This window comes from Aquarana catesbeiana, linkage group LG09, assembly GCF_042186555.1.
Source record: "Aquarana catesbeiana isolate 2022-GZ linkage group LG09, ASM4218655v1, whole genome shotgun sequence".
NCBI lineage: Eukaryota > Metazoa > Chordata > Amphibia > Anura > Ranidae > Aquarana > Aquarana catesbeiana.
The window spans coordinates 31411159-31555337 of record NC_133332.1 but is presented as its reverse complement, the minus strand read 5'-3'; the positions used below and the strand labels follow the sequence as shown (position 1 = coordinate 31555337).

General features: G+C 44.0%; 2 protein-coding genes across 5 annotated transcripts in view; both read left to right on the top strand.

Moving 5' to 3' along the window:
• The first annotated feature begins 61082 nt into the window (after positions 1-61082).
• Positions 61083-129149, top strand: LOC141107473 (uncharacterized). Of its 4 annotated transcripts, XM_073598227.1 has the most exons (12): positions 61083-61237; positions 78120-78230; positions 90998-91189; positions 98702-98830; positions 103519-103608; positions 106528-106671; positions 111207-111368; positions 112268-112318; positions 113945-114103; positions 117559-117762; positions 120721-120873; positions 125473-129149. In XM_073598227.1, exons 2-11 carry the CDS (start codon positions 78126-78128, stop codon positions 120847-120849), a joined length of 1365 nt encoding a protein of 454 aa, XP_073454328.1. In that variant the 5' UTR covers positions 61083-61237; positions 78120-78125; the 3' UTR covers positions 120850-120873; positions 125473-129149. The 4 variants fall into 4 exon arrangements, with proteins under 4 accessions (XP_073454328.1, XP_073454329.1, XP_073454330.1 ...); XM_073598228.1 differs by lacking the exon at positions 112268-112318; XM_073598229.1 differs by lacking the exon at positions 113945-114103.
• Positions 129150-137155: 8006 nt separating this feature from the next.
• KIFC1 (kinesin family member C1) overlaps positions 137156-144179 on the top strand; it is a gene marked incomplete in the record, with an annotated part of 44004 nt that continues 36980 nt past the window's right edge. The window contains 2 exon segments of the mRNA XM_073598226.1: positions 137156-137263; positions 140540-140665. Coding sequence (XP_073454327.1) covers positions 140552-140665 — 114 coding nt within the window.

Sequence of the window (144179 nt, the reverse complement as noted above, 5' to 3'; positions counted from 1 at the left end):
CGACACTGGCGATGGGGGTGATCAAGGGGTTAAAACTTTATTAGGGGGGGTTAGGGGGGTACCCTAGACCTAAAGGGGGCTAATACTAACTGCCCTACCACAGTAACTGTCACAGACTGACACCATGCAGTAATCAGAAAAAAACAAACTGCTTGGTGTCAGTGTGACAGGGGGGGGGGGGAGGGAGGATCGGGGGGTAAAGGGGGGTGATATGTGTACCTGGCATGTTCTACTGGGATGTGTTGTGTTGTGCACTCACATTTCAGTCTTCTCTCCTCGGTGCCGGAACGGAAACTGCCGAGCCGAGGAGAGATGACATCACATCCCCTGCCTCTGTGTACTACACAGAGGCAGGGGAAGATTCTCATTGGCTGGGAGCGATCACGAGGGGGGGGCCACGAATGGATGGTACTTTCCAGGTACGTGATTTTGCCTGCCCGTGCCATTCTGCTGACGTATATCAGCGTGAGGCGGTCGTCAAGTGGTTAATCCATTTTGGAATAGGGCTGTTACATAACAAAATGTGGAAAAAGTGAAGCGCTGTGAATACTTTCCAGATGCACTGTACAGTGTCTTGAAAAAGTATTCATACTCTTTGAAATTTTCCACATTTTGTCATGTTACAACCAAAAATGTAAATTTATTTTTTGGGGATTTTATGTGATAGATCAACACAAAGTGGCACATAATTGTGAAGTAGAAAGAAAATGATAAATGGTTTTCAACATTTTTCACAAATAAATATCTGAAAAGTGTGGCGTGTATTTGTATTCAGCCCCCTTTACTCTAATACTCCTAACAAACATCTAGTTAAGCTAATTGTTTTCAGAAGTCACCTAGTTGGTAAATAGAGTCCACCCATGTGTCATTAAGGCTAGGTTTCCACTAGTGCGACTTTTCATGCGATTTGGGACTGAAAAGTCACATGACAAGTGGTACCCCATGATTTCCAATGAGTACCATTCATATCTGTGCGACTTCAAGTTGCAGTGACTTCAAAGTAGTACTTTGGTCCCACTTTGATGCGACTTGAGGTCCATAGACCTCAAGAATACACAGGCATTGCTTCAAGTCGCGGCAAAAAATTGCGGTAAAATCGCTGCAAAGTCGCGCGGGGGGGGGGGGCGCAATAGGTGAAACATAGCCTTAATCTCAGTATAAATACAGCTGTTCTGTGAAGCCCTCAGATGTTTGTTGGAGAACCTTAGTGAACAAAAAGCATCACGAAGGCCAAGGAACACACCAGACAGGTCAGGGATAAAGTTGTGGTGAAGTTTAAAGCAGGGTTAGGTTATAAACAAATATCCCAAGCTTTGAACATCTCACGGAGCACTGTTCAATCCATCATCCGAAAATGGAAAGAGTATGGCACGACTGCAAACCTACCAAGACGTGGCCATCCATCTAAACTGACAGGCCGGGCAAGGAGAGCATTATTCAGAGAAGCAGCCAAGAGGTCCATGGTAACTCTGGAGGAGCTGCAGAGATCCACAGCTCAGGTGGGAGAATCTGTCCACAGGACAACTATTAGTCGTGCACTCCACAAATCTTGCCTTTATAGAAGAGTGGCAAGAAGAAAGCCATTGTTGAAAGAAAGCCATAAGAAGTCCCGTTTGCCTTGTGGAGGACACAGCAAACATGTAGAAGAAGGTGCTCTGGTCAGATGAGACCAAAATTGAACTTTGTGGCCTAAAAGCAAAATGCTATGTATGGCAGAAAAATAACACTGCACATCACCCTGAACACACCATCCCCACCTTGAAACATGGTGGTGGCAGCATCCTGTTGTGGGGTTGCTTTTCTTCAGCAGGGACAGAGACGCTGGTCAGAGTTGATGGGAAGATGGATGGAGCCAAATACAGGGAAATCTTAGAAGAAAACCTGTTAGAGTCTGCAAAAGATTTGAGACTAGGGCAGAGGTTCACCTTCCAGCAGGACAACGACACTAAACATACAGCCAGAGCTACAATGGAATGGTTTAGATCAAAGCATATTCATGTGTTAGAATGGCCCAGTCAAAGTCTAGACCTAAATCCAATTGAGAATCTGTGGCAAGACTAGAAAATTGCTGTGCAGACGCTCTCCATCCAATTTGACAGAGCTTGAGCTGTTTTGCAAAGAAGAAATGACAAAAATGTCCCTCTCTAGATGTGCAAAGCTGGTAGAGACATCCCCAAAAAGACTTGCAGCTGTAATTGCAGAGAAAGGTGGTTCTACAAAGTATTGACGCAGGGGAGCTGAATACAAACGCATTCCACACTTTTCACATATTTATTTGTAAAAAAAGTTGAAAACCATCTATCATTTTCCTTCCACTTCACAATTATGTGCCACTTTGTGTTATTCTATCACATGCAATCCCAATAAAATACATTTACGTTTTTGGTTGTAACATGACAAAAGATGGAAAATTTCAAGGGGTATACTTTTTCAAGGCACTGTATATGTTGGAAGTGCGCTGGGTCAATGTGCTAAGGTACTATTGACCATGAATGGCACTGCAACACACTAAGCATGTAACATGTGATATCGTATTGCAAATATATGTGAAGCCGCACTGCCACGTCAAGGCTCCTCTGCAAAGTACGGTCCCTAACTCTACTCTAACATTGTTTCCAAATGGAGACATACATAGCAATAAATTCATTGAGAGTCTAAACTAGTTCAACGAATTCATTAAAAAAACAGAGGTATTGGTTGCATATATTTGCAGTCATAGGTGAAATCACCTTCCGGGGCATGGTCTGGACATCGAAGAAGAAGAAGATGGCGAAAATATATGTGCAAAACCTCCCCCTCCAGTTCATTCAGCGAGCGAAATTCAGCGTTTATTTAAACTCTCTCGCAGCTTAACTCACCGGAGCTCAAGATGGCGGACGTACGTGTTGACCTGACGAGGGGCCAGGCCTCCCACGACTTGCCTGCTTCACCAGCGGTTTCTTCAGGCTCCGATACATACCACGGCATGCCACCAGCCTTCCACTCGGCCCCCGGGGGACTATTGCACTCCCCATCCCTGACTTATCGGGCAGACACGAAGCTGCGATCCCTCCTGCAGGCGCTCCCAGCCAAAGCTGACATAGAAGCCCTCATCGGGAAAGTGGAGGTGGCCCACAGAAAGAAATTGGGGGCGGTGAACCAACAGCTACACCTCGAGGACATGGAGGACCGGAGCTGAGAAACAACCTGCGGCTCCGTGGCAACTAGGGCGGAAGATCTGGCCGACACAGCTATTGCCATTTTCCGGAGCATAGCGGGGGTCGAACTGCCAGACCGTGTGGAACTGGACTGGATCCACAGGGCGCTGGGCCCCAGATCGACCGATCCCACGAGGCCCCATGATGTGATCTGCAGGCTCCATCACGATATCCATAAAGAACAAATCATACGCAAGGCATGGGATGTGGGAGATCTGGAATTTGATGGGGTTGCTGTTAAAGTCCTCCCAAATCTCTCAAGGGCCACTCTACAGCGCCGGGCCATGCTAAGACCGCTCCTGGACCTTGCCAGAAGGATGGATGAAACGTACATATGGGGATACCCCCTGTCGGTGACTTTTCGCAAAGACCTGAGATCTTTCACCCTCCACACATCAGACTCCTTAACGGCGCTCTTTGCCTTCTTGGGTGCAGACCAAATTGCCGTCCCGAAATGGCTGACCCTTCTCCCTTGATTCTCCGGCTGCCCAAACCCATCCGCGAGTGGGGGAACCTTTGCACCCAGGCCGCAAAAAAAGCCGCCGCCGTCCGAGAGCACCATCTCCAGAGGACGCACACGAGTCATAATCCACCCATATATTGAGCACATTACCCCCATTCATCGCACTTTAACACTGACTAACACTCACTGACACTGCACTTGATCCAGTTATCCCCTGACCCATTTGACCCCCCCTGGAATACTACCCTGGCTCACGTGCTAACCCTAACGTTTCGGGGCCGCGCAGGACCCCTTGCCTGACAAAGGGGTCCTACGCGGCCCCGAAACGTTGCACCTCCCCTGTGATGTGACCATTTTCGATTAAAAAACTTTTTTTGGACAATCTTGATTGCTGATCCATGGTGTGCTGGCGAAGATGTACTTCTCTCTTATAGACCCGGCGGGACGCTATGTCTTCCTTTAGGGACTCCTAGGTGAAATTCAAGTGACCTTGGCAACTATATATGCCCCCAACGACTGCCAAGACACTTTCCTCGATGGTGTGATAGAAAAGCTCCTGGGAATTACAGCGGGAAAATTGATCCTTGGTGGGGACTTTAATACCCCCCTAATCCCCTCGACGGATACCTCTTCAGGTACCTCATCCATCCCACCGGGTCCCCTGAAACTTATAGCTAAATCATTACACAGAGTCCAATTGATCGATGTGTGGCATCTACAGCACTCAGGAGAACACGATTACACATTCTACTCTACCTCCCACAAAATTTACACCAGAATAGACTATTTTTTGACCCCCCACGCTCAACTACATGCCGCGAGTGACTCATCAATAGGCAATATAACATGGTCTGACCATGCACCTATTTTTTTGACATACACACTATCCAGGACATCATCGCCCAAACGCCGCTTTTGGCGTCTTAATGAGGGCCTCTTGCAGACCCCTGAGGTGCTAGCAGATGTGACTAGGGAGTTAAACTTTTATTTTCAAACGAATAATCAACTGGACTGTGACCCGGGCAATTTATGAGAAGCTCATAAAGCGGTCCTTAGAGGGGTTCTCATTAAGTATGGATCACGTATTAAACGGGAACGCAATTAACAACTTTCCCGGTTACTACATAAATTGTCCACTGCTAAAGCTAGCCACAAACACGCCCCCCCCCCCCCCTCTACAGAGAATGAACTTGCGTTACTGCACAAACAGATTACAGATCTACTACATTACAAGGCTAAAGCGGCTATACAGTTTTTCCGCAAAACAAGCTACGAATCAGGGGATAAATGTGGGAAACTTGGCGAAAATGGTCAGGGAACATGAACTCTCCACATAAATCCCTCGAATCGTCATGCCCAGAGGTCAAAAAGTGGTCCTCCCCACACAAATCACACGGGAATTCAAGGATTTTTTATTCCCATCTATACAACCTACCACATGTGCCAACACCTCAAACGGCTATGGAGGAATATATTGCGTCCTCTCAACTTCCCTCTCTTTCTCCTGAAATCTGGGAAGAATTAGACTCCCCAATAACTCTAGAGGAACTTCAACAAACCATAGGAGCAACGAAACCGGGGAAAGCCCCGGGCCTTGGTGGCTATACTATACAGTACTATAAGACACTCCTCCCGCTACTGGGCCCACACATGGTCGCACAATTTAACGCAGTTGGCTGTGACACAAATTTCACCAAAGATACCCTGAGAACCCACATCTCAGTAATTCACAAGGAAGAGAAAGACCCAGCATCCTGTGGTAGTTACAGGTCCACATCACTTCTGAATGTGAACCTTAAGCTGTTTACAAAGATCTTGGCTACCCGACTGGCACAGCACTTCCAGAAACTAATCCATCTCGACTAGGTCGGCTTTATCCCCTCCAGAGAAGCAAGAGACAATACAAAGTACTGAATCTCTTACATGTTGCAAAGTCCACAAACACCCCATGTGTCTTCTGATGCTGAAAAGCATTCGACCAGGTGAATGGGACGTTCATGTTCTCAGTGCTTCGGCATATTGGCCTGGGGGAGATGATGCTCGGTCGGATAGCCAAGATATACTCCAACCCAACTGCCCAAGTGAAAGCGAACAGAGTTCTCTCTGACCCCTTTTCAATACAGAATGGAACTAGGCAGGGATGTCCACTATCCCCTCTCCTATTTGCGCTTTCCTTAGAACCATTTTTATCCACTATTAGATCAAACCCAGAGATACAGGGCTTAACAGTCGGTAACGCCCAACATAAAATCTCCGCCTATGCTGACGACTTGCTCTTTTCGTTAACAAATCCGGTGGTATCGCTGCCAAACCTCCTTAGAGAATTTGATATCTACGGAGCAGATTTTTCCAAATCTGAAGCCATGGGAATGGCATTACCACTGCATACTCTCCCAACTATACAATCTAACTTCCGTTTCAAATAGACGACGTCCACATTGAAATACTAGGCACATACATACCGTCTGACCTCTCCCCCCAGACCCCCTTAAATTTTTCACTCTTTGTTATCTTGCAGCCATTTGCTAAAATTATTTAACTTCATTTTTTTCCTCATTAATGTACATACAGCACCCCAGAAAAACTGAAATATCATATGGTCCTAAGTATTCAGACCCTTTGCTGTTACACTCATATATTTAACTCAGGTGCTGTCCATTTCTTCTGATCATCCTTGAGATGGTTCTACGCCTTCATTTGAGTCCAGCTGTGTTTGATTATACTGATTGGACTTGATTAGGAAAGCCACACACCTGTCTATATAAGACCTTACAGCTCACAGTGCATGTCAGAGCAAATGAGAATTATGAGGTCAAAGGAACTGCCTGAAGAGCTCAGAGCAGAATTGTGGCAAGGCACAGATCTGGCCAAGGTTACAAAAAAATTTCTGCTGCACTTAAGGTTCCTAAGAGCACAGTGGCCTCCATAATTCTTAAATGGAAGATGTTTAGGACGACCAGAACCCTTCCTAGAGCTGGCCGTCCAGCCAAACTGAGCTATCGGGGAGAAGAGCCTTGGTGAGAGAGGTAAAGAAGAACCCAAAGATCACTGTGGCTGAGCTCCAGAGATGCAGTCGGGAGATGGGAGAAAGTTGTAGAAAGTCAACCATCACTGCAGCCCTCCACCAGTCGGGGCTTTATGGCAGAGTGGCCCGACGGAAGCCTCTCCTCAGTGCAAGAAACATGAAAGCCCGCATGGAGTTTGCTAAAAAACGCCTGAAGGACTCCAAGATGGTGAGAAATAAGATTCTCTGGTCTGATGAGACCAAGATAGAACTTTTTGGCCTTAATTCTAAGCGGTATGTGTGGAGAAAACCTGGCACTGCTCATCACCTGTCCAATACAGTCCCAACAGTGAAGCATGGTGGTGGCAGCATCATGCTGTGGGGGTGTTTTTCAGCTGCAGGGACAGGACGACTGGTTGCAATCGAGGGAAAGATGAATGCGGCCAAGTACAGGGATATCCTGGACGAAAACCTTCTCCAAAGTGCTAAGGACCTCAGACTGGGCCGAAGGTTTACCTTCCAACAAGACAATGACCCTAAGCACACAGCTAAAATAACGAAGGAGTGGCTTCACAACAACTCCGTGACTGTTCTTGAATGGCCTAGCCATAGCCCTGACTTAAACCCAATTGAGCATCTCTGGAGAGACCTAAAAATGGCTGTCCACCAATGTTTACCATCCAACCTGACAGAACTGGAGAAACATTACTGGACCTACTGATTACCAACAATACAGACCTGATCACAGATGTGGAAATACGGGGCAATTTAGGTAACAGCGATCACAGGTCAATTAGTTTCAGTATAAATCACACAAATAGGAAACATGAAGGGAACACAAAGACACTGAATTTCAAAAGAGCCAACTTCCCTAAACTACAAACCTTGCTAAAAGGCATAAATTGGGATAAAATATTAGGAACAAAGAATACGGAGGAGAGATGGGTTTGCTTTAACCACTTGACGACCGCCTCACGCCGATTTACGTCGGCAAGGTGGCACGGACAGGCAAAATCACGTACATATACGTGATTTGCCTTCCGCGGGTGGGGGGGCCGATCGGACCCCCCCCCGGTGCCCGAGGCGGTCGTCTTTTGTCCCACGGCGATCGGAGATGAGGGGGAGGCCATCCGTTCGTGGCCCCCCCTCGCGATCGCCGCCGGCCAATCACATCATTCCTTTGCTGCTGTATGCTAAACAGCAGCAAAGGAAATGATGTCATCTCTCCTCGGCTCGGTAATTTCCGTTCCGGCCCGAGGAGAGAAGACAGGTATGTGAGTGCACCAACACTACACAACACAGTAGAACATGCCAGGCACACTAAACACCCCGATCCCCCCCCAATCACCCCCCCCCCCCCCGTCACAAACTGACACCAGCAGTTTTTTTGTTTTTTTTGTTTTTTTTTTTCTGATTACTGCATTGGTGTCAGTTTGTGACAGTTACAGTGTTGGGACAGTTAGTATTACCCCCCTGTAGGTCTAGGATACCCCCCTAACCCCCCCTAATAAAGTTTTAACCCCTTGATCACCCCCTGTCACCAGTGTCGCTAAGCGATCATTTTTCTGATCGCTGTATTAGTGTCGCTGGTGACGCTAGTTAGGGACCTAAATATTTAGATTCGCCGTCAGCGTTTTATAGCGACAGGGACCCCCATATACTACCGAATAAATGTTTTAACCCCTTGATGGCCCCCTAGTTAACCCTTTCACCACTGATCACCATATAACTGTTACGGGTGACGCTGGTTAGTTTGTTTATTTTTTATAGTGTCAGGGCACCCGCCGTTTATTACCGAATAAAGGTTTAGCCCCCTGATCGCCCGGCGGTGATATGCGTCGCCCCAGGCAGCGTCAGATTAGCGCCAGTACCGCTAACACCCACGCACGCAGCATACGCCTCCCTTAGTGGTATAGTATCTGATCGGATCAATATCTGATCCGATCAGATCTATACTAGCGTCCCCAGCAGTTAAGGGTTCCCAAAAACACAGTGTTAGCGGGATCAGCCCAGATACCTGCTAGCACCTGCGTTTTGCCCCTCCGCCCGGCCCAGCCCAAGTGCAGTATCGATCGATCACTGTCACTTACAAAACACTAAACGCATAACTGCAGCGTTCGCAGAGTCAGGCCTGATCCCTGCGATCGCTAACAGTTTTTTTGGTAGCATTTTGGTGAACTGGCAAGCACCAGCCCCAGGCAGCGTCAGGTTAGCGCCAGTAGCGCTAACACCCACGCACGCACCGTACAGCTCCCTTAGTGGTATAGTATCTGATCGGATCAATATCTGATCCGATCAGATCTATACTAGCTTCCCCAGCAGTTTAGGGTTCCCAAAAACGCAGTGTTAGCGGGATCAGCCCAGATACCTGCTAGCACCTGCGTTTTGCCCCTCCGCCCGGCCCAGCCCAGCCCACCCAAGTGCAGTATCGATCGATCACTGACACTTACAAAACACTAAATGCATAACTGCAGCGTTCGCAGAGTCAGGCCTGATCCCTGTGATCGCTAACAGTTTTTTTGGTAGTATTTTGGTGAACTGGCAAGCACCAGCCCCAAGCAACGTCAGATTAGCGCCAGTACCGCTAACACCCACGCACGCACCGTACACCTCCCTTAGTGGTATAGTATCTGAACGGATCAATATCTGATCCGATCAGATCTATACTGGCGTCCCCAGCAGTTTAGGGTTCCCAAAAACGCAGTGTTAGCGGGATCAGCCCAGATACCTTCTAGCACCTGCATTTTGCCCCTCCGCCCGGCCCAGCCCACCCAAGTGCAGTATCGATCGATCACTGTCACTTACAAAACACTTAACGCATAACTGCAGCATTCGCAGAGTCAGGCCTGATCCCTGTGATTGCTAACAGTTTTTTGGTAGCTTTTTATTGAACTGGCAAGCGCCAGCGGCCTAGTACACCCCGGTCGTAGTCAAACCAGCACTGCAGTAACACTTGGTGACGTGGCGAGTCCCATAAGTGCAGTTCAAGCTGGTGAGGTGGCAAGCACAAGTAGTGTCCCGCTGCCACCAAGAAGACAAACACAGGCACGTCGTGCCCGTCGTGCCCTTCCTGCTGCATTCGTCAATCCTAATTGGGAACCCTCCGCTTCTGCAGCGCCCGTACTTCCCCCATTTACTTTCCCAACCAAATGCAGTCGGCTGCATGAGAGGCATTTTCTTTATGTCCTCCCGAGTACCCCTACCCAACGAACCCCCAAAAAAGATGTCGTGTCTGCAGCAAGCGCGAATATAGGCGTGACACCCTCTATTATTGTCCCTCCTGTCCTGACAATCCTGGTCTTTGCATTGGTGAATGTTTTGAACGCTACCATTCATTAGTTGAGTATTAGCGTAGGGTACAGCATTGCACAGACTAGGCACACTTTCACAGGGTCTCCCAAGATGCCATCGCATTTTGAGAGACCCGAACCTGGAACCGGTTACCGTTATAAAAGTTAGTTACAAAAAAAGTGTAAAAAAAAAAAAAAATATATAAAATAAAAAAAAATAGTTGTCGTTTTATTGTTCTCTCTCTCTCTCTCTATTCTCTCTCTCTCTTGTTCTGCTCTTTTTTACTGTATTCTATTCTGCAATGTTTTATTGTTATTATGTTTTATCATGTTTGCTTTTCAGGTATGCAATTTTTTATACTTTACCGTTTACTGTGCTTTATTGTTAACCATTTTTTTGTCTTCAGGTACGCCATTCACGACTTTGAATGGTTATACCAGAATGATGCCTGCAGGTTTAGGTATCATCTTGGTATCATTCTTTTCAGCCAGCGGTCGGCTTTCATGTAAAAGCAATTCTAGTGGCTAATTAGCCTCTAGACTGCTTTTACAAGCCGTGGGAGGGAATGCCCCCCCCCCCACCGTCTTCCGTGTTTTTCTCTGGCTCTCCTGTCTCAACAGGGAACCTGAGAATGCAGCCGGTGATTCAGCCAGCTGACCATAGAGCTGATCAGAGACCAGAGTGGCTCCAAACATCTCTATGGCCTAAGAAACCGGAAGCTACGAGCATTTTATGACTTAGATTTCGCCGGATGTAAATAGCGCCATTGGGAAATTGGGGAAACATTTTATCACACCGATCTTGGTGTCATCAGATGCTTTGAGGGCAGAGGAGAGATCTAGGGTCTAATAGACCCCAATTTTTTCAAAAAAGAGTATCTGTCACTACCTATTGCTATCATAGGGGATATTTACATTCCCCGAGATAACAATAAAAATGATAAAAAAAAAAAAAAAAAGAAAGGAACAGTTTAAAAATAAGATAAAAAAGCAAAAAAATAATAAAGAAAAAAAAAAAGCACCCCTGTCGCCCCCTGCTCTCGCGCTAAGGCGAACGCAAGCGGCGGTCTGTCGTCAAACGTAAACAGCAATTGCACCATGCATGTGAGGTATCGCCGCGAAGGTCAGATCGAGGGCAGTAATTTTTGCAGTAGACCTCCTCTGTAAATCTAAAGTGGTAACCTGTAAAGGCTTTTAAAGGCTTTTAAAAATGTATTTATTTTGTTGCCATTGCACGTTTGTGCGCAATTTTAAAGCATGTCATGTTTGGTATCCATGTACTCGGCCTAAGATCATCTTTTTTATTTCATCAAACATTTGGGCAATGTAGTGTGTTTTAGTGCATTAAAATTTAAAAAAGTGTGTTTTTTCCCCAAAAAATGCGTTTGAAAAATCGCTGCGCAAATACTGTGTGAAAAAAAAAAATGAAACACCCACCATTTTAATCTGTAGGGCATTTGCTTTAAAAAAATATATAATGTTTGGGGGTTCAAAGTAATTTTTTTGCAAAAAAAAAAAACTTTTTCATGTAAACAATGAGTGTCAGAAAGGGCTTTGTCTTCAAGTGGTTAGAAGAGTTGGTGATGTGTGACATAAGCTTCTAAATGTTGTGCATAAAATGCCAGGACAGTTCAAAACCCCCCAAATGACCCCATTTTGGAAAGTAGACACCCCAAGCTATTTGCTGAGAGGCATGTCGAGTCCATGGAATATTTTATATTGCGACACAAGTTGCGGGAAAGAGACAAATTTTTTTTTTTTTTTTTGCACAAAGTTGTCACTAAATGATATATTGCTCAAACATGCCATGGGAATATGTGAAATTACACCCCAAAATACATTCTGCTGCTTCTCCTGAGTACGGGGATACCACATGTGTGAGACTTTTTGGGAGCCTAGCCGCGTACGGGACCCCGAAAACCAAGCACCGCCTTCAGGCTTTCTAAGGGCATGAATTTTTGATTTCACTCTTCACTGCCTATCACAGTTTCGGAGGCCATGGAAAGCCCAGGTGGCACAAAACCCCCCCAAATGACCCCATTTTGGAAAGTAGACACCCAAAGCTATTTGCTGAGAGGTATAGTGAGTATTTTGCAGACCTCACTTTTTGTCACAAAGTTTTGAAAATTGAAAAAAGAAAAAAAAAAGTTTTTTCTTGTCTTTCTTCATTTTCAAAAACAAATGAGAGCTGCAATATACTCACCATGCCTCTCAGCAAATAGCTTGGAGTGTCTACTTTCCAAAATGGGGTCATTTGGGGGGGTTTTGTGCCACCTGGGCATTCCATGGCCTCCGAAACTGTGATAGGCAGTGAAGAGTGAAATCAAAAATTTACACCCTTAGAAATCCTGAAGGCGGTGCTTGGTTTTCGGGGCCCCGTAAGCGGCTAAGCTCCCAAAAAGTCCCACACATGTGGTATCCCCATACTCAGGAGAAGCAGCTGAATGTATTTTGGGGTGCAATTCCACATAGGCCCATGGCCTGTGTGAGCAATATATCATTTAGTGACAACTTTTTGTAAATTTTTTTTTTTTTTGTCATTATTCAATCACTTGGGACAAAAAAAATAAATATTCAATGGGTTCAACATGCCTCTCAACAATTTCCTTGGGGTGTCTACTTTCCAAAATGGGGTCATTTGGGGGGGTTTTGTACTGCCCTGCCATTTTAGCACCTCAAGAAATGACATAGGCAGTCATAAACTAAAAGCTGTGTAAATTACAGAAAATGTACCCTAGTTTGTAGACGCTATAACTTTTGCGCAAACCAATAAATATATGCTTATTGACATTTTTTTTACCAAAGACATGTGGCCGAATACATTTTGGCCTAAATGTATGACTAAAATTTAGTTTATTGGATTTTTTTTATAACAAAAAGTAGAAAATATCATTTTTTTCCAAAATTTTCGGTCTTTTTCCGTTTATAGCGCAAAAAATAAAAACTGCAGAGGTGATCAAATACCATCAAAAGAAAGCTCTATTTGTGGGAAGAAAAGGACGAAAATTTCGTTTGGGTACAGCATTGCATGACCACGCAATTAGCAGTTAAAGCGACGCAGTGTCAAATTGGAAAAAGACCTCTGGTCCTTAGGCAGCATAATGGTCCGGGGCTCAAGTGGTTAAGAGCATATTAAATAAGGGCATTAGCCAATGTATCCCATTGGGTAATAAATTTAAAAGAGCGAACAAAAATCCTGGATGGCTTAACTCCAATGTAAAAATGCATATAAAAGCAAAGGAGAAGGCCTTCAAAAAATACAAGGTTGAGGGATCATCCTCAGCATTCAGACTTTATAAAGAATGCAATAAGAAATGTAAGGGTGCAATTAGGACGGCTAAAATAGAACATGAAAGACACATAGTGGAGGAGAGCAAAAAAAATCCCAAGAAATTCTTTAATTATGTAAACAGTAAAAAAGGGAGGACAGACCATATTGGTCCCATAAAGAATGAGGAAGGACATCTGGTTACAAAGGATGGGGAGATGGCAAAGGTATTGAATTTATTCTTCTCCTCAGTCTTCACGAGTGAATCGGGGGGCTTCAGTAACCAAAACTGCAGTGTTTATCCTCATGACACAACACAGGAAGCACCTGCATGGTTAACAGAGGACGGAATTAAAATTAGACTTGAGAAACTTAACATTAATAAATCACCGGGACCAGATGGCTTGCATCCGAGGGTACTTAGGGAACTCAGTCAGGTGATTGCCAGACCGTTGTTCCTAATTTTTACAGACAGTCTATTGACTGGAATGGTACCAGCTGATTGGAGAAAAGCCAATGTAGCACCAATATTTAAAAAGGGCCCAAAAAACATCCCTGGGAATTACAGACCAGTTAGCCTAACATCAATAGTATGTAAACTCTTGGAGGGGATGATAAGGGACTATATACAAGATTTTAGTAATAAGAACGATATCATTAGCAGTAATCAGCATGGATTCATGAAGAATCGTTCTTGCCAAACCAATCTATTAACCTTCTATGAGGAGGCGAGTTGCCATCTAGATAAAGGAAGGCCGTAGACGTGGTGTATCTGGATTTTGCAAAAGCATTTGACACAGTTCCCCATAAACGTTTACTGTACAAAATAAGGTCCGTTGGCATGGACCATAGGGTGAGTACATGGATTGAAAACTGGCTACAAGGGCGTGTTCAGAGGGTGGTGATAAATGGGGAGTACTCAGAATGGTCAGGGGTGGGTGGTGGGGTTCCCCAGGGTTCTGTGCTGGGACCAATCCTATTTAATTTGTTTATAAACGACCTGGAGGATGGGATAAACAGTTCAATCTCTGTATTTGCAGACGATACTAAGCTAAGCAGGGCAATAACTTCTCCGCAGGATGTGGAAACCTTGCAAAAAGACCTGAACAAATTAATGAGGTGGGCGACTACATGGCAAATGAGGTTCAATGTAGAAAAATGTAAAATAATGCATCTGGGTGGCAAAAATATGAATGCAATCTATACACTGGGGGGAGAACCTCTGGGGGAATCTAGGATGGAAAAGGACCTGGGGGTCCTAGTAGATGATAGGCTCAGCAATGGCATGCAATGCCAAGCTGCTGCTAATAAAGCAAACAGAATATTGGCATGCATTAAAAGGGGGATCAACTCCAGAGATAAAACGATAATTCTCCCGCTCTACAAGACTCTGGTCCGGCCGCACCTGGAGTATGCTGTCCAGTTCTGGGCACCAGTCCTCAGGAGGGATGTACTGGAAATGGAGCGAGTACAAAGAAGGGCAACAAAGTTAATAAAGGGTCTGGAGGATCTTAGTTAGGAGGAAAGGTTGTGAGCGCTGAACTTATTCTCTCTGGAGAAGAGACGCTTGAGAGGGGATATGATTTCAATTTACAAATACTGTACTGGTGACCCCACAATAGGGATAAAACTTTTTCACAGAAGAGAGTTTAATAAGACTCGTGGCCACTCATTACAATTAGAAGAAAAGAGGTTTAACCTTAAACTACGTAGAGGGTTCTTTACTGTAAGAGCGGCAAGGATGTGGAATTCCCTTCCACAGGCGGTGGTCTCAACGGGGAGCATTGATAGCTTCAAGAAACTATTAGATAATCACCTGAATGACCGCAACATACAGGGATATGTAATGTAATACTGACACATAATCACACACATAGGTTGGACTTGATGGACTTGTGTCTTTTTTCAACCTCACCTACTATGTAACTATGTAAGGATCTGCAAGGAGGAATGGCAGAGGATCCCCAAATCCAGGTGTGAAAAACTTGTTGCATCTTTCCCAAAAAGACTCATGGCTGTATTAGATCAAAAGGGTGCTTCTACTAAATACTGAGCAAAGGGTCTGAATACTTAGGACCATGTGATATTTCAGTTTTTCTTTTTTAATAAATCTGCAAAAATGTCAACAATTCTGTGTTTTTCTGTCAATATGGGGTGTTGCGTGTACATTAATGAGGAAAAAAATGAACTTAAATGATTTTAGCAAATGGCTGCAATATAACAAAGAGTGAAACATTTAAGGGGGTCTGAATACTTTCTGTTCCCTCTGTATATGAACACAACACACAAGGTCCAAGATCTGTTCACCCGCTTTGTCTGGGCATACAAAAAAACTTGCACACCCCGCACTCAATTATCCCTCCCAAAATAATTTGGTGGCCTAGCACTACCAGATATTCATAAATATTACCAAGCAATCCATCTTGGCAGGGTCATAGATTGAAGACGTCACTCTGAGTAGAAACTCTGGGTACAGATAGAACAAAGTCAAACTATTATTCCCCTGAAAAGTGCACTATGGTGCTGCGACTCCCTACCACAAGAACTAAAGTCTCACCCACTGATAGGAAACATGCTGCGACAATGTTCTCAGGCCACTTTACTAGCTTCTCTAATGACAAAAGAGTCGCTACTGACCCCGATCCTAGGACACCCCCACTTTCCCTCGGGTCTATCACCCACAGAATTCAAAACATTATGAAACGGCAACTGTGAACACGCCTCCAGGTTTGTGATTGGGGGAAGGTGGCCCACCATTCCGTAGTTAATAGACTCCACAGGCTCCTTTCAACTCACGTTCTGGAATGCAACGCAGATACACCACTTCCTCCAGTCTATCCCCAACCCCCAGAACTTCACCTGTCAGCTGACCACTTTAGAGGAATATTCCTCTGGCACCGACCCATTACCTCAAGTCCTCTCCAAAACATATGCACTCCTGAACACCCCTTTGGAACAACCACAACGATCTTGTCTAGCAAAATGGGAAACAGATTTCCACTGTACTTTCACTGCATCCTAAAAACAAAATATGATAAGATTCCCCCTCAAATCATCACTGTGCACCAAAATTCAGGAAACCAATTTTAAAATACTAACAAGATGGTATCTAACACCCAGTCAATTGCACACTATCTTCCCTGACACACCAGATCATTGCTGGCGATGCCAGAAGGAAGTAGGGACAATCTTGCACATTTTCTGGGCCTGCCCTAAACTGACAGATTTCTCCCAAAAATTTAGAGACTTTAAGATTCCTAATGACCCGGCATTCTTTCTGCTACATATATCAACTATCCCCGCTAGAATCTATAAAAAGTCCATACTACGCCACTTGCTAAATGCTGCTGAATCCTGCATCCCTTTGCTCTGGAAACCACAATATCCGCCGACCACTGCGACTGGGCTGAAGAAAGTGGAAGATATAAAAAAGATGGAGGATCTGATTCTGACAGCACAAAACAGACACAAGGCCTACACGAGCCTCTGGAATATGTTCATACTCTCAGATGAGGGGAAAGCCCTCTTTGGGACATGAGCCTCCAAACAACCCCAAGTAACTAAATGACCCTACTGGCCTAAGCCATAGCTGTACCAAACCACCATCCCCCCTACCCCGCTCTTCTCACTTTCCTCTAGCTACCCCTACTCTATCTTCCATCTTAATTTTTAAGTATTTGTTATTATTTAAAGGAAAAATGGAAAACAAGTACGGGTAGTCCTATTCCCTTAATAACAACTATACATAAGTTACCTACAGCACAAGGAGATGTGAAAATATGAGATAACTGAGAATTTTATCTGAAGGATCTTCAACACACTTAATAATAGCTCTAGTGTACATCTCCACTCAATGTGATATGCTGATACGAGGCTGCAACCTCATCTGTTTAAATGTTGTTGCTGTAATACTTAGGCCTTGCCCTTTCTTGAAATTTAATAAAAAATATATTTGCAAAAAAAATAAATCACCTTCCATTTTAGCAAAAAAAAGTTCCAAAACATGCCTGAAAAACTACTGGCCTCCTCCTAAATCAGGACCCGTCAACTTCTACAAAAATGAAACACTGGCCCCTTTTCTTGGTTTCGTCCCTGCAATAGCATTAAAATGACAATCCTCACAAAATTCCTCAGTGACTCATTCATAGGTCACTTACTTATGACCCTCCTGATCCACATCCCTTCCTCCTTCTTTAAATCAGTGAACTCCCTTTTTTTTAATTCATGTGGGCCCAGAAACTCCCCAGACCTAAATCAAGCACCCTGGCCCTCCTTAAAAGGTATGGAGGCCTGGCGTTCCCTGACATCTACAAATACCAAGCTGCAGCACGCTTTACATGACTATTGGACTGCCACAAACACGGAGACCTGAAAGAGTGGGTTCCTCCCACAACTAGCTCCCTTCTGAGCTGCCTACCCTGGTGCTTTCCTCACATTCTTCCTCCCTCGCATCCTTTAAAGCCCATGCTCTACTCAGCCCCATAATCTCTTGTTCTGCCAGGGCACTCTAGAAATACAAACTCTCCCTGGTCCCATCCCATCTGTACCCAACTTTATGTAACAGATTATTTTCCCCAGGTACAAACCCAGGCCTCTTTAGGCCCGGCTTTTTTTCAGACCTCCCACTTTCAGGAAGCCCTCTCTGACAGACTTGGCCCTCTCTAATTGGACTTTTGGAGCGCCTCACAGCGCCAAAACTTTCTCCTTATGCTCCCTGCCTCATCGGCCTTTGGAGGGTACCTCACCCAGTTCAAACACCCCTTGGCCTCCTACTGACTTCCAACCTCCCCTCATAACTGCTCCAACACATGCCTGGACAAAAAGGCTACTAGTCTACCAGCCTCCATCCTCCCCTCACAGCCTGTCCAACACACACCTGCAGGAAAGAAAAAGTCTACCGGCTTCCAACCTCCCCTCACATCCGATCCAACACACGCCTGCAGGAAAGAAAAAGTCTACCAGCTTCCAACCTCCCCTCACACCCGATCCAACACACGCCTGCAGAAGATAAAAAGTCTACCGGCCTCCAACCTCCCCTCACAGCCGGTCCAACACATGCCTGCAGAAAAGAAAAAGTCTACCGGCCTCCAACCTCCCCTCACAGCCGATCCAACACACGCCTGCAGAAAAGAAAAAGTCTACTGGCCTCCAACCTCCCCTCACAGCCGGTCCAACACATGCCTGCAGAAAAGAAAGTCTACCGGCCTCCAACCTCCCCTCACAGCCGGTCCAAAGCATGCCTGCAGAAAAGAAAAAGTCTACCAGCCTCCAACCTCCCCTCACAGACAGTGCAACACACACCTACAAAAAAGAAAAAGTCTACCGGCCTCCAACCTCCCCTCACAGCTGGTCCAACACACGCCTGCAGGTAAAGAAAAGTCTCTTGGCCTCCAACCTCCCCTCACAGCCGGTCCAACACACACCTGCAGAAAATAAAAAGTCTTCCGGCCTCCAACCACCCCTCACAGCCAGTCCAACACACGCCTGCAGAAAATAAAAAGTCTACCGGCCTCCAACCTCCCCTCACAGCCAGTCCAACACACGCCTTCAGAACATAAAAAGTCTACCGGCCTCAAACCTCTCTTCACACCCGATCCAACACACGCCTGCAGAAGATAAAAAGTCTACCGGCCTCCAACCTCCCCTCACAGCCGGTCCAACACACGCCTGCAGAAAATAAAAAGTCTACTGGCCTCCAACCTACTCTCACAACCGATCCAACACACGCCTGCAGAAAAGAAAAAGTCTACCGGCCTCCAACCTCCCCTCACAGCCGATCCAACACACAACTGCAGAAAAGAAAAAGTCTACTGGCCTCCAAACTCCCCTCACAGTCGATCCAACACACGCCTGCAGAAAAGAAAAAGTCTACCGGCCTCCAACCTCCTATCACAGCCGGTCCAACACGCCTGCAGGAAAGAAAAAGTCTACCAGCATCCAACCTCCCCTCACAGCCGGTCCAACACATGCCTGCAGGAAAGAAAAAGTCTACCGGCCTCCAACCTCCCCTCACAGCCGGTCCAACACACGCCTGCAGAAAATAAAAAATCTTCCGGCCTCCAACCTCCCCTCACAGCTGGTCCAACACATGCCTGCAGGAAAGAAAAAATCTACTGGCTTCCAACCTCCCTTCATAGCCGCTCCAACTCGTACTGTCTTTTATTTTTTCTATCTTGTTTGTTTTTCTGGTTCTTTTTCTTTTCTCCATGATCATCGAAGGTTCTTTTGCAGGGGGGGGTGATGACAATTTTGGTCTTTGAATTCCATTCTTTTTTCTTTCTTATCTTTTTTACTTTTTGGAGGAATCATGAAGCGAACACGACGTTTTACTTTTTTTATGTAGAAGTGGGGTCGCCTTGGTCGATTATCATCTTCATGCCCTGGAGGAAGCGTAAAGCGAACATGACATTTTGGTTTCTCTATGTCTAGGTTGCACTCTAGTGGAGTGGCCATGTCTAGGTTGCACTCTGGTGGAGTGGCCATGTCTAGGTCGCACTCTGGTGGAGTGATCATGTCTAGGTCGCACTCTGGTGGAGTGATCATGTCTAGGTCGCACTCTGGTGGAGTGGTCATGTCTAGGTCGCACTCTGGTGGAGTGGTCATGTCTAGGTCGCACTCTGGTGGAGTGGTCATGTCTAGGTCGCACTCTGGTGGAGTGGTCATGTCTAGGTCGCACTCTGGTGGCGTGACCTTATCTGGGGCGCACTCTGGTGGCGTGACCTCATCTGGGGCGCACTCTGGTGGAGTGGCCTCATCTGGGGAGCACTCTGGTGGAGAGGCCTCGCCTGGGGCACACTCTGGTGGAGAGGCCTCGCCTGGGGTGCATTCTGGTGGAGAGGCCTCGCCTGGGGTGCACTCTGGTGGAGAGGCCTCGCCTGGGGCGCACTCTGGTGGATTGGCCTCGCCTGGGGCGCACTCTGGTGGAGTGGCCTCACCTGGGGCGCTCTCTAGTGGAGTGGTGTCATCTGGGGTGTACTCTGGTGGAGTGGCCTCACCTGGGGCACACTCTGGTAAAGTGGCCTCGCCTGGGGTGCACTCTGATGGAGTGGCCTCGCCTGGGGTGCACTCATACTGTCTTTTATTTTTTCTATTTTTGTTTCTTTTTCTGGTTCTTTTTCCTTTGTCGGGTTCTGTGATGATCAAGGGTTCTTCTGGCGAAATCTCCTTGTGGAATTCGAACTCTGGTGGAGTGGCCATGTCTAGGGCGCACTCTGGTGGAGTGGCCATGTCTAGGGCGCACTCTGGTGGAGTGGCCTCGTCTGGGGCGCACTCTGGTGGAGTGGCCTTGTGTGGGGCGCACTATGGTGGAGTGGCCTTGTGTGGGGCGCACTCTGGTGGAGTGGCCTCGTCTGGGGTGCACTCTGCTGGAGTGGCCTTGTCTGGGGTGCACTCTGGTGGAGTGTCCTAATCTGGGGCACACTAGTGGAGTGGCCTCGTCTGGGGCGCACTCTAGTGGAGTAGCATTGTCTGGGACGCTCTCTGGTGGAGTGGTCTCGCCTGGGGCACAGTCTGGTAGAGTGGCCTTGCCTGGAGCACACTCTGGTGGAGTCGGCATCCAACCTCCCCTCACAGCCGGTCCAACACATGCCTGCAAGAAAGAAAAAGTCTACCGGCCTCCAACCTCCCTTCACAGCTGGTCCAACACACGCCTGCAGAAAATAAAGTCTTCCGGCCTCCAACCTCCCCTCACAGCTGGTCCAATACATGCCTGCAGGAAAGAAAAAATCTACTGGCTTCCAACCTCCCTTCATAGCCGCTCCAACTCGTACTGTCTTTTATTTTTTCTATCTTGTTTGTTTTTCTGGTTCTTTTTCTTTTCTCCATGATCATCGAAGGTTCTTCTGCAGGGGGGGTGATGACAATTTTGGTCTTTGAATTCCATTCCTTTTTTTCTTTCTTATCTTTTTCACTTTCTGGAGGAATCATGAAGCGAACACGACGTTTTACTTTTTTTATGTAGAAGTGGGGTCGCCTTGGTCGATTATCATCTTCATGCCCTGGAGGAAGCGTAAAGCGAACATGACGTTTTGGTTTCTCTATGTCTAGGTTGCACTCTGGTGGAGTGGCCTCATCTGGGGCGCACTCTGGTGGAGTGGCCTCGCCTGTAGCGCACTCTGGTGGAGTGGTCTCATCTGGAGCACACTCTGGTGGAGTGGCCTCGTCTGGGGCGCTCTCTGGCGGAGTGGCCTCATCTGGGGCGCTCTCTGGTGGAGTGGCCTCATCTGGGGCGCTCTCTGGTGGAGTGGCCTCATCTGGGGCGCTCTCTGGTGGAGTGGCCTCATCTGGGGCGCTCTCTGGTGGAGTGGCCTCGTCTGGGGCGCTCTCTGGTGGAGTGGCCTCGTCTGGGGCGCTCTCTGGTGGAGTGGCCTCATCTGGGGCGCACTCTGGTGGAGAGGCCTCGCCTGGGGCGCACTCTGGCGGAGTGGCCTCACATGGGGCACTCTCTAGTAGAGTGATGTCATCTGGGGCGTACTCTGGTGGAGTGGCCTCACCTGGGGCACACTCTGGTGAAGTGGCCTCGCCTGGGGCGCACTCTGATGAAGTGGCCTCGCCTGCGGCGCACTCATACTGTCTTTTATTTTTTCTATTTTTGTTTCTTTTTCTGGTTCTTTTTCCTTTGTCCGGTTCTGTGATGATCAAGGGTTCTTCTGGTGGAGTCTCCTTGTGGAATTCGAACTCTGGTGGAGTGGCCATGTCCAGGGCGCACTCTGGTGGAGTGGCCTCGCCTGGGGCGCACTCTGGTGGAGTGGCCTTGCCTGGGGAGAACTCTGGTGGAGTGGCCTCGCCTGGGGAGAACTCTGGTGGAGTGGCCACATCTAGGGCGCACTCTAGTGGAGTGGCCTCGTCTGGGGTGCACTCTGGTGGTGTGGCCTCGTCTGGGGCACACTCTGGTGGAGTGGCCTCGTCTGGGGCACACTCTGGTGGAGTGGGCTTGTCTGGGGCGTACTCTGGTGGATTGTCCTCATCTGGGGCACACTCTAGTGGAGTGGGCTCGTTTGGGGCGTACTCTAGTGGAGTAGCCTTGTCTGGGACGCTCTCTGGTGGAGTAGCCTCGTCTGGGATGCTCTCTGGTAGAGTGGCCTCGCCTGGGGCCCACTCTGGTGGAGTGGCCTCGCCTGGGGCCCACTCTGGTGGAGTGGCCTCGCCTGGGGCCCACTCTGGTGGTGTGGCCTCGCCTGGGGCCCACTCTGGTGGAGTGGCCTCGCCTGGGGCGCACTCTGGTGGAGTGGCCTCGCCTGGGGCGCACTCTGGTGGAGTGGCCTCGCCTGGGACGCACTCTGGTGGAGTGGCCTCGCCTGAGACGCACTCTGGTGGAGTGGCCTCGCCTGGGGCGCACTCTGGTGGAGTGGCCTCGCCTGGGGCGCACTCTGGTGGAGTGGCCATGTCTAGGGCACACTCTAGTGGAGTGGCCTTGTCTGGGGTGCACTCTGCTGGAGTGGCCTCGCCTGGGGCGCACTCTGCTGGAGTGGCCTCGCCTGGGGCGCACTCTGCTGGAGTGGCCTCGCCTGGGGCGCACTCTGGTGGAGTGGCCTCGCCTGGGGCGCACTCTGGTGGAGTGGCCTCGCCTGGGGCGCACTCTGGTGGAGTGGCCTCGCCTGGGGCGCACTCTGGTGGAGTGGCCTCGCCTGGGGCGCTCTCTAGTGGAGTGGTGTCATCTGGGGTGTACTCTGGTGGAGTGGCCTCACCTGGGGCACACTCTGGTAAAGTGGCCTCGCCTGGGGCGCACTCTGATGGAGTGGCCTCGCCTGGGGTGCACTCATACTGTCTTTTATTTTTTTCTATTTTTGTTTCTTTTTCTGGTTCTTTTTCCTTTGTCGGGTTCTGTGATGTTCAGGGGTTCTTCTGGCGAAATCTCCTTGTGGAATTCAAACTCTGGTGGAGTGGCCATGTCTAGGGCGCATTCTGGTGGAGTGGCCTCGTCTGGGGCGCACTCTGGTGGAGTGGCCTTGTGTGGGGCGCACTCTGGTGGAGTGGCCTCGTCTGGGGTGCATTCTGCTGGAGTGGCCTCGTCTGGGGCGCACTCTGGTGGAGTGTCCTAATCTGGGGCACACTAGTGGAGTGGCCTCGTCTGGGGCGCACTCTAGTGGAGTAGCATTGTCTGGGATGCTCTCTGGTGGAGTGGTCTCGCCTGGGGCACAGTCTGGTAGAGTGGCCTTGCCTGGAGCACACTCTGGTGGAGTCGGCATCCAACCTCCCCTCACAGCTGGTCCAACACATGCCTGCAAGAAAGAAAAAGTCTACCGGCCTCCAACCTCCCTTCACAGCTGGTCCAACACACGCCTGCAGAAAATAAAAAGTCTTCCGGCCTCTAACCTCCCCTCACAGCTGGTCCAATACATGCCTGCAGGAAAGAAAAAATCTACTGGCTTCCAACCTCCCTTCATAGCCGCTCCAACTCGTACTGTCTTTTATTTTTTCTATCTTGTTTGTTTTTCTGGTTCTTTTTCTTTTCTCCATGATCATCGAAGGTTCTTCTGCAGGGGGGGTGATGAAAATTTTGGTCTTTGAATTCCATTCTTTTTTTCTTTCTTATCTTTTTTACTTTCTGGAGGAATCATGAAGCGAACACGACGTTTTACTTTTTTTATGTAGAAGTGGGGTCGCCTTGGTCGATTATCATCTTCATGCCCTGGAGGAAGCGTAAAGCGAACATGACGTTTTGGTTTCTCTATGTCTAGGTTGCACTCTGGTGGAGTGGCCTCATCTGGGGCGCACTCTGGTGGAGTGGCCTCGCCTGTAGCGCACTCTGGTGGAGTGGTCTCATCTGGAGCACACTCTGGTGGAGTGGCCTCGTCTGGGGCGCTCTCTGGTGGAGTGGCCTCATCTGGGGCGCTCTCTGGTGGAGTGGCCTCATCTGGGGCGCTCTCTGGTGGAGTGGCCTCATCTGGGGCGCTCTCTGGTGGAGTGGCCTCGTCTGGGGCGCTCTCTGGTGGAGTGGCCTCGTCTGGGGCGCACTCTGGTGGAGAGGCCTCGCCTCTGGCGCACTCTGGCGGAGTGGCCTCACATGGGGCACTCTCTAGTAGAGTGATGTCATCTGGGGCGTACTCTGGTGGAGTGGCCTCACCTGGGGCACACTCTGGTGAAGTGGCCTCGCCTGGGGCGCACTCTGATGGAGTGGCCTCGCCTGCGGCGCACTCATACTGTCTTTTATTTTTTCTATTTTTGTTTCTTTTTCTGGTTCTTTTTCCTTTGTCCGGTTCTGTGATGATCAAGGGTTCTTCTGGTGGAGTCTCCTTGTGGAATTCGAACTCTGGTGGAGTGGCCATGTCCAGGGCGCACTCTGGTGGAGTGGCCTTGCCTGGGGCGCACTCTGGTGGAGTGGCCTTGCCTGGGGAGAACTCTGGTGGAGTGGCCTCGCCTGGGGAGAACTCTGGTGGAGTGGCCACATCTAGGGCTCACTCTAGTGGAGTGGCCTCGTCTGGGGTGCACTCTGGTGGTGTGGCCTCGTCTGGGGCACACTCTGGTGGAGTGGCCTCGTCTGGGGCACACTCTGGTGGAGTGGGCTTGTCTGGGGCGTACTCTGGTGGATTGTCCTCATCTGGGGCACACTCTAGTGGAGTGGGCTCGTTTGGGGCGTACTCTAGTGGAGTAGCCTTGTCTGGGACGCTCTCTGGTGGAGTAGCCTCGTCTGGGATGCTCTCTGGTAGAGTGGCCTCGCCTGGGGCCCACTCTGGTGGAGTGGCCTCGCCTGGGGCGCACTCTGGTGGAGTGGCCTCGCCTGGGGCGCACTCTGGTGGAGTGGCCTCGCCTGGGGCGCTCTCTAGTGGAGTGGTGTCATCTGGGGTGTACTCTGGTGGAGTGGCCTCACCTGGGGCACACTCTGGTAAAGTGGCCTCGCCTGGGGCGCACTCTGATGGAGTGGCCTCGCCTGGGGTGCACTCATACTGTCTTTTATTTTTTTCTATTTTTGTTTCTTTTTCTGGTTCTTTTTCCTTTGTCGGGTTCTGTGATGATCAGGGGTTCTTCTGGCGAAATCTCCTTGTGGAATTCGAACTCTGGTGGAGTGGCCATGTCTAGGGCGCACTCTGGTGGAGTGGCCTCGTCTGGGGCGCACTCTGGTGGAGTGGCCTTGTGTGGGGCGCACTCTGGTGGAGTGGCCTCGTCTGGGATGCACTCTGCTGGAGTGTCCTAATCTGGGGCACACTAGTGGAGTGGCCTCGTCTGGGGCGCACTCTAGTGGAGTAGCATTGTCTGGGACGCTCTCTGGTGGAGTGGTCTCGCCTGGGGCACAGTCTGGTAGAGTGGCCTTGCCTGGAGCACACTCTGGTGGAGTCGGCATCCAACCTCCCCTCACAGCCGGTCCAACACATGCCTGCAAGAAAGAAAAAGTCTACCGGCCTCCAACCTCCCTTCACAGCTGGTCCAACACACGCCTGCAGAAAATAAAAAGTCTTCCGGCCTCCAACCTCCCCTCACAGCTGGTCCAATACATGCCTGCAGGAAAGAAAAAATCTACTGGCTTCCAACCTCCCTTCATAGCCGCTCCAACTCGTACTGTCTTTTATTTTTTCTATCTTGTTTGTTTTTCTGGTTCTTTTTCTTTTCTCCATGATCATCGAAGGTTCTTCTGCAGGGGGGGGGTGATGACAATTTTGGTCTTTGAATTCCATTCTTTTTTTCTTTCTTATCTTTTTTACTTTCTGGAGGAATCATGAAGCGAACACGACGTTTTACTTTTTTATGTAGAAGTGGGGTCGCCTTGGTCGATTATCATCTTCATGCCCTGGAGGAAGCGTAAAGCGAACATGACGTTTTGGTTTCTCTATGTCTAGGTTGCACTCTGGTGGAGTGGCCTCATCTGGGGCGCACTCTGGTGGAGTGGCCTCGCCTGTAGCGCACTCTGGTGGAGTGGCCTCATCTGGAGCACACTCTGGTGGAGTGGCCTCGTCTGGGGCGCTCTCTGGTGGAGTGGCCTCGTCTGGGGCGCTCTCTGGTGGAGTGGCCTCATCTGGGGCGCTCTCTGGTGGAATGGCCTCATCTGGGGCGCTCTCTGGTGGAGTGGCCTCATCTGGGGCGCTCTCTGGTGGAGTGGCCTCATCTGGGGTGCTCTCTGGTGGAGTGGCCTCGTCTGGGGCGCTCTCTGGTGGAGTGGCCTCGTCTGGGGCGCACTCTGGTGGAGAGGCCTCGCCTGGGGCGCACTCTGGCGGAGTGGCCTCACATGGGGCACTCTCTAGTAGAGTGATGTCATCTGGGGCATACTCTGGTGGAGTGGCCTCACCTGGGGCACACTCTGGTGAAGTGGCCTCGCCTGGGGCGCACTCTGATGGAGTGGCCTCACCTGGGGCGCACTCTGATGGAGTGGCCTCGCCTGGGGCGCACTCTAATGAAGTGGCCTCGCCGGCGGCGCACTCATACTGTCTTTTATTTTTTCTATTTTTGTTTCTTTTTCTGGTTCTTTTTCCTTTGTCCGGTTCTGTGATGATCAAGGGTTCTTCTGGTGGAGTCTCCTTGTGGAATTCGAACTCTGGTGGAGTGGCCATGTCCAGGGCGCACTCTGGTGGAGTGGCCTTGCCTGGGGCGCACTCTGGTGGAGTGGCCTTGCCTGGGGAGAACTCTGGTGGAGTGGCCTCGCCTGGGGAGAACTCTGGTGGAGTGGCCTCGCCTGGGGAGAACTCTGGTGGAGTGGCCACATCTAGGGCGCACTCTAGTGGAGTGGCCTCGTCTGGGGTGCACTCTGGTGGTGTGGCCTCGTCTGGGGCACACTCTGGTGGAGTGGCCTCGTCTGGGGCACACTCTGGTGGAGTGGGCTTGTCTGGGGCGTACTCTGGTGGATTGTCCTCATCTGGGGCACACTCTAGTGGAGTGGGCTCGTTTGGGGCGTACTCTAGTGGAGTAGCCTTGTCTGGGACGCTCTCTGGTGGAGTAGCCTCGTCTGGGATGCTCTCTGGTAGAGTGGCCTCGCCTGGGGCCCACTCTGGTGGAGTGGCCTCGCCTGGGGCGCACTCTGGTGGAGTGGCCTCGCCTGGGGCGCACTCTGGTGGAGTGGCCTCGCCTGGGGCGCTCTCTAGTGGAGTGGTGTCATCTGGGGTGTACTCTGGTGGAGTGGCCTCACCTGGGGCACACTCTGGTAAAGTGGCCTCGCCTGGGGCGCACTCTGATGGAGTGGCCTCGCCTGGGGTGCACTCATACTGTCTTTTATTTTTTTCTATTTTTGTTTCTTTTTCTGGTTCTTTTTCCTTTGTCGGGTTCTGTGATGATCAGGGGTTCTTCTGGCGAAATCTCCTTGTGGAATTCGAACTCTGGTGGAGTGGCCATGTCTAGGGCGCACTCTGGTGGAGTGGCCTCGTCTGGGGCGCACTCTGGTGGAGTGGCCTTGTGTGGGGCGCACTCTGGTGGAGTGGCCTCGTCTGGGGTGCACTCTGCTGGAGTGTCCTAATCTGGGGCACACTAGTGGAGTGGCCTCGTCTGGGGCGCACTCTAGTGGAGTAGCATTGTCTGGGACGCTCTCTGGTGGAGTGGTCTCGCCTGGGGCACAGTCTGGTAGAGTGGCCTTGCCTGGAGCACACTCTGGTGGAGTCAGCATCCAACCTCCCCTCACAGCCGGTCCAACACATGCCTGCAAGAAAGAAAAAGTCTACCGGCCTCCAACCTCCCTTCACAGCTGGTCCAACACACGCCTGCAGAAAATAAAAAGTCTTCCGGCCTCCAACCTCCCCTCACAGCTGGTCCAATACATGCCTGCAGGAAAGAAAAAATCTACTGGCTTCCAACCTCCCTTCATAGCCGCTCCAACTCGTACTGTCTTTTATTTTTTCTATCTTGTTTGTTTTTCTGGTTCTTTTTCTTTTCTCCATGATCATCGAAGGTTCTTCTGCAGGGGGGGGGTGATGACAATTTTGGTCTTTGAATTCCATTCTTTTTTTCTTTCTTATCTTTTTTACTTTCTGGAGGAATCATGAAGCGAACACGACGTTTTACTTTTTTTATGTAGAAGTGGGGTCGCCTTGGTCGATTATCATCTTCATGCCCTGGAGGAAGCGTAAAGCGAACATGACGTTTTGGTTTCTCTATGTCTAGGTTGCACTCTGGTGGAGTGGCCTCATCTGGGGCGCACTCTGGTGGAGTGGCCTCGCCTGTAGCGCACTCTGGTGGAGTGGCCTCATCTGGAGCACACTCTGGTGGAGTGGCCTCGTCTGGGGCGCTCTCTGGTGGAGTGGCCTCGTCTGGGGCGCTCTCTGGTGGAGTGGCCTCATCTGGGGCGCTCTCTGGTGGAGTGGCCTCATCTGGGGCGCTCTCTGGTGGAGTGGCCTCATCTGGGGCGCTCTCTGGTGGAGTGGCCTCATCTGGGGCGCTCTCTGGTGGAGTGGCCTCATCTGGGGCGCTCTCTGGTGGAGTGGCCTCGTCTGGGGCGCACTCTGGTGGAGAGGCCTCGCCTGGGGCACACTCTGGCGGAGTGGCCTCACATGGGGCACTCTCTAGTAGAGTGATGTCATCTGGGGCATACTCTGGTGGAGTGGCCTCACCTGGGGCACACTCTGGTGAAGTGGCCTCGCCTGGGGCGCACTCTGATGGAGTGGCCTCACCTGGGGCGCACTCTGATGGAGTGGCCTCGCCTGGGGCGCACTCTAATGAAGTGGCCTCGCTGGCGGCGCACTCATACTGTCTTTTATTTTTTCTATTTTTGTTTCTTTTTCTGGTTCTTTTTCCTTTGTCCGGTTCTGTGATGATCAAGGGTTCTTCTGGTGGAGTCTCCTTGTGGAATTCGAACTCTGGTGGAGTGGCCATGTCCAGGGCGCACTCTGGTGGAGTGGCCTTGCCTGGGGCGCACTCTGGTGGAGTGGCCTTGCCTGGGGAGAACTCTGGTGGAGTGGCCTTGCCTGGGGAGAACTCTGGTGGAGTGGCCTCGCCTGGGGAGAACTCTGGTGGAGTGGCCACATCTAGGGCGCACTCTAGTGGAGTGGCCTCGTCTGGGGTGCACTCTGGTGGTGTGGCCTCGTCTGGGGCACACTCTGGTGGAGTGGCCTTGTCTGGGGCACACTCTGGTGGAGTGGGCTTGTCTGGGGCGTACTCTGGTGGATTGTCCTCATCTGGGGCACACTCTAGTGGAGTGGGCTCGTTTGGGGCGTACTCTAGTGGAGTAGCCTTGTCTGGGACGCTCTCTGGTGGAGTAGCCTCGTCTGGGATGCTCTCTGGTAGAGTGGCCTCGCCTGGGGCACAATCTGGTAGAGTGGCCTCGCCTGGGGCCCACTCTGGTAGAGTGGCCTCGCCTGGGGCCCACTCTGGTAGAGTGGCCTCGCCTGGGGCCCACTCTGGTGGAGTGGCCTCGCCTGGGGCCCACTCTGGTGGAGTGGCCTCGCCTGGGGCGCACTCTGGTGGAGTGGCCTCGCCTGGGGCGCACTCTGGTGGAGTGGCCTCGCCTGGGGCCCACTCTGGTGGAGTGGCCTCGCCTGGGGCCCACTCTGGTGGAGTGGCCTCTTCTGGGGCGCACTCTGGTGGAGTGGCCTCGCCTGGGGCGCACTCTGGTGGAGTGGCCTCGCCTGGGGCGCACTCTGGTGGAGTGGCCTCGCCTGGGGCGCACTCTGGTGGAGTGGCCTCGCCTGGGGCGCACTCTGGTGGAGTGGCCTCGCCTGGGGCGCACTCTGGTGGAGTGGCCTTGCCTGGGGCGCACTCTGGTGGAGTCTGAATGTGATGGACGATAGGCATGCCGTGTGAGCCTTGTCTGCAGTTAATACCGCCTACATCTTCAATAAAAAAAAAAGAGAGGAATTAGATTTAGCACCTTCACCTACATTTCATATATTTTTTCTTTTGTACATCAAATTATAGAGAGAACAGTTCAAAACTCTTGTGCCAAGGACAATGCATAAACTCGACATGACAGGGACACAAGGACTATTGTTGGCCTTCGTATAAAGATGCTGGTTGTCTGCCACTCATCCCGACTCACTGGCTGGCAATAATCGCATGAAACATCCGACGGTAAGCAGCCTGCCCATACATGTTTAGAATCTCAGCTGGTCCCTGCTGAACTGGCCAAAATGCTAACTCTATACGCCGGCTTTAGGAGCACAGACACTTTTTAATTACAGACCTTGGACTAAAGGGATAGTGCATAATAAAACGCTCATGGATAATTTATTAGCGCTGTTTTCTTTGTATTAGTTTTGTCTGTCTGTCTGAACAGAAGGGTGATGATGCCCATATAGCATGAACGGGGCGTTTTTGCAGCATCTGTAACTTTCAGGCGCTACATGCAGGCAGTCCATTGAAAATGATTAGAACGCACAGCTGCACAGACGCAGCCACTTCCTCTGTGGAAAAGAGATCTAGGTCCCATATCGGATAGTCATTGGGAGGCGGCATTGTCCACACTGCCCATGGTCTCTTTATCTTCCGCACAGAAAGTAACCAAACTATTCATTTCACACAGGACTTATCATACCCCTAAGATATTTGTTTAAATGGCAGCGTAAAGATACCCCTCTTTGTCCTAGATGTAATATTTTTCAAACAACTTTTTTTTTATTGCATTTTAGTCTAAATATGAGATCTGAGGTCTTTTTGAACCCTAATCTCATATTTAAGAGGTCCTGTCATGCTTTTTTTTCTATTACAAGGGATGTTTACATGCGCCCCATCCCGCCGAGCTCGCGTGCAGAAGCGACTGCATACGTGAGCAGCGCCTATATATGAAAACGTTGTTCACACACATTTGAGGTATTGCCGCGATCGTTAGAGCGAGAGCAATAATTCTAGCCCTAGACCTCCTCTGTAACTTAAAACATGCAACCTGTGGAATTTTTAAAACATTGCCTATGGAAATTTTTAAGGGTAAAAGTTTGTTGACTTTTTACAAGCGGGTGCAATTTTGAAGCGTGACATGTTGGGTATCAATTTACTTGGTGTAACATTTTTCACATTGTAAAAAAATTGCGCTAACTTTACTGTTGTCTTATTTTTTAATTCAAAAAGGTGTATTTTTGCCAAAAAAGTGAGCTTATAAGCATATACAGGAAAAAACCTTAGAGATGGTTTTGTATTGTTATAGTCTTACACACCAATGTACATATCACCTCAATCAGTATATGAAGGGGGAATGTCCCAGTAGCTGGTAGCTAGTAAGAGTGGGTAGGAGGCGTTCTGAAGTCCCTACGCAGTAGGTTTTGTTGTTGTATATATGAGGATAAAATATATTGTATAAATTGTAAGCAGAGTAATATATAGGTAAAATACCTGAATTAGTGCAATATTACCAGAGAAATTGCACTGTATGTATATTAATATGCACTATAAAAACTGTATATAGCAATGGTAAGCAATCAGCTAGTTAGGTACACTTTAAACTCCAGGGGAGGCTGCATACCGGTTCTGTCCTTGAGCGCGGAAACTTTGTGTTTTTTCTAGCCCTTTCACACTGGGGCAGTTTGCAGGTGCTATTGCGCTAAAAATAGCGCCTGCAAACCGACCTAAAACTGCCGCTACTGTTTCTCCAGTGTGAAAGCCCGAGGGCTTTCACACTGGAGTGGTGCGCTAGCAGGAGAGAAAAAAACTCCTGCAAACAGCATCTTTAGAGTGGTGAAGGAGCGGTGTATTCACCGCTCCTAAACTGCTCCTGCCCATTGAAATCAATGGGGCAGCGCGGCTACACCGCCGGCATAGCGCCGCTGTAGCGGCGCCTTGCGGGCAGTTTTAACCCTTTTTCGGCCACCAGCGGGGGTTAAAACTGCACCGCTAGCAGCCTAATACCGCCTCTAACAGGACGGTAAAGCGGCGCTAAAAATAGCGCTGTTTTACCGCCGACGCCCCCACTGCCCCAGTGTGAAAGGGGCCTTACTGTTCGGTTCCAGGTTTGGGTCTCTCAAAATGCTATGGCATCTTGGGAGACCCTGTGAAAGTGTGTCCTAGTCTGTGCAATGCTGTACCCTACGCTAAAACTCCACTAGTGTATGGTAGCATTCAAAACATTCACCAATGCAAAGACCGGGATTGTCAGGACAGGAGGGACAAAAATAGCGGGTGTCACACCTATATCCGCGCTTTCTACAGACACATTTTCTTTGGGGGGTTCGTTGGGTAGGGGTACTCGGGAGGACATACGGAAAATGCCTCTCATTCAGCAGGCTTACTGCATTTGGATTGGGAAGGTGAGGTGGAGCACTGTCTGGAAACAGAAGGGCTCTGACGATCTTTTCCTGGAATTTAGGGAAGGATCCAGTCCGTCCTGAAGCTCTGTATAGCACATGAGCGTTCAGCAAAGGCAATTGAAATAAATAAACAGACACTTTTTTATACCAGGGTCTGGCCTTACGGGCAACTGGGTACGGCGCCAACAACTGGTCGTTGAGGTCCACCCCTCCCATATTTTGGTTATATTCGTGGACACAGAGGGGTTTCTCCACAACATCAGTCGTCGTAGTAATTTGGACCGTCATGTTTGCATGAAGGGAGGTAAGAACGAAAATTTTCTTATTATCCCTTCACTTCATAGCGAGCAAATTATTACACTTCAAGCAGGCTCTACAGGATCGTATTCTGAGCCTGAATCTGACAGATGAGTGACTTCCTCTTCACTATCTGTCAAGCTCAGAAACGTGTAGGCCTCTCCACTACTGTACCTTCGATTTGCCATTTTGGGCTCTAAATTTACTGGTACAGTAGTGAGACTCACAGGTAAAATAGCGCCTAGACTGTCAGCAAATGTAACAAATGCTACCAAAAAAACTGTTAGGGATCAGGCTTGACTCTGCGAAGTGCTGCAGTTATGTGTGTTTAGTCTTTTGTAAGTGACAGTGATCGATCGATACTGTACTTGGGTGGGCTGGGCGGAGGGGCAAAACACAGGTGCTAGCAGGTATCTGGGCTGATTCCACTAACACTGTGTTTTTGGGAACCCTAAACTGATGGGGACGCTAGTATAGACCTGATCAGATTAGATATCGATCCGTTCAGATACTATACCACTAAGGGAGGTGTATGCTGCGTGCGTGGGTGTTAGCGGTACTGGCACTAACCTGATGCTGCCTGGGGTGACGCAGACCCTATCTGACACTAAAACCTAACTTACCTAACCTAACAGTTTTTAACTTGTAAACACGAAGTCTCAAAACGAGGCTCAGGGCTGAAGTGGTTAAGACAGAATTGATGGAAGAACCCGGGGTATGCCTTTTAAGTATGATAGATGAATCTAGGACCCCAGAAAACACCCATGTACCGATAGTTAGGACTCTCGTCCAGGCCCGTAAACTTATAGCCCAAAAATGGATGTCTCCACATCCTCCGACATTAGGAGGAGAATGGAAAATGCAAATAAATGATACGGTACTTAGAGAAAAATCTATATATCTACATAGGAACTGCCAAGAAAAATGTGGTAAGGTGTGGGGGATGTGGCTATCATGGGATCAGCACTCACAGCCATCAATTAGGTAGAGTGGCACAAGGGGATTGAGGACAGATATAGTTGTGATGATGTATTGACCTCCTGAGACGGGAGCCTGAAGTGTGTGTCGGTGGGGAGGGAGGGAGCTATAAATAGATTAGTGGGGAGGGGCTATGTGCCTTTCCTCCAATCAGCTGTCTCGCAGTCTCTCACAGTGTACAGCAAATATCCACACCCGGTGCTGAATGAGGAATTGAAAATTCTAACAGGACTTGCACTTTTCTAAACAGTATATAGAGCTGAAGACAGCAGATATACATGGAAGGTGATTGAGAATGGAGACCAGTCCCCTATTGCTGGTCCCCTATAGATGGGAAATATGGACTATCTCGGTACTGATATAGACAGTGTACACAGATCCATGAGTGTAAGTCAGTGGCATAGCATGGGGGGTGCAGGGGGTGCCGTGGCCCCGGGCGCAACATTTAGGGGGGCTCAATATCATGCCAGTAGTGTAACTACTGGCTGCCGCCTCCTGATTTTAAGTTCCTGTGTCCCCCGCGCTCCGGCCGCCATGTTCAGTGTCCGGCGCCCTGTGATTGCGCGTATGGTGGGGGTCATGTGAGTGCTTCTGAAGTCCCGCCTCTGCACATGAACCCAATACGTGGCCGCTGTCTTCTCCTCCTCCTATCCTCCGGAGAGACCGGACTGATGCAGGCCAGGACAAGGGTAAGTGAGACTCCCTCAAGTCGTGTTACTGTCCCCGAGGGCGGAGGGGATGAGAGAGAGAGAGAAATACTGTAGGCAGCCGCAGGACAGTATAGTGTATATGTATGGTGGTCAGTCAGTCCTCCAAGGAGTTTCCCTTCCCTTCTCATGGCTTTAAATGTTGTGAAAGTGTCCATAAATGCACATGGCACTTCAGACATAAAATAGTAAATACATCACTACAATATATCACCACTGTGTTGTTTATCATTTTCTTAGGTTAAGTGCTGCGCCTGCTAGGGTGATTTTTGAAATTTGCTCTATGTGTGGATTTTATTTTGCTTTTAATTAAGCAGCAGCTTACCATAATAATATTGGTCTGTGTATCTCTTACTATCAGGAGCGCAAAGTATTGTGTATAGAATTTTGGATTGTTTTATCCTCTTTGTTGGGGGGTGTATAAAAATAAGGGGGCACTTAGTAATTAAATTACAGTGATCAATAATACATAATTGTTGTGAACAATACTGAAAAGATATCAACATGAAATAAATATAATGCGCATCAGAAAACAGCCAGTAATAGAATCATAGCAGATGTGTTAGACACCACTACCTATAGTGTAATATGGTGGTGTCAGTATAGTGTAATATGGAGGTGTCAGTATAGTGTAGTATGGTGGTGTCAGTATAGTGTAGTATGGTGGTGTCAGTATAGTGTAGTATGGTGGTGTCAGTATAGTGTAGTATGGTGGTGTCAGTATAGTGTAGTATGGTGGTGTCAGTATAGTGTAGTATGGTGGTGTCAGTATAGTGTAATATGGTGGTGTCAGTATAGTGTAAAATGGTGGTGTCAGTATAGTGTAAAATGGTGGTGTCAGTATAGTGTAGTATGGTGGTGTCAGTATAGTGTAGTATGATGGTGTCAGTATAGTGTAGTATGGTGGTGTCAGTATAGTGTAATATGGTGGTGTCAGTATAGTGTAAAATTGTGGTGTCAGTATAGTGTAATATGGTGGTGTCAGTATAGTGTAATATGGTGGTGTCAGTAAAGTGTAGTATGGTGGTGTCAGTATAGTGTAGTATGGTGGTGTCAGTATAGTGTAGTATGGTGGTGTCAGTATAGTGTAGTATGGTGGTGTCAGTATAGTGTAATATGGTGGTGTCAGTATAGTGTAGTATGGTGGTGTCAGTATAGTGTAGTATGGTGGTGTAGTATGGTGGTGTCAGTATAGTGTAGTATGGTGGTGTCAGTATAGTGTAGTATGATGGTGTCAGTATAGTGTAGTATGGTGGTGTCAGTATAGTGTAATATGGAGGTGTCAGTATAGTGTAGTATGGTGGTGTCAGTATAGGGTAATATGATGGTGTCAGTATAGTGTAGTATGGTGGTGTCAGTATAGTGTAGTATGGTGGTGTCAGTATAGTGTAGTATGGTGGTGTAGTATGGTGGTGTCAGTATAGTGTAGTATGGTGGTGTCAGTATAGTGTAGTATGGTGGTGTCAGTATAGTGTAGTATGGTGGTGTCATTATAGTGTAATATGGTGGTGTCAGTATAGTGTAATATGGTGGTGTCAGTATAGTGTAGTATGGTGGTGTCAGTATAGTGTAATATGGTGTTGTCATTATAGTGTAGTATGGTGGTGTCAGTATAGTATGGTGGTGTCAGTATAGTGTAGTATGGTGGTGTCAGTATAGTGTAGTATGGTGGTGTCAGTATAGTGTAGTATGGTGGTGTAGTATGGTGGTGTCAGTATAGTGTAGTATGGTGGTGTCAGTATAGTGTAGTATGGTGGTGTCATTATAGTGTAATATGGTGGTGTCAGTATAGTGTAATATGGTGGTGTCAGTATAGTGTAGTATGGTGGTGTCAGTATAGTGTAATATGGTGTTGTCATTATAGTGTAGTATGGTGGTGTCAGTATAGTATGGTGGTGTCAGTATAGTGTAGTATGGTGGTGTCAGTATAGTGTAGTATGGTGGTGTCAGTATAGTGTAGTATGGTGGTGTAGTATGGTGGTGTCAGTATAGTGTAGTATGGTGGTGTCAGTATAGTGTAGTATGGTGGTGTCAGTATAGTGTAGTATGGTGGTGTAGTATGGTGGTGTCATTATAGTGTAGTATGGTGGTGTCAGTATAGTGTAGTATTGTGGTGTCAGTATAGTGTAATATGGTGGTGTCAGTATAGTGTAGTATGGTTGTGTCAGTATAGTGTAGTATGGTGGTGTCAGTATAGTGTAATATGGTGGTGTCAGTATAGTGTAGTATGGTGGTGTCAGTGTAGTGTAATATGGTGGTGTCAGTATAGTGTAGTATGGTTGTGTCAGTATAGTCTAATATGGTGGTGTCAGTATAGTGTAGTATGGTGGTGTCAGTATAGTATAGTATGGTGGTGTAGTATGGTGGTGTCAGTATAGTGTAATATGGTGGTGTCAGTATAGTGTAGTATGGTGGTGTCAGTATAGTATAGTATGGTGGTGTAGTATGGTGGTGTCAGTATAGTGTAATATGGTGGTGTCAGTATAGTGTAATATGGTGGTGTAGTATGGTGGTGTCAGTATAGTGTAATATGGTGGTGTCAGTATAGTGTAGTATGGTGGTGTCAGTATAGTGTAGTATAGTGGTGTCAGTATAGTGTAGTATGGTGGTGTCAGTATAGTGTAATATGGTGGTGTCAGTATAGTGTAGTATGGTGGTGTCAGTATAGTGTAGTATGGTGGTGTAGTATGGTGGTGTTAGTATAGTGTAATATGGTGGTGTCAGTATAGTGTAGTATGGTGGTGTCAGTATAGTGTAGTATGGTGGTATCAGTATAGTGTAGTATGGTGGTGTCAGTATAGTGTAGTATGGTGGTGTCAGTATAGTGTAATATGGTGTTGTCATTATAGTGTAGTATGGTGGTGTCAGTATAGTGTACTATGGTGGTGTCAGTATAGTGTAGTATGGTGGTGTCTGTATAGTGTAATATGGTGGTGTCAGTATAGTGTAGTATGGTGGTGTCTGTATAGTGTAATATGGTGGTGTCAGTATAGTGTAGTATGGTGGTGTCAGTATAGTGTAATATGGTGGTGTCAGTATAGTATAGTGTAATATGGTGGTGTCAGTATAGTGTAGTATGGTGGTGTCAGTATAGTGTAGTATGGTGGTGTAGTATGGTGGTGTCAGTATAGTGTAATATGGTGCTGTCAGTATAGTGTAGTATGGTGGTGTCAGTATAGTGTAGTATGGTGGTGTAGTATGGTGGTGTCAGTATAGTGTAATATGATGGTGTCAGTATAGTGTAGTATGGTGGTGTCAGTATAGTATAGTGTAATATGGTGGTGTCAGTATAGTGTAGTATGGTGGTGTCAGTATAGTGTAATATGGTGGTGTCAGTATAGTGTAATATGGTGGTGTCAGTATAGTATAATATGGTGGTGTCAGTATAGTGTAATATGGTGGTGTCAGTATAGTGTAATATGGTGGTGTCAGTATAGTGTAGTATGGCGGTGTCAGTATAGTGTAATATGGTGGTGTCAGTATAGTGTAGTATGGTGGTGTAAGTATAGTGTAGTATGGTGGTGTCAGTATAGTGTAGTATGGTGGTGTAGTATGGTGGTGTCAGTATAGTGTAGTATGGTGGTGTCAGTATAGTGTAGTATGGTGGTGTCAGTATAGTGTAGTATGGTGGTGTCATTATAGTGTAATATGGTGGTGTCAGTATAGTGTAATATGGTGGTGTCAGTATAGTGTAGTATGGTGGTGTCAGTATAGTGTAATATGGTGTTGTCATTATAGTGTAGTATGGTGGTGTCAGTATAGTATGGTGGTGTCAGTATAGTGTACTATGGTGGTGTCAGTATAGTGTAGTATGGTGGTGTCTGTATAGTGTAATATGGTGGTGTCAGTATAGTGTAGTATGGTGGTGTCAGTATAGTGTAATATGGTGGTGTCAGTATAGTGTACTATGGTGGTGTCAGTATAGTGTAGTATGGTGGTGTCAGTATAGTGTAGTATGGTGGTGTCAGTATAGTGTAATATGGTGGTGTCAGTATAGTGTAGTATGGTGGTGTCAGTATAGTGTAGTATGGTGGTGTAATATGGTGGTGTCAGTATAGTGTAGTATGGTGGTGTCAGTATAGTGTAATATGGTGGTGTCAGTATAGTGTAATATGGTGGTGTCAGTATAGTGTACTATGGTGGTGTCAGTATAGTGTAGTATGGTGGTGTCAGTATAGTGTAATATGGTGGTGTCAGTATAGTGTAATATGGTGGTGTCAGTATAGTGTAGTATGCCCCGTACACACGGTCGGTTTTTCCGATGGAAAATGTCCGATCGGAGCGTGTTGTCGGAAATTCCGACCGTGTGTGGGCTCCATCGGACATTTTCCATCGGATTTTCCAACACACAAAGTTGGACAGCAGGAGATAAAATTTTCCGACAACAAAATCCGTTGTCGGAAATTCCGATCGTGTGTACACAAATCCGACGGACAAAGTGCCACGCATGCTCAGAATAAATATAGAGATGAAAGCTATTGGCCACTGCCCTGTTTATAGTCCCGACGTACGTGTTTTACGTCACCGCGTTTAGAACGATCAGATTTTCCGACAACTTTGTGCGACCGTGTGTATGCAAGACAAGTTTGAGCCAACATCCGTTGGAAAAAATCCTAGGATTTTGTTGTCAGAATGTCCGATCAAAGTCCGACCGTGTGTACGCCCTAGTAAGGTGGTGTCAGTATAGTGTAGTATGGTGGTGTCAGTATAGTGTAATATGGTGTAATATGGTGGTGTCAGTATAGTGTAGTATCGTGGTGTAGTATGGTGGTGTCAGTATAGTGTAATATGGTGGTGTCAGTATAGTATAGTATGGTATGGTGGTGTCAGTATAGTATAGTATGGTATGGTGGTGTCAGTATAGTGTAATATGGTGGTGTCAGTATAGTGTAATATGATGGTGTCAGTATAGTGTAATATGGTGGTGTCAGTATAGTGTAATATGATGGTGTCAGTATAGTGTAATATGGTGGTGTCAGTATAGTGTAGTATGGTGGTGTCAGTATAGTGTAGTATGGTGGTGTCAGTATACTGTAATATGGTGGTGTCAGTATAGTGTAATATGGTGGTGTCAGTATAGTGTAGTATGGTGGTGTCAGTATAGTGTAGTATGGTGGTGTCAGTATAGTGTAATATGGTGGTGTCAGTATAGTGTAATATGGTGGTGTCAGTATAGTGTAATATGGTGGTGTCAGTATAGTGTAGTATGGTGGTGTCAGTATAGTGTAATATGGTGGTGTCAGTATAGTGTAGTATGGTGGTGTCAGTATAGTGTAATATGGTGGTGTCAGTATAGTGTAATATGGTGGTGTCAGTATAGTGTAATATGGTGGTGTCAGTATAGTATAGTATGGTATGGTGGTGTCAGTATAGTATAGTATGGTATGGTGGTGTCAGTATAGTGTAATATGGTGGTGTCAGTATAGTGTAATATGGTGGTGTCAGTATAGTGTAATATGGTGGTGTCAGTATAGTGTAGTATGGTGGTGTCAGTATAGTGTAGTATGGTGGTGTCAGTATAGTGTAATATGGTGGTGTCAGTATGGTGTAATATGGTGGTGTCAGTATAGTGTAGTATGGTGGTGTCAGTATAGTGTAGTATGGTGGTGTCAGTATAGTGTAATATGGTGGTGTCAGTATAGTGTAGTATGGTGGTGTCAGTATAGTGTAGTATGGTGGTGTAGTATGGTGGTGTCAGTATAGTGTAATATGGTGGTGTCAGTATAGTGTAGTATGGTGGTGTCAGTATAGTGTAGTATGGTGGTGTCAGTATAGTGTAATATGGTGGTGTCAGTATAGTGTAGTATGGTGGTGTCAGTATAGTGTAGTATGGTGGTGTCAGTATAGTGTAATATGGTGGTGTCAGTATAGTGTAATATGGTGGTGTCAGTATAGTGTAATATGGTGGTGTCAGTATAGTATAGTATGGTATGGTGGTGTCAGTATAGTATAGTATGGTATGGTGGTGTCAGTATAGTGTAATATGGTGGTGTCAGTATAGTGTAATATGATGGTGTCAGTATAGTGTAATATGGTGGTGTCAGTATAGTGTAGTATGGTGGTGTCAGTATAGTGTAGTATGGTGGTGTCAGTATAGTGTAATATGGTGGTGTCAGTATAGTGTAATATGGTGGTGTCAGTATAGTGTAATATGGTGGTGTCAGTATAGTGTAGTATGGTGGTGTAGTATGGTGGTGTCAGTATAGTGTAGTATGGTGGTGTCAGTATAGTGTAATATGGTGGTGTCAGTATAGTGTAGTATGGTGGTGTCAGTATAGTGTAATATGGTGGTGTCAGTATAGTGTAATATGGTGGTGTCAGTATAGTGTAGTATGGTGGTGTCAGTATAGTGTAGTATGGTGGTGTCAGTATAGTGTAATATGGTGGTGTCAGTATGGTGTAATATGGTGGTGTCAGTATAGTGTAGTATAGTGGTGTCAGTATAGTGTAGTATGGTGGTGTCAGTATAGTGTAGTATGGTGGTGTCAGTATAGTGTAATATGGTGGTGTCAGTATAGTGTAGTATGGTGGTGTCAGTATAGTGTAGTATGGTGGTGTAGTATGGTGGTGTCAGTATAGTGTAATATGGTGGTGTCAGTATAGTGTAGTATGGTGGTGTCAGTATAGTGTAGTATGGTGGTGTCAGTATAGTGTAATATGGTGGTGTCAGTATAGTGTAGTATGGTGGTGTCAGTATAGTGTAGTATGGTGGTGTCAGTATAGTGTAATATGGTGGTGTCAGTATAGTGTAATATGGTGGTGTCAGTATAGTATAGTATGGTATGGTGGTGTCAGTATAGTATAGTATGGTATGGTGGTGTCAGTATACTGTAATATGGTGGTGTCAGTATAGTGTAATATGATGGTGTCAGTATAGTGTAATATGGTGGTGTCAGTATAGTGTAGTATGGTGGTGTCAGTATAGTGTAGTATGGTGGTGTCAGTATAGTGTAATATGGTGGTGTCAGTATAGTGTAATATGGTGGTGTCAGTATAGTGTAATATGGTGGTGTCAGTATAGTGTAGTATGGTGGTGTAGTATGGTGGTGTCAGTATAGTGTAGTATGGTGGTGTCAGTATAGTGTAATATGGTGGTGTCAGTATAGTGTAGTATGGTGGTGTCAGTATAGTGTAATATGGTGGTGTCAGTATAGTGTAATATGGTGGTGTCAGTATAGTATAGTATGGTATGGTGGTGTCAGTATAGTATAGTATGGTATGGTGGTGTCAGTATAGTGTAATATGGTGGTGTCAGTATAGTGTAATATGGTGGTGTCAGTATAGTGTAATATGGTGGTGTCAGTATAGTGTAGTATGGTGGTGTCAGTATAGTGTAGTATGGTGGTGTCAGTATAGTGTAATATGGTGGTGTCAGTATAGTGTAATATGGTGGTGTCAGTATAGTGTAGTATAGTGGTGTCAGTATAGTGTAGTATGGTGGTGTCAGTATAGTGTAGTATGGTGGTGTCAGTATAGTGTAATATGGTGGTGTCAGTATAGTGTAATATGGTGGTGTCAGTATAGTGTAGTATGGTGGTGTCAGTATAGTGTAATATGGTGGTGTCAGTATAGTGTAGTATGGTGGTGTCAGTATAGTGTAGTATGGTGGTGTAGTATGGTGGTGTCAGTATAGTGTTATATGGTGGTGTCAGTATAGTGTAATATGGTGGTGTCAGTATAGTGTAGTATGGTGGTGTCAGTATATTGTAGTATGGTGGTGTCAGTATAGTGTAGTATGGTGGTGTAGTATGGTGGTATCAGTATAGTGTATCATGGTGGTGTCAGTATAGTGTAGTATGGTGGTGTCAGTATAGTGTAGTATGGTGGTGTAGTATGGTGGTGTCAGTATAGTGTAATATGATGGTGTCAGTATAGTGTAGTATGGTGGTGTCAGTATAGTATAGTGTAATATGGTGGTGTCAGTATAGTGTAGTATGGTGGTGTCAGTATAGTGTAATATGGTGGTGTCAGTATAGTGTAATATGGTGGTGTCAGTATAGTGTAATATGGTGGTGTCAGTATAGTGTAGTATGGTTGTGTCAGTATAGTCTAATATGGTGGTGTCAGTATAGTGTAGTATGGTGGTGTCAGTATAGTGTAATATGGTGGTGTCAGTATAGTGTAATATGGTGGTGTCAGTATAGTGTAATATCGTGGTGTAGTATGGTGGTGTCAGTATAGTGTAATATGGTGATGTCAGTATAGTGTAGTATGGTGGTGTCAGTATAGTGTAGTATTGTGGTGTCAGTATAGTGTAATATGGTGGTGTCAGTATAGTGTAATATGGTGGTGTCAGTATAGTGTAGTATGGTGGTGTCAGTATAGTGTAATATGGTGGTGTCAGTATAGTGTAGTATGGTGGTGTCAGTATAGTGTAGTATGGTGGTGTCAGTATAGTGTAGTATGGTGGTGTCAGTATAGTGTAGTATGGTGGTGTCAGTATAGTGTAATATGGTGGTGTCAGTATAGTGTAGTATGGTGGTGTCAGTATAGTGTAGTATGGTGGTGTCAGTATAGTGTTGTATGGTGGTGTCAGTATAGTATGGTGGTGTCAGTATAGTGTAATATGGTGGTGTCAGTATAGTGTAGTATGGTGGTGTCAGTATAGTGTAATATGGTGGTGTCAGTATAGTGTACTATGGTGGTGTCAGTGTAATATGGTGGTGTCAGTATAGTGTAGTATGGTGGTGTCAGTATAGTGTAGTATGGTGGTGTCAGTATAGTGTACTATGGTGGTGTCAGTATAGTGTACTATGGTGGTGTCAGTATAGTGTAATATGGTGGTGTCAGTATAGTGTACTATGGTGGTGTCAGTATAGTGCAATATGGTGGTGTCAGTATAGTGTAATATGGTGGTGTCAGTATAGTGTAGTATGCCCCGTACACACGGTCGGATTTTCCGATGGAAAATGACCGATCGGAGCGTGTTGTCGGAAATTCCGACCGTGTGTGGGCTCCATCGGACATTTTCCATCGGATTTCCCAACACACAAAGTTGGACAGCAGGAGATAAAATTTTCCGACAACAAAATCCGTTGTCGGAAATTCCGATCGTGTGTACACAAATCCGACGGAGAAAGTGCCACGCATGCTCAGAATAAATAAAGAGATATAAGCTATTGGCCACTGCCCTGTTTATAGTCCCGACGTACGTGTTTTATGTCAACGCGTTTAGAACGATCGGATTTTCCGACAACTTTGTGCGACCGTGTGTATGCAAGACAAGTTTGAGCCAACATCCGTTGGAAAAAATCCTAGGATTTTGTTGTCAGAATGTCCGATCAAAGTCCGACCGTGTGTACGCCCTAGTATGGTGGTGTCAGTATAGTGTAGTATGGTGGTGTCAGTATAGTGTAATATGGTGGTGTCAGTATAGTGTAGTATGGTGGTGTCAGTATAGTGTAGTATGGTGGTGTCAGTATAGTATAGTATGGTATGGTGGTGTCAGTATAGTATAGTATGGTATGGTGGTGTCAGTATAGTGTAATATGGTGGTGTCAGTATAGTGTAATATGGTGGTGTTAGTATAGTGTAATATGGTGGTGTCAGTATAGTGTAGTATGGTGGTGTCAGTATAGTGTAGTATGGTGGTGTCAGTATAGTGTAATATGGTGGTGTCAGTATAGTGTAGTATGGTGGTGTCAGTATAGTGTAGTATGGTGGTGTCAGTATAGTGTAATATGGTGGTGTCAGTATAGTGTAATATGGTGGTGTCAGTATAGTGTAATATGGTGGTGTCAGTATAGTATAGTATGGTATGGTGGTGTCAGTATAGTATAGTATGGTATGGTGGTGTCAGTATAGTGTAATATGGTGGTGTCAGTATAGTGTAATATGGTGGTATCAGTATAGTGTAATATAGTGGTGTCAGTATAGTGTAGTATGGTGGTGTCAGTATAGTGTAGTATGGTGGTGTCAGTATAGTGTAGTATGGTGGTGTCAGTATAGTGTAGTATGGTGGTGTCAGTATAGTGTAGTATGGTGGTGTCAGTATAGTGTAATATGGTGGTGTCAGTATAGTGTAATATGGTGGTGTTAGTATAGTGTAGTATAGTGGTGTCAGTATAGTGTAGTATGGTGGTGTCAGTATAGTGTAATATGGTGGTGTCAGTATAGTGTAATATGGTGGTGTCAGTATAGTGTAATATGGTGGTGTCAGTATAGTGTAATATGGTGGTGTCAGTATAGTGTAGTATGGTGGTGTCAGTATAGTGTAGTATGGTGGTGTAGTATGGTGGTGTCAGTATAGTGTAATATGGTGGTGTCAGTATAGTGTAATATGGTGGTGTCAGTATAGTGTAGTATGGTGGTGTCAGTATAGTGTAGTATGGTGGTGTCAGTATAGTGTAGTATGGTGGTGTAGTATGGTGGTGTCAGTATAGTGTAATATGATGGTGTCAGTATAGTGTAGTATGGTGGTGTCACTATAGTATAGTATGGTATGGTGGTGTCAGTATAGTGTAGTATGGTGGTGTCAGTATAGTGTAATATGGTGGTGTCAGTATAGTTTAATATGGTGGTGTCAGTATAGTGTAATATGGTGGTGTCAGTATAGTGTAGTATGGTGGTGTCAGTATAGTGTAATATGGTGGTGTCAGTATAGTGTAGTATGGTGGTGTAGTATGGTGGTGTCAGTATAGTGTAGTATGGTGGTGTCAGTATAGTGTAATATGGTGGTGTCAGTATAGTGTAATATGGTGGTGGCAGTATAGTGTAATATGGTGGTGTCAGTATAGTGTAGTATGGTGGTGTCAGTATAGTGTAGTATGGTGGTGTCAGTATAGTGTAATATGGTGGTGTCAGTATAGTGTAATATGGTGGTGTCAGTATAGTGTAATATGGTGGTGTCAGTATAGTGTAGTATGGTGGTGTCAGTATAGTGTAATATGGTGGTGTCAGTATAGTGTAGTATGGTGGTGTCAGTATAGTGTAATATGGTGGTGTCAGTATAGTGTAGTATGGTGGTGTCAGTATAGTGTAGTATGGTGGTGTCAGTATAGTGTAGTATGGTGGTGTCAGTATAGTGTAGTATGGTGGTGTCAGTATAGTGTAGTATGGTGGTGTAGTATGGTGGTGTCAGTATAGTGTAATATGGTGGTATCAGTATAGTGTAATATGGTGGTGTCAGTATAGTGTAGTATGGTGGTGTAGTATGGTGGTGTCAGTATAGTGTAGTATGGTGGTGTCAGTATAGTGTAGTATGGTGGTGTCAGTATAGTGTAGTATGGTGGTGTAGTATGGTGGTGTCAGTATAGTGTAATATGGTGGTGTCAGTATAGTGTAGTATGGTGGTGTCAGTATAGTGTAGCATGGTGGTGTCAGTATAGTGTAGTATGGTGGTGTCAGTATAGTGTAAAATGGTGGTGTCAGTATAGTGTAGTATGGTGGTGTCAGTATACTGTAATATGATGGTGTCTGTATAGTGTAGTATGGTGGTGTCTGTATAGTGTAGTATGGTGGTGTAATATGGTGGTGTCAGTATAGTGTAATATGGTGGTGTCAGTATAGTGTAATATGGTGGTGTCAGTATAGTGTAGTATGGTGGTGTCAGTATAGTGTAGTATGGTGGTGTCAGTATAGTGTAGTATGGTGGTGTCAGTATAGTGTAATATGGTGGTGTCAGTATAGTGTGATATGGTGGTATCATTATAGTGTAATATGGTGGTGTCAGTATAGTGTAATATGGTGGTGTCAGTATAGTGTAGTATGGTGGTGTCAGTATAGTGTAATATGGTGGTGTCATTATAGTGTAATATGGTGGTGTCAGTATAGTGTAATATGGTGGTGTCAGTATAGTGTAGTATGGTGGTGTCAGTATAGTGTAATATGGTGGTGTCAGTACAGTGTAATATGGTGATGTCAGTATAGTGTAATATGGTGGTGTCAGTATAGCGTAATATGGTGGTGTCAGTATAGTGTAGTATGGTGGTGTCAGTATAGTGCAGTATGGTGGTGTAGTATGGTGGTGTCAGTATAGTGTAGTATGGTGGTGTCAGTATAGTGTAGTATTGTGGTGTCAGTATAGTGTAATATGGTGGTGTCAGTATAGTGTAGTATGGTGGTGTCAGTATAGTGTAGTATGGTGGTGTCAGTATAGTGTAGTATGGTGGTGTCAGTATAGTGTAGTATGGTGGTGTCAGTATAGTGTAGTATGGTGGTGTAGTATGGTGGTGTCAGTATAGTGTAGTATGGTGGTGTCAGTATAGTGTAGTATGGTGGTGTCAGTATAGTGTAATATGGTGGTGTCAGTATAGTGTAGTATGGTGGTGTCAGTATAGTGTAGTATGGTGGTGTCAGTATAGTGTAGTATGGTGGTGTCAGTATAGTGTAGTATGGTGGTGTCAGTATAGTGTAGTATGGTGGTGTCAGTATAGTGTAGTATGGTGGTGTCAGTATAGTGTAGTATGGTGGTGTCAGTATAGTGTAGTATGGTGGTGTAGTATGGTGGTGTCAGTATAGTGTAGTATTGTGGTGTCAGTATAGTGTAATATGGTGGTGTCAGTATAGTGTAGTATGGTGGTGTCAGTATAGTGTAGTATGGTGGTGTCAGTATAGTGTAGTATGGTGGTGTAGTATGGTGGTGTCAGTATAGTGTAGTATGGTGGTGTCAGTATAGTGTAGTATTGTGGTGTCAGTATAGTGTAATATGGTGGTGTCAGTATAGTGTAGTATGGTGGTGTCAGTATAGTGTAGTATGGTGGTGTAGTATGGTGGTGTCAGTATAGTGTAGTATGGTGGTGTCAGTATAGTGTAATATGGTGGTGTCAGTATAGTGTAGTATGGTGGTGTCAGTATAGTGTAGTATGGTGGTGTAGTATGGTGGTGTCAGTATAGTGTAGTATGGTGGTGTCAGTATAGTGTAGTATTGTGGTGTCAGTATAGTGTAATATGGTGGTGTCAGTATAGTGTAATATGGTGGTGTCAGTATAGTGTAGTATGGTGGTGTCAGTATAGTGTAGTATGGTGGTGTCAGTATAGTGTAATATGGTGGTGTCAGTATAGTGTAATATGGTGGTGTCAGTATAGTGTAGTATGGTGGTGTCAGTATAGTGTAGTATGGTGGTGTCAGTATAGTGTAGTATGGTGGTGTAGTATGGTGGTGTCAGTATAGTGTAGTATGGTGGTGTCAGTATAGTGTAGTATTGTGGTGTCAGTATAGTGTAATATGGTGTAGTCAGTATAATGTAGTATGGTGGTGTCAGTATAGTGTAGTATGGTGGTGTAGTATGGTGGTGTCAGTATAGTGTAGTATGGTGGTGTCAGTATAGTGTAATATGGTGGTGTCAGTATAGTGTAATATGGTGGTGTCAGTATAGTGTAGTATGGTGGTGTCAGTATAGTGTAGTATGGTGGTGTCAGTATAGTGTAGTATGGTGGTGTCAGTATAGTGTAGTATGGTGGTGTCAGTATAGTGTAGTATAGTGTAGTATGGTGGTGTAGTATGGTGGTGTCAGTATAGTGTAGTATGGTGGTGTCAGTATAGTGTAGTATTGTGGTGTCAGTATAGTGTAATATGGTGGTGTCAGTATAGTGTAGTATGGTGGTGTCAGTATAGTGTAGTATGGTGGTGTAGTATGGTGGTGTCAGTATAGTGTAATATGGTGGTGTCAGTATAGTGTAGTATGGTGGTGTCAGTATAGTGTAATATGGTGGTGTCAGTATAGTGTAATATGGTGGTGTCAGTATAGTGTATTATGGTGGTGTCAGTATAGTGTAGTATGGTGGTGTCAGTATAGTATAGTATGGTGGTGTAGTATGGTGGTGTCAGTATAGTGTAGTATGGTGGTGTCAGTATAGTGTAGTATTGTGGTGTCAGTATAGTGTAGTATGGTGGTGTCAGTATAGTGTAGTATGGTGGTGTAGTATGGTGGTGTCAGTATAGTGTAATATGGTGGTGTCAGTATAGTGTAGTATGGTGGTGTCAGTATAGTGTAGTATTGTGGTGTCAGTATAGTGTAGTATGGTGGTGTCAGTATAGTGTAGTATGGTGGTGTAGTATGGTGGTGTCAGTATAGTGTAGTATGGTGGTGTCAGTATAGTGTAATATGGTGGTGTCAGTATAGTGTAGTATGGTGGTGTCAGTATAGTGTAATATGGTGGTGTCAGTATAGTGTAGTATGGTGGTGTCAGTATAGTGTAATATGGTGGTGTCAGTATAGTGTAATATGGTGGTGTCAGTATAGTGTAATATGGTGGTGTCAGTATAGTGTAGTATGGTGGTGTAGTATGGTGGTGTCAGTATAGTGTAATATGGTGGTGTCAGTATAGTGTAATATGGTGGTGTCAGTATAGTGTAATATGGTGGTGTCAGTATAGTGTAGTATGGTGGTGTCAGTATAGTGTAGTATGGTGGTGTCAGTATAGTGTAGTATGGTGGTGTCAGTATAGTGTAGTATGGTGGTGTCAGTATAGTGTAGTATGGTGGTGTAGTATGGTGGTGTCAGTATAGTGTAGTATGGTGGTGTCAGTATAGTGTAGTATGGTGGTGTCAGTATAGTGTAATATGGTGGTGTCAGTATAGTGTAGTATGGTGGTGTCAGTATAGTGTAGTATGGTGGTGTCAGTATAGTGTAGTATGGTGGTGTCAGTATAGTGTAGTATGGTGGTGTCAGTATAGTGTAGTATGGTGGTGTCAGTATAGTGTAGTATGGTGGTGTCAGTATAGTGTAGTATGGTGGTGTCAGTATAGTGTAGTATGGTGGTGTAGTATGGTGGTGTCAGTATAGTGTAGTATTGTGGTGTCAGTATAGTGTAATATGGTGGTGTCAGTATAGTGTAGTATGGTGGTGTCAGTATAGTGTAGTATGGTGGTGTCAGTATAGTGTAGTATGGTGGTGTAGTATGGTGGTGTCAGTATAGTGTAGTATGGTGGTGTCAGTATAGTGTAGTATTGTGGTGTCAGTATAGTGTAATATGGTGGTGTCAGTATAGTGTAGTATGGTGGTGTCAGTATAGTGTAGTATGGTGGTGTAGTATGGTGGTGTCAGTATAGTGTAGTATGGTGGTGTCAGTATAGTGTAATATGGTGGTGTCAGTATAGTGTAGTATGGTGGTGTCAGTATAGTGTAGTATGGTGGTGTAGTATGGTGGTGTCAGTATAGTGTAGTATGGTGGTGTCAGTATAGTGTAGTATTGTGGTGTCAGTATAGTGTAATATGGTGGTGTCAGTATAGTGTAATATGGTGGTGTCAGTATAGTGTAGTATGGTGGTGTCAGTATAGTGTAGTATGGTGGTGTCAGTATAGTGTAATATGGTGGTGTCAGTATAGTGTAATATGGTGGTGTCAGTATAGTGTAGTATGGTGGTGTCAGTATAGTGTAGTATGGTGGTGTCAGTATAGTGTAGTATGGTGGTGTAGTATGGTGGTGTCAGTATAGTGTAGTATGGTGGTGTCAGTATAGTGTAGTATTGTGGTGTCAGTATAGTGTAATATGGTGTAGTCAGTATAATGTAGTATGGTGGTGTCAGTATAGTGTAGTATGGTGGTGTAGTATGGTGGTGTCAGTATAGTGTAGTATGGTGGTGTCAGTATAGTGTAATATGGTGGTGTCAGTATAGTGTAATATGGTGGTGTCAGTATAGTGTAGTATGGTGGTGTCAGTATAGTGTAGTATGGTGGTGTCAGTATAGTGTAGTATGGTGGTGTCAGTATAGTGTAGTATGGTGGTGTCAGTATAGTGTAGTATAGTGTAGTATGGTGGTGTAGTATGGTGGTGTCAGTATAGTGTAGTATGGTGGTGTCAGTATAGTGTAGTATTGTGGTGTCAGTATAGTGTAGTATTGTGGTGTCAGTATAGTGTAATATGGTGGTGTCAGTATAGTGTAGTATGGTGGTGTCAGTATAGTGTAGTATGGTGGTGTAGTATGGTGGTGTCAGTATAGTGTAATATGGTGGTGTCAGTATAGTGTAGTATGGTGGTGTCAGTATAGTGTAATATGGTGGTGTCAGTATAGTGTAATATGGTGGTGTCAGTATAGTGTATTATGGTGGTGTCAGTATAGTGTAGTATGGTGGTGTCAGTATAGTATAGTATGGTGGTGTAGTATGGTGGTGTCAGTATAGTGTAGTATGGTGGTGTCAGTATAGTGTAGTATTGTGGTGTCAGTATAGTGTAGTATGGTGGTGTCAGTATAGTGTAGTATGGTGGTGTAGTATGGTGGTGTCAGTATAGTGTAATATGGTGGTGTCAGTATAGTGTAGTATGGTGGTGTCAGTATAGTGTAGTATTGTGGTGTCAGTATAGTGTAGTATGGTGGTGTCAGTATAGTGTAGTATGGTGGTGTAGTATGGTGGTGTCAGTATAGTGTAGTATGGTGGTGTCAGTATAGTGTAATATGGTGGTGTCAGTATAGTGTAGTATGGTGGTGTCAGTATAGTGTAATATGGTGGTGTCAGTATAGTGTAGTATGGTGGTGTCAGTATAGTGTAATATGGTGGTGTCAGTATAGTGTAATATGGTGGTGTCAGTATAGTGTAATATGGTGGTGTCAGTATAGTGTAGTATGGTGGTGTAGTATGGTGGTGTCAGTATAGTGTAATATGGTGGTGTCAGTATAGTGTAATATGGTGGTGTCAGTATAGTGTAATATGGTGGTGTCAGTATAGTGTAATATGGTGGTGTAGTATGGTGGTGTCCGTATAGTGTAATATGGTGGTGTCAGTATAGTGTAGTATGGTGGTGTCAGTATAGTGTAGTATGGTTATGTCAGTATAGTGTAATATGGTGGTGTCAGTATAGTGTAGTATGGTGGTGTCAGTATAGTGTAATATGGTGGTGTCAGTATAGTGTAGTATGGTGGTGTCAGTATAGTGTAATATGGTGGTGTCAGTATAGTGTAGTATGGTGGTGTCTGTATAGTGTAATATGGTGGTGTCAGTATAGTGTAGTATGGTGGTGTCTGTATAGTGTAATATGGTGGTGTCAGTATAGTGTAGTATGGTGGTGTCAGTATAGTGTAGTATGGTGGTGTCAGTATAGTGTAATATGGTGGTGTCAGTATCGTGTAGTATGGTGGTGTCAGTATAGTGTAATATGGTGTTGTCATTATAGTGTAGTATGGTGGTGTCAGTATAGTATGGTGGTGTCAGTATAGTGTAATATGGTGGTGTCAGTATAGTTTAGTATGGTGGTGTCTGTATAGTGTAATATGGTGGTGTCAGTATAGTGTAGTATGGTGGTGTCTGTATAGTGTAATATGGTGGTGTCAGTATAGTGTACTATGGTGGTGTCAGTATAGTGTACTATGGTGGTGTCAGTATAGTGTAGTATGGTGGTGTCAGTATAGTGTAGTATGGTGGTGTCAGTATAGTGTAGTATGGTGGTGTAGTATGGTGGTGTCAGTATAGTGTAGTATGGTGGTGTCAGTATAGTGTAGTATTGTGGTGTCAGTATAGTGTAATATGGTGGTGTCAGTATAGTGTAGTATGGTGGTGTCAGTATAGTGTAGTATGGTGGTGTAGTATGGTGGTGTCAGTATAGTGTAGTATGGTGGTGTCAGTATAGTGTAATATGGTGGTGTCAGTATAGTGTAGTATGGTGGTGTCAGTATAGTGTAGTATGGTGGTGTAGTATGGTGGTGTCAGTATAGTGTAGTATGGTGGTGTCAGTATAGTGTAGTATTGTGGTGTCAGTATAGTGTAATATGGTGGTGTCAGTATAGTGTAATATGGTGGTGTCAGTATAGTGTAGTATGGTGGTGTCAGTATAGTGTAGTATGGTGGTGTCAGTATAGTGTAATATGGTGGTGTCAGTATAGTGTAATATGGTGGTGTCAGTATAGTGTAGTATGGTGGTGTCAGTATAGTGTAGTATGGTGGTGTCAGTATAGTGTAGTATGGTGGTGTAGTATGGTGGTGTCAGTATAGTGTAGTATGGTGGTGTCAGTATAGTGTAGTATTGTGGTGTCAGTATAGTGTAATATGGTGTAGTCAGTATAATGTAGTATGGTGGTGTCAGTATAGTGTAGTATGGTGGTGTAGTATGGTGGTGTCAGTATAGTGTAGTATGGTGGTGTCAGTATAGTGTAATATGGTGGTGTCAGTATAGTGTAGTATGGTGGTGTCAGTATAGTGTAATATGGTGGTGTCAGTATAGTGTAATATGGTGGTGTCAGTATAGTGTATTATGGTGGTGTCAGTATAGTGTAGTATGGTGGTGTCAGTATAGTATAGTATGGTGGTGTAGTATGGTGGTGTCAGTATAGTGTAGTATGGTGGTGTCAGTATAGTGTAGTATTGTGGTGTCAGTATAGTGTAGTATGGTGGTGTCAGTATAGTGTAGTATGGTGGTGTAGTATGGTGGTGTCAGTATAGTGTAATATGGTGGTGTCAGTATAGTGTAGTATGGTGGTGTCAGTATAGTGTAGTATTGTGGTGTCAGTATAGTGTAGTATGGTGGTGTCAGTATAGTGTAGTATGGTGGTGTAGTATGGTGGTGTCAGTATAGTGTAGTATGGTGGTGTCAGTATAGTGTAATATGGTGGTGTCAGTATAGTGTAGTATGGTGGTGTCAGTATAGTGTAATATGGTGGTGTCAGTATAGTGTAGTATGGTGGTGTCAGTATAGTGTAATATGGTGGTGTCAGTATAGTGTAATATGGTGGTGTCAGTATAGTGTAATATGGTGGTGTCAGTATAGTGTAGTATGGTGGTGTAGTATGGTGGTGTCAGTATAGTGTAATATGGTGGTGTCAGTATAGTGTAATATGGTGGTGTCAGTATAGTGTAATATGGTGGTGTCAGTATAGTGTAATATGGTGGTGTAGTATGGTGGTGTCCGTATAGTGTAATATGGTGGTGTCAGTATAGTGTAGTATGGTGGTGTCAGTATAGTGTAGTATGGTTATGTCAGTATAGTGTAATATGGTGGTGTCAGTATAGTGTAGTACGGTGGTGTCAGTATAGTGTAATATGGTGGTGTCAGTATAGTGTAGTATGGTGGTGTCAGTATAGTGTAGTATGGTGGTGTAGTATGGTGGTGTCAGTATAGTGTAGTATGGTGGTGTCAGTATAGTGTAGTATTGTGGTGTCAGTATAGTGTAATATGGTGGTGTCAGTATAGTGTAATATGGTGGTGTCAGTATAGTGTAGTATGGTGGTGTCAGTATAGTGTAGTATGGTGGTGTCAGTATAGTGTAATATGGTGGTGTCAGTATAGTGTAATATGGTGGTGTCAGTATAGTGTAGTATGGTGGTGTCAGTATAGTGTAGTATGGTGGTGTCAGTATAGTGTAATATGGTGGTGTCAGTATAGTGTAGTATGGTGGTGTCAGTATAGTGTAATATGGTGGTGTCAGTATAGTGTAATATGGTGGTGTCAGTATAGTGTAATATGGTGGTGTCAGTATAGTGTAGTATGGTGGTGTAGTATGGTGGTGTCAGTATAGTGTAATATGGTGGTGTCAGTATAGTGTAATATGGTGGTGTCAGTATAGTGTAATATGGTGGTGTCAGTATAGTGTAATATGGTGGTGTAGTATGGTGGTGTCCGTATAGTGTAATATGGTGGTGTCAGTATAGTGTAGTATGGTGGTGTCAGTATAGTGTAATATGGTGGTGTCAGTATAGTGTAGTATGGTGGTGTCAGTATAGTATGGTGGTGTCAGTATAGTGTAATATGGTGGTGTCAGTATAGTTTAGTATGGTGGTGTCTGTATAGTGTAATATGGTGGTGTCAGTATAGTGTAGTATGGTGGTGTCTGTATAGTGTAATATGGTGGTGTCAGTATAGTGTACTATGGTGGTGTCAGTATAGTGTACTATGGTGGTGTCAGTATAGTGTAGTATGGTGGTGTCAGTATAGTGTAGTATGGTGGTGTCAGTATAGTGTAGTATGGTGGTGTCAGTATAGTGTAGTATGGTGGTGTCAGTATAGTGTAGTATGGTGGTGTCAGTATAGTGTAGTATGGTGGTGTCAGTATAGTGTAGTATGGTGGTGTCAGTATAGTGTAATATGGTGGTGTCAGTATAGTGCAATATGGTGGTGTCAGTATAGTGCAATATGGTGGTGTCAGTATAGTGCAATATGGTGGTGTCAGTATAGTGTAATATGGTGGTGTCAGTATAGTGTAATATGGTGGTGTCAGTATAGTGCAATATGGTGGTGTCAGTATAGTGCAATATGGTGGTGTCAGTATAGTGTAGTATGGTGGTGTCAGTATAGTGCAATATGGTGGTGTCAGTATAGTGTAATATGGTGGTGTCAGTATAGTGTAATATGGTGGTGTCAGTATAGTGTAGTATGCCCTGTACACACGGTCGGATTTTCCGATGGAAAATGTCCGATCGGAGCGTGTTGTCGGAAATTCCGACCGTGTGTGGGCTCCATCGGACATTTTCCATCGAATTTTCCAACACACAAAGTTGGACAGCAGGAGATAAAATTTTCCGACAACAAAATCCGTTGTCAGAAATTCCGATCGTGTGTACACAAATCCGACGGACAAAGTGCCACGCATGCTCAGAATAAATAAAGAGATGAAAGCTATTGGCCACTGCCCTGTTTATAGTCCCGACGTACGTGTTTTACGTCACCGCGTTTAGAACGATCGGATTTTCCGACAACTTTGTGCGACCGTGTGTATGCAAGACAAGTTTGAGCCAACATCCGTTGAAAAAAATCCTAGGATTTTGTTGTCAGAATGTCCGATCAAAGTCCGACCGTGTGTACGCCCTAGTATGGTGGTGTCAGTATAGTGTAGTATGGTGGTGTCAGTATAGTGTAATATGGTGGTGTCAGTATAGTGTAGTATGGTGGTGTCAGTATAGTGTAATATGGTGGTGTCAGTATAGTGTAATATGGTGGTGTCAGTATAGTGTAATATGGTGGTGTCAGTATAGTGTAATATGGTGGTGTCAGTATAGTGTAGTTTGGTGGTGTCAGTATAGTGTAGTATGGTGGTGTCAGTATAGTGTAATATGGTGGTGTCAGTATAGTGTAATATGGTGGTGTCAGTATAGTGTAATATGGTGGTGTCAGTATAGTGTAATATGGTGGTGTCAGTATAGTGTAGTATGGTGGTGTAGTATGGTGGTGTCAGTATAGTGTAGTATGGTGGTGTCAGTATAGTGTAATATGGTGGTGTCAGTATAGTGTAGTATGGTGGTGTCAGTATAGTGTAGTATGGTGGTTTCAGTATAGTGTAGTATGGTTTTTTCAGTATAGTGTAGTATGGTGGTGTCAGTATAGTGTAGTATGGTGGTGTCAGTATAGTGTAGTATGGTGGTGTCAGTATAGTGTAGTATGGTGGTGTCAGTATAGTGTAGTATGGTGGTGTCAGTATAGTGTAATATGGTGTTGTCATTATAGTGTAGTATGGTGGTGTCAGTATAGTATGGTGGTGTCAGTATAGTGTAATATGGTGGTGTCAGTATAGTGTAGTATGGTGGTGTCTGTATAGTGTAATATGGTGGTGTCAGTATAGTGTAGTATGGTGGTGTCTGTATAGTGTAATATGGTGGTGTCAGTATAGTGTACTATGGTGGTGTCAGTGTAATATGGTGGTGTCAGTATAGTGTAGTATGGTGGTGTCAGTATAGTGTAGTATGGTGGTGTCAGTATAGTGTAGTATGGTGGTGTCAGTATAGTGTAGTATGGTGGTGTCAGTATAGTGTACTATGGTGGTGTCAGTATAGTGTACTATGGTGGTGTCAGTATAGTGCAATATGGTGGTGTCAGTATAGTGTAATATGGTGGTGTCAGTATAGTGTAATATGGTGGTGTCAGTATAGTGTAGTATGCCCCGTACACACGGTCGGATTTTCCGATGGAAAATGTCCGATCGGAGCGTGTTGTCGGAAATTCCGACCGTGTGTGGGCTCCATCGGACATTTTCCATCGAATTTTCCAACACACAAAGTTGGACAGCAGGAGATAAAATTTTCCGACAACAAAATCCGTTGTCGGAAATTCCGATCGTGTGTACACAAATCCGACGGACAAAGTGCCACGCATGCTCAGAATAAATAAAGAGATGAAAGCTATTGGCCACTGCCCTGTTTATAGTCCCGACGTACGTGTTTTACGTCACCGCGTTTAGAACGATCGGATTTTCCGACAACTTTGTGCGACCGTGTGTATGCAAGACAAGTTTTAGCCAACATCCGTTGGAAAAAATCCTAGGATTTTGTTGTCAGAATGTCCGATCAAAGTCCGACCGTGTGTACGCCCTAGTATGGTGGTGTCAGTATAGTGTAGTATGGTGGTGTCAGTATAGTGTAATATGGTGGTGTCAGTATAGTGTAGTATGGTGGTGTCAGTATAGTGTAGTATGGTGGTGTCAGTATAGTGTAGTATGGTGGTGTCAGTATAGTTTAGTATGGTGGTGTCAGTATAGTGTAATATGGTGGTGTCAGTATAGTGTAATATGGTGGTGTCAGTATAGTATAGTATGGTATGGTGGTGTCAGTATAGTATAGTATGGTATGGTGGTGTCAGTATAGTGTAATATGGTGGTGTCAGTATAGTGTAATATGGTGGTGTCAGTATAGTGTAGTATGGTGGTGTCAGTATAGTGTAATATGGTGGTGTCAGTATAGTGTAATATGGTGGTGTCAGTATAGTGTAATATGGTGGTGTCAGTATAGTGTAGTATAGTGGTGTCAGTATAGTGTAGTATGGTGGTGTCAGTATAGTGTAATATGGTGGTGTCAGTATAGTGTAGTATGGTGGTGTCAGTATAGTGTAGTATGGTGGTGTCAGTATAGTGTAATATGGTGGTGTCAGTATAGTGTAATATGGTGGTGTCAGTATAGTGTAGTATGGTGGTGTAGTATGGTGGTGTCAGTATAGTGTAATATGGTGGTGTCAGTATAGTGTAATATGGTGGTGTCAGTATAGTGTAGTATGGTGGTGTCAGTATAGTGTAGTATGGTGGTGTAGTATGGTGGTGTCAGTATAGTGTAATATGGTGGTGTCAGTATAGTGTAGTATGGTGGTGTCAGTATAGTGTAATATGATGGTGTCAGTATAGTGTAGTATGGTGGTGTCAGTATAGTATAGTATGGTATGGTGGTGTCAGTATAGTGTAATATGGTGGTGTCAGTATAGTGTAGTATGGTGGTGTCAGTATAGTGTAATATGGTGGTGTCAGTATAGTGTAATATGGTGGTGTCAGTATAGTGTAATATGGTGGTGTCAGTATAGTGTAGTATGGTGGTGTAGTATGGTGGTGTCAGTATAGTGTAGTATGGTGGTGTCAGTATAGTGTAATATGGTGGTGTCAGTATAGTGTAGTATGGTGGTGTCAGTATAGTGTAGTATGGTGGTGTCTGTATAGTGTAGTATGGTGGTGTCAGTATAGTGTAATATGGTGGTGTCAGTATAGTGTAGTATGGTGGTGTCAGTATAGTGTAGTATGGTGGTGTCAGTATAGTGTAGTATGGTGGTGTCAGTATAGTGTAATATGGTGGTGTCAGTATAGTGTAATATGGTGGTGTCAGTATAGTGTAGTATGGTGGTGTAGTATGGTGGTGTCAGTATAGTGTAGTATGGTGGTGTCAGTATAGTGTAGTATTGTGGTGTCAGTATAGTGTAATATGGTGGTGTCAGTATAGTGTAGTATGGTGGTGTCAGTATAGTGTAGTATGGTGGTGTAGTATGGTGGTGTCAGTATAGTGTAATATGGTGGTGTCAGTATAGTGTAATATGGTGGTGTCAGTATAGTGTAATATGGTGGTGTCAGTATAGTGTAGTATGGTGGTGTCAGTATAGTGTAGTATGGTGGTGTAGTATGGTGGTGTCAGTATAGTGTAATATGGTGGTGTCAGTATAGTGTAATATGGTGGTGTCAGTATAGTGTAGTATGGTGGTGTCAGTATAGTGTAGTATGGTGGTGTCAGTATAGTGTAGTATGGTGGTGTCAGTATAGTGTAGTATGGTGGTGTAGTATGGTGATGTCAGTATAGTGTAATATGGTGGTGTCAGTATAGTGTAGTATGGTGGTGTAGTATGGTGGTGTCAGTATAGTGTAGTATGGTGGTGTAGTATGGTGGTGTCAGTATAGTGTAGTATGGTGGTGTCAGTATAGTGTAGTATGGTGGTGTAGTATGGTGGTGTCAGTATAGTGTAGTATGGTGGTGTAGTATGGTGGTGTCAGTATAGTGTAGTATGGTGGTGTCAGTATAGTGTAATATGGTGGTGTCAGTATAGTGTAGTATGGTGGTGTCAGTATAGTGTAGTATGGTGGTGTCAGTATAGTGTAGTATGGTGGTGTCAGTATAGTGTAGTATGGTGGTGTCAGTATAGTGTAGTATGGTGGTGTCAGTATAGTGTAATATGGTGGTGTCAGTATAGTGTAGTATGGTGGTGTCAGTATAGTGTAATATGGTGGTGTCAGTATAGTGTAGTATGGTGGTGTCAGTATAGTGTAGTATGGTGGTGTCAGTATAGTGTAGTATGGTGGTGTCAGTATAGTGTACTGTGGTGGTGTCAGTATAGTGTACTGTGGTGGTGTCAGTATAGTGTAATATGGTGGTGTAGTATGGTGGTGTCAGTATAGTGTAGTATGGTGGTGTCAGTATAGTGTAGTATGGTGGTGTCAGTATAGTGTACTATGGTGGTGTCAGTATAGTGTAGTATGGTGGTGTCAGTATAGTGTAATATGGTGGTGTCAGTATAGTGTAGTATGGTGGTGTCAGTATAGTGTAATATGGTGGTGTCTGTATAGTGTAGTATGGTGGTGTCAGTATAGTGTAGTATGGTGGTGTCAGTATAGTGTATTATGGTGGTGTCAGTATAGTGTAATATGGTGGTGTCAGTATAGTGTAGTATGGTGGTGTCAGTATAGTGTAGTATGGTGGTGTCAGTATAGTGTAATATGGTGGTATCATTATAGTGTTGCTCAAGCAATGAGAAACTGGTGTGAGTGGAATTTAAATAGCAAGGCACATGGGGGGTCTGGACAGGAAGTAGCAGGAAGGAATGATATATTAAGCAACAGGTGAATTAGGTGACACCCATAGCTGAACACAAGCTAGTGTAACAACAGGTGCCAGCCAACCTACAGTAGTAAAGGTAAGACGCAGGTCGGCTTCGCAGCTGATCTGTGACATAGGGGGTAAGGGGGTTTTATACTGTACTAGTCGAAGGGACTCATTGATTGATAAAATCCCAGGCTTTAGGGGCACAAATTACTTGCCTTGCCCCGGGCGCTGACAACCCACGCTACGCTACTGGTGTAGGTGACCTATCCAGAGTACTTTTTGTATCTATCACTATTCATATTACTTACCAATCTTGGTGTCTGTATACCGGTGATTTCTATTGGCTTTACGGCCGGAACCGAAACATCCAACAACGGCTCTGAAACAGCGGCGCACAAATGCCCGGGTTCTCTTCATTTTGATTGGGGTATCTGCAGGCTGGTCACTGATACCTCCTATCATAGTAGCTTTTTTGGGATTCTCTTTGGTGTTTTTCAGAGAAAGAAACTGATTACATTTAAATCGGTTCATTATTAAGAATAAAGAAACACGCTTCAAATGTACAACAGAAATCGCAATGAAATTGAATTGAATTAAATCAAATCCAATAAAATCGCAAAAAAATCTCGAGAGATAAAAAGCACGTCTTCACTGCAGAGCGAACACTGAGCTTCTGACTGTCTGCCTTCAATGCGCCTGCCTATATTGGTTCAGCTGATGACATCATAGGCAGAGTTTTTTTTCATGACTCAGCAAAAAAAATAACTGACGTTTTTTCTTAAAGGAGCCACGTCCTTATTTGTAAACTTTGTGAATTCAGCCTGTAGGATCACTATAGGGATCTAATAGGGATACGGCTCCTGGAAAATCATGTGATTGTGAATGAGATTTAACCCTTTCACTACCAAACTATATTTGTGTATTTATTTCAACCCTTTAACTGCCAAACCAAGTAACCCCCCCCCCCCCCTACACACATAAAATCCCATTAAAATACATTTACGTTTTTTGGTTGTAACATTTGACAAAATGTGGAAAATTTCAAGGGGAATGAATACATTTTCAAGGCACTGCACGTCTGCAGACGATTCCACCATCATTAGAAATAAAAATGATATATCTTGCGCTAAGTGATAGATGAATTAAATGATGTGAAAAATGTTTCAATTAATGACCTGCAGCTAAGCGCTATACAGGGCACAAAAAATTAAAAATGCAAAAAAATAGCGCTGCACTTTATTTTTTTGCATTTGTGATTGTACCATCATTGATTAGAATTGTATCTATTTTTTTTTTTTTTAATTTCCATGCCCGATCGCTCACATTCGACGGCTGCGCGGAAATCTGCCTTTGCTGCATTCGAAGTTACGATTTTCGAAAAAAAAAAATAAAAGGAATTCGGAATTTGACCCATGCTTTTATGTAATCTTCAGACCTAAAATGATTTTTATATCATTTATATATACTATAATTTTATATAATTTATTTATAATTTTTTATAATGTGTGTGGAAAAAAATCCCACCAAAAACGTCTCTGGCAGCGAAAGGGTTAATGAACACTGTGAGGGGGGCAGCCATATCTCTTCTACAACACACAGCCTGCCTGCGCCTTCATTTTTATTAGACTTTAGTTCCATTTTAAATGATATATTTTTATTTTCTAGGTCTCTGTATACATTAGAGCCAAAGCAGAGAGAGAGCTGAGGAGGGAGGAGGGAGGGAAGAGGAGAGTCCCCCCTGCAGATGGTGACAGCTCTTGCTGTGTGCAGTGTGCAGTGTGTGTGGTGAGGACACATGAACGTGCTTTGTGGCTGAGGAATCACCATGACAATGGCAGCCTGTGCAGAGAAGACTCCTCCCCCCACCTCCCACCCCGAGCAGAGGAGGAAGGAGCGGAAGTGACGTAGGATGCACAGGATGAGGCGGGGCTCTACCATCAGCTTTGTGCATCGCTCTGAGATCCAGAGAGCCGTCCGGAGCTCACACTGAGCCGTGTGTGTGATTGACAGCTGAGGGAGTGTGGGGTGAGTACGAGCCTCTGCACCCCCCTCCTCCCACAACCTGCACCCTCCTAAACATGGCACCCCCCCCCCCAACTCCATGCACCCCTCCTCCACTCAGCTCCTCTCCACAACTCATCACCTGCACTAAGGAGGAACTCTGCCCCTCCACTCATCAACTTTTCCTGCCTCACCTCCTCTATTATTCATCATTAGTGGAGGTGTGCTGGGATTGGGGGGGGCTCACCTTCCATAGAGGGGTGGTGATCCGGAGGAGCACCCACAAATCGTGTGAATTCTGCCCCATGTGTGCGACTGCATGAGGGGGGGAGGGGGTGTTTATCTTTCACCAGGCCCATCCGCACCACACTGGATGCATGTACTCATATTCTGCACCACAGAACCGTGCAACGCGCTACACAGCAACCCACCGCAACACACCACAACCCACCGCACCACACTGGATGCATGTACTTATATTCTGCACCACAGAACCGTGCAACGAGCTACACAGCAACCCACCGCAAACCACACTCCACACTGGATGCATGTACTTATATTCTGCACCGCAGGACTGTGCAACGCGCTACACAGCAACACACCACAACCCACCGCACCACACTGGATGCATGTACTTATATTCTGCACCACAGGACCGTGCAATGCGCTACACAGCAACACACCACAACCCACCGCACCACACTGGATGCATGTACTTATATTCTGCACCACAGGACCGTGCAATGCGCTACACAGCAACACACCACAACCCACCGCACCACACTGGATGCATGTACTTATATTCTGCACCGCAGGACCGTGCAATGCGCTACACCGCAACCCACCACGCTGCAGACCATCCGACAGACTTTTTTTTTGGGGGGGGGGGCATTTTAATATATTATGTTATAAATTTATATATATTATAGTATTTTTATTATTATATAATATTATATATGTGTGTGTTTATGTGTATATATATATATATATATATATATATATATATATATATATGTATGTATGTATGTATGTATGTGTATATATATATCTATGTGTATGTGTGTATATATGTGTGTGTATGTATGTATATATATATATATATATATATATATATATATATATATATATATATATATATATATATATATATATATATATATAATTTAGGGCTGCAACTAACAATTTTCATAATCGATTACTTGGCCGATTTTATTAACCTTAAAAAAAGTATGGTGTATAATTTAGTTAATATGTAAAGTTTAAAAAAAAAAAGAAAAAAAAAAAGGGAATTTATTCTTAAATATCCCTATGCAGTGGTAAATATAAATAACAAACTATATGGGCATTATAACTATAAAAGTCAGACATGAAGCTATATGACGGGTGGAAGGGAGATATAGATCTTTTTATATTAACTAATTGACATCTGCGCTATGGCCGAACGACGGCCGCAGCGCGGACCTGAATTCTCGGGAGGCCGTCACATGACGGTCTCCCCCCGTGTGGGGCGCGCTGCGATCACTGAGACTCGGCTGATCACCGATCCGAGTAAGGGGCCAGTCCCGGCCCCTTACCATGTGATCAGCTGTCAGCCAATGACAGCTGATCACATGATGTAAACAAAAGATCGGTAATCGTGTTTTTTTTTTTTTTTTCTACTCACGCTGATAGCGTGAGTAGAAAAAAAAGCCGATCACCGGCTCAGATGTGAGGGACAAAGGTCCCGAAGTGCATCTGCCTCATCTGTGCCACCTAACAGTGCCCACAAGTGCCACCTAACAGTGCCCACAAGTATTGCTGCCTATCAGTGTAACTGATTGCCACCCATCAGTGCCCATCACTGCCGCCTATCAGTGCCCACAAGTAGTGCCAATCAGTGCCGCCTATCAGTGTAACTGATCAGTGCTCATTATTGCCACCCATCAGTGCTCATCAGTGCCGCCTATCAGCATTCACAACCATCAATTAGGTAGAGTGGCACAAGGGGATTGAGGACAGATATAGTTGTGATGATGTATTGTGACCTCCTGAGACGGGAGCCTGAAGTGTATGTCGGGGGGGAGGGAGCTATAAATAGATTAGTGGGGAGGGGCTATGTGCCTTTCCTCCAATCAACTGTCTCGCAGTCTCTGACAGTGTATAGCAAATATCCACACCCGGTGCTGAATGAGGAATTGAAATTTCTAACAGGACTTGCACTTTTCTAAACAGTATATAGAGCTGAAGACAGCAGATATACATGGAAGGTGATTGAGAATGGAGACCAGTCCCCTATTGCTGGTCTCCTATAGATGGGAAATATGGACTATCTCGGTACTGATATAGACAGTGTACACAGATCCATGAGTGTAGGTGACTTATCCAGAGTACTTTTTGTATCTATCACTATCCATATTACTTACAAATCTCGGTGTCTGTATACCGGTGATTTCTATTGACTTTACGGCCGGAACCGAAACATCCAACAACGGCTCTGAAACAGCGGCGCACAAATGCCCGGGTTCTCTTCATTTTGATTGGGGTATCTGCAGGCTGGTCACTGATACCTCCTATCATAGTAGCTTTTTTGGGATTCTCTTTGGTGTTTTTCAGAGAAAGAAACTGATTACATTTAAATCGGTTCATTATTAAGAATAAAGAAACACGCTTCAAATGTACAACAGAAATGGCAATGAAATTGAATTGAATTAAATCAAATCCAATAAAATCGCAAAAAAATCTCGAGAGATAAAAAGCACGTCTTCACTGCAGAGCGAACACTGAGCTTCTGACTGTCTGCCTTCAATGCGCCTGCCTATATGGCTCAGCTGATGACATCACAGGCAGAGGTTTTTTTTTTTTTGAAATTTCATGACTCAGCAAAAAAAATAACTGACGCTTTTTCTTAAAGGAGCCACGTCCTTATTTGTAAACTTTGTGAATTCAGCCTGTAGGATCAGTATAGGGATCTAATAGGGATACGGCTCCTGGAAAATCATGTGATTGTGAATGAGATTTAACCCTTTAAATACCAAACTATATTTGTTTATTTCAACCCTTTAACTGCCAAACCAAGTAAACCCCCCCCTCCCCCTACACACACAAAATCCCATTAAAATACATTTATGTTTTTGGTTGTAACATGACAAAATGTGGAAAATTTCAAGGGGAATAAATACTAATTCAAGGCACAGCACGTCTGCAGAGGATTCCACCATCATTAGAAATAAAAATGATATATCTTGCGCTAAGTGATGAATTAAACGATGTGAAAAATATATCAATTAATGACCTGCAGCTAAGTGCTCTACAGGGCACAAAATAAAAATGCAAAAAAATAGCGCTGCACTTTATTTTTTTGCATTTGTACCATCATTGATTAGAATTTTATCCTTTTTTTTTTTTTTTTAATTTCCATGCCCGATCGCTCGCATTCGACGGCCGCGCGGAAATCTACCTTCCATAGAGGGGTGGTGATCAGGAGGAGCACCCACAAATCGTGGGAATTCTGCCCCATGTGTGCGACTGCATGAGGGGGGAGGGGGTGTTTATCTTCCACCAGGCCCATCCGCACCACACTGGATGCATGTACTCATATTCTGTACCGCAGAACCGTGCAACGCGCTACACCGCAACCCACCGCAACGCACCACGCTGCAGACCATCCGACAGACTTCTTTTGGGGGGGGGGGGGGACATTTTAATATATTATGTTATAAATTTATATATAAAGTTTTTAAAAAAAAAAAAAAGGCAATTTATTCTTAAATATCCCTATGCAGTGGTAAATATAAATAACCAACTATATGGACATTATAACTAAAAGTCAGACATGAAGCTATATGACGGGTGGAAGGGAGATATAGATCTTTTATATATTAACTAATTGACATCTGCGCTATGGCCAAATGACGGCCACAGCGCGGACCTTTATTCCCGGGAGGCCGTCACAAGACGGCCTCCCCCGTGTAGGGCGTGCGCTGAGCGCGCTGCGATCACTGAGTCACTGAGACTCGGCTGATCACCGATCCGAGTAAGGGGCCAGTCCTGGCCCCTTACCATGTGATCAGCTGTCAGCCAATGACAGCTGATCACATGATGTAAACAAAAGATCGGTAATAGTTTTTTTTTTTTTTCTACTCACGCTGATAGCGTGAGCAGAAAAAAAAGCCGGTCACCGGTTCAGATGTGAGGGACAAAGGTCCCGAAGTGCAAAAGGCACATCTGTCTCATCTGTGCCACCTAACGGTGCCACCTAACAGTGCCCACAAGTGCCACCTAACAGTGCCCACAAGTAGTGCCAATCAGTGCTGCCTATCAGTTTAACTGATCAGCGCTCACTATTGCCACCCATCAGTGCCCATCACTGCCGCCTATCAGTGCCCATCAGTGCCGCCTCATCAGCGTACATCAATGAAGGAGAAAAATTACCTGTTTTAAATTTTTTATAACAAAATATAAAAATTTTTTTTTTTTTTTTTAAATTCAGTCATTTTACATTTATTTTTTTAACAAATAATAAAAACCGCAGAGGTGATCAAATACCACCAAAAGAAAGCTCTATTTGTGGGGAAAAAATGATAAAAATGTCATTTGGGTACAGTGTTGTATGACTGTGTAATTGTCGTTCAAAGTGCATCAGCGCTGAAAGCTGAACATTGGTCTGGATAGGAGGGGGGGTTTAAGTGCCCAGTAAGCAAGTGGTTAAAGTAGTACTAAAAGCTGAGACTTTTTCCATCAGCTGTCGGGTGCTACTGCCGCCAATGTGGGTATGGGTAGCCAGCAGTGGAACCCTACTGCGGATGCGCGAGGCCCCGCTCCTCTCTCCTACTGGCCCGGCGACAGGGAGAGGAGGAGGGAGCCCCATGGTGATGTCACAGGCCGCGGCCGGATCTCCCGGAAGTGGGAACAGGATACCTGTCAAAGGTGCCAATTGTGGCACCGGAGTGGGAGAGGAGACAAATGAGCAGAAGACTCTTAAGGAGTTACATTTATACAATCTACAGTTGGCTTTAAAGTGTAACTCCACTTCTGTTGAGATAAAAAAAAAAAGTGTTTCCCTCTGGGTGGTCTGTGTAAGGATTTTAACCACTTGACCTCCGGAAGGTTTTACCCCCTTCATGACCAGGGCAGGTTTTGCTATTCAGCACTGCACTACTTTAACTGGTATTTGCACAGTCATGCAATGCTGAACCCAAATGAATTTTCTTTCACAAACATAAATAAGAATTTTTCATTAGAATTTCGCACCATTAGTGGGGCCACAGCTCGGCCGATTTTATAGGAGTGACAATATAGTTCAGGACGCTAGCTTTTCAAATAGATTTTTCTCATTGGTTTTATAGCTCTTATCTCCTGTCACACTTTTAATAGGTGTTTTGAATAATATGCAAAATATGTATGTCTTGTTATATGGAGCTTTGCTGCAGCTTTTTTGTGTACCGTATATACTCGAGTATAAGTCGAGTTTTTCAGCACATTTTTTTGTGCTAAAGTGCCCCCCTCGACTTATACTCGAGTCAAGCACTTTTCTGCAGCAAAAAATTTCATTTTATGAACCGATTTTGGGGCCCCGTATCTCAGGGCCACTTGGTGCTAGGAACCCCAAATTTGGTGTGCAAACCCAGTGGAACTGGTACCATAACATATCCAAAGCTGGAGTTCCTAGCACTGAGTGGCCCGAGATACGGGGCCCCAAAACCGGTTTGGAAAATGTCATTCTCTGCTGCAGAAAAGTGCTTGACATTTTCTGAACCGATTTTAGGGGCCCCATATCTCGGGGCCACTTGGTGCTAGAAACCCCATCTTTGGATATTTTATGGTGCTAGTTCCACTGGGTTTGCACACCAAATTTGGGGTTCTTAGCACTAAGTGGCCCCGAGATACGCGGCCCCAAATTCGGTCAACTGTGTCCATCTGCAGCAATGTCATTTCGGGACCCTTTTGGGTTCAGAGACCCCAAATATAATATATGTGTGGGTTTCTGTATATTTTCTGTATACTTTTTCTCTGACAACCCTGAGGAAGGGGCAGTCTCACACCCCCCCTCCCTGAAACTCATTGGCTTGACCACCTTTTTGCTACTTTAAATAAGCAGATACAAATTATACCTTTTTTTTGCATTTCATTGGATACAGGGTGCTCCCTCCGCCTCCCTCCTGGCACGATTTACGTGCAGCCATCAAGTTTTTTTTTGGGGAAAGAAAAAAACAATTTCTAATCAATGATGAATATATATATATATATATATATATATATATATATATATATATATATATATATATATATATATATATATATATATTATTTTTTTTTTTTTTTAAAAGAGCTTTCTTTTGGTGGTATTTGATCACCACTGGGTTTTTCTTTGTTTCTCTTATACTTAAAATTTTGAACAAAAAATCACATTTATCTTCGTTTCTGTTATAACATTTTTCAAATAACCTTTATTTCATACACTGAGAGAAAAAAAGTATTTGATCCCCTGCTGATTTTTTACATTTGCCCACTGACAAATAAATGATCAGTCTATAATTTTAATAGTCGGTTTATTATAACAGTAAGAGACAGAATAACAACAAAAATATCCAGTAAAATGCTTTTAAAAAAAAGTTATAAATTGATTTGCATTTTAATGAGTGAAATAAGTGAAATGATCTCCTATCTATCAGCAAGATTTCTGGCTCCCAGGTGTCTTCTATACAGGTAACAAGCTGAGTTTAGGAGCACTCTCTTAAAGGGAGTGCTCTTAATCTCAGCTTTTTACCTGTATAAAAGACACCTGTTCACAGAATCAATCAATCAGAATCCAATCTCTCCACCATGGCCAAGACCAAAGAGCTGTCCAAGGATGTCAGGGACAAGATTGTAGACCTACACAAGGCTGGAATGTGCCTATAAGACCATCGGCCAAGCAGCTTGATGAGAGGGTGACAACAGTTGGTGCGATTATTCGAAAATGGAAGAAACACAAAATAACTGTCAATCTCCCTCGGTCTGGGGCTCCATGTGAGGTCTCACCTTGTGGAGTTTCAATGATCATGAGAACGGTGAGGAATCAACCCAGAACTACACAGGAGAATCTTGTCAATGATCTCCAGGCAGCTGGGACCATAGTCACCAAGAAAACAATTGGTAACACACTACACAGTGAAGGACTGAAATCCTGCAGCGCCCGCAAGGCCCCCCTGCTCAAGAAAGCACATGTACAGGCCCATCTGAAGTTTGCTAATGAACATCTGAATGATTCAGAGGAGAACTGGGTGAAAGTATTTTGGTCAGATGAAACAAAAATCGAGCTCTTTGGCATTAACTCAACTCACCGTGTTTGGAGGAGGAATGTTGCCTATGACCCCAAGAACAGAGTGAGAACCTCCCTCCCTCAGCCAGGGCATTGAAGATGGGTCATGGATGGGTATTCCAGCATGACAATGACCCAAAACACATGGCCAAGGCAACAAAGGAATGGCTCAAGAAGAAGCACATTAAGGTCCTGGAGTGGCCTAGCCCTCCAGACCTTAATCCCATAGAAAATATGTGGAGGGAGCTGAAGGTTTGAGTTACCTTCAGCCTCTAAACCTTAATGACTTGGAGAGGATCTGCAAAGAGGAGTGGGACAAAATCCCTCCTGAGATGTGTGCAAACCTGGGGACCAACTACAAGAAATGTCTGACCTCTGTGATTGCCAACAAGGGTTTCTTGACCAACTAATAAGTCATTAGTAATAAGTTTTGTGAAGGGGTCAAATACTTCTTTCACTCATAAAATGCAAATCAATTTATAACTTTTTTTTTTTTTAATGAAACATTTCCAACCTACCAATAAAATTATAAACTGAGCATTTTTTTTTTGTCAGTGAGAAAACGTACAAAATCAGCAGGGGATCAAATACTTTTTTTCCCTCACTGTAAATTTAGCCCAAAATGTATTCTACTACATTTCTTTGGTGAAAAAAAACGAAAACAGTGTTTATTATTTAGTCTGTAGGAAAGTTATAGAGCCCACAAACTATGGTGTGTATATACGGTATTTATCGGCGTATAACACGCACCCCAAGTTTAGGAGGGAATTATAAGGAAAAAAATGTTTTAAGGAAAAAAACTTACATTTAAATGCCCATCAATGCAGCCTTGCACAGCGTCCATCTGCATGCGTGTCCAGTGTCATTTGCAGCCCTATCAGTGTCCATTTGCAGCCTTGCAGCTTTGTCAGTGCCGATCTGCAGCTTTGTCTGTGTCCATTTGCAGCCTTGGTGTCCATTTGCAGCCTTGGTGTCCATTTGCAGCCTTGGTGTCCATTTGCAGCCTTGGTGTCCATTTGCAGCCTTGGTGTCCATTTGCAGCCTTGGTGTCCATTTGCAGCCTTGGTGTCCATTTGCAGCCTTGGTGTCCATTTGCAGCCTTGGTGTCCATTTGCAGCCTTGGTGTCCATTTGCAGCCTTGGTGTCATTTGCAGGGCACATCTGCAGCTTTGTCTGTGTCCATTTGCAGCCTTGGTGTCATTTGCAGCCTTGGTGTCATTTGCAGGGCACATCTGCAGCTTTGTCTGTGTCCATTTGCAGCCTTGCCCAGGCTGCAGTTAAACTGCAGTGACTTGTCAGTGTCACTGCAGTTTGAAAATGGCGCCGAAATACTCAGAGCCCGCTCTCGGTCATTTTCGCCCACTTTCGGCTCCACTCTTAGTCCCGCCCGGGATGGGTGTGACTGTGAGCGGGGCCGAGCGCCGCCCATATATAGATAGCCGAGTGTACTCGGCTAGATTCGGCTAGCTCCGCTCACAGTCACGCCCAGTCCCTGTGTCCATCATAGGGTGGGACTGGGCGTGACTGTGAGCGGAGCTAGCCGAATCTAGCCGAGTACACTCGGCTATCTTATATGGGCGGCGCTCGAGTGGACCCGAAAGTGGCCGAGAAGAGCCGAGGATCGGCTCTGTGTATTTCGGTGCCGGCGGCGCCGTTTTCAAATCGGCAACCGGCGATTGCTCCGCTCAGTCAGCGGGGGATTGCAGGGGATCGGCGTATAACAAGCACCCGTGATTTTCCCCTGATTTTTAAGGGGGAAAAAAGTGCGTGTTACACGTATGTGTGTATATGTATATGTATATATATGTATATGTATATATATATATATATATATATATATATATATATATATATATATATATATATATATATATATATATATATATATATATATATCTCCAATACTGATGATCTAATTGCTTTAGGCCCAAAAATGCCAGAACAGTACAAATGACCCCTTTTTGGAAAATAGACTGTAAGAGGCATGGCAAGTTTTTTTGAAGTTGTGTTTTTTTTTTTTTTTTTGGAAATTTTAAGAAATTAAAGGATACGTTCACTTTAAAAATAATAAATTCACGTTTTTTTTTTTTTTTTGCAGGTAAAAAAAGTGAATTTTTTTGTTGTTTTTGTTTTGGAGCCTGTAAAGCATTGCAGATCGCTGGTGCCATGCAGGTCTCCTGCAGATCTGTCGGTGTATCTGTGTGCTCATACGTCCTGTACGGACAGGCAGATACCCTGACAGGAACAATCAATGAACACGGTGCTCCATAGCACTTGCAGTTCATTCACATACAGAGCTGTGTGAATGAATGAGGCAGCTGTGTGGGCGGAGCCCTGCATGGCCACGCTGATTTGAAAAAGTGACGGCTAGTACAGAAAACTTCTTCCCTTACTACTGTCATGGGGGGGGGGGGGGGGGGAAATTGGACAGCAGCTGCAGCATTGGGAACATGTTCCACCCTAAAAATGGGTGGAACATGTTCCCAAGGTGAACTTATCCTTTAAATAACATTATGGGGTTGTTTGCACAATGTGTTTTATTTTTGTTTTTGTTTTTTTAATACTGTCATCTTAAAACTGGTGTGGCGGTGATCATTGATAATGCCTGCCTGGTGATGGTATGTAAAAAAAAAAATGTAAATTCAATTTTTTTTTTTTCATATTGTCATCAGAGTAGTTCAGTGTCACCACAGTGACTGTGTGGGTGGGGGAGATGATGAGGATTTTTTTTTTTCTTTTATTGCTTGCATTTTACAGAACATTACAGCGCTGCATATTTATTTAAAAGGCAGGTCACTTTTAATAACCTTTAATTACAATATTACTTTTTTTCACAATTGTATATGTTAAATTCATTTTTTTTACCCATGACAGTGGTGTTACCCTTTAAAAACAAAAACAAAAAAAAACAAAAAAAAAAAAAAACCAATGCAATGTGCTGCTAACATCCTACTGTGAGCCTGTGGCTGATGTTGAGAATGGGCTGTTACACTCGCTTCATAACTTGGGTTATCCGCAGAAATGTGGGGGAAAAGGTCCATGATTTTTTATTTTATTTTTCAAATCGCACCGCACCATGCAATTTGGCATGTGCAAGAATGTATTCCGTTTTCTAATGACTAGGGATGCCATAAGGAATTAATGGCACCTCTTTTATACTGGTTAAAAGACTTTTTTTTTTTTTGCCTGACGGTTTGGAACATGTACTATTATATGCATGTTGCCGACCTCCACATATGTGACTTATTAAATAAATATCACAATGTGCAAAGATGTGATGACACTTTAGGGCTCATCGCCCCCAACCTCTCCCCCTATAGGGTCCTTTCAAACGGGACGGATCCAAGATGATCCGCCCCATGAACATCCGTGGATCCCCGCTGAGCAGGCAGATGACCGGTCCTGTCAGAGCGCCGCTCTCCCCTATGGGGGGATCGGATGATGACGGACTGTAGAGTCCGTCGTCACCCGATCCGATCCGAAAACAGATGGAAAAGTAGGTTTTTCCTCCGTTACACTTTTTCGGATCGGAGCGGGTCGGATGTCACCACTTACATCCGACGCTCCATAGAGGTCTATGGAGGGTCCGTTCAGGTCCGCCTAAAAAACTGACAGGCGGACCTGAACGGATCGTTCGTGTGAAAGAGGCCTTAGTTACAGAAGGGTGCACACATGCCGTGATAGCAAATGTACCCCCTGTCACTTTTGGTGGGAGTAGCACCTGGCAAGGAAGGCCCATTTTAAGCATGCTAGCAGGGTGGATTTGATTTAAATCAAGTCTATTTAGATTCACAATTTAAATCCTGATTTAAGTCACTAGTAAAAAGGCTTTATTTAAATCAACTCGATTTTTAAATCATCATTTTTAAAAAGCAACTGTCATCTCTGTCCTGCAGAGGCTCCTCCTCTGACCCGCTATTGACTCCCCGACAGTCTCATTCACTTTAATGGGAAGACTGGTGATGTGGCAGTGACACAACAAGGTGAGGGACGTGGCGGCAGCAGGCAAAAGTGGATGCCGCTAGGGCTGCAACTAACGATTATTGTCATAATCGATTAGTTGGCCGATTATTGTTTTGATTAATCGATTAATCGGTTAATAACCTTAAAAAAAAGTGTGGTGCATAATTTAGTTAATATGTAAAGTTTTAAAAAAAGGCAATTTATTCTTAAATATCTCTATGCAGTGGTGAATATAAGTAACCAACTATATGGTTAGGGAGCAAAATATCTAATCCACTCTGAGAATAACAGACAGAAGAGATATTCTGTATATACTATTAGAGGAGATATACTGTATATACTATTAGAGGAGAGATATACTGTATATACTATTAGAGGGGAGATATACTGTATATACTATTAGAGGGGAGATATACTGTATATACTATTAGAGGGGAGATATACTGTATATACTATTAGAGGAGAGATATATACTGTATATACTATTAAAGGGTGAATCTGGTAAATATCATCAGACTCAGAGATCTATTTTTTATTTAAAAAAACAAACAATGTCTTCCCCGACAAATGACAAAAAATGTCATTTTAAGAACGTTCGATCGATTTTCTAATTGTTAGTAGGGTCAAAATCGAATTGTCAAAGGATCTGCGGGAAAAGGTAGTTGAACTGTAAAAAAAAACAGGAAAGGGATATAAAAAGATATCCAAGGAATTGAGAATGCCAATCAGCAGTGTTCAAACTCTAATCAAGAAGTGGAAAATGAGGGGTTCTGTTGAAACCAAACCACGGTCAGGTAGACCAACTAAATGTATTTATTTATTTAATTTATTTACAGTAGAGATTATTTGCTCTATTTGTACTATAAAGAGCTCATTTTAGTTCTTTTTTTAACCCTATTATGTTACTGGCCGATTAATCGATTATGAAAATAGTAATCGATTAATTTCATAATCGATTAGTTGTCGATTAATCGATTAGTTGTTTCAGCCCTAGATGCCGCTAACAGGCGCTGCCATGATGGATCTGGAATGACAGGTGCTCTTTAAATATAAGGACTTATTCTTGCTCGTAGTTCGAATCTTTAATATTTGCAAACCAAATGAAAGGTTTCCTATTTAGAATAATAAGCTGTCAGGTTAGTAAAACGGCGATATCAGAACCAATCAATCGTACAGTTTGTAGTGTACATAGATTTGCAAAACAATGGTATAAAGGAATATTCCTGAACTTTTGTTTTATGACATGGTTACTGTGAAATTGTGTGAATGCATCAATGCAGTGCATGTTATCTCAGCTTTCAGAGCTTGGATTCATTCAATGATTTTACAAAATTTGTAAATATTGCAGAATATACAGCCTCATGATGCATAACTAAGATCCACTTCATGCTGAATAAACTATTATTGTATCCTCAATAGAAAAACAATCTTTAGATAGATTTTTACTCCAAAAGCATTTTATTAAAATTGGATAAAGATCAAAATAATCCGAATTAAAAATAAATAAAATCTGATTATTTTTTTTTTATTTATCATTGATTTTTATCCACCCTGGTTTACATTGTATGGGAAATTGTGCCCCTTGTGCATGAACCATTAAGGTGACACTAAACTAAACTTTAAAAAATATACTCCATTCAAGGTCTGAAGTCCGCTCTCTGCTGACGTCACACAGATCAGTCCAGGCACCGCGTCATTCCGTCTCTGGGAGTCGGGATCCTCCAGGTACCTGGACTGATAGGCGTCTCAGCGAGCCGCTCCGCCCCATCCCCCCCCCCACAGCTCATCGCTCCAGTGAGCGAGGAGGAGCATAGCAGGAGAGCTGCTGATTGACAGGCAGCAGCTCTCTACTCGGGGAGCTGTGAGAACCGAGCCATCAGCGGTTTTCGATCGCTCAGTTTTCAGTGCAGAGACGCCGGGGGACAGATGCAGCATCGGTCCGAATAACCCCCAAACCCATACTTCTCTTTTAAATCTTCAATCACCTATGTATTACAAGGACCTGTATGATTGGGTACACATTGAATGGATTGTTTCGGTTTCTCCTCCTATTACATAGTTTGGTAAATCTGCAGTAGGTTGTATGATTAGATTGTATAGTGTAGAGAAGTTCTGGAGATATGAACTTCATGTTGCGGGTTGTCATGAGAGAGGATGAAGACCGCGGCTTCCATTTTCACTGGTGCATTGCATTAACACATATACTTGGATGTGGGTTATCATGCATTTTACGTTCGTTGTGTCAAGCCCATTATTTTTGAATGGCCTGTACCACACCATAGATGGCGCATTCCAAACTTTTTAAAGTGTTTGTAAAGGATTTTTTTTTTTTTTTAACAAACATGTCTATACTTACCTGCTCTGTGTAATGGAATCGCACAGAGCGGCTCTGAACTTCCTCTTCTCGGGTCCCCCACTGGCGCTCCTGGCTCCTCCTCTCTGTCCAGTGCTCCCACGGGAAGCTGCTTCTCATAAGGGCCCTCCTATGTGCTCGCTCCCGAGCCCTGCTGCTGCGTCCATTGACACAGATAGCGGGACTCGGCTCCGCCCCCTCGTCAGTGGCTTTGATTGACAGCAGTGGAAGACGATGGCTCCCTGTGCCCCAGCAAGGAAAGTGAGACCTGGAAGTGAGGGGGGAGAAGAGCTGCAGATGTGCACAGCGCTGGAATGAATGAAGGTTCAGGTACGTATGAGGGGGAGGGGCCAAAATGTATGGCGAAACATTTTTTACCCTAATGCAAGGTAAAAAAAATGTTAAGGCTATAAGAACCACTTTAATGCAATGTAGAGATTGTTCACATCTGTGCGCTGTGGTACAGTGGGGGAAATAATTATTTGATCCCCTGCAGATTTTGGAAGTTTGCCCACTTACAAAGAAATGAAGGGTCTATCATTTTTATCATAGGTGTATTTTAAATGATAGAGACAGAATATCAACCAAAAATCCAGAAAAAAAGCACATGATACAAATGTTATAAATTGAGTTTCAGTTCAAAGAGTAAAATAAGTATTTGATCCCCAAGCCAAACACGAATTAGTACTTTGGAGAAACCCTTGTTGACAAGCACAGAGGTAAGACGATTCTTGTAGTTGGTGACCAGGTTTGCACACATCTCAGGAGGGATTTTGGTCCACTCTTCTTTACAGATCTTCTCTAAATCCTTAAGGTTTCTTGGCTGCCTCTTGGCAACTCAAAGTTTCAGCTTCTCCATAAATGTTCTATAGGATTAAGGTCTGGAGACTGGCTAGGCCACCACTCCATGACCTAACTCTGCTTCTTCTTGACCCACTCCTTTGTTGCCTTGGCGGTATGTTTTGGGTCATTGTCATGCTGGAAGACCCATCTATGACCCATCTTCAGTGTTCCCTCACTTTTCTCATGATCATCCTCACCCCATGAGGTGAGATCTTCCACTTAGCTCCCGACTGAGGGAGATTGAGTTATTTTATGTTTCTTCCATTTGCGAATAATCGCTCCAACTGTTGTCTCCTTCTTACCAAGCTGCTTGCCGATGGTCTTGTAGCCCATTCCAGCCTTGTGTAGGTCTACAATCTTGTCCCTGACATCCTTGGACAGCTCTTTGGTCTTGGCCATGATGGTGAAGTTTGAATGGAAGAAAGAGATTCTGTGGAGAGCTGTTGGGTTTTTTTTTTTTTTTTTTTTTTTTTTTTTTTTTTTTTTATACACGTAATGAGTTGTCATTAGGAGCGCCTTCTTAAAATGACAGGACTAATCTGTGTACCACATGAGCACATACCCTAGCCAGTCTGTAGGAGCCAGAATTATTGTTGGTTGGTAGGGGATCAAATACTTATTTTACTCACTGAACTGAACCTCAATTTATAACATTTGTATCGTGTTTTTTTCCGAATTTTTGGTTGATATTCTGTCTCTATCATTTTAAATATACCTATGATAAAAAATTATAGACCCTTCATTTCTTTGTAAGTGGCCAAACTTGCAAAATCTGCAGGGGGTCAAATAATTGTTTTCCCCACTGTACGTTACAATGAACATACGATGGAGTTCTTTGTGTGTTGGGATGCTTTGGGATTTATAATGAATTGCACTGCAGTACGTCCATGCTGGGCATTTGCAGTAATGTGCAGTGTTTAATGTAACATACCAGTGTGAGTGGACCCCTAGGGTGCATTCGCACTTTTGCTTTGGATATGTGCATTTGTAATGCATGTTTAAATGCATACTTTACATGTGATATTGCAAGCAGTGTAACTACCTAAATGTGACTTGGCATCAGCCTCTTACTATTCACTGTACAGCAGAGCTCAGAGTGGGAAAGGAGGAAGCAGCACCAGGGGTTAGGCTCAGGTGTGTTGCAGTGCTCAGGTGCTAACAAGCAACATGCTGAGAAGAGAAAAGAGCAGAGTGACTGAGCGATCAGCTCATTAGTCTGCTGCTTCTCCTTTCACTGTCCCATCACAGGCTAGACAAGGGGCAAGACCTGTAAGAGCTGCTAAACGGCAGTAGAGAAAATGTAGGTTTCCTGTCCTTCTGGAAGGGGTATAGTAGAATGGGCAGATCTGGACAGCCGCACACCGGGATAAGCAGGTTAAATTGTTATTTATTAATGGAATAAGATCATAAAGTACATGAGACACCACTGGAGTAATACAGCTTACCAGCTGTCGCGTTTCGCACTTATACAAAATGCTCACTCGTAGCTGAAAAACATGAAAATCCCTTTCTTTTTCTTGGAGAATGAGGAATTCCAGCTTGGTCTGTCCGGAGCGGTGGTAACTATTTCTGTTTCATTCAATATATCTAAACCTTCTGGAAGGGGCTTTGCTCTGTGACAGAGCTGTGTAAATCTCAGAACTGGTTAGACACTCTCAGTTCGGCTCGGGAGCGATCCCACACGAGTGCCCCCATAGCAAATGGCTTGCTACGTGGGGCACTCGGAGAACAGCCTAAAATGCCAGCAGGGGTCATCAGAAGACCAAAAAAGGGGTCCGGCACCATTTTGGTACGAATGCGATACGATGCGATTTCAGCCATGCAGCTTGTATGTTTGCAGTTGGCATCGCACAGACATTGCATGTGATCTGCCCAGCAATGCGGTGCGAATCACATGCGATGTCTGACATCGCACTAGTGTGAACTTTTACAAAATTTTATCTGAAACAACGAAAACCTATGATTTTTTTTTTTTCCCCCCAAATTTCTGGTCTTCTTTTATTTGTTTAGCAAAAAAATAGCCCCCCCGTGGTGATTAAATACCACCGAAAGAAAACTATATTTGTGTGAACAAAATTATAAAATTTCCTATGGGTACAGTATTGCATGACTGCACAATTGTCATTCAAAGTGTTACAGCGCTGGAAGCTGAAAATTGGCCTGGGTAGAAGGTGCCCTGTATAGAAAAAGAAAGTATCTTTACAATCACTTTAGGCAGAACCCTGGAACTCTTCTGGGTCAGGGATGTAAAGCACTGAAGCACGGCAGACCGGCGTCTGGTATTTTTTATGGAGCTCAGCAATGCAACTTCCCTCCTGTAATTCCAGTTGTGGTGCAGTACTTGTTGGTGCTGTGGGTAGTGATGTTGAGCATGAACAGTGGACGGGATTTATACTGGGGGGCAGGAGAGATATAGTGTGGATAGATGTTGCCATCATTCTCTGCTCACATCTCTTGTCTCTCTGCAGGTAAATATGAGTACGGGCAGGTCGGATACAAGCTCCAAGCGGAAGAGGTCGACGCCACAAAAGTTCAAAAGCAGAAAACTATTTGCTTCTTCGAGACATGACATCTTAGAGGTAATCCCAGACCCGATCCTCACCGTTTTTGAACATGTATGTCTTTGATGAATATTCCTTTTGCCTCAGTGCTGGGTGTCATAAACGTCTCCCAACTTCCACCAATGTGGGTGGCAAGGACAGCAGGCAGATAATCAGTCTAGAGGAAGCACGTCTTAGGCTTTCATCATAGATTTAATCACTTTGCCACTAATGTGGCCGCTACCATTTGTCACCTGTTGAAGTAAACTTGGTGTTATTTGTTGCTTTTATTTTACTCCTAATGTTATGGTGCTACTGGCAGGATGTGGGCTCACCCGAGGTGCAGAATGACAGTTGGTCTTCACCAGAGCTCCTAATAGTAGAGATGGGCTAGAATGCCTAGTGATCCCGGGTTTCTTTGCTGCAAGCTGTCACCGGGTTGCAGCTCTCAGTATTAGCCCACCAAGGAGGTGGCTCTAGAATTTTACAAAGCCCTGCAGAAGGAGCCCAATAAGTTTGAAGTGCTCAACACCAGTTAAAATGTATGACTAAATGTACCTTAATATATGGTGGACCTGAAGGTCGTGAAGGCAGGAGAAATGTAAAGAGCGTTGTGATGAATACAAAGTGTAATAGTAACCTCATACTATTGCATTGCTTGTACATTGGAAATTTTCTAAACTTGTTCAATAAACAACTTTTTGATTTAAAAAAAAAAAAACACCAAGGAGGTGGCTGGAACAGAAGAGGGTAATCAGGTCCAGGCAGAGGTTGTGGGCAGGGGACAGGTGGCAGCCAAGAGAGTAAGCGGGTACAGTCAGAGGTAGTAGGCAGGCAGTATGCAAGAAAGTAGTTGGGTCCATGGAGAAGTAGTGTGTAGGCAAGAGAGTAGTTGAGTCCAGGCAGAGATAACGGGCAGGCAGCAGGCAAGAGAGTAGTCAGGTCCAGGCAGAGGTCAGCAGCGATAAGCAAGAGAGTAAACAGATGAGTCCATGCAGAGAGAGGTAGTGGGTAGGCAAGTGCATTATCGGTCCAGGCAGAGTTTGAGAGCAGTAGGATGGCAAGAGAGTAGTCAGAGGTAATGGGCAAGCAGCAGGCAAGAGTAGTCGGGTTCAGGCAGAGGCTGTGGGCAGATGGCAGATGAAAAGTAGTCCGATCAATCTGGGTCAGCAACCAGCAAGGCACACGGGAAGTATTATAACTCTGTTACATAAAAGATAGCTGGCAATAGGACAAGGCACCAGCCACATCAAAGGCTGGTACTTAAATAGTGTTTTGGTCAGAGGACACGCCCAGCGTCCAATTCTGGAAGTCCTGGCAGGAATTCTACAAGTACAATTGGAAGTCGCGCTGTGTATGTCAACGGACACACAGTCTGGCTCAGGAGCAAGTTTGCAGGTGTGCCCCCATAGGAAGCAGCTTCCTATGATGGCAAAATGAAAAGAGGAGGAGCCTAGAGTGCTGTCAGGGGACCCCAGAAGAGAACATTTGGGGTGGCTCTGTGCAATACCATTACACATAGCAGGTAAGTAAACCATGTTTACGTATTTTTTTTTTTTTAAACATTACGCTTTACAACCGCTTTAAATATTTTACTATATATTGTAAATGACAAATGAATAATGTCTAGATAAATCACGACTTGATTTCAAAGAGCCTCCACCCCAAATTGAAAACACACTCATCAATTTTATTTATCTTTCCATCACTGAATAGAAAAACAGACTTTTCTATATCCCCGGGGCAATACCACCCTTTATGACAAATTTAGCTTTATTTATGGAATGAAATTGGTGAGTGTATCCTCAAATAGTGCCACATCCAAAAATTGTTAGAAAAGAACTACATACCCCTAAACTGACTTTTTAGGCACTTGTATATTCAAAAGGGCATAATTCAATAGATTAGCTTTATTTGTACACTGAATAACAGTCAAATCCTCAAGTAATAATCATCCATGGTTGCTGACAGCTTCATCTGCTTCTGTGAACTGAATGCCAGTAGTCTCCGACTTCAGCTTAACCATCTACCTCCTGGGCACTTTCACCCCCTTCCTGCCCAGGCCATTTTTCAGCTTTCAGCGCTGTCACACTTTGAATGACAATTGCACGGTCATGCTACACTGTGTGAAGTTTTTATCATTTTCTTCACACAAATAGAACTTTCTTTTGGTGGTATTTAATCACTTCTGGGATTTTTATTTTTTACTTTTTTAAAAAAAAAAAGTTAAAAAAAGACAGAAAAAGTTTTTCTTGGCTTCTGTCGGTAAATTTTGTAAATAAGTAATTTTTCTCCTTCACTGATGTGCACTGATTAGGTGGCACTGATGAGGAGACACTAATATGCTGCAATTATGGGCACTGATGGGTGGCACTGACGTACATTGATGGACACAAAGCCAGCCCTGACTGGCATCTCTAATGGGCACTGATTGCTGGCACTGGTTGCTGACACTTCTGTCGCTCTAATGTAATCAGTGCCCTGATTACATGTCTCACTGTCGCCTGCGAGGAGATGCCGCTGATCGGCTCTCCTTGCCCCACACTCTGACAGTGTGAGGCATGGAGGGCCGATTAACGGCACTTCCTTGTTTAGATGTGACCGGCTGTGATTGGAAACAGCCGATCACATGGGTAAAGAGCCGTGTCAGCGGCTCTTTACAGAGATTGGGCTGCGACGTGTCTTAGCAACACGACGCAACAGCAATCGCTGCAGGCGTGCGAGAGCGGCTGTGCGGGTGTGCCGTCATATGACGTCCACCCAGAACGAGAGGCGCACCATCCCTCCGTCATTTGACAGTGGGCGGTCGGCAAATGGTTAAAGTGGATGTAAACAATGATTCGTGAAATTTGACCTAAGCACATATATCTGTATTTCTGCTGCTCCGTTCCTCTGTTATTAGCCTGATAACTTCTGACAAGTTCTGCAACACTGGAGGGAACGGCAGCTGGAAATTTGTGCCGAGGGAGGTTTCTATAAATAGATTAACAGAGAGCTTGTCTTGTCACAGCACAGCTCTGCAAGTCTCTGCCTATGTAGAGGGGGTGCCTTTCCTCCAAGTCTCCCAGTGTAATCCAAGACTACACTGCTACTGTTGAATGAGGAAGTGAAAATTCTAACCCGATGAAAGAATTCTAAAGCATATAGAAAGCTTAAGACAGCAGATATACATGTAAGACTTATGTAGGGAGATTTGTTTCATCTCTGTCTATCATATGAGGCTGTTCACTTATATATGTGAGGATAAAAAGGAAGTGGAGAGGGGGAGTTTAATGGTGCCACAATCTATTACAAAGGATACATTTTTCAATAAAAAAATGTTCTATTTTCGGGGAGGAGCTGATACCCAAGATGGCCGCTCAGTAAGCTAGAGTGGCAGACACGCTGACATGCTCCAGAGGCCGGACACGCTGTAAGGCTGCAAGCTGCGGGGAGCTGACATACATCCGCAGTCTGGTTCACAAAAGACGGGCACAGATAACAGAATCGGGGAAGACCGGAGAAAAGCTCTACCTGTGGAGTGCCGGGTGAGGGACCGAAGACCGAACCACGGGGGGCGCACAGCCATACGGGTGCCTGGCGGGTCTGCACAGGCAGACGGCAGATTCGGCAGTGACGGCTCGATGGCGGGAGCGCGCGGCGCGGGAAGGTCTTGAGGATCAAGCCGGCAGAGATCAGGAGGCTAGGAGATCCCCACACCTTGCTACATGATATGAGGTAAACCTTACCAGGCAAGGCTATCACTATATGGAGCTGGTAAGATAAATAAATGTGCCAGTAACTGGATTTGTATGGACATATAAGATATCTGCAAGACAACACATAGGAAGACTATGGTAACCCCTATATTTTATAGACTGTCATTAACAAGTGGCTACTTTGCCTGAAATAATATGATAGCTGACTTGTGGATTTGATTGTGTGGCTTATGGGAGGAAAGCTCAATTAATGTTCAAAGGATAATAAGGAAGATATATAAGCATAAGGAGCATTGAAATCCTGAAGTTGACCGGAGGGAGTATTGGGGGAGAAAAGGACATGAGAAACGAAAAGCAAAATTTAAGATAAGCGGCTACATACGGTATTACTCCCTCATAGTATATATCAAAGGCCAGACGAGGGATTTCAACCCTTGGACTATAAGTTTTTTACAAAGAAAGGGGCTAGAGAGTCTAGAGCAAAGGGAGGTGGTGTGTAAATATCGGTAAAATATGGCGCCCAAAAAGGGAAATAAAACACCACAACCCCAGAAAAATAAGAAAGATAAAGAGGAGGGTAAAAGTAAAAACCCCACCGGGACACAAACTACACAAATGGCTGATATCAAGGAGATATTTCAACAACTACAGCTACAATCTCCCCGTGCAACACAAGCCATACAAACGCCACAAGACATTTCAAATATAGCGGAAATTTCAGGGGCATCTAGATCATCAGGGGAAATACAACCACAACACCCCAGAAGTAGTTCACTATTAGACACCACAGGCTCGGGTAGTGATCCAAAAGAATTGGAAAAAGAGAATTGGGATATGAGGAAATATATCCAATCCCTGCCAACCAGGGAAGATATGGACCAATATGTGTTTAGATTGGAGAATTCATACAAAATGGAGCTACTTGAGCTTAAAGAGTCTATTAAAAACACACAAGAAAAAACAGTCGCACTAGACACTAAGGCTCTGTTTCCACTAGTGCGACTTTTCATGTGACTTGGGACTGAAAAGTCGCATGACAAATTGTATCCCATGATTTCCAATGAGTACCGTTCATATCTGTGCGACTTCAAGTCGCAGCGACTTCAAAGTAGTCCCTGCACTACTTTGGTCCCACTTTGATGCGACTTGAGGTCCATAGATACAGGCATTGCTTCAAGTCGCGGTAAAAAGTCGCGGTAAAATCGCGCGACTTTGGGGACGCACTAGTGGAAACATAGCCTAAAGTCTCAAAAGTTGAGCAGGAATCAAGGAAGTTAAAGGAAAATATGCAAAAACAAGGAAAACAAATTCATCAGCTAATTAACAATATTGATGAGCAAGAAAATAGAAGCAGGAGATCCAACATTAGAATCAGAGGTTTAAAAGAGGATGTTGGGGCCAAAGAGCTAATAACCACTCTGCAAAAGATCTTCCAAGAATTAATTCCGGGGATAGAAGCAAAGGATTTGATAATTGATCGGGCCCATAGAAAAGCAGGAATTAGAAGACTGGATCCTAGCATGCCACGAGATGTTGTCTGCAAGATGCATTATGCTCATATAAAAGACAGGATTATGTATGCCGCACGTCTGAAGAATTCTATCTTATGAGGGTGCCGCAGTACAATTTTTTCAAGACTTGTCCAAATTTACACTAGACCGTAGAAGGGCGCTAAAGCCTCTAGTGGAACAGTTAAGGAAGAGTAATCTCCAGTATAGATGGAAATTCCCATTCCAATTACAGGCACAGAAAGAAGGACATATTGCAGTATTTAGGGATCTTGAGGACCTACCGCAGTTTGTGTCAACTCTCAATTTGCCAGAAATAGAATTACCGGACTGGCCTATCTCATATATAAAAATGCTTAGATAATCTTGCTGGGATATTGTGGTAGGGCGGGGGGGGGGGGGGGGGTAGTGGGTAGAGAGTCTCCAATATTATGGGTTGGGGGGTGTTTTTTTTTTTTTTTTTTTTTTTTTTCCTTTTTGTTGTATATTTTATTCATTATTACACATGGGGGGTATAAATATGGAGTCCCACACAAATTTTGGTACACTATATATTTATTGATATTTGAGGTTTAATAATATGCACCTGGCACTGCAGAAATGGATGTTTTTTTTTTTTTTTTTTTTTTTTTCTTAGAGCACATATGTGTGGTAAATACAGAGTCCTGCACAAATCTAGTACACTATATATTTTACTGCTAGTTGATTTTAACATTATGTGGGAGGTGGAGTGTGGGGTTTGGTTAGGCATTGGTACACTTTTTATTATATAAATTGTAGTTATTATACGCACAATGATAAACACTGTAGTAATCAATGGTTGCAGGGACACAGGTGGATGGGTGGGTCAGGGGGTTTTACATGTGTGCTAGGGGGATGGTCGGGGGGGGGGTCTTTGTTTGTTTTTCTGGGTTTTTTTTTTTCTTTTTCCCCTTCTCAGGACTAGGGTATATTACACAATAACACATATTAGGACCCTGATATTGGGTCATGCAGGGTTGTTGTCATAATCTTTATAGCTTTTACAGGTTTTGAACATGTATTATTTCGATATTTATTATTTTTTGCATATTGTCTATTGTCATATATGGTATTAAATGATGTAGGTATGAGATAAGTGAGATAAGGAGATTGAGGGGGGTTGGGTTTTTTTTTTTTTTTTTTTAACTGGATTATTTATGTTATCGATATTTTTCGTATACTCTCAGGCTTGATGTTGAGTGATGTAGATATGTTTTGGGGAGGTAGCTATCCCCTATGAAAGGAGGTCTCCCCCCTTGATCTCAATGGCCAGCATGGTGCTGGGTAATATAATGAAATAAGTGTTTGTTTTTTTTTTGTTTTTTTTTTTTTTACAATATTTAAAAAATCAGCGTGTAGCCATCGACTGGGCGGCGGTAATTGCAAGTCAGGCTCCGTTCCCCCTAGTTTAGGGAACTTACGTTAAAGTAAGATAGACTGTTTATAGTCAATAGGGTACGAATCGGTGTGTGTGTGAGAGGGTGCGAGTGGGTTGCACAGATTTTTTTTTTCTTTCTTTTTTTTCCCTAAATTTTGAATAGCAATGAATATATGTTCCTACAACATTAGGGGTCTTAATTCGGCTTCGAAAAGATCACAGGTCTTATATTCCCTTCACAAGCAGAAGGTGGGGGTCATCTTTTTTCAGGAGACGCATTTTCGGACGGACCATATTCCTAATCTACGAAATAAATATTACACCACATGGTTCCATGATTCCTATGGGTACTCTAAGTCGAGGGGGGTGTCTATTGCAATTCATAGAACAATTCCTTATCAAGTGTTAGAAGAATGGCGCAATAGGGATGGTAGAGCAATACTACTTAAGCTTATTATATATGGTAAAAAATACACCCTGATAAACCTATACTTACCTAACCAAAATCAGATTAAAGTAGGCATACAACTGATTAGTCAACTTTTGGGAAAAGCAGAAGGTATAGTAATAGTCGGGGGTGATTTTAATTTTGTTATGGATAGCGCGATAGACACTACAACACCAAAGACAGTTCAGAGTAGTAAAGATAAGAAGAAATTTAAAGATTTACTGATTAAATGTCAGCTGGTGGATATATGGCGTATACTGCATCCAATGGAGAAGAATTATACATTCTATTCGAACGTTCATGGATCATATCATCGTATAGATTTCTTCTTAATAAATCAGAGAGGGATAAACACTATCTTAGCTGCAGAGATTGGTAACTCAGTATGGTCCGATCATGCACCCGTGTTTCTAAAAATAGATCTACTTTTGGGGGAGAACAGCAGGGGTAATTGGCGGCTTAATGACAGTCTACTCTATGATGAGGGGTGTGTAAGGGAAATAAGAAAAGCAATATTGGACTTTGCTAATGATCATATCGGAGATACTACGTCCTTGCCTATACAATGGGAAGCATTGAAATGTGTGTTGCAAGGTTTATTTATAAAGCATGGGGCTAGATTGAAAAAACAGAAAAACTGTAGAATAACTCAATAATTTAAAGAAATAGCGAACGCGGAAACGCAACATAAACAAAACCTAACACGTGAAACATTAATGATAGTAACAGAGTTAAAAGCAGAATTGCAAACACTATTGAATGAAAAGACGTTATATGTTAGGGATAAAAATCGGGCCCTATTTTACCAGCAGGGCAATAAGCCAGGTAAGCTATTGGCAAGGGCCCTAAAAAACAGAAGCAGCACATTACCTATTGCCAAAATAAAGACGGATGCCGGAGATGTGAGTTATGATCCAAAAGGGATTCTAAAAGAGTTTCAAACATTCTATACGAAACTTTATAACATACTTAATTGTAAGACGGAGAGCAACCCAGAATTGGTCCAGCAAAAAATACAACAGTATATAAAGGAAACTGCAATCCCGACTTTAACATCCATGGAATCTAGTCAGCTTGAGCGTGACTTCTCTATGGAAGAAATTCAAACAGTAATTGACTCCCTAATACCCGGGAAAAGTCCGGGCCCGGACGGCTTTACCCCTCGGTTTTATAAGACATTTAAAATGGAACTTATGCCCATAATGAAACAGGCCTTTAATGCGGTATCTACAGCAGTGCCTTTTTGTTCTCAAAGTATGCAGGCTTATATCACTCTTGTACCAAAAACGGATAAGGATCAAACCCTGTGCGGGAATTACAGACCGATATCTTTAACAAACCTTGATCTTAGAATATTCTCGAAAATCATTGCTAATAGACTCACCCCTATAATACCTGGTTATATACACCTGGACCAAGTGGGATTCGTTAAGGGAAGAGAGGCCAGGGATAATACCCTGAAAACGCTTACATTAATGGAATTTGTACAGAGGGGCTCCATCCCATCCTGTTTGTTAGCAATAGATGCTGAAAAAGCGTTTGACAGGGTGGGATGGAGCTTCCTTAAAGAGACACTTATACAGTGGGGGCTTGGGTCTGTAATGATAGATAAGATAATGACCTTGTACCAACATCCAACGGCCAAGATCCGGGTGAATAGTAGCTTATCCGGGGAAATAGTTATAGCAAATGGAACTAAACAGGGCTGCCCATTGTCTCCAATATTTATATATACTAATTATGGAACACTTATTGAATGCAATTAGGGCAAATAAAGATATACAAGGTGTAAGAGTGGGGGATATAGAGTACAAGCTGTCTGTCTATGCAGACGACATCTTGCTGTATGTTACAAACCCGCTAATAACACTACCAAACCTGATAATGGAGTTTAATCGTTTTGGCACCCTGAGTAATTTCAAAGTCAACTATAATAAATCCGAGGCAATGAATATTAATATGTCTAAAGATTTGGTAGAGTTGCTTAAGAAGGACTTTTCCTTCCGATGGCAGGAAAATGCTATTAAATATCTGGGCACCTATATCCCTATGGATTTGAAGAAATTGGAAGAATATAATTATGTCCCGCTGGTGCAAAAAATAACGAAAACACTCCAGATATATAATAGAGGTACTTTCTCATGGTTAGGGAGGGTAAATGTTATAAAATGGACATACTTCCGAAAATATTGTATATTCTACAAACGATCCCCTTGTTCCCTGCAACGAGTATTTTGAAAAAAATATCCAGGGTTATTGGACAATTCGTCTGGGCAGGCAAGACGCCTAGAATTAGTAGAAAAGTGCTAAATAAGACTAAAGCAAACGGGGGTCTTTCTCTCCCAGATATAGCACTATATCTTAGGGCGGTAATGGTTACTAGAGTGGTAGATTGGTTTCATAATGGGAACAATAAACAGTGGGTGGGACTAGAGGAAGAAATCACAGGGTTGAAACTGAAATCTTTGCCTTGGATTAAAAAAAACGTATAGTTCGCCGTACGATTATATACCCTTTTTAGTGGCCTCAACAATGAAAGCTTGGGACACTATGATCAAATCGGGACGTGCTTCCACTTTTAGAGGACCCATGACCCCTTTGTTTGACAACCCAGAATTTCCACTTTCATTTGGAGTAAAGTCATTTCTCAAATGGTATAGTCATGATGACACGAGGATAATTGAAACATTGGAGGGAAACAAGGTGCTCCCGTTAGAGACCATGGGGGAGGAATATAGAAAAGAATGGATGCAGCATGGTCTACTCCAAAGATATGTTACCTCCCTTATAAAAGAAGCAGAAATAGATAGACCTTTAATGGCGTTAGAAGAAATCCTTATTCAAGATGATAGACCGACACATGTGCTATCGAAAGTATATAAAATTTTAATTGAGGAGGATCAGAAGTTAGACTTACCATATATTAAGAAATGGGAAGAGGAACTGGGGATGGAGATCCCCAGGAAAGAGTGGGAAAAAGCTTTAGCAGTTACACATAAACTCTCAGTGTCTACTAAGCACCAAGAAAGAAATTATAAGATTTTGGCTAGATGGTGTAAGTGCCCAGTAGATCTGCATAGGATAAGTCCAATCAATAAAGAAGAATGCTGGAGATGTCAGGAAAGACCAGGTACAATGTCTCATATATGGTACTATTGCTCTAAAATCCTTCCATTCTGGCAGAAAATTTTTGAGATCTTTAGGGCTATGACAGCGAAGGAACTATACCCAGACATACAAATGGCAGTACTATCTATGATACCTGAATCACTGAAAAGTATAAAGAAAGGCCCACTAAAATATTTCCTAATGGCTGCGCGTACTTGTATAGCCAGAAAATGGAAATGCGTAGATGCACCCTCCATGTTGGATTGGTAGTGTGAGATGATGGAGATGCGTACCCTGGAAGAAAGAAAGGTGATAGAGGAAGGATCTAATAAACAGATTAAACGGACAACAGCTACTTGGGATAGGTGGGTAGCGTATAGTGCCTCGTCAGAATTACTATGTGAGTTATAGGAGGCTGGGTAGCTTCAAGGATATAGGTGTATATGGAAGGGAGAGAAGCGGCTATATTCACCTTCGACCCCCCCCCCTTTTTTCTTTTTTTTTTTTTTTCCTTCTTTTCTCTCTTTTTTTCGCTTGTTTTTGTTGGTTGCTTGGTTTGTGGGGTAGGCTATGTTTGGGATGTAAGGTAGGGTTGCATGGCTGAATGCTTGGATGTATGTATAGGTGGTGAGATTATAGGATAGTAGTATCGGATTAATGTTATATTGAATAATCACCATCTATGTGGCGCACGTGTTTTTTCTCTATGTTTTTATTGTAGTAATGTCAAAAATTGTAAACTGTTTGGATAAATAAAGATATTTAACCACTTCCCGCCCGCCCTATAGCGGATTGACGTCCAGGAAGTGGTTGTGTTATCCTGACTGGACGTCATATGACGTCCAGCAGGATAACATGCCGCAGCGCGCCCCCGGGGGCGCGCATCGCGGCGATCGGTGGAGCGGTGTGTCAGTCTGACACACCGCTACACTGATCTTGGTAAAAAGCCTCCGGCGGAGGCTCTTTACCACGTGATCAGCCGTGTCCAATCACGGCTGATCACGCTGTCAATAGGAAGAGCCGTTGATTGGCTCTTCCTCACTCGCGTCTGACAGACGCGATTAGAGGAGAGCCGATCGGCGGCTCTCCTGGCAGGGGGGGTCTGTGCTGATTGTTTATCAGCGCAGCCCCCCCTCAGATCACCACACTGGACCACCAGGGATCGCCACTAGGACCACCAGGGAAGGGGCAACATGTGGATGGCCAGGTATGTACCCCATGGCCATCCACATGTGCCCAGTGTGCCCAGTCAGTGCCAATCAGTGCCCACAAATGGGCACTGATTGGCACAATTATGTTGCAGTGATGCCCAACAATGCCACCCTTAGGGGCATCACTGCAAACAACCAGTGCCGTCAGTGCCACCCATCAGTGTCCATTCATGCCACCTGTCAGTGCCCATCCGTGCCCATCAGTGCCCATCTATCAGTGCCCATCCATGCCCATCTGTGCCAACTATCAGTGCCGCCTATGAGTGCCCATCAGTGCCGGCTATGAGTGCCCATCAGTGCCGCTTATCAGTGCCCATCAGTGCTGCCTATCAGTGCCCATCATCAGTGCCCGTCAGTGCCACCTCATCGGTGCCACCTCATCAGTGCCACCTCATTGGTGCCACCTCATCGGTGCCCATCAGTGCCGCCGTATCAGTGCCAGTCAGTGCCCGTCAGTGCAGCCATATCAGTGCCCGTCATTGAAGAAGAAAACGTACTTATTTACAAAAAAATTTTAACAGAAACAAAGAAAAACTTGTTTTTTTTCAAAATTTTCGGTCTTTTTTTATTTGTTGCGCAAAAAATAAAAACTGCAGAGGTGATCAAATACCACCAAAAGAAAGCTCTATTTGTGGGAACAAAATGATAAAAAATTTGTTTGGGTACAGTGTAGCATGACCGCGCAATTGTCATTCAAATTGCGACAGTGCTGAAAGCTGAAAATTGGTCTGGGCGGGAAGGTGTCTAAGTGCCTGGTATTGAAGTGGTTAAAAAAAAAAAAAAGTTCCATTTTGATTAACAAGAGAGAATTTTATATATATATATATATATATATATATATATATATATATATATATATATATATATATTTATTATAGCGCTCAACGGGCATCTATATAGCTCTTTTAATCTGTGATGATTTTATATCTATGTATGTCTTTAGAGAGCTAACCTTGTTCACATGCGCGCATATATATATAAAAATTATATATATATATATATATAATATATATAATCTCTTGTTAATCAACAAGTATCCTTTGTATAACATTTGTGGCACAATTAAAATCCCCCTCTCCATTTCCTTTTCATTTTCTAATTTGGGATGTGGGGGCCTTGATCTCTTAAGTTGGTGTTGTCATCTCAATGTTATATATGTGAGGGTTTATATCCACTTGAACACATTCCCCCAGCTGTGACTTGTTTGTCTCAACGCGTTTCATCATCCATGACATTTTCAGGGGTGCACCCTGATACCCTAAATAGTCCCTCTTTGTTTTTTACAATGAATGTCTTGTTAATAATGGGATTTAGGTATCCATATAAATAAAGAAAAGACAATTTACGTTTCGTAACTTTGCTACAGCAGGAAGCCAGCCCAGAACAATGATAAGCAACTCTGTTTTTTTTTTTTTTAATCTTTGTTTATAACAGCAGCCGGAGTTCTCCCGGGCCAGAGATGGAGAGGCTCAAGAGAACCAACTGAGTTTGTCAAAACTCCCCGTCACCTTGCAGAACAAAGAGAACATGCCGGAGAAATGTCCGAATGGATCGGTGACATCAACCAGAGGGAGAGGACGGCCGAAAGGGAGCAAGAACAAGACCTTCCCTACCTTACCTACTAAAGTGAGATATTAAAGCAGATTTCATGTCGCTGTAAATCAGGGGTCCCAAACTGGCGACTCTCCAGCTGTTGCAGAACTACAAGTCCCATCATGCCTCTGCCTATGGGAGTCATGCTTGTAACTGTCAGCCTTGCAAGGCCTCATGGGAATTGTAGTTCTGCCACAGCAGGAGGGCCACCAGTTTGAGACCCCTGCTGTAAATAGTTTAAGCCAAGGTGACCCAAACAAACTATTTCCATTATTTAAAGTGGTTTTAAAAGAGGAGATTTATTTTTTTTTACCTTCATGCATTGTATGCAATAAAGTATACTAAATTGCAGAGCGATTACACCACCTGTCAGATTTTATTGCTGTCTGTGTCCCTATTAAGGAGATTCCCCCTCTCTATTTGTCCTATTTTACCATTATCATTGAAAGTGAAAGTAAAAGAAAATCCTGAATTTTGGGTTGTCCCCAGAAAAGTAATAGAAGGGAAATCTTCCAATGGGGACACTAGTTCTGGTGACCTGGGGGTCCCCAAGGAATTCTCAATTTGCAGGGATTTCCTTTAACTTCCTGTTTTGGCTATGGGACTGGAAGTGAAGGTATATCTCCCCAATGGGACACAGATGGTGTGGGAAAAAAAAAAAATCTGACAGGGGTTATAACCCTCCCTTACTCTATCCAAAATGAAAACAAAAGTTTCACCTATTGTTCCACCGTACATATACTGCGGCAGGGCGGGGCCCGTCTGCGTGAAAACAATGTACCTGTACGTTGTTTCCTCTTCGCCAGAGACCCGTTCCCGCTGTGATTGGACACAGCGGGAGCCAGTTGGTGGGTCTGGCGGCCGCGATCGCCACCCGCAATTGTTCGTAGGAGAGGCAGAACGGCGGTCTGCCTATGTAAAAAAAAAGCAGACCGTCGTTCTGTCACAGAGGAAAAGAGAGGTAATTCCTGCTAATCAGAAACACTTATGTCTCCCTCCAGTCAGTCTATCCCCCACAGTTAGAAAGCACTCCCTAGAGCACATTAAACCCTTTCGATTGCCCCCCTGACGTTAACTCCTTCCCTGCCAGTGTAATTTATACAGTGGCAGTGCTTTTTTTTTTTTTTTTTTTTTAGCACGGATCGCTGTATTGGTGTCAGCGGTTCCCAAAAAGTGTCACTTGGTGTCCTATTTGTCCGCTGCAATGTCGCAGCCCCATTAAAAATCACTGATCATCCCCCATTACTTGTAAAAATAAAAATGCCATAAAAATATCCCATCGTTTGTAGATGTGATAACTTTTGCGCAAACCAATCGATATACGCTTATTGGTTTTTCTTTTACCAAAAACATGTAGCAGAATACATATTGGCCTAAACTGATGAAATTAGATTTTTTTTTTTTTTTTTTACATATTTTTATTGGATGTGTTTTTATAGCAGAAAGTAAAAAATATTATTTATTTTTTTTTCAAAATTGTCACTCTTTTTTGCTTATAGTGCAAAAAATAAAAACCGCAGAGGTGATCAAATACCACCAAAAGAAAGCTCTATTTTTTGGTGGAAAAAAAGGACATAAATTGTATTTGGGTACAGTGTTGCACAACCGCGCAATTGTCAGTTGCAGTGACGTATCGCAAAAAATGGCATGGTCATTAAGGGGGTAAAACCTTTCGGGTTGAAGTGGTTTAAGTGTATCCATAGAGCTGTTGTGTCCCCATGGAGTAACAGGCTGCTTGCATATGTGGCTTCAGCCACATAACCAAGTAGGTCATTCACATGGCCCATTCGTGTGTTTAAGGGCTTGCTCACATGTGCAGTGCCCTCTGAAGAGCATCTGTTGGATCACTCTTCAGAGGACATTTTTACTGGTGGTGAGAAGGTATTGTGGTGTCTCCTCGCCACCTGATTTAACCCTGTAAATGCCACAGTACCAGACCACTATTGAATGCATTTGCTGGATGGTGCCATAGACTTGGATTAGTTGTGTTCAGCATCAGTAACGACTGCTGAATGTGACCTGCTGTTTTAATTTTTGTGACTGGATGTCCAGGTTGAGGTGGGGGTTTGGGGAGCAGTAAAACCACAACTCAACTGCCTAGCTGCACATGTGAATGAAGCCTAAGGAAGCAATGTTGTATTTAAAATAGAGCTCGGCTTTCTTTACTTTCCTTCATATCAACCAGTGTTGTACTTGATTCTTATTTTGAAAAATATCTTTTTAAATGGTTTGCTGTGCTGACAAACAATGGTATTTTAATAACCTAGAGGTTTTCAGTTAGTTTTGTGCAAACAGATGTGCCAATCTGTGGCCACAAAGTGTTGATAATATTTTAAGGTAAATTCTAGGCAAGCAACTAAATATACTAAATATATATAAATATATATATATATATATATATATATATATATATATATATATATATATATATATATATATATATATATATATATATATATATATATATATATATATATATATATATATATATATATACATACACACATAGTCATAACACACCCCAGCCTGTTGATTGACTAACAAAAGAGCAGCAGATCGCTGATGAGGTCCTTATCCTGCTCTCTGCCATTATGTTCATGGCCTGTACATGAGCACTACTAGAGAGCCTGGTTGACTGCTAGTGCTGGCTCCACCAATTCCCAGTCTGCTGGTCAGGGGATTACGGGAAGCTGATACAAAGACGTATTTAGGTTATTACGCTATCTACATTTATTTCTAATTAACAGCGTACGTTGGAAAGTTGTTTTTTTTTTTTTTGTGCGCTTCTGAAACTTAGGAACAATATGGCAGCTTCTGTCTGTTTTCATATCTTTATCAGATTAATGCTTTCAGAACACAAATGCTTTTTTTCATAAGGGACGGTTCACTTTATATGATGATGGCCATCCTTGATTCGGTCAGGCTCAATTTGAACAGTGTTAATTCAGGAAATGGAGGAACCAGATTTACCATGTATAGACTTGACAAAGGTTCTGCTCCATGCCTTTCACTGTGAAAGCTCCACAATACTTAGACAGCGGATGTAAAACTGATATTGGAGTTCTAGGTAGACACAGCTGTGCTGTTGTCCAGTAGTTTCTTCTATTTCTTGAGAATCCTGCAGTGAGATTTTTCCTGTTCGAATTCCCTGCACGATCCCTGTGGCTAATTTACCTGCTGCCCACCTTCCTAAACTGGACACACTCTTTTAGCGTTTAGATTTGCTTGGTTGTTGGCTTTCACGCAAAAAAAAAAAAAATGGATATCCTATTTTAATAAATTCCACACTAGATGTGCTGAGAGAGAGGTAGTAACATATTTAATCCAAATTTCTGAAAAATCGAATTGTGTTAAGTTGGGTTATGCACTATTATATTTGTAAATGCTATTAAACCTATGCCCAATGTTTATTGTATAGATACTTGAAATCTGAGTTCAGTACAAAACGGGCCCTTTCACCATTACACCTCTTCCGTCACATTGATACCCCACGTTAATGCATTTGTTTTTATGCACTTTATGTGCAGTGATCTTTTGTTTGTTTTTTCTTATGTTTTCACACAATTTCAATGGATCAGCATAAATTCACACACTGTCATATTTTGAAAAATGGCACGGCTATGTGGGGCTCCACCTACACAGCTGATTCATTTATTCATGCACTCACAGGGATTTCTGAATGAGAAAACTACAAATCCAGTCTGCCACTGTTTTTTTTTTTTTTTTTTTTTTTTTTTTTTTTTGTTAACCTATGCAGTATTATACCTAAACTGCAGAGGTCTAAATGACCCTTTTACCAGCTCATATTACAGGAAAAAGTATTATGTCTCTGGGAAACAAGTAAGAACATGTTCCCTGCTATACAGCAAGGATGTCAACTGTGCTAATGTCAGCTCAGTTTACCATAATCTGAGATCATTTAAAAGAGATTTTGTTTTTTTTTAATCGGGGCTGAGAGCCTGAGCCAGCCGGTCCTCCGGACTGATGTTGCATTTGTCCCCCGCCGGCTCTAGCGCTGAAAACTGAGCGATCAAATACTGCCGATCGCTCAGTTCTCACAGCTCCGTGAGCAGAGAGCTGGTGGCAGGCAGTCACTGGCTCACTGGGCTGTGGAGGGGGCGGGAGCAGCTGTCTCAGCAGCTTGCTGAGGCTGAGCCAGGTGCTAGTTCAGGCATGTGGGCGGATCCCGACCATATGGTTACGATCTTTCCCGAGCCTGGACTGGCTTTGTATTATAGAAAGGGAAGCAAAAAGAACCAAGACCCTGAGAAGGTAGGCTGTGTTCCCTTTTATGCAATTTGCCTAAAAATTGACCATAAAATGCTGGCTTCCTCTACATTCATACAGTAAACAGCAGGAGACTGCATGTAATTTAATAAAATCGGTCTGTAATTAAATGGAGTTATAAAGCTCATGCATACCATGAGAAACCGCTCAAGCCTGAACAGAATAGACTTGATCATTGCCAAAATGAATAAACTGGTGTTGCAACTATCTGAGGAAACATTGTGTATTTACTTTCCTCTTAAGGCTCCGTGGGTGATTTGATCCTGTATTAGGATAGGTTCCAATCCCTGCAATTGTTTTCCTGATACAGGATTCCAGCTCTGCCATTCAGATATATTGATGCTCTTTAAAACCCACTCTAGTTAAATTGGATGGGCTTCTTTCTATCAAGAAATGTAACTAGCAAGGAGATTGAAGGTGTCTTCATGAGTTGGGGACCTCATGTAGGAGGCTTTATAATATTTGTTTTTTTTTAGTTTAATACAAAAATACCTTAAATTTGTTTTCCTAGATTTGGATAAAGTGGATTAGAACCTCCTGTTGGGTAACTCCGCTATGGAGATTTTCCCCCACTTCCTGCCCTGCTGAGAATGGTTTCACCAGACAGGAAATGAGGGAAAATTTACAACATTTTTAGAAGCTGATGGGAATTTTAGCCTACTCTACTAAAGAAAAGCATTTTATTATCTTCTGTATTCCTGTTGGTGAGTTCCCCTCACTTCATATCTAGTAAAACAATGTCTTCAGGAGAGGAAGGGTAAATCTTTTAACCTCCCCCCACGCAAAAGAAAAGTTTGATTGGACATATACTTTAAGCCTTAACATTTGTTCTTTCCGAATTCAATGGTTCCAAATGTTCATGAAGCCAAGGGTTAAAGTGATTGTAAATTTTTTTTTTTTTTTGCCTAATATAAAAATGTTTTTATACTTGCCTGCTCTGTGCAATGGCATTGCACAGAGCAGGCCTGAACCTCCTCTTTTGGTGTGTCCCCCACCAGAGGTCTCTGCTCTCCTCCTATGCGTGTGTCACCATAGGAAGCCACTTTCTATGCTGGCACACATGCAGGCTTGCTCCTGAGCCAGGTTGTGTGAGTCCACTGATCCACACAGTGTGGTTTGAGCCCACCTCACTGGATGTGACTGACAGCGGCAGGAGCCAATGGCTTGTAAGAGAGAGGAGATAAGTCCTGCAAGACGAGCATGGCGCTGTATCAATATTTGGGGGGGGGGGGGGGGGTTGAATGGGCAAAGATATTTTTTTTTTTTTTTTTTTTTTACCCTAATGCATTAAGGTACAAAAAAAAAGTATGACTTTAGAACCTCTTACCCTGACAATATCACAGCTATCATGGGACACACTACTGGTGTTTATTGGTATGGATGGCTAAGTATTGTAAATATACATATCGTTTGCACTGTACATGTGTGATCAAACTGGAAACATAAGTGGAAAAATGATGTGCTGAAATTGGTTTGGTGTGTTATCTAATTGTTTTAGTAAATACAGTTTATTTTTTGCTTTCAAACTATGTATAACGATTCCAAAATGTAATAACCACATTGCTAGCATACTACTTCAATAGAAAAGAGGATGGTACTGAATCTGCACAATACAATTATAATAAAATATTTATTTGCTAATTAAAAAAAAAAAAAAAAAGGTAGAAAAAAACAATTGGCTCCCGCTGCTGTCAGTCACAGCCAGTGACGAGGGAGAGGGGGCAGGGCCGAGTCCCTCTGTTTGTGTCAATAGATCCAGACAGCAGGGCTCAAGAGCAAGCCCTCACAAGTGCCTCCATAGCAAGTGGCTGGCTATGGGGACAATCAACGGGAGGGAGGAGCCAAGAGTACCGGCGGGGGACCTGAGAAGAGGAGGAGCGAGGCTGTTCTGTGCAAAACTATTGGACAGAGCAGGTAAATATAACATGTTTGTTATTTTAAAGGGAAAAAAAAAAAAAAAATCAATGTTTAGAATCACTTTAACTATGCATCCGCTGTGTGTGCTGTAATGTACTGTAGTAGCATTAGCTACATACATGAAGCGGTACGATGTTCCAGTAGCAGTACAAGTAACTTCTCGCCTGCTACCGGATTGAAAGTGTTGACCTATATGCTTCTCCTCTATTCAGGAGAAGCCTTGTAATTTTATCAGTGAATACAAGGCTTCCTCTGATTGGCTGAGGTGGGCAGATAATGTAACTATTTCCACCTTGGCCAAATGGAGAAAGCCTTATATTCACTGATATAAAATTAAAATACAAGGCTTCTCCCGAATGGTGGAGAAACACTTGTTTCATTCCCATGACTTCCCGTCTGCTGACAAAACACAGCACTGCTTACTGTATATAACTAATGCAACTACAGCCCATTGCAGCTCACCTAACATGCACATGGTTATGTGATGGAAATACCCTGTTTCCCCGAAAATAAGACCTAGCATAATTGTCAGTGATGGCTGCAATATAAGCCCTACCCCCCAAATAAGCCCTAGTTAAAGTCCTTGTAAGTCTTATTTTCAGGGTAGGGCTTATTTTCGGGGAAACAGGGTAGGGCTTATTTGGGGTGTAGGGCTTATATTGCAGCCATCACCGACAATCACGCTAGGTCTTATTTTCGGGGGAAACAGGGTAGTTTGTTTGGGCCAAATGAACTATTTAAAGTGAAGTGAGAGCTGGAATTCTAGATTTTAAAGTGGTTGTAAACCTCAGACATGAAATATGAACAAAGCATATCTTCCTATAGTGTGTCAATTCAGAACACAAAGTGTCATTCCCGTCAGCTGCTTTATTCCTCTGCGATCATGAATCACTTCTGACAAGTTTTCCTGACACAAAGAGAAAAAAAAGGTGACAGGGAAGGAAGCTCCAGCACACAGCCTGTGATTGACAGCCTCAGCTCTGTTGCTGTGTGAAGTGGGGTGTGTGACCCTTCCCTCCAATCAACTGAAAGATCTCTTTACTGAGCTCTGCAGTGTTTAGTTCTCCACCCCCCCCCCCCCTTTTTTTTTTTTTTTTGAAAGCTCAGACAAACGTTATATATTCTGGGCTTTGAATGGCTGTAGTGGAGAGAGGGCTGTAGATAAACAGATACAACTTATTTAGGAGGATTTCTTTCATCTGTGTATGACCTGAGGCCAGTCACTTCACTGGGTATAGGAGAAGGTTTACAACCATTTTAAAGAATGCTAAAGTGGTCTCTCACCAGTGTAGGTCTTCTTATCTCATGATATCACTTATTCCAGTAATTCTTTGTTCACAGGTGTATGACGTCCGCGAGGGGAAGGCTGCTGCATACACCTCAATGTCAGAGGGTGACCTTACAAGCGATTCTCCAAACATTGTGGTCATACCGCACAGAGGTAGAGGGAGACCTAGGGGAAGCACAAAGGTGAGACGTGGTAACATTATGGAGGCTGAAAAAGACCAATGTTGGGAATTTCCTAAATGGAACAAAACGGGGAAAAAAATGACAGGAGTTCTGACCATCCCTTTTGCTACCTTTTAAAAAGAGTTTGTTTTTAGATACTTTTAAAGTACAGTATCTCACAAAAGTGAGTACACCCCTCACATTTCTGTAAATATTTTATTTTATATTTTATGTGACAACACTGAAGAAATTACACTTTGCTACAATGTAAAGTAGTGAGTGTACAGCTTGTATAACAGTGTAAATTTGCTGTCCCCTCAAAATAACTCAACACACAGCCATTAATGTCTAAACCGCTGGCAACAAAAGTGAGTACACCCCTAAGTGAAAATGTCCAAAATGGGCCCAAAATGTCAATATTTTGTGTGGCCCCATTATTTTCCAGCACTGCCTTAATCCTCTTGGGCATGGAGGTCACCAGAGCTTCACAGGTTGCCACTGGAGTCCTCTTCTACTCCTCCATGACGACATCACAGAGCTGGCGGATGTTAGAGACCTTGCGCTCCTCCACCTTCCATTTCAGGATGCCCCACAGATGCTCAATAGGGTTTAGGTCTGGAGAAATTCTTGGCCAGTCCATCACCTTTACCCTCAGCTTCTTTAGCAAGGCAGTGGTCGTCTTGGAGGTGTGTTTGGGGTCGTTATCATGTTGGAATACTGCCCTGCGGCCCAGTCTCTGAAGGGAGGGGATCATGCTCTGCTTCAGTATGTCACAGTACTTGTTGGCATTAATGGTTCCTTCAGTGAACTGTAGATCCCAAGTGTTGGCAGCACTCTTGCAGCCCCAGACCATGACACTCCCACCACCATGCTTGACTGTAGGCAAGACACACTTGTCTTTGTACTCCTCACCTGGTTGCCGCCACACACGCTTGACACCATCTGAACCAAATAAGTTTATCTTGGTCTCATCAGACCACAGGACATGGTTCCAGTAATCAATGTCCTTAGTCTACTTGTCTTCCGCAAACTGTTTGCGGGCTTTCTTGCGCATCATCTTTAGAAGTGGCTTCCTTCTGGGACAACAGCCATGCAGACCAATTTGATGCAGTGTATGGTTTGAGCACTGACAGGCTGACCCCCCACACCTTCAACCTCTGCAGTAATGCTGGCAGCACTCATACATCTATTTCCCAAAGACAACCTGTGGATATGACGCTGAGTACATGCACTCAACTTCTTTGGTTGACCATGGCAAGGCCTGTTCTGAGTGGAATCTGTCCTGTTAAATTGCTGTATGGTCTTGGCCACCGGGCTTCAGCTCAGTTTCAGGGTCTTGGCAATCTTCTTATAGCCTACGCCATCTTTATGTAGAGCAACAATTATTTTTTCAGATCCTCAGAGTTCTTTCCCATGAGGTACCATGTTGAACTTCCAGTGACCAGTATGAGAGAGTGAGAGCGATAACACAATTTAACACACCTGCTCCCCATTCACACCTGAGACCTTGTAATACCAAAGAGTCACATGACATCGGGGAGGGAAAATGGCTAATTGGGCCCAATTTGGACATTTTCACTTAGGGGTGTACTCACTTTTGTTACCAGCGGTTTAGACATTAATGGCTGTGTGTTGAGTTATTTTGAGGGGACAGCAAGTTTACACTGTTATACAAGCTGTACACTCACTACTTTACATTGTAGCAAAGTGTCATTTCTTCAGTGTTGTCACATGAAAAGATAGAATAAAATATTTATAAAAATGTGAGGGGTGTACCCACTTTTGTGAGATACTGTATATGTAAACCCAAACAATTAAAAAATATATATTTGAAAAAACCCCCTGCGCTGCGCTGCTCTGACCTCTCTAGATCTCTCTATTGAAAAGCTGCTCGCACCTCAATATAGTGAAGCATTTTTTTCAAATAACGTTACTGATCCTAATACTACCATGAAATTAAAGCAGAACACTGCATCTGAGCACCACAAACCCAAAGCTCTAATTAATTTTCAACCACTTAAGGGCCACCCTATAGCAGTTTTACCCTCGGTTCCAGGTGGGCAACGGTGATGGATCAGTCTCCGGCCGCTCCGGTGGCATCCGTAGCTCAGAGGCTGGCGGATATCGCAGCAGGCACGTTAGGGAACACCCAGGAAAGCTAAAAACCATAAAACCAATGCCTGTATACCACTACTCAAATGTGAGTTTACCTTTTGAAGTAAATGAAAGCTATCATGCTTACATCGACTATGTCTCTCTCTCTCTCTCTCTCTCTCTCTCTCTCTCTCTCTCTCTCTCTCTCTCTCTCTCTCTCTCTCTCTCTCTCTCTCTCTCTCTCTCTCTCTCTCTCTCTCTCTCTCTCTCTCTCTCTCTCTCTCTCTCTCTCTCTCTCTCTCTCTCCCCCCCCCCCCCCCCTTGAAAAAGTATTCATACCCCTTGAAACTTTCCACATTTTATCATGTTACAACCAAAAATGATAATGTGGCACATAATTCTGAAGTGGAAGGAAAATGATAAATGGTTTTCAACATTTTTTACAAATAAATATGTGAAAAGTGTGGCGTGCATTTGTGTTCAGCCCCCTTTTAACTCTTATACCTCTTAACTAAAATCTAGTGTAACCGATTGCCTTTAGAAGTCACCTAATTAGTAAATGGAGTCCACCTGTGTGTAATTTAATCTCAGTATTAATACAGCTGTTCTGTGAAGCCTTTAGAGGTTTGTTTGAAAATCTTAGTCAACAAACGGCATTATGAAGGCCAAGGAACACACCAGACAGGTCAGGGATAAAGTTTTGGAGAAGGTAAAGCAGGGTTAGGTTATAAAAAAATATCCCAAGCTTTGAACATCTCTCGGAGCACTGTTCAATCCATCATCCGAAAATGGAAAGTAGAGTATGGCACAACAGCAAACCTACCAAGACATAGCCGTCCACCTAAACTGACAGGCCGGGCAAGGAGAGCATTAATCAGAGATGCAGCCAAGAGGCCCATGGTAACTCTGGAGGAGCTGCAGAGATCCACAGCTCAGGTGGGAGAATCTGTCCACAGGACAACTATTAGTCAGGCACTCCACATATCTGGCCTTTATGGAAGAGTGGCAAGAAGAAAGCCATTGTTTGAAAGAAAGCCATAAGAAGTCCCGTTTGCAGTTGCGAGAATCCATATTGGGGACACAGCAAACATGTGGAAGAAGGTGCTCTGGTCAGATGAGACCAAAATTGAACTTTTTGGCCTAAAAGCAAAACGCTATGTGTGGTGGAAAACGAACACTGCACATCACCCTAAATACACCATCCCCACCGTGAAACATGGTGATGGCAACATCATGTTGTGGGGATGCTTTTCTTTAGCAGGGACAGGGAAGCTGGTCAGAGTTGATAGGAAGATGGATGGAGCCAAATACAGGGCAATCTTAGAAGAAAACCTGTTTGTCTGCAAAAGACTTGAGACTGGGGCGGAGGTTCACCTTCCAGCAGGACAACGACCCTAAACATACAGCCAGAGCTACAATGGAATGGTTTAGGTCAAAGCATATTCTTGTGTTAGAATGGCCCAGTCAAAGTCCAGACCTAAATCCAATTGAGACTCTGTGGCAAGACTTTAAAATTGCTGTTCACAGACGCTCTCCATCCAATCTGACAGAGCTTGAGATATTTTGCAAAGAACAATGTCACTCTCTAGATGTGCAAAGCTGGTAGAGACATCCCCACAAAGTAATTGCAGCGAAAGGTGGTTCTACAAAGTACTGACTCAGGGGGGCGCCATACAAATGCACTCCACAATTTTTAACATTAATTTGTAAAAAAATTTTGAAAACCATTTATCACTTTCCTTACACTTCACAATTATGTTGGTGTATCGCATAAAATCCCAATAAAATACATTTACGGTCTTGGTTGTAACATGACGAAATGTGTAAAATTTCAATGGGTATGAATACTTTTTCAAGGCACTGTGTGTGTATGTAAGTGTGTATATGTGTGTGTGTGTGTGTGTGTATATATATATAATATATTATTCATACATACACGCAGATAACCCTATTTGTGCCCGATAATTTTCAGCAGCCGATATATCGATGAATCCCTATTTGAAAAATTGCTTCACTATATTGATTTATTGAAACCCAAACAATTGTTTCCTCTTATTTCATTTCTTAAATATACCATTTGAAAGTGTTTTGTTACATGCAAAAAAAAACCACTAGATCCTTCCAGAAATCTTGGAAGCTGATGACTTCCTGTGCTCTCTGCCTTTGCTGCGTTCCTATATTCCTATCAGTGATCTAGTTCCCAGCTGTCTCTGAGGACAACAAAACACCTCCCTTCTGTTATGGTGATGAGGAGGGGTTGCGGGGTTCTGTAGTCCTGTCCTAGGATGACCACGCTTCTTCCCCATAGATACAATACATTGAGCGAATGTTGTCACCCTAGGACAGAAAGTGTGTTACTGGCAGGATTACCAGGTAAAAATGAATGAAAACAACCTGAAAAAAACAACGCAGCCCCTACATCTAAGGACTGGTAAGCTGCAATATATTACATTTTTATTTTGGGTTAGATACACTTTAAAGTATTTGTAGCTCACTGGTTGGGTAAATTTATTGCCTGGAACGTTTTTTTTTAAATGTTTTTCAGCTTGGTATTTTTATTAAAGTTATGTCCTGGAAGGTGTTTCCTTTTTCTGAGATGTCTTGCTTCTTTATAGGTTAAACCGGTCGGTGAAGGAGTCCCAAAGAGATCCAGAGGGAGGCCGAAGGGAAGTAAAAATAAGAAGCCATCAAAGGCCACTCTACTGGTAAGAATGAGCATTACCATGTAACATTAACCACTTCAGCCCCGGAAGGATTTACCCCCTTAATGACCAGGCCATTTTTTGTGATACAACACTGCGTTACTTTAACTCACAATTGCGCGGTCGTGCGACGCTGTACCCAAATAAAATTCATGTCCTTTTTTTTTTTTTTTTTCCCACAAAGCTTTCCTTTGGTGGTAGTTGATCCCTTCTGTGGTTTTTATTTTTTGCACTATAAACAAAGGAAAACTGACAATTTTGAAGAAAAAAAAACAATATTTTTTACTTTTCTGCTATAATGCATATCCCACAAAAAAAGACCGCCCTGCATCCTAGCCACCAATAACTTGCTGGTTAATATGGAAAGCAGCCGGCATCTCTCGCTCCCATCTAATGCAGAGCTGTGCCTCCCAAAGTTGGCTTAAAGCAGAGTTCCACCCAAAAATGGAACTTGCGCTTTAAATGGCGGTGACCCCCTGATATGCCACATTTTGGCATGTCATTTTTTTGGGGGGGGGGGGGGGCAGAATACCCCCTTTTTAGGGGCATCCAACTCCCACTTCCTCCCGGGGCTCCGCGGCACCGGAAGGAAGTTCACCCCTCCTTCCCTGCAATCTTCTGGGACACGTCGCAGGTCCCAGAAGATTGCCCAGCCATTCACAGCACACAGTGCGTGCCCGGCTGTGAAGCCACAGCCAGGCGCCCACAGTAGTGATGCCGGCGCCGTGGATAGGAGGGGGAGAGGAGCGGGGCTTCGTTCGCCTGCATCACTGGACCGTGGGACAGGTGAGTGTCTGATTTTTATAAGTCAGTAACTACACTTTTTGTAGCTGCTAACTTTTAAATGGGTGGAACTTCGCTTTAATACCAGCACTTATTACCCGCCCCCAGTGCAGAGCTGTGGCTCCCGCCACCAGTGCAAAGCTGTGCCTTTTGGGGATGAAGGGGCCATCCCCAAACTGTTCCCACTAAGTTGGGAGCATGAAATTGTCCAAAATATCTTGGTATGCTGACGCCTTAAGAGATCCTGTGACGGGAGTGCCTGTGGAACCCAGAATCCCTTGGAGAGGTTGGGAAACCCTTGTTTCAGCTCCCCATGCACCTCCTATGTCTGTTACCCTGTGTCCATGAAAATGTGGCTTGGATTACTTAAAATGTGACAGTAATATTTATCCACATTCACCCCGTTTTTTTTGTTCTATTCCTCTTTTTGTTACATTTCTGAGAGACTGTTTTCTTGGATTTGCCCAAAGACTATTCTTAGTCTGTTTAATTCTGAACTCGACATGTTAAATTGAAAGAGCTGATCACATTGGCCCCTGTACAATGTAGGAGACTGGACGACTCCTACTAGAGCTCCTGCTATTGTGAGAAGGTGTCCTGTGTTTATACTTATGATGTATAATCTACTGTGGACAACAAGTCTGACCTGTAGTGAAATCCTGATTAATCACAACAATGGCCAGGTGGGCATGAAATCACCTCGGCTGCTTTAAGGGATTAGTTAATTAGCTCATGTTAATTAGGTTTCTGGTTATAGTTTGTATTGTCATCCTGCTGTATATATTTGTGTGTCATCTCAAATATATCAGTTCATGTTCAGCAACCAAACGAGTATTGCCTTGTTTGTTGATGTCAGCGGTTGGAATATCTGATATCTATATTCAGACTGGGAGGAAGCGTTATATGACGAAAGCACTCAAGCGTAGTGTGGGACGTTTCGTTACAGATCCCTTCACTGGAACGAAGGGGCCAAGCCCAACCCCTGAAAAACAACCCCACACCATAATCGCTGCTCCACCAAATGATTTGGACCAGTGCACAAAGCAAGGTCCATAAAGACCTGTATGATTGAGTTTGGGGTGGAGGAACTTGACTGGCCTGCACTGAGTCCTGACCTCAACCTGATAGAACATCTTTGGGATGAATTAGAGTGGAGACTGTGACCCAGGCCTTCTCGTCCACATCAGTGCCCGACCTCACAAATCCACCTTTTGGAATAATGGTCAAAAATTCCTATAGACACCCTCCTAAAACTTGTGGACAGCCTTCCCAGAAGAGTTAGGAGGGTAGGATGGATCTCTGGCAGGGGCAGCAAGTGAGATATATATCTATATCTATATCTATTTCTCTATATATATCTCTCAACAATAATGATGCAAGTCCAGTTAGTATTTGGACGCTAAGTCCATTTCCTTCTGGATCCAGACCTATATTAAAGGTTCTGGTCTGTGTTAGCGGCAGCCAGCTAAAGAGAGCAGAAGAGACTATAGTAATGAGAAGAAGGAAGAGAGAGCAGCACCACTCTAAATGTAATATGTTAGTGTAAAAGCTTTAATTTACTTCAAAGGTAAACTCACATTTGGGTAGTGGTATACAGGCATTGGTTTTATGGTTCTTTTAGCTTTCCTGGGTGTTCCCTCCGTTCCAGCTGGGAAGCGGTGATGGATCAGTCCCCGGCCGCTTCGGTGGCGTCCATATCTCCGAGGCTGGAGGATCTTGCAGCAGGCACGTCAGGCGCTTGAGAACAGGGGGCGTGGTTTGAGCGCTGGAACTGAGGGAACACCCAGGAAAGCTAAAAATCATAAAACCAATGCCTGTATACCACTACTAAAATGTGAGTTTACCGTTTGAAGTAAATTAAAGCTTTTACACTAACATGTTACGCTTAGAGCGGTGCTGCTCTCTCTTCCTTCTTCCCAGAAGAGTTGAAGCTGTTATAGCTGCAAAGGGTGGGACAACTCAATATTGAACCCTACGGACCAAGACTGGGATACCATTAAGGTTAAGTATTTGTATTATTACTACACAAGAAATGACCAAAACAATGTAATATTATATACACATGCTTATCCTAATCATTATGTATTTACGGGTTTTATTGCGCTACAACCTTTCTTACATTGTTTTTCTGTTCTGCAGAAAATTCTTGCATCAGGAGGGAAAATAGGAAGGGGTAGACCTCGAAAAACCTCACATACCAATGATATGAATGAAGGCCTGACCCCGAAACGTGGAAGAGGGAGGCCAAAGGGGAGCTTGAACAAAGGTTTAACTCCGAAAAGGGTGAGACGTTTGTTGCTTCTTCATCTGTTGTCCAGTACTGTAATACTGAAAGGTTTGAGTGACTCTTGATCAGCCATGGCTGTAGACCATACTGGAAATATTTCAGACTTGGCCCATTGTTTCTCAAGTATAGGTGAGGCGCTGCTGGTCACCTATAAGTATATAGACCCGTGTGGATGTTTTGCCCGGTAACTGCAAGCTAATTTAGAACAATGTTCCAAACTGTCTACTACACTAAGGCTGCTAAAACATGCAAAGACCTAGAATAAGTTTGATTTTTGGCAGTAGAAAAAAACAAAGTAAACAATGTGGTGCCACCCTAAACCAGTGAAGTGACCATAAAGTGTTGGTGCAAGACACCTTATAAAAAATATTCCGTAACGTGAACACGAAACTCCGATGACACAAAATTGAGTAGGGGAAAAGACCTCACAGCAGGTTATAGAAACCTTACAAGAGGACCTGAATAAATTAATGGAGTGGACAACTAGATGGCAAATGAGGTTTAACATTGAAAAATGTAAAGTAATGCACTTGGGAGTTAAAAATGTAAAAACAAATTACTAGGGGGAAGCTCTGGGGGATTCCAGGATGGAGAAGGACCTGAGCGTCCTAGTATATGACAGACTAGTGCACGTTTAGCGCAGTATATTTCTGTGCGTTACTGCACGTTTAGCGCAGTATATTTCAGTGCGTTGCTGCACATTTAGCACAGTATATTTCAGTGCGTTACTGCACGTTTAGCGCAGTATATTTCAGTGCGTTGCTGCACGTTTAGCGCAGTATATTTCAGTGCGTTGCTGCACGTTTAGCGCAGTATATTTCAGTGCGTTGCTGCACGTTTAGCGCAGTATATTTCAGTGCGTTACTGCACGTTTAGCGCAGTATATTTCAGTGCGTTACTGCACGTTTAGCGCAGTATATTTCAGTGCGTTACTGCACGTTTAGCGCAGTATATTTCAGTGCGTTACTGCACGTTTTTGCGCAATGTATTTTTGTGCATTAGTGCGCATTTAGCACAGTATATTTCAGTGCGTCAGAGCACGTTTAATGCAGTATATTATCGTCAGTGGAGTGTGTCTGCGTAGTGAGTACTTGGGTTAAAAGGCACCAAATACAACTTTCCATTTATTAAAGTGCATCCACGTGCACATTTCCACATCTTTATTACATGTTGTCAATCCCCCCCCCCCCCATCGTGTCTGGGAGGACAACAAGGAGAGGCAGACGTTCCCATGGCACCACGTAAGGGGGCCAGCAGCGTATGTGTCCACAGGCAAAGGTGGACGTGGTCAGTTCTCAGGCAGGGCATCATTTCCTCTGTTAGTTATGTTCCCAGAGTTATCCAAGCACAGCATGCAGAGGAGGTGATGGCCTGGCTTACTAAACCATCCTCATCCTCTGTCACCCAAGCAAAAACCAGTGCGCTGTCCACTGCAGCATGCATTGTCATGCTGCGGCAAGCAATGGCAGCAAATTATTAGCATGCTTTAAAAAGGGGATTCACTCCAGAAACAAAACGATAATTCTACCGTTTAATAAAACTCTGGTTCGGCCACATCTGGAGTATTCTGACCAGTTCATGTCACTAATCCTCAGGAAGGATGTGCTGGAACTGGAGAGAGTTCAGAGAAGGGCAACACATTTAATAAGGGGGCTGGGGGACCTAAAATACAAGGAACCACTACAAGTGATAACTTTTATTCTCCCTATATTGATGACAATATACAAATATCTCAATGGTAATCCTAGTGTAGGTAGGAAACTATTAAGTCTTGGGGAGTGTAAGAGGACACGGGGCCACACAATGAGTTTGGAGGAGAAGCAGTTTAACCTTAAGCTGCGTAGGGGTTTTTTCACTATCAGGGCAGTAAGGTTGTGGAACTCGCTTCCACAATTGGTGGTGTAGCAGGAAGTATTGATAGTTTTAAGCTATACTACTTTCTTTAGATTTTTTTTTTTTTTTTTTTTTTTAGATTTACCAAAACCATATAATATGAGGTCAAACCTAAACACTTTCAATTTGTGTGCAATCAGGCAGACCCTTTCACTACATAGTTGAAGGTAATTCTAAAGGAAATCTACCAACAAAATAGTGATAGTGTGTATCCCGCTTTAAAAGACTCTTGGATAGCATTTTAGCGAACGCAATATACAGGGATATGGGAAAATAATTATCTAGACGAACATACACAGGTTGTACTGGATGGACTATTGTCTTTATTCAACCTTACCAACTATGTAACTTTAAAACTCAAAATTTGTATCCGTGTGAATACAATGTGTAAAAAACTCAGAACTCAAAACTGCCCAGTGAAATCCAACAAATGTTAAAAAATACCCCCATAGGGGTTAAATGCACTGAAATCCAGTGTATGCGATGTGTAATAATGTCGCCCTCTATGAATAGCCTAAATATTATGTGGCAAAACCCTAAAAAACAGCAGTGTGCACAGAAAATGCAATATAGTAATAATGGTGTCACCCTCTGCAACACCATAACTGCAATGAAAAAATGCAAACCAAAACGCATTTTTTGCATTTTTTCATTGCATTTATGCTGCACTCCTGTGATCCATAAGAAGTATAGCCAAAAGAGCTTTGTCTATACTTTTCCTATAAAGCGTATCCCTCCATTCGTCCTGTTGACTATTTTTACCTTGACTAAAACTGATGAGAGAGTCATCATGAGTTGTACAGGAATAGAAGGGCAATCTTCCAATGGGGGGCCTTGTTCTAGTGACCACTGTCTACTAGGGGATTTTCCCTCACTTTGGAGTGATTTCTTCTCACTTTCTGTTGTGTCTAGGAAGTTAGACAAGGTCCAGCCCAAAAAAAAATTAAAAGTCAGCAGCTACAAATACTGCAGCTGCTGAATTTTAAAATGAGGGCACTTACCTGTCCAGGACGCCCGCGATGTCCTCACCCAAAGCCGACCCGTCCCTCGGCTACAGGTGGAGGCGCCGCCATCTTCAGTAAGGGAATCGGGAAGTGAAGCCATGTGACCACGCGAGTCGTGCTGCGCATCCTTACTGGTCCCTGCTGTCTTCTGGGACCTGTGTGTCTCCCAGAAGACAGCAGGGGGAACGGAGGAGGGGCAGGACATGGCGTAGATCTGAGCAGAATCTGCGGCGATCTATTGCCAGAAGTGGCAGAAATGCCTGTATAAGACAGGTATCTGCTACCCCCTCACCCCTGAAAGGTGCCAAATGTGACACCGGAGGGGGGGAGGAACCGGATAAGTGGAAGTTCCATTTTTTGGGTGGAACTCTGCTTTAAAGAAAATCTCCCCAATGAGACAAAAAAGACCCAAAAATGTAATTGTTTTTCATCCATTAAAGGGGTTGTAAAGGCAGAAGGTTTTTTATCTTAAAGTGGATGTAAACCCAATGTCATCCTTTCTAAACTCCTGCCATAGGGGTTATCTATATGGATATACATACCTCCTGCATGTATCTTTACCTGTCATATGTCTCCCCTCTGTCTGTTATTAGACCCGAAAAACTGCATATTCTGTGGGTTGGTCTGTTGTCTGGAGCTCGGTGGGTGGAGTCGTGATGTCAGTAGACTCCCCGCCCACCTCTACACTCCCCTTGTCAATATGCATTTTCTCCTGTGTATTTCTTGCACTGAACTTCTGCTATGATCTCTAACATCCAGTGAAAAGACAGGAAAGTAACCACATGACTTCAGCATGCCAAATCATGCTGAGGTGTGGAACAGCCAATCCTTGCAGAGCTGCTGAAGAAAAGAGTGGGGGAGGGAATTAAAAAATAATGCCTGTCTTAGGCTGTCACTCACAGCAAGGGGGAGTATTTGACAAAGTTTTTCTCAGTTTGTCAAGATTTATCTCACTGAACAATAAAAGAGGATTGCTCAGAGATGGATTAACTCTGTGTGGCAAGACTATAATGTATAATGATAGAAAATCTTATACTCTACAGTATGATATAAAAAATTTCGGGTTTACATCCACTTTAATGCATTAAGATAAAAGGCCTTCTGTGTGCAACAGCCCCCCTAACACTTACCCAAGGTCCCTCTCTGTCCAGCAATGTCCACGAGTGCCTCAGTCATCCGAGATTCTCCTTCCTGATTGGCTGAGACACAGCAGCGACGTCATTTGCTCCTGCTGCTGTCAATCAAAGTAACCAGCCAATCGGGGGAAAGGGGGGGGGGCGGGTTGGGGCTCATTGTCTGAATTGACACACAGAGCTATGACTCTGCTCAGGTGCCCCCATAGCAAGCTGCTTGCTGTGGGGACACTGAACCCGAGGGAGGGGCCAGGAGAGCAGAAGAGGGACCCGAGAAGAGGAGGATCCAGGCTGCTCTGTGCAAATCCAGTGCAACGGAGCAGGTAAGTATAACAGGTTTGTTATTTTTTATAAGAAAATAAACGAGCCTTTACAATCACTTAAATTACTCTACCCAAAACCAAAGCAAGTTTCCTCTTTAGATATACATGTCCTCCCAGGCTATATCACAAGTGTTTTTTAAATATTAAAGTCTTTAATTCTTTTTATTTTTTGTTACAGGTAGCTCCTTTGTCAGGGACCCTGGAGTATAAAAAGAGAGGACGCCCAAAGAAGATGATTATATTGCACCACTCTGGTATATTGTCTCTAACCCCAAAAAGACCAAGAGGGAGACCGAGGAAGAAGGGGAGCTTTTCAGAAACTCCACGTCAGGATCATCAGGTAACCAATCTGATGCTGCCACAATGCACACTCTCTGCACACATTAGTCTCATGAGCAGTGGTGAAGGTATCGATCACTCACTGTGTTCATTCAGAAAAGGAAGGGGCTGGTGAATGACCTATTTACTGGCCCACTCTCCATTCTGAAACAATCCCCTGCAGGAGGGGTGGAGGGAGTGGCCTTTACTAGAACCCTGGATAGGAGGGGTGAAGGGAGTGGCCTTTATTAGAACCCTGGACCAGAGGGGTGGAGGGAGTGGCCTTTACTAGAACCCTGAACAGGAGGGGTGGAGGGAGTGGCCTTTACTAGAACCCTGGACAGGTGGGGTGGAGGGAAGTGGCCTTTACTAGAACCCTGGACAGGAGGGGTGGAGGGAGTGGGTTCAGGAGGGGTGGAAGGAGTGGGTTCAGGAGGGGTGGAGGGAGTGGGTTCAGGAGGGGTGGAGGGAGTGGGTTCAGGAGGAGTAGAGGGAGTGGGTTCAGGAGGAGTAGAGGGAGTGGGTTCAGGAGGGGTAGAGGGAGTGGGTTCAGGAGGGGTAGAGGGAGTGGGTTCAGGAGGGGTAGAGGGAGTGGGTTCAGGAGGGGTAGAGGGAGTGGGTTCAGGAGGGGTAGAGGGAGTGGGTTCAGGAGGGGTAGAGGGAGTGGGTTCAGGAGGGGTAGAGGGAGTGGGTTCAGGAGGGGTAGAGGGAGTGGCCTTTACTAGAAGCCTGGACAGGAGGGGTGGAGGGAGTGGCCTTTGCTAGAAGCCTGGACGGGGGGTGGGGGGGGGTGGAGGGAGTGGCCTTACTAGAACCCTGGACAGGAGGGGTGGAGGAATTGGCATTTACTAGAACCATGGACAGGAGGGGCAGTGGGAGCTCTATTTACTAGAACCAATTGACTGTATTTTTCTCCTGCAGCCGTTGAATGCCGGTATAGCTGCGGAGGATGATCTGATGGAGGTGACGCAGGTACAGTTCTTAGGAGGCGGTGGGGTATGCTTCCCTGAATAAGTGTGTTTTCAGGGATCACTTAAAGGCGGACATAGTACAGGTTAGGGGCTGACCAGACATACTGGGGCATGGAGTTCCAGAAGATGGGAGAGGTCTGGAGAAGTCCTGGAGGTGAGCATGGGAGGAGGAGACAAGGGAGCTAGAGAACAGGAGGTCCTGGGTGGAGCGGAGGGGACGATTTGGGCGATATCTGCAGATGAGGTTGGTGATGTAGCTGGGGGCGATGTTGTGGATGGCCTTGTATGTTGTGGTTTAGTATTTAGAATTTTATACGGTGGGGTAGGGGAAGCCAGTGAAGGGATTGGCATAGAGGAGCAGCAGTCACGGATCAGTTAGTGAGGTGTATAAGTCTAGCAGCAGCATTCATAATAGACTTAAGGGGGGATAGCCTGTGTAAAGTTAGGCCAGTGAGGAGGAAGTTGCAGTAGTCAAGGCGGGAAATAACACAGGAGTGAATACGTTGTTTTGTGATGTCGTTAGTCAGGAAGGGGCGAATTCTGGAGATGTTGCGGAGGTTAAGGCGGCAAGAGGTAGCCAGGTAGGAAGTTAGTGCTTACTCTATACATCTTTCCCTGGTAGCCATATGGGATCTTGAATAACCACTTTAGCCCCGGAAGATTTACCCTCTTAATGACTAGGCCATTTTTTGCGATACAGCATAACTGACAATTGTGTGGGCGTGTGACGCTGTACCCAAACAAAATTGACCTTTTTTCCCACAAATAGACTTTTTTTTTTTTTTTTTATGGTGGTATTTGATCACATCTGCGTTTTTTTTTTTTGTTTTTTTTTTCGTGCTATAAACCAATAAAGACCAACAATTTTGAAAAAAAACCCCACTTTTTTATTTTCTATTATCATGGGTGTGTATACACCGCTCCTTCACCGCTCCTTCACCGCTCCTAAGATGCTGCTAGCAGGACTTTTTTTTTTCCCGTCCTGCTAGCGCACCGCTCCAGTGTGAAAGCCCTCGGGGCTTTCACACTGGAGACACAGCAGCGGCTGTTCCAGGTCGGTTTGCAGGCGCTATTTTTAGTGCAATAGCGCCTGCAAACCGCCCCAGTGTGAAAGGGGCCTAACATATGGTAGATCCCTGTTTTGCCTTCCTGTGTAGTGATCGCGGGTGGCCAGCGGACATCGGGTTCACCGGACCCGCGAATTGGCTCCCCCGCCGTGCAGCGAACACACGCGCCCACAGTATCTAGTGCACGAAACAACGTACAGTACAATAGAACTGCCCTGCCGCAGTATATATGCAGTGGGCGGGTTTTAAGTGGTTAAAGTCTCTGCAACAAGGAAAGCAATAAAATCATTACAGGAGTTGTAACCCTGGTCCCCCCATGTACTGAAAAAAATCCTTTTATTGTTTCTCTTTTGGAGAGATTCTAATAATTTCCTCTTATAATGACTATCCTGGAAATTAGAAATAATAAAAATACACTAAGTTTTGCAATAGAAAGGGTAGTGTCTACTATCCTCGTCATCCCTCTTTGAGACCTTGCTTTCTTTAAAACAACAGGTACACTTTATATATGTGATTTGGTTCGAAAATGCATCAAACTATTTTTTTTTTCCTTTTTTCAGTCAGAACTTATGTCAGGGACATTTGAAGTTAAAAAGAGAGGACGCCCAAAGAAGAATAAATTGCACAAATCTGCTTTAATGTCTTTAACTCCAAAAAGACCAAGAGGTAGACCAAGGAAGAAGGGGAGCTTTTCAGAAGTACCAAGTCCAGATCAAGAGGTAACCAATCGGAGGCCTTCGCTGTGCACATATTAACCGGAAGGGCTCTCTCCCCCCCCCCCCCTTCATGACCAGGCCATTTTTTGTGATACGGCACTGGCGTTGTTTAACTGACAATTTTGCAGTCATGTGGCGCTGTACCCAAATAAAATCGATGTCCTGTTCTTCGCACAAATAGAGCTTTCTTTTGGTGGTATTTGATCACCTCTGCGGTTTTTATTTTTTGTGCTATAAACATAAAAAACTGACAATTTTGGGGAAAAAAATAAAAATTTTTTTACTTTTCTGCTATAAAACCTTTCCAATAAAAAAAAATTTAAAAAATCAAATTTCTACATTAATTTAGGTCAAAATGAATTCTGCTATTTTTGGTAAAAAAAAAATCCCAATAAGCATATATTGATTGGTTTGCACAAAAGTTATCGCGTCTACAAATTTTGGAAAATATTTTTTTTTTTTTTTTACTTTTATTTACTAGTAATGGAGGCGATCAAGGTTTGAAACAGGAAAATCTGGATGCCGCACACCGGATAAAGTTGAAAAATCTTCTTTATTGTAAAACTTGGATCATCAAAATACAGGACAATCAGGCAGTAAATCTCTTATAAAGATATATAAGACAGTCATCCCAATATCTGTCAGCGCTCGAATTAGAGTGCGAAACGCGTCAGCTGTGTCTGTACTATCTGCCTGATTGTCCTGTATTTTGATGATCCAAGTTTTACAATAAAGAAGATTTTTCAACTTTATCCGGTGTGCGGCATCCAGATTTTCCTGTTTCAAACCTTGCTTCAATTTGCTTCAATTTGCATTTAGCCAGCACCTGGGACTCCCTCCTCTGAAGGATTTACTAATACACACCTGGAAGCAGGTCTACCTGAGCGGTGATTCATTTTCTCTGTCTTGTCTGCACCAAAGGATAATGGAGGCGATCAGCAGTTTTTAGAGAGACTGCAAAATTGCAATGGACAAATCTGACACTAAGTGACACTTTTTAGGGACCAGTGACACCAATACAGTGATCAGTGCTAAACAAAAATGCACTGTCACTGTACTAATGACACTGGCAGGGAAGGGGTTAACATCAGGGGCGATCAAAGGGTTAAATGTGTTCCCTAGGAGTGTTTTCTAACTGTGGGGTGGGGGGACTGCTTTGACTGGGGGAAGACAGAGATCCTTGTTACTGCTTAGCAGAAACGCAAGATCTCCATTTCCCCCCTCTCTCAGAACGGTGATCTGCCTTGTTTACATAGTCAAACTACCATTCTGCCCCTCTCGGGAAGGATCGTGGGGTGCCAGCGAACATCGGGTCCGCCGTACCCGCTGATTGGCTCCCGCTGTGCCCAATCAAAAGCTGTGACATGGGAGCGGGGGGGTGGGGCCTAGTCTCGCTGTCGGTGTCAATGGACACAGTAGTGGGACTCGGGAGCGTGCCCGCACAGGTGCCCAATGGAAAGCAGTTTTCTGTTGGGGCTCCTGATGAAGAGGAGGAGCCAGGAGCGCTGGCGGGGGACCCCAGAAGAGGAGGATCGGGGCTTCTCTTTGCATAACCCAGTGGTTCTCAACTCCAGTCCTCAGGACCCACCAACAGGCCAGGTTTGCAAGATAGCTGAAATACATCACAGGTGATATCACTTGCTGTTCAGTGATTGCAGTATTCTAGTCTGCAACTCCCCAAGGTAATACTTAAAATCTGGCCTGTTGGTGGGTCCCGAGGACTGGAGTTGAGAACCACTGGCATAACCATTGTACAGAGCAGGTAAGTATAGGCATATTTGTTATTTTTATTAAAAAACAAAGCTTTACAACCACTTTTAATGTTCAATATTTGCAGAGAGAAACTTCTTTTGATTTTGATTCTGTTATTGTATAATCCTCTTGCACCATACTTGTTATACTTAAGTGTCCATTTTTCTTATTATTCCTAATAAAATGCAAGTAAAAGAAAAGTAGACGGATAGGTATACAGTTAAGTATAACAAACAGAGCAACATTGGTTCCAATGTACTATTAGGGATTGCAAATGACCCTAACAAAATGTCAGTAGGTCGTAAAAGGCCTGTGTTCTTAAATGTATTGTAATAATTATTCTAATAATAATAAATTAAGGAGTTACACATTCTGCTCAATATTAACCCCTTCTTGTCTACGCTATAGCCGAATGATGGCTACAGCGTGGACCTACATTGCCGGGAGGGCGTCAATAGACGTCCTCCCCTTTGCACGCTCCCCCTGAGACTCAGGCGATCCCGGCCCTTACCATGTGATCAGCTGTCAGCCAATGACAGCTGATCGCGTGATGTAAACAGATCTGTAATGTTTTTTTTTCTTTTCTCCTCACGCTGACAGCGTAAGGAGAAAAAAAAGTCTGACATCGGTCCCGACAAGGAAGAGGCACAGTCGCCTCATCTGTGCCCACCAGTACCACTTGCAAGTTTCACCTGCCAGTGCATATCAGTGCCATCTAGCAGTGCTGCCTATCAATGTCACCTACCAATGCCCATCACTGCCACCCATCAGTGCCCATCACTGCCACCTACCAGTGCCGCCTCATCGGTGCCACCTACCAGTCCTGCCTATCGGTGCCCATCAGAGCAGCCTCATCAGCGTACATCAGTGAAGAAGAAATATTTCCTGTTTGCAAAGTTTTATAACAAAATATAAAACTTTTTTTTTTTTTTTTTAATTTTCGGTCTTTTTTCATTATTACCAAAAAAATAAAAATACGGCAGTGATTAAATACCACCAAAAGAAAGCTCTATTTGTGGGGGGGAAGGATAAAAATTTCATTTGGGTACAGTGTTGCATGACCGCGCAATTGTCATTCAAAGAGTGACATCGCTGAAAGCTGAAAATTGGTCTGGGCGAGAAGGGGATTTAAGTGCCCAGTAAGCAAGAGGTTAAAGGGAGATCTGTGGGTGCGCACATGTAATATTTGCCTCTATACATTTCTCTATGGTCCAAAGCTAAAGCTGGAAATAGCAGCAATGGTTTTATACCCATGTTCAGCTGGTAGTCGATTAGTTGTAATGTAAACGGTGAGAATGGATAAAATGGTTGAATATACTGTAAATGAGGATAAGAGACTATACTTTTTTTCAGCTGCAGAGGTGTTGGTGTACTTCCTAATGCTGGTCATAGATGGATTGAAATTCAGCCAGTTCAGCAGTGATGTTCCAAATTTCAATCAGTCTGTGACTGTCCCTGTTTGACAGAAGCCGATTGGTAGATCAACCTCCGTGAAACGGAAAAGTTGGAAAGCATTTGAGGATCAGCGGCTGCAGCCACTGATCAGTGTATTCTGACAGCACTGAAAAGCACTTTTTCAGCACAGTGCGGAAGGGTTATATCCCTGTCAGGGTTGTATGCCTCTCTCTCCATGTGTTGCTGCTTTCTTAGCCTTACCAAGCATTAATGTCTTTTAATCTTTTTTTTTTTTTTTTTTTCTTTTCCAGTTGGCTCCTGTGTCAGGGACCTTCGAGGTTAAAAAGAGAGGTCGGCCAAAGAAGATTTCATTGCACCACCCTACTATTGTACTGTCCTTTGGCCCAAAAAGACCAAGAGGGAGACCGAAGAAGAAGGGGAACTTTTCAGAAGTACCAAGTCAGGATCAAGATCAAGATCGGGATCAGGATCAGGACCGGGATCAGGATAATGAGGTAACCAATCAGATGTCGCCACATCGCACACATTACTCAGATGAGACCAAAAACTGAGACCTCCAACCAAGTCCTTTTTGTTTTCTTTCTGGATAGTGGGAAGGGTTAAAACACATCGGGGTCTTTTTTTTTTTTTTTTTTTTTTTTATGATGCCGTTTATTGGTGAGAGATAAAAGTAGTTGTTAAGGCCAAGGGTTTTTTATATGAATGCATTCTCTGCATTAAGATAAAAAGCCTTCTGTGTGCAGCAGCCCCCCTAATACTTACCTGAGCTTCATCTCGATCCAGCTATGTTGCACGAGAGACTCGGCTGCCCGGGACTCTACCTGCTCATTGGCTGAGACAGCAGCGAAGCGCCATTGCGGCTCGGCTGGGTTGCCCCATAACAAGCTGCTTGCTGTGGGGGCACTCAACAGTAGGGAGAGGCCAGGAGTGCCAAAGAGGGATCCCAGAAGATGAGGATCTGGACTGCTCTGTGCAAATCCACAGAGCAGGAAAAAACGACTTTAATATCACTTAGAGGTTGTAAACCTCCATTTTCAAGTTGTACCTATAGGTAAGCCTATAATACGGCTTACCTATAAGTACAGTAAATATCTCCTAAACTTGCGCAGTTTAGGAGATATTTACTTTGTACTGTGCCGATGATGTTGCTAGCGAGTGCCGTGACTGTGCCATTTCTTCACTAGCGAGTGCCGTGACTGCTGCTTCCGCGCGCATGTGAGGGAGTGACGTCACGTGACTGCGGCCAGTCACAGAGCCGGAGTCTGTGGCCCCCCCGGAAGGAAGAGGGGCAAACATGGATGCGGCCTGCAGCAGGGACAGCGCGGGCTTCGTTTGCAGGTAAGTGTCACATAATGTGCTAGTATGCGATGCATACTAGCACATTATGCTTTTACTTTGCAGGGAACAAAAAAGGAAGTAAAACCCATCAGGGTTTACGTGCTCTTGAAAGCAGGGTCATTGGTCAGCGTGGTATATAGAGTACAAATGATATTACAATGAGGATAAATAACTGAAATGATAGCGACTTCTATCCTCAGTGTTTACTATCCTCACCATCCTTCTTTAAAATATATTGCTTTTTTTCCATCACACACATTACAGTTAAATTTTCTTTAGATCTGCCAACCATCTACTGTATGTAATATGTACCAGGGCCTGCCTAATTAGATACTGATTAGAGACCAGTGTAGGTAGGGTCTCATATTAGTTTTGGTAAATGTAAAGTTGATTGTACAAAGATGGCATCTGCAGGCAACACCCCGCTATGGCTTTTTTAGAGCCACCGGTCAGCTCTCTTGTAAAAGCAATTCTAGTGTCCTGGTGACTAACTAGCTGCTGGATTGCTTTTATAAGCAGCGGGAGGGGACGTTCTCTCCCCCCGGCTTTACCAGGATCTCCCGTCCCAATCGACCAGCTGGTGCTTCTGCTGGCTGATCATAGAGACCAACAAAGACCAGCTCAGCTTTGTTAGGCTCTATGGTATAGTAACCTGGAAGCGATGTCCTCACATAACTTCTGGGTTACCCGGATGTAAACGGCGCCATTTAAAAAAAAAATCAAAAGCATTTGATCACACCGATCTTGGTTTGATTTTAATGCTTTTAAAGGGCAGAGGATTTGGGGTCTTGGGCTTGGTTCACACCTAATGCGTTTTTTAATGCTTTTTGCAGAAACGCACTACAGTCCATTTAACATGGGTTCCAATGCTTTTTTCAGCTACTGCTTTTTTGGAAAGGGCCAGGGACTTTCTAAAATGCAAAACGGTGCTTTTTTTTTTTTTTTTTTTTTTATACTTTTTTGCTTCAGTAGACTTCAATGGAGAAGCTGCAGAGAAACATGTAGTGTGTTTTTTGCTGTGATTTTCATTTTGTGTGTTTTGTTTTTTTTTTTTTTTTTCTTCCCCCCCAACAACAAATTGGCCCAAAAAAACATACAAAATGCACAACAGCATATCGCTGTAAAATGGAACGTGCAAACTACATAGGTGTGAACCGAGCCTTATAGACCTCAGATCTCTCCATAAAGAGTACCTGTCGCGCCTACTGCTGTCGGCAGGGATATGGTAGTCGTTGATATATATATATATATATATATATATATATATATATATATATATATGTATGTATGTTCTAGGTAATCTTCTAGATTTTAACTTGTAAACACAGAGTCTGAAAAATAGGCCTGGTCCTTTAAGTGGTTAAAAGAAAAACATTTTTTTTTTTTAAGTCGCAAAGGCGAACGCATGCGTGTAAACAACAATCGTCCCATACATTTGAGGTATCTATGCCTCCTCTGTAAATCTAAAGCTGTAACCTGTAAAGGCCGTTAAAGCATCGCCTATAAATTGTAAACCTTTATGTCGCTTGTCGCCGTTGCACAGGCGTGCACAATTTTAAAGCTTGACATGTTTGGTATCTATTTACTCGGCTTAACATCTTTTAGATTTTACCAAAAATTGGGTTATGTATTGTGTTTTTTTTTTTTTTTTTTAAATTCTAATGCAAAAAAAATGTATTTTTTCCAAAACAGATTGCGTTTGAAAAACTGCTGTGAAAATACCGTGTTACATAAAAAAATTGCAAAACTGGCCAATTTATTCTCTAGTGCCTCTGCTTTAAAATCATATAATGTTTGGGGGTTCTAACGAATATTCTAGCAAAAAATACTGATGCATGTAAACAATAAGTGTCAGAAAAAGGCCTGGAGCTAAAGTGGTGGGGTGTCAAGGTGTTGGTGTCCTGTCCGGCTACGTAGATAGCCTTCCTCAGCATGTAAAAAGATGGGGCAAAGCACTACATGTACTTCACCCCTTGATGGCCAGAGCACCATAATAAGAAATAAATTAGATTTTTTTTTTTTAAAACAAAGAACCTCCATGTGTGAACTGCTGTGTCTAAAAATGCTCTATATTTTGTCTTTTTGAGTAAAATTTGCGGTTTTGTATTTTGCAGGTGAAAAGTTCGGAATCAAACACAGAGGATGAAGATGATATTGAGAGTGAGGAAGACAATGAAAATGGTAATGGCAATGGCAATGACCATGACCATGATGACGATGAGGAGGAAGAAGAGGATAAATAAGTTCACGACCTTGGCAGAGAACTGGTAGGCATTTCCAATTATTTACATCAAGCTTCCTATTTTCTAAAGTACTTTAATATATTAATGATTGAACTTCCATTGTCCCACATAATGCGGGGCATTCCTTAGTTCAAAAAGTTAAGCTTCACTTTTGTTGAGTAAAAAAAAAAAAACAAAAAAGTTCTCGAGGACATGTATATACTGTACAATGCAGTTATAGTTGGGGTTTAGTGTTACCTGCTTGTCTTTTTTGAAGTAGTTGTAAACCCCCAACTCATTTTGGTTTACATATGTGCGGTGTGTCAAAAAAAAAAAGTTTCACTCTTTTTTAACCACTTGCCTACAGGGCACTTTTGACTGACAATTGCACGGTCATTTAGCACTGCAACCCAAACAAAATTGCTATCTTTTTTTTTTTTTTTTTCCCACACACACAGGGCTCTCCTTTTGGTGGTATTTAATCACCACTGTTTGTTTTTTTGTTTGTTTGTTTGTTTTTTTGCTAAATAAGCAAAGACCGAAAATTTTGAAAAAAAAAAAAAAAAACTTTCATAGTTTTGTTATAAATTTTGGAAGCAAGTTATTTTTCTCCTACACTGATGAGGAGGCACTGGTGGGCACTGATGAGGAGGCACTGGTGGGCACTGATGAGGAGGCACTGGTGGGCACTGATGAGGAGGCACTGGTGGGCACTGATGAGGAGGCACTGGTGGGCACTGATGAGGAGGCACTGGTGGGCACTGATGAGGAGGCACTGGTGGGCACTGATGAGGAGGCACTGGTGGGCGACACTGATGAGGAGGCACTGATGAGGAGGCACTGATGGGCGACACTGATGAGGAGGCACTGATGGGCGACACTGATGAGGAGGCACTGATGGGCGACACTGATGAGGAGGCACTGATGGGCGACACTGATGAGGAGGCACTGATGGGCGACACTGATGAGGAGGCACTGATGGGCGACACTGATGAGGAGGCACTGATGGGCGACACTGATGAGGAGACACTGATGGGCGACACTGATGAGGAGACACTGATGGGCGACACTGATGAGGAGACACTGATGGGCGACACTGATGAGGAGACACTGATGGGCGACACTGATGAGGAGACACTGATGGGCGACACTGATGAGGAGGTACTGATGGGCGACACTGATGAGGAGGTACTGATGGGCGACACTGATGAGGAGGTACTGATGGGTGACACTGATGAGGAGGTACTGATGGGTGACACTGATGAGGAGGTACTGATGGGTGACACTGATGAGGAGGTACTGATGGGTGACACTGATGAGGAGGTACTGATGGGTGACACTGATGAGGAGGTACTGATGGGTGACACTGATGAGGAGGTACTGATGGGTGACACTGATGAGGAGGTACTGATGGGTGACACTGATGAGGTGACACTGATGAGGTGGCACTGATGAGGTGGCACTGATGAGGTGGCACTGATGAGGTGGCACTGATGAGGTGGCACTGATGAGGTGGCACTGATGAGGTGGCACTGATGGGGAGGCACTGGTGTGCACTCATTGGCAGCACTGGTGGAATGAACTGATAATTAGGACACTGATAATCAGTGTACAGGTCCCTTTAAGAGAAGACTGTTATTGGCTCTCTTCTCCGGTCCTCATGCTCTCAGCATGAGGAAGTGAGTGCCGATAACCAGCTTCTATCTACATGTGCAAGTGAAGAGAACTCGCTGCTCCAAGTGTAACCACTGCCCCCACTGGAATACACACAAGTGCAAGCCCTGGCTCACCTCCGTGGTATATAGTCAATGTAAGAAACGGCTGCACCTCACGTGGGCTCCAAATTGTTTATTGGAACATCCAAAATAACACCAACAGACACCAGTAGTGGTCAAGGTAGACCAATGGTAATGATTATGCACAACTCTGTTGTGTGAAACGCATCTACCTTGACCACTACTGGTGTCTGTTGGTGTTATTTTGGATGTTCCAATAAACTTTATTTGGAGCCCACGTGAGATGCACCCGTTTCTTACATTTGTCTATTTACATTTGATTGGACACAGCTGATCATGTGGTAAAGAGCCGATGATTGGCTCTATACCTCAATCTGTGATCAAACACACACTAGAGCAGCGCTCTCAACAAAGGGGACTCTCGACATATCTGAAGTGGAGTCTTTCCACTGGGTGCACAGGCTTAAAGGATCTCTATCCGCTGTAACAAGTATTCAGAAGAAAAGGTAGCCGTCGGCTCCAGAATCCAGAAATGAGGTTGTGTTGTGTCTATGTTTGTATTTCATTTGTAAAAATATGCTGTGATCAAGGCTTTGTGCCGAAACATGTAAGCTGTTTTTTTTATCCACCTATATGTAGCAATAAAGATTATTAATTTTACCGGATTCTGGAGCTGCTCTCTAGCTTTTCTTCTGAATACCAATCAGCAGTATCCTCCTGATACTGATCACAGAGCGCACCGCTCCCATGCACCACGATGGATGCGATCACGGGAAGCCATCATGACGGCCTCCCAGAACTAGCTTTCCACACTGTAGCCGTCATTTGACTATAGCGCAGTCGACAAGTGGTTTATTAAATACTTCTTTTCCCAATTTTTTAAAGCCCAAGTTTAGTCAAAACCTCAGCACAAGGGATGGTATTTACAGTCAGTGGAAAGTGTCCTTTTGCTGTTTGGCTGTGGTTTTAGTTCAAATCCAAAATCTTCTGAAGCCCTCACTTCCCCAGTAGCTGTATTCTTCCGATGCTGAATGGGTTAATGCGAGCCAAGGAACCTGTCATAGGCACTCTTTAAGAGTGCGGACTATGCCCCCCTCCTCCTCACATTTTTTAGAAATTGTACTATAGCTTAGATCAGTGGTCTCCAAACTGCTGCCCGGGGGCCAGATGTGCCCTTTTCTTGCCTATATCTGGCCCTTGGGGCAGTGTTATTCTCAATCATACAAGACATTATTCCTCCTAACAAACACCAATGGTGGGGCACTATTCCTCCCACAAACACCAATGGTGGGGCACTATTCCTCCCACAAACACCAATGGTGGGGCACTATTCCTCCCACAAACACCAATGGTGGGGCACTATTCCTCCCACAAACACCAATGGTGGTGCACTAACGGTGCTTGGTGCATTCAATGTGTGCTGTTTTTTTTAGGGATGTGCTGGTTTTTATTTCCTGCTTTGCAAGGAAGCAAAAACCGGCACATCTCCGCTGACAGGACAGAGCTCTGTCTTGTCATCCTCTTCACCAATCGGCAATCATTGGCTGGGACCCGCTGATTGCGCACCCCCTACCCAGAAGAGCTGGATCACGTGTTGGATACATGATACAGTGCAGGAGAGCTGCTCTGCCGCCGTACTCCTACATGAGTGGTCGGCAAGCGGATATACATAAACACACATTTTTTTTCCTGTAACCCTTTTGCTGCCAGGTCCGTACATCGTATGGACCTAACGGTGGGGGGTGTCACACACAATCCAGTGACGGCAGCCACCGGGATTGACTGTAGCCACCGGGATTGTGTGTGAAAACTGACAGGCAGACTCTTGCCTGTCAGGTAAGAGTATTCGGGCGACTCCGCTGCCCCCCCTATCGCTCGCGCACACCCCTGGTGCCGGCGGGATCTCCATGGCTGGTGCCGGCGGGTAGAGGGGAAGGAGAAGAGTGGACACACGTCTGTCTCCTCCCCTTCTTATGACCCAGAAAGCGGCGTCGCATTCAGGTCAAGCTCTCGGTATCCCTGGCTAGCTCAGCCGGGAAATAATGTTTTGCAATGACCATTGCATTGCAAAACATTCAGTGGAGCACAGGGGAGACATTGGGAGTCTTTTAGACCCTGCATATCTCAATAAAGAGAACCTGTCACCTAAAAAATCATCACATAGGGGACTTTTTGCAAAAAAATAAAGTTGCACCCAAGCAAAATACCCCCCCCCCCCAAAAAGGATCCCCCACCCCCACATATACCCACAAGAACGGGGCTCCTACACGTGAAAACATTGATTGTGATATGCATCTTACATATCGATGCGCACGCCAGAGTAAGAGCAATAATTCTAACACAAGACCTCCTCCGTAACACTAAACTGATACCAATAGGGGGCTTTTGAAGCGTCGCCTATAGAAAATATAGGGTACTAAAGTTTGACGCCATTTCACGGGCGCACAAAAATTTTAAGGTTTGGCATGTTGGCTATCTATTTACTCGTTGCAACCTCGTCTTTTATATTTTACCAAAAATTTGGGTAATTTATTGCGTGCGTTTGCCCAAAAATTCACATTAATGTGTTTTGTTTTTTTACTGAAATGTTGCGTTTCGTAGACACTTGCAATAATAGCGCGTGACCTAAAAAATTGGAACTACCTCTATTTTATTCTCTAGGGTATCTGCTTTCAGAAAATATATAATGTTTGTGGGTTTTGTGTAATCTTCAGGCCCAAAATTGAAGTTTTTAAACGTGTGCAAAAAAAAAAAAAAAAAAGAAATAGCGACTCTGGCAGCGACAGGATTATTAATTTTATCTTTCTTTCCCCCTTTCTTGTGATTCTTCACTTTGTTTTAGCTCCCTGACTGTCTCAGATTGAAGCCAGCACTAACCATCATCCTATGTTTGTTTGTTTTTCTGCAGGATTCCCTCTGATGACCAGCCCACAGCAACATGAATTTAGAGCTGAAACAACTTGTCCAAAGAGACAACTTTTTTGTATTAGCGGGGCAGTGTAAAATGATGTACATTTCCATGTGTAGTGACGTTTTTAAAGTTGTGCGATTTCCAGTTGCCGGTTTCAGATTTTCATTTTTTATTATGTTAACCAAGCTTAAGCGTAACGACCTGCGGGAGGGAAAAAAAAAAACACAAATATTTTTACAATGTGAATTGTAACAAGGCAGACTTTTACATGTTACCTGTTTAGCATAATTTAGCTTTAACGTAGTCAGGATGTTTTTTCGTTTTTGTTTTTTTTTTTTTTTTATATAAAGTGATACTTGAGCTCTCACCTTACAGGAGGCTATTGAATTCAGTTTTGTTGTAGGAACAAAAGGGGTTCATTTACATATTTGCAAATGCTCAGAGGCAGAGGTGGATTAAGGCGCAGTGGGGGTCTAGGCAAAGTGGCAGCTTGCCCCGCCCCCTCGGATCCTTACAATTGATAAGGATTGCACAGAAGCTGCCCCTTTGTGCATTGCTCACTCCATCCAGACACAAGAGGCCTACAAGTGCATCTTGCCTTGTGGGTTGACAGGCAGGCTGACCTTTTAAAGCCTTCCCTATTTTACTAAAGGTTGTAGTTGGGGCCCCATCGGCGCTCACCAGACCCGAGGCTTCTGACTAGGTTGAATCATGGATGATCTGGCTCTGCTAAGAGGCAGCTCAACCATCAAAACTCCACTTGGTTTACCCTTTTGTAAGCAAATTTCATGATTAACCAAATTGTTTCCTAGCAGGACATATTTATGTGCCATGCAACCTTTCTCTTATGCTTTGGTGTGTGTGGGTGAGCCTGCAGTGGGCTGGCAAAGGGGGCATTGCTAGGACCAGGGAGCCCACTGGGCTGCATTTTTCTCCAAGCTTAGATTCAGAATACAGTGACTATAGAACTTTAGCTATCAGAGTAGCTAGTTGCACAGAATTAAATTTAGAATCCTTTTAATGGTTGTGCCGAGTCAATGAAGTACCAATGTGTGTGTCTGAGTGGGGTGCTCCTTTGATTTTGCATCTGCCTTTATTTTACATGACTCAACGGTAACAATATACCATTGATTATCTACTTGTCAACCAGTCACGTACCTAGTACATCATTGGTCTTCAAGTGGTTGTCCTGGGATGATGCCTGCATCTGCATTCATCATCCCAGTACCATTTCATTAGAGCCGGCAGTCGGCTCTCTTTTAATAGCAATCGGAGCGGCTAACTAGCCACACAATTGCTATTATAAGCAGTGGGAGGGGACTTGCTTGGACTGTTCCGTTCCACCGGGAGAGCCGAGCTGCCAACCAGCCTGCCCATCCGCTGCCCAGCCAGACAAAGCCGGGAACAGCTGTTCGGTATAGTAACCCGGAAGAGGTGGCTTGACATAAATTCCGGTTTATCTGGATGTAAACCGTGCCATTTTCAAATATCGAAAGCATTCAAAAACAGCTATCTCCAAATGCTTTTAAAGGAATTATAAAGGTTCAGTTTTTTTTTTTTTTTTAAACAACAATGTCATACTTGCCTCTGCTGTGCAGTTGGTTATGCACAGAGTGGCCCCGATGCTCCTCTTCTGGGATCCCTCCGCGGCGCTCCTGGCTCCTCCTCTTCTCGAGTGTCCCGTCTGGGAAGCGCTCTCCTACTGGGTACCTGTGCGGTCACACTCCCATGTCCTGCTGCTGCGTCCATTGACACAGGCAGCAGGACTCGGCTCCGCCCCCAGCGTCATTGGACTTGGTCTACAGCAGCGGGAGCCAATGGCTGCGCTGCTATCAATCTATCCAGGACACGAGACACTGGCCGGAGCTGGTGTGCTCGTTCCCATTGTGGGAATTATGGGGCTCAAGTAAGTATAAGGGGGGCTCAGGGGCGCTGCTGAAGTAAAGAAGGTTTTTCACCTTAATGCACCCCTTTAAGTGAAGAGGAGGGATTTGGGGTCTTATAGACACCAGATCTCTCCATAAAGATTACCTGTCACTGCCTATTGCTGTCACAAGCATGCTTGCATCCCTTGTGACAGCAATAAAAGTGATAAAAAAACAAACAGTGTAAAATTTTGGTCCCACACACGTGAGATGGTATCACTGCGAACGTCAGGTCATAGCCAGTAATTCTGGTCAAAATTTCATGGATGCCCCCAACATCCTCTATATTCTTTTTGAAAGACTGGCCTCGCAATTTTGGAGGATGTTGGTGCCCATTCAGCCAAAAGAGCATTTGTGAGATCAGGTATTCATGTTGGATGAGAAGACCTCGCTCGTATTCAGCATTCTTAATGCATCACAAAGGTGTTCTGTAGGGTTTAGGTCAGGGCTTTGTACAGTACTTTCAGGTTTTTCCACACTAGTGATGCGTTAAGTCATAGGCAGAAGTTATCACATGATATCGGGCAGCTGGACCAGTCATCTGCAGCCAGGGTATTCCCTGTCCCATGGCCATACCCAACAAAGGGGCAAGGGATTCTGATGACATTGATGACCTAATATGGCCACATGGCCCTATTTGGTCAATGATATAGCCATACTTGGACAATGTGGCCATATTAGGTCAATGATGTCACTAGAATCCCTGCCCCTTCATGTGCGCCTGTGTGATGGGAATCCTGCAGCTGATTGGGCCCGGTAGCCTGCTGTCCTGCGGGATTGGCCTGAAATTTAACTCATCACTACCCCACACCAAACTCATCAAATCATGTTTTTAGGATGATGGCTTTCTGCACAGGGGCACAGTCCTGCTGGGAACACAAAAGGGTCTTCCCCAAACTGTTGGAAGAGCACAATTGTCTATGATGTCCTTATTAGCAATAAGCTTCACTGGAAACAACTTAAATCAATATTTTAGAGGGGAGTCGGCATTGTTTTTGCCATATAGTAAAGCACTTACAGATAGAAGTTTGTTCAATATTCCATTATATTGGATGTGAAACAAACTACAGAGCAGTTCACACATATGCGTCTATTAGGACCAAGGTTTCATGCTCATTGTGTGTTCCCCCGCACAGTGACCAAGCTGGCACAGAAAGCTAATGGTCTCTTGTTTATGATTGGGAGCCAGCAGGATGGGCTTCTGCTTATGTGACCACTGTGACAGCCTATTACAGTGATCTCATGATACATCCGTCCTGACATTTAGAACTCCCTTAACCGGCCATTGGGAAGAGGTTTAAAATGTATCTGTTACAATCATGGCTGACTTGAAAATATATGCTCTGATTCTGATAGCCCGGTACGATGAATTGATGAGAATTATGTGGTATAATTGCTCTCTAAGAAGCAGTGACATTTCTGCTATAGTATGGAAGCAGTCTTCATCATTGCACCCAACAATTTTCTTACCTTGCTGGACATAGTGCTAAGTTGCACTGACCATTGAAGTGTATACCAGCAGTTTTGAAAGCAAATGGTGTCACTGCTGTTAGTGACGGTAAATCTTCTGCCCATCTATGTTCAAACTTTTTAAAAAATTGCTCTTCTTACTCTTCTACTTTTGTCAATGACCCTCCACTGTCAAGAAAACGACATATTTTATTTTTGTTTTGTTTTTTTTTGTTTTTTTGCTTTTAGATATAGTGTGGTGTTATGTAATCAGTTTTACAAAATAAAATGTTGACTACATTTTTTTTCTTGCTTTAACTTAGTTTCTTTAATGGATAATTGAACTTTTATTGTCGGGGGGGGGGGGGCCTATAATCTTTGAGAGGCAATAAACACCTGAAAACATACATGTATGTGTGTGTATATACACCCCTCACATTTTTGGAAATATTTTATTATATCTTTTCATGTGACAACACTGAAGAAATGACACTTTGCTACAATGTAAAGTAGTGAGTGTACAGCTTGTATAACAGTGTAAATTTGCTGTCCCCTCAAAATAACAACACACAGCCATTAATGCCTAAACCCCTGGCAACAAAAGTGAGTACACCCCTAAGTAAAATTGGGCTCAATTAGCGATTTGCCCTCCCTGGTGTCATGTGGCTTTAAGTGTTACAAGGTCTCAGGTGTGAATGGAGAGCAGGTGTGTTAAATTTGGTGTTTATTGCTCTCACTCATACTGGTCACTGGAAGTTCAACATGGCACCTCATGGTAAAGAACTCTCTGAGGATCTGAAAAGAAGAATTGTTGCTCTACATAAAGATGGCCTAGGCTATAAGAAGATTGCCAAGACTCTGAAACTGAGCTGCAGCACGGTGGCCAAGACCATACAGCGGTTTAACGGGACAGGTTCCACTCAGAACAGGCCTTGCCATGGTTGACCAGTGAAGTTGAGTGTACTTGCTCAGCATCATATCCAGAGGTTGTCTTTGGGAAATAGAGTGCTGTCAGAATTTCTGCAGAGGTTAAAGGGGTGGGTGGTCAGCCTGTCAGTGCTCAGACCATACACTGCATCAAATTGCCTGTCGCCCCAGAAGGAAGACTCTCTTCTAAAAATGATGCACAAGAAAGCCCGCAAACCGTTTGCTGAAGACAAGCAGACTAAGGACATGGATTACTGGAACCATGTCCTGTGGTCTGATGAGACCAAGATAAACGTATTTGGTTCAGATGGTGTCAAGCGTATGTGGTGGCAACCAGGTCAGGAGTACAAAGCCAAGTGTGGCTTGCCTACAGTCAGGCATGGTGGTGGGAGTTACATGGTCTGGGGCTACATGAGTGCTGCCGGCACTGGGGAGCTACAGTTCATTGAGGGAACCATGAATGCCAATATGTACTGTGATATACTCAAGCAGAGCATGATCCCCTCCCTTCAGAGACTGGACCGCAGGGCAGTATTCCAACATAACCTCAAACACACCTCCAAGATGACCACTGCCTTGCAAAAGAAGCTGAGGGTAAAGGTGATGGACTGGCCAAGCATGTCTCCAGACCTAAACCCTATTGAGCATCTGTGGAGCATCCTCAAACGGAAGGTGGAGGAGCACAAGGTCTCTAACATCCACCAGCCCTGTGATGTCATCATGGAGGAGTGGAAGAGGACTCTAGTGGCAATCTGTGAAGCTCTGGTGAACTCCATGCCCAAGAGGGTTAAGGCAGTGCTGGAAAATAATGGTGGCCACACAAAATATTGGGACTTTGGGCCCAATTTGATCATTTTTCACTTAGGGGTGTACTCACTTTTGTTGCCAGTGGTTTAGACATTAATGGCTGTGTGTTGAGTTATTTTGAGGGAACAGCAAATTTATACTGTTATACAAGCTGTACACTCACTACTTTACATTGTAGCAAAATGTCATTTCTTCGGTGTTGTCACATGAAAAGATGGAATAAAATATTTACAAAAATGCGAGGGGTGTACTCGCTTTTGTGAGATACTGTGTGTGTGTGTGTGTGTGTGTATGTGTGTGTATATATATATATATATATATATATATATATATATATATATATATATAATTTTGAAGGAAAGGGGTTTGGTTGGGACTTTATATGAAGCAGACAGCTGGAAAATAAGTATGCAAAATTATGTTTAATGATTCATATTACATATACATAAGAGCCATGCCAAAAATACACCAATAAATATTGATAACAATATGTAACACCTTAGTAACTCATGTGTGTACACGTATTCTGACATAATTCACAATGTATAATAATAAAAAGAGTTACTATGTAGCCCATTGCTCTGGTTCAATACGAACATAGGTTTGTACTAAAAATGTTCATAATTCAAAAGTATCAAATATATGATTGCAATAATGTAGCCTAAAACAGAAGCTCTACGCGTTTTGTGTATAACTTCCACTCATCAGGAGCAGATGTGAAATAGATGTATCTATAATGAAATGGATAAATGAAGGGGGGACAAAAATTATTCCCAGCACTCTTAACTAAAAATGAACTATAAATTCCAGAGACGTGTCTGTAGCTGGAGGCACTGTGGGTTCCTTTTTTGGTACTCCATTTTTTTTTTTTTTAAAACCTTGTTTCTAGCTCTAGAGGTATGCGGTTCTTGTTACTCAGTGCTCTCACTTTCCACTTAATCATCTGTCACTCTTATATGACCTTTGGGCTGTAGTTCTCCACTCTGCTAGTTGTGCAGGTACATATATCTATACACTTTCTCCACAGAAGGCTTCTGGAGTTTTTACACAATATTACTATTTGTCGATTGGGGACTACACTCCTATAGATGTTCATGTCACTATGTTGCTGCGGATGTCACAGCTCCCGGGGTGATGATGTTTCCCACAGTCCCTCCAGCTGCAGACACCATCTCTTGAATTTATTATTCATTTTTAGGTAAGAGTATTGGGAATAATTTTTGTCCCCCTCTTCCTCCTTTCCCCTCCTGTATCAACCACTAGATCGTTTTGCATTTATCCAAATCATTATAGATCTATTTCGCATCTGCTCCTGATGAGTGGAACTTATCCACGAAATGTGTAGAGCTTCTTTTTTTTTTTTTTTTTTTTACTACATTAATGCAATCATGTGTTTAAAATCCTTTTTGAATTATGAACTTTTTTATTACAAAGTTATGTTTGTATTGAACCTTTTTGTGTGTAGATATAGATAGAGATATATATATATATATCTGAGAGAGAGATATACACACACACACACCTCTCTCTCTCTCTCTCTCTCTCTCATATATATATATATATATATATATATATATATATATATAAAAATCTATCTAGATATATACACATACACACCTCTTTCTCTATCTCTATATATAATCTCCATCCGTCTCTATATTCTCCATCTCCATCCGTCTATATATATATATATATATATATATATATATATATATATATATATATATATATATATATATATATATATATATATATTCTCTCTATCCATATACACATAGAGATATATATAGATATAGAGAACACACACAAGCCACCGTGTGGATGAGGATTGCCTTTTACTTACACTAAGTCACAGGTTTTCATTGTGCACCATTACATCCTAATGACATCATCAGTTGATGAGGAGGACTTCAGTCGCCTGCACAGCATCCTTGTTTGACCCTCCCTTGCCTCTCTCCATCAGCATTGGGGGTCACATTAGCTGAGTGATGGAGAAAAACCTGAGGGAGAAGAGAAACATTGGAAAACTAGTCACTTTGCAAAAGTGTATTTGCTTTGAATAAATCGCCTGTAATGTTGGGTGTCCTACTTGTGTGGTTATTGCTGCATCATGTAAAACTACTACAATAGGTTTTACATTTTAGAATGGGGTACCTCAAGATTGTCTGAGTTTGTTAAAGGGTTCCTTGACTGAAAAAAAGGTTGAGATACACTGGTCTAAGGTATACTTTTGCCTAAAGTATATGTACATAAGATAACAAAGGAGTGGCTATGGGACGACTCTGTGAATGTCCTTGAGTGGCCTAGCAGAAGTAGTGCGATTTTAAAGCTGCACTGGTGTGATCCGGGGCTCACCAGAACAGACTCTATTGTAGGATCAAATCAGCCTGTAAATTAATATCCTGTCATGAGGTACTGCAACCATTACATTGCGAGATTCCACCATGAGATCACAATAGAAATGCCCACATAGTGTGAATCCATAAACAATTTTTATTAAAACCAAAGTACGAAACTACTCACATGTGAGCCCAGAAAGCAGCGCTGTACATATAAAACATTCCCAAGTAATATCGCAAGTATCTCCAGACAATTCGAACAGACATGGTAACGTCACGTGTGTTAGCTCCACCCAACTTGTTTTGTCATAACTGACGTCATCAGGGGCATGCATTCTTATGGATTCACACTATGTGGGCATTTCTATTCTGATTTCATGGTGGAATCTCGTAATGTAATGGTTGCCATAAATATCTAATAAACATCTGGGAAATTGGAGTCGCCACGGCAATCTGATCAAGCAACATTGGTCGCAGTACCTCATGACAGGATATTATTCACAGGCTGATTTGATTCTGTAATCGAGTCTGTTTGTTCTGATAAGAGTCCATTCCCTATAGCGGTGACGGTTCACGTGGTGATCACGGAATTCCTCTCAACCAGACACATTTCACCACATAGTGGTGCTGCATTATTGGATTGGGATTGTCACTTTTTTTTATATGCACAATTGAAGTGGACTTTTGTTTTCATCTATTTCTATACTTTTTAATTTTGTACCATTGCACCAAATTGGTGCATTTTTCATATTGTCACTCTTAGCCCTGCAGATTATTATGTTTTTGAACACTGTAAATGCCACGTAATTGGTGGCAAGTACATTTGCCGTTACCATGGCAACGTGTAAATCGAATCGTTCCGCTCAAGCACTTGGTGTGCATGCGAGGGATTAGTATAGCAAAATTAAATAAAATACTGGTGCTAAGAAAGGTAAAGTAACTACGTCTTTTACTACATCAATGGCTGGAGTGTCGGCTGAAGCATCACAGCAACATCCTAGCAAAAGGGCAGGATGAGGGAATGGCAGGTACGGGAGTTTTTCGGGCAGGCCTTTGGAGGAGCAAAAATGGCCTAGAGCAATAGCAGGTACGTTATTCAGTATTGTTGAGAGCAGCATAGTTTGTTTTTATTCATTGTCATTAGTACAGTGATAGTGCATTTTTTTTTAGCACTGATTTCTGTATTAGAGTCACTGGTTCCCACAAAGTGTCAGTTAGTGTCAGATTGCTATACTATCGCAGTCCCACTATAAGTTGCTGATCACTGCCATTAGTAGTATATCTATTTTTTTTCCCTTGTTTTGTTTTTTCTTTATTTTCACCTGCTGATTTTTTTAACTTCCTAAAAAGGAAGTAAAGTCTTCCTCTTTAATTGTACCTGTTGGTATAATATAATAAGGCTTACCTGTAGGTACTGTAAATATCTTCTAAACTTGCACCGTTAAGGAGATGTTTACTATATACACTGCTGCCGACATCATCGGTGCATGCGCACTGCACTGCAGGAACTGCCCGCTCGTGCTGTTTCTTCAGGGAACATGCTGTGACCGGCGGCATCCGTGCGTCGGGAGTGACTTCATCGCAGCTCCAGCCAATCACAGCGCCGGAGCCTGCAAACCTGGAAGTAACTCTGTTTTTTTTTGAGGTTTACAACCTCTTTAACAGATCATGCTGTCTAGCAAAAGTGTCAGTTAGAGGAATGAGACAAACCATTTAAACCAGTGCTAAACCTACCTTTTCTTCAATGGTCCCCGTCCTTCACTGGTGTGCTGGCATCCTATTCTGAGTGTCGGTCTTCGGCCATCTTCGTTGGCTGGTGTGGGATGATGTCATCTCTGTGCATTCACAGGAGTCCTCCTGGCACATAGGGATCATGTCGGCGACGCAAGATGAGCTGCGCATGCACAGCTCAGTTTACATGCCAGAGAAAACAGTGAGTGGGCAGGCATATCTCTTCTGCAATAAATAGCTTATCTGCTCGCTGTTTATGACTTTAGTTTTGTTTTAAAGTGTTACTAAACCCAGGAGCCTGCATTCACTATATCTGGTCCCCCACAGTATACAGATCATGGAAATGCTATTATTTTAGTAAATATAAACTGCTAAATACATTTTCTCATCAGCTGTATATAATAGCAGTCTTTTGACTTCTATCAGTGTCTGGTTAAAGCTTGTAGGAGGAGTTTTCATTCTACCCTGACTTTTCTATGAGGATGCGGGACCTCCGACCCTCTGTCTGGACAGTGCTGATTGGCCCTGTGCTGATCACATGCACACTCCCAAGAACATAAAAGACTCTCCAGCAATACACACCAAACTGAGCATGTGCAGCTCGTCCCCTAGCCTCTGTTATATCAGGAGATGGATTGGGGACAGTGGAAGAAGGGGAGGATCAGAGAAGACAGGATCAAACCACCTTTTTATACAATGCAGAGGAGTAAACCCTTAGGTTCCACAGTATAACAAGCATGATTTACTGCATATACAGACTGATTTTAGTGTTGTGGGCTTTAGTAAAACTGACAGGGGAGTCTACAATGATCAGCATTTATTTGTTTATATAAAACCTATTTTCCCATAAGGAAAATCTGTTGCTGTAATTGCTTGTGTAAGTGCAGTGTGAGCAGGAGTTTGGCTTCAGTTTGTTAGTGTATCTAAATCTGCAAGTACATCCAACACTCCCCTCCCCCCAGACTGACAATGCTGCTGTCCAAAGATGCCCCCTGTGCTCCTTCATCCGGAGTGGGGGCGCTCTAATACAGGAGATGTATTACTGGCCGGTCTCCTGTCAGAATACCGCTACCCATCAGAAAATGTAACGGAAGTGACGTTCCGAGCAAATATGCTTACTGCACTTGCGCCATGCGTTCCAACATGGCCGCTATGTGTTTCAATAGGTTTCCTAATCTGACAAAAGACGAAGGTAGCAGCGGACAAGGGGTGGGCAGGAGGGGAAGCTGCCCGGGCACTGTGGTATCAGGAGAGGTGGGAGCTGCGGAGAGATTGTGGGGTAGGGGATTTGTGTTGGGATAGGAAATTTGGGGGGGGGCTCAGGGGGTATGAATTGAAGCATGAAGATTAGTGCTCTTTTATTTGGGGGGGGGGGGGGTTGCTAACACATATTTGCTCTGGTGGGGGGACAGTTTGGCATGTTTGCCCAGGGCTCTAGATGACCTTGTCCCGGACATCTTACACCCAGGCAAGGCTTCAATCTCACACTTATTTTAGCAGTAAACTCACCTTATATAATGAAATACAGTATGTTTTAATCTGTGACACTGTTTTGATGTTGCATTTGAAAAGCAGCAACAAGCCTGCAGGCAGAAGGTGGCGATGGCCATCTTGCTACACCCTGCACTGCTCAGCGCCAAACTCATTTGGCGCCGAGGGACATTTTTCTTTACACCCTCACTCGGTCGCGGTGAAAAGGTCTATTTCAGTATATAAAGTGAGTTTACTGCTCAAGTAATTGTGAAATTGAAGACTTGCCTGGGTGTAACAAGATGTCTGCTGCCGCCTTCGTGTTCTGTCAGATTAGGAAACCTATTGAAACGCATAGCGGCCATGTTGGAACGTACATCACATGCGCAATAAGCATTTTGGTTTGCAACCTCACTTCCGTTGCATTTCCTGATGGGTAGCGGTATTCTGATAGAACACCGGAGGATCACCAGGTGAAAACAGAGGGGAACGCTTAAAAAAAAGAAAACAAATACAGCCATCACACCCATAGCATATACAGTGTATATATACTGTATATACACACACATACATATATATATATATATATATATATATATATATATACACACACTGAATACACACATATACATATATATATATATATATATATATATATATATATATATATATATACACACACACATATCTACCTATCTACACACACATATATATAGTGAGCAAATACAAAAATGGAATGACTGTGAGAAGAAAAGGTGAGACCGAAATATTTTTTAATATTTAATATTTAATATTCAGATATTCAGTGTTTTATTCTCCTAACTGGACGTCATTTTCCCGAAGTCCCACCCACAGCTATCTTCGACAAAATGGCTCCTACACAGAGGACAAAACCTTCAACGGCATTTCCCAAAACACAACCGCCGCCGCCGCGTCGTGACGTTTCCCCATTCCCCATTGGCTAGATTCGCCCGCTTTCCAGCCTTGTTTTTAAAAACTGTCCAGTAGGGCCGCGAGCGGCGCCAGAGCTGCGCGCTGATTGGCGGAGGCACTAGGCGGGACCTTTGTCCGCGCTAGCCGCCGCCTGGTTTGAATTTGAACAGAGAGAAGGCTGGCTGGTTAACGAATCGGAGCGGAAGGGTAAGTACTTGTATACAGTAGCCGTACCGGGTCCGGGGTGGTCAGGCGGACGTTCGCTGCTGCTGCACGGGTTACATACCTTCTATAGTACAAAGGAGGGGTTATGTAGCGCCGTCAGCAGCCGTGGTGCAGTACAGAGTGCTGTAGACTGATGTACATAGAGTGTGGGACGTCCACAGGGGTGTATGTAAACAAGCACAGCAATAAGAATACACATGTAGGATGGAGACCCTTGCCTGCAGAGCTTACAATCTACTGGCTCAGCTCTTAACCCTTTCACTGCCAGATCCCTGCTTTGCCCATGTGTATGAATGCCCAGCTTTGTCCAGTATTAAGGTCACCCCCCTGAAATCAGGATTGTAGCTTTAGTTATGTCACATGACCTGCCTGTCTGCCCCGTGCACCCGCAGCTCAGCGTACAGTTTTCAGCAATGCCGCCATGGATTTATAAAACTCCCCTGCGCATGCACAGGTGTGACATATGGTTGCCACCTCATCCCTTTAAACCTGAACACATATTAATTACACAGGTTCTGTGTCTGATTAAGGTGGTAATTAAACGCACTTAGTGCCTTTTCTGCATTTAATTAGCCTCAGAACCTGTGTAATTCAAAGGTGTTCGGGTTTAAAGGGATGAGGTGGCAACTCTAGGGTGACGTCATCTTGGCCGAGACAATAAAAAACGATCGGAGATTGGTACCCAGAAGCTGACCAGCCAATGGTGACCGGCGAGAGTGCAGCGCTGGAGGAAGGGTGATTATACGCTTTAACCCTTTAATAGGATGTGTATGCCTTGGGGGCATGGTCAATCATGTGACAGCTGTGATTCGCTGTCAGTGGTCACATGACCAGGAGCCAGTCTCGCTGGCTATCGATTGTTATTGCTGACCGAGAGCTCTGTCTGACGGCTCTTCCAATTTTGGCCGCCCAGCGACGCATTAAAGCAGAGCTCCACCCAATAGGGAAAGCCCTGCTTGTCTGCCTCCTCCCCCCCCCCCCCCCACTGTCATATTTGACACCTTTTTGGGGGGGCGGGTACCTGGTTTAGACAGATTACCACTTCCGGCTCAGTTTGTCGCAGCAAGGTGAGCAGGAAGTTTGCACCCTTCCCCTGTAGCCCACCTATTCATAAAGTGCATGCGCAGTAGGGATCCAGCTGTGAAGCTGCAAGGCTTCGCTTCCAGTTCCCTTAGCCAAGATGGTGTCACCAGCACCCGAGATTCAAGAATCTGCTCAGGTGAGGACACCGCTGGACTCCAGGACAGGTAAGTGCCCTAATAGTGAAAGTCAGCAACTACAGTATTTGTATCTGCTGACCTATTTTTTTTGGGGGGGGGGGGCTGGAGCTCTTCTTTAAGGCTGGGTTCACACATGTCCGGCGGTGATTTGCAGTCCGGTGCGGTTTTGTTTCAAAAATGGACCGCGACCGCCCCGGAACATGTCTGAGTTGGCTCTATTTAAAGCCGTTCTGGTTCACGTGTTATGTGAATTGGATGTGGGTCAAAACGCATCCAATTCGCATAGATGTGAACCGAGCTTAAAGGATAAATCATCTGTGTTACATGTTACGGTGCAGAGCCTACGCCCCCATGACAGCGGGTGGGGGATCTTCTCCTCTTACCCGCTGTCACAATTTTGCTGATTGTTGGTGAAATGCTTTAGATAGAGGCTACAGTGTAAAACAATTAATAAATGCACTTCTTACTTTTTTTTTTTTAACCTGCTAAGAGATGTGCCTTTTATTGTGTGTATATGTGTGTGTGTGTGTGTGTGTATATATATATATATATATATATATATATATATATATATATATATATATATATATATATATATATATATATATATATTACAATAAAACCCTGCGCTATGGAGAGTATTACCCTGTAGCTGCCTGCAGTATGATTATCCTATGAAGGGTTAATGGCAAACCTACACCAACATATATGTGCGACACTACCGCTACATATATAATAAAGTGCTAATATACTCAAATGAACATTGTAAATAATAAAGTGCTCTGTGTGTGACACGGAGCACTTAGTGATTGTAAAGGGTTGTTTTTTGTTTTTTTTTTTGTTATACTTACCTGCTCTGCCGATCCTTCTGGGGTTCCCTGTCAGGGCTTCTGGCTCCTCCCCTTCATCAGGTACCCCCACAGAGAGCCGCTTTCCTTGGGGGCACCTGTGCGAGTATGCTCACGAGTCCCGCTGCTGCGTCCATTGACGCAGACAGCGGGTCTCAGCCCCGCCCCCTTGTTACTGGATTTGATTGACAGCAGCGGGAGACAATTCCGTTCTTTCAGAGCCCTGTGCCGTGACCGGCGACTCCCGCGCGCATGCACCGGAGTGATGGCATCGCAGCTCCAGCCAGTCGCAGAGCTGCAGTCCGCTGAACCTGGAAGCAAGACTGGTGAAGATGGGAGCGCCTGTGGCTCTGACATCTCGATGCTGGAATGCTTCGTTCTAAGGCAAGTTTAACGTAATGTGCTAGTATGCAATGCATACTAGTACATTATGACTTTACCTTGCAGGGTAAGAAGGAAAAAAAAAAAAAAAAAACGTCCAGCGGTTTACAACCAGCATGTCTTTTGGAGTGTGGGAGAAAACCTACCTCCAGTGACACAGGAGGCGGGGGCAGGGCTAAGTCCCACTGTCTGTGTCAATGGACGCAGCAGTGGGACCCATGAGCGCGCTCGCACAGGTGCCCCCATGGAAAGCGGCTCTCCGTGGGGGTACCTGATGAAGGGGAGGAGCCCCGACAGGGCACCCCAGAAGGAGGATCGGCGCTGCTCTGTGCAAAACTCTTGCACTGAGCAGGTAAGTATAACATGTTTGTTATTAAAAAAAAAAAAAACAACCCTCTACAAGCACTTTAAGTGCTCCGTGTCACACACAGAGCACTTTATTATGTACGGAGTTCATTTGAGTATATTAGTACTTTATTATATATGTAGCAGTAGTGTCTCAGGGAGAACATGTAAACTCCATGACGATAGTGTCTTAGCTGGTATTCAAACCGAGGACCCCAGTGCTGCAAGGCAGAAGTGCTAACCACTAAGCCACTGTATCTTATCTATGGGCTGAAAGAGAATTCAAGCAATCGCTTCACTTGCTAGTCTTGTTAGAAGTGATTGCTGCCCATGGGAAATTGGAGTTTCCATGCATGAGTACACATTGTTGGTAAAGAAAGGCTAAGTGACCAATGTACCTCTTATTGTGATGAATAATATAATCCCTATCTTCTGGATCTAATGATTTATTTGTTTTCATTAAGGATTCTACATATATGGAGACTTCATTAGAAAAGAAGCAACAGCAGTCCTTCAAGATGTCCCGTCTGCCTGTCCTACCCAACAGGAAGAGGCAGCTGAGCGATGAGAACCAGGAGCAGATGTCGAGGGTAAAGCCAGTCCTAGGGGTTTGTTTCATGTTTCTGTTTTCTTCCTAGTTTGCTCGGCATTGGTTGGGGAATTGCATTAATACTTCTTATTCGCAGTAAGTGCTGGGGGTTGTCACAGGTAGCAATTTCTCACCAATGGCATCCCATTCCGGTGAATTCTTTGCAGCGCTTCTTGCTCCTTTGGGTGATCCTTCTCTCCGGCTTCAGGCTTGTGGACAGCAGCACCTGTTCCTGCAACCTATGATCTGAATACAGAAGGCCTCTCTACCATTTGGACCACTTTTATAATCCCCTTCACACTTCATAGATGACTTTGTGGTACCTCTTTTGCACCCGCACCAACTGATTAGCGGACCCGGATACTCCTTCTGCTCAGGGCTGTTAAACTCTGGAGGATTCATTCCCCTTCTCAACTGTTCTCCAATGTAAGTCAAGATGGACAACACCATGGCCGTGGCATTACCTACATCACCAAGGAGGCACCAAGAGCCAGGCAGCAGCAAGAAACGTATCCTACAGCGTTGAGTGGGCTGAGCATTGTGGGCCATCTGTTTTGACCATTGACATACCAGGGGTGGATAAAACTTCGTAGATCTAGGGGAATGGCTCCTTTAACCAAGAGGTATTTTTCAGGATCTGCAGCTGATGGGGCTGTTAGAACGCTGTGTGGGAACAAAGCCTTATATTTGGGGACTCGCACTGATGGCAGATTGGAAGCTGTGTTTGTGCATCCGCTGCGTTCCAACTGAACTCAATGGGAATGCCTACCAGTGTTAATTTTGTCAAAATTTTCATCAGCTGCATTTTTGCACGAAAACTAAAAGTACACCACATTTTCGTCCAATGATACCTAGGACGAAAATCAATTCCGTTGAAAATGTGAAGCAAGGGACGTTTACCCTCGTGAGCCAACTTCCTGCTTCCGCTCCCAACAAGCAACTGTGCAGCCAGCATTACAGGCCTCCGAGTCCTCAGACGACTGTGCATCACTGGCCTCCCGACTAGAGTCCCACTCCCGAGGCACGAAGACAACATCCAGAGCAGAAAGCACCTACTGTGAGTGTGACTGTGTACATTACAATTACAGGCCTGAGGCCTCCCCTCAGGCCACCGTCTGTCCAGAGCAGTGAGCACTGTGCGTGCATTACAGGCTTCTTCTGACAACTGGCATCCAAAGCACTGTGTATTATAGGCCATCCCACAGGCCTCCTCAGACCACCGTCCAGAGCACTGCAGCATTACAGGCCTCCTCAGACCACCATCCAGAGCACTGTGCAGCATTGCAGGCCTCCTCAGAGCACTGTGCAGCATTACAGGCCTCCTCAGAGCACTGTGCAGCATTACAGGCCTCCTCAGACCACCGTCCAGAGCACTCTGCAGCATTAGTGAATGGCAAAAGCTCATATCATTGCATGACCTACTGCTGCTGCCTTTTGCGGTACATACTAAAATCCTCCAAAGTGACTCCATGTCCCTGGCTATCCCTGCCCTGTTTGATTTACTCAGCCACCTTGAGGACTTTCATCAGAGCACTAGCTACCAAGACCTTGCCACAATTGCACAGAGCATGAAAGAGACTGTAAACCAGTTTTGCGCTTCATTCTTAGATCCAACTGATGTGTTCTCGTCAGCTGCTTGTTTTGTCAACCCTACTGTCTGTGAAACCTTTGTTGATGTGGCAGATGAGAATATTCAGGAGCTGCTTAAAATAGAGCGAAATAGAGCAATGGTCATGTTGGCATGAAGTGCTTTCCTTAAAATGAATCGTAACAAATAAAAATGTTTTTATTCTCCAGGTATTTCTAACATAAGAAGCATACCTAATAATACTTGTGGGTTGTGCTTATTGCGATAGGAATAATCAATATTTTCAACAGGTTTAATTCATAGGAAAAATGCGCAGGCTACCACAACAAATGCCATTATTATTCTCCTCTCTCTCTATCTCTTTCTCTGTTTGGGGTCTTATCTCTCCATAAAGAGTACCTGTCACTGCCTATTACTTATATATATATATATATATATATATATATATATATATATATATATATATATATATATATATATATATATATATATATATATATATATATATATATACACATATACACTTTTTTTTTTTTAGGACAGTGTAAAACTAAAATTTAAATCTACAGTACATCTGCACCTGATATCGGCCTGAAAGGCAGCCGTAAAATCGGTATCGGCACTGAAAATACTATATCGGTCAACCCACTACAGTAAACTGATTCTTATTGTAGAAATAGGCATTACCCTCCAGTGACAGTGCCTGTGCTGTGTGCTTGTAGCTGCTGAAATGTCTTGCTGTGTTCTAAAAACCCCAAAAACTCTTTGCGTAATGATGCCAGTTCCGCCATGCAGTGCACATTTACATGAACTTTTAACAGTTCAAGAAACTGAACAGAAGTTCAGAACTTTAACAGAATTGTTAAAATACATGTAAATGTGCACTGCATGGTGGCATCAGTTTTTGGGTGTTTTTTTTTTTGTTTTAACGTTACAAGAATATTGCTTTTATTGACAGAAGTGTAACGAAACTTGGCTTTGCTTAAATAAAGGCATTAAATGCCTAAATATGTGTCTGTAGTGCATGTTCAAACCTTAAAGAGGAGTTCCACCCAGGGGGGCCGTCAAAAAAAAAAAAATTTAAAAGTCAGCAGCTACAAATACTGCACCTGCTGACTTTTAATTGGACACTTACCTGTCCCTGGGTCCAGCGATGCGGGGGAACGAAACCCCGCTCGTCCCCCCCCCCCCCCCCTCAGCTCGTCGGCGCCGGCATTTCAACTGTGGGCGTCGGGCTGTGGCTTCACAGCCTGGCACCCACTGCGCATGCGCGAGCGGCGCCGCGCGCCGTGATTGGCCGCTCAATCACCTGGGACCTGTATTGGGTCCCAGATGATTGACGGGAGGGAGCAGAGCGGAGCCCTTCCTGTGCCTGGGGGGAAGTGATGTCACCAGCCCAGGCAAAGGGAACAGGCAGACTACGAGGGACCACCTAGCAACAGGCATTTAGAGGTAAGTGAAAAAAAAAAAAATATCCAAATTTGTTTTGTGTTTTTTTTTTTTTAGAATTTTTACAGGTATTTTTGTTTTTTGGGTGGAACCCCACTTTAATAACATGTTCGATATTTTTTACTCCAGGAGTATATAATGAGTTTGGAAATTGTAGAGCAATGCTCAAATAATTAGAGTTGTCCCGATGCCGATACTAGTATCGGTATCTGCACCGATACCGAGCATTTGCCCAAGTCCTTTTTCTCGGGCAAATGCTCCCGATGCTTCCGCCGATACCTGGAAGTCAGCAGTGATCGGCGCGTGGGGGTGTTACAAGCTTCTCCCCCGCGGCTTTAGTGACATACAGCGGTAATCGGTGCTTGTAACTCCCCCACACGCGATCACCGCTGACTGTTACCCTCCGTTCCTCTGTCCCCCTATGCTGTTCCCCTCCGTTGCTCTGTCCTCCGCTGTCCCCCTCCGTTGCTCTGTCCTC

Coding starts and splice junctions, on each gene's coding strand:
- LOC141107473 (XM_073598227.1), top strand. CDS start 78,126: ATGAGTACGGGCAGGTCGGATACAAGCTCCAAGCGGAAGAGGTCGACG. Junction 91,190..98,701: donor TCCCTACCTTACCTACTAAA/GTGAGATATTAA, acceptor CTTTGTTCACAG/GTGTATGACGTCCGCGAGGG. Junction 98,831..103,518: donor GACCTAGGGGAAGCACAAAG/GTGAGACGTGGT, acceptor GCTTCTTTATAG/GTTAAACCGGTCGGTGAAGG.